The following is a 107,258-nucleotide window of genomic DNA, read 5'->3' on the forward strand; positions in this document are numbered from 1 at the left end:
ATATGCTTCAAAAGATTTTAACCACGTTTGGTATATTGTTCCTCCTTGTAATGATCTGAAATTTTTTACGTTCAAGGCCAAAGGTCAAGGTCATGCAGATGGACTTGTTTTTTCTCCTTGAAATAGCTAATACACAGGCAATTGGTTGCTCTTTTTAACCTGCTGGTTCTTAAGACAATATTAAAGGTATTTCCAGTTACTGAATGTTTTGGTTGATTTCTAAAAAAAAAGTTTATGTATCAAATATGCATATTCAATTTACCATTTTCTGCATGTGTCATATACAAATATAGTGTCCATATTTGTCCCCAATATGTTACATACGAGGGGATGCCACGCTCGGCATTGCCTAGTTTGAACTGTAAAATGTGTGCACTAGTCTGAATAATCACCCATAATTATGCCCATGTTTACTGATCTATCTTAAAGGTAAGGTAATGGGTTCGTTGATCCCTTTTATTCAAAAAGAGCTCTTTCCAGAAGAATATCATAATAATATAGACAAAAGGAAGGATGTGGGGAAAGCAACAAATGCAGCAAAATATGACATATAGAAAACGAAATGGTTATGGATACATTCGTGTGACAACAACTCAGACAATACATAAAAAATCAGAATAATGAAGAAAAAGTTGGTTTCCCTATATACGTGTACCTGCAGTGTTGGTGTACAATGCGCGTTTATGATTTCATTATGTTACTTGATATAAAAAATTGACAAAAAATAATATTTTACTTGTAAAAGTAAATCCTGAGCCTGTAATAGCTACTCTTTGTGTTCCATTTGAATTAATAGAAACAACGCGCTGTCGCCTTTCTTGTTCTCATAGAATCATATGATATGAGCTCCATGTTTTGTGAACGGGATTCTTAATTGTCATATTAGACTGACCAGTGCATATCGCGCATGGCACTTTAAATGTATTTTAGCGCAAAAATTAACTTTACATTTAGCTGGATTTATTGCCGTCGTACTTCCATCTTGTCGCCTTCGTACTTTTATTCGATGGCAACACGACGGGATTACGAAGTCTTCACGAAGTCGTGTTGCCATCGTAAGACCTTCGGGTAGCTTCGTGATTCATTCGTGTAGACATCGTAATGTCAAAACTGCCCGATGGAAACGATGGAAACACGAATGCAATACGATGTTCAAAGATGCATTCCCGGTGACATTACGATGGTGAGGATGGTGATACGAACTCAATACGAACCCTCAACATCGGACGCACCTTCGGGGATTTTTTAACATGTTAAAAAATTTAGAACCCTTCCCGAAGTTGTCCCCGAAGGCTAGAAAATGTGACCGATGGTTAAAGATGGTTAAAGATGGCACTACGAATAGCCCGATCTGAATACGATCAGTCCCGATTTTGAAAATTTCCATAATCATGTTGCCATCGGCGTAAAAATCGGGACAGTGTGACGCGGGCATAAAGAAAAATGTTTTAAGCAACTTGATTTTTATGCAAATACTGTTTTAATACTATTTAACAAGACCTATGTATACACAGAACAATAACTGTTCTACCATGCATAAATTGATTTATTGTCAGCTCATATCCAAAACCCATTACAGAATGTTTTGTTTTCCATGACCCTAGCAAGTACTGTAAATTCAGAAATTTTTGCAATGTTACAACTGGAAAGGTTTTTCAAAAAAAAAAAATTGCATTTAAAATTTTGAAGCATCATTTGTCTGCAGCATTCTATGTAATTGTAATTACTTTCTGAATTAGCAGTAATTTTATGCATTCCATTTGATTTTTTAATTAACTTTCCCCTATTATTCCTTTAACCTAACATTCCATAATTGCTGTATTATTGCTTGTTATGACCTTATTGATGAATATTGTTTCTTTGTATTTTTACAATGATCTCATTTGAATTATGTACAACATATCATGATAATAAACAGAGAACATTAAACATTTCATTCAGTTATCTCCTCTTGTTTTATTTCACTGTATGTATTATAGCAATTGCTCAAACAGATTACCAAAAAGTAAAATAACAAACATATGGAACTCGAAGGAAAATTCAAAACGGAAATTCCCTTATCAAAAGACAAAATCAAAAGCTTAAACACATTAAACCAATGGATAACAACTGTCAAATTCCTGCCTTGTTATAGGCTTTTTCTTATACAGAAAATGAAGGTTTTATAGCTAGCTAAACAATTCACTTATATGACAGTTGCATCACATTCCATTATATTGACAACGATGTGTGAATAAAACATACGACATAATACATAATTGGCAAAAAAGTCAAAAATATGGGCACATCAGTGAACATTGTGTTCTAATATTATTCACTATAAAAACAAATATGTCAACAAAGAAAAACAAAAAGACATAAAGACAAAGCAAATTACATAAATGAAAGACTGCAAAACCTTACCATAGCACAATAATACAATGACAGGATTTTTTAGTAACGAGCCATGTCAAATGGATATCTGAAAACAGACTAAACAGTAAAAGTAATAATTAACCAATAAAAATAAAGGAACACTTTACCACATTATTAAGGTTCATGTGGACCATTTGGCTTAAATGTCACCTCCGAATATACTCCTAGTACAGAAAAACCTGTACATCTGGAAAAGTTTTAAGGCATAGCACGCCCTAGATAAATAAATTTTAGATATGTTTTATATTTTAGAAAAATTAAAACTTAACAGGATTTTGTTGTGCACTTTTTTTTTTTAGTCGGCAATGTATAGTAGTTTGTTCGGAATTTTGTGAAGCTTAGGTATCCAATACAAACAAGGTAATTTGAAGACCTGTTGGTGACCTTCTGCTGTTGTCTGTTCTATGGTCTGGTTGTTGTCTTTTTGACACTTTCCCCATTTCCATTCTCAATTTTAAGGTAAGTCTTCCGATTTTCTTTAAATATAATGTTCATTGAAGCCTTGAAGGACATATGATTCGCCCAAATCTCATCCTTGTATTGATTAACCGTTTGGCGATTTTCTCTAGTATTATTTCCTCTGCTAAGATTGCCTATAGAGTCTTGAAAAGTGTCTGCATTAATTGGATTTTTGTACATTATTTTATAATTATTTCTTTTTTGCATAAAAACTCTTCACAAGGTAACCGGTAATACAATTTTTTTTTAATAGTCTCTTTGCATCGTCCGTCTGTCAGTAAGTTGCTTAAGAGACTATTGCATAACAACTTTTACACTATTTTTTTTCTTTTTTGTTAGCGTTTTACTTAGAAAATACAAAAATATGTGTAAAATATGTTTTAATATTAATTCACAAGACCTATACGGAACGATTATTTCTCTAATTTATTTAAGTGTCAACTCATTTTCTTAGCCTTTCACAGAACTATCTGTTTATCATAGCCAAAGCATGAACTGTTACTTCAGATTTTGACACCCAATTTATGAGTTTGACTGTCCCTCTGGTATCTTTCGTTCCTCTTTTATGGGCATTATGTTTTCTTGTCTGTGCGTCCGTTCGCCTGTTCGTCATTTCGTTCGTTCGACCGTCGTCTGTCCCACTTCAGGTTAAAATTTTCTGTCAAGGTAGTTTTTGATGAAGTTGAAGTCCTATCAACTAGAAACTTCGTACACATGTTTGTTATGATATAATCTTTCTCATTTTAAAGCCAAATTAGAGTTTTGACCTCATTTTCACGGTCCAGTGAATACAGAAAATAATAGTGCGATTAGGGCATCCGTGTACTATGGACATATTCTTGTTTTTAATGTTTTCATTTTATAAAAAAATTTGACGGGATAAATTTCTCAAAAATAAAAATTCACATTTAATATATCCAAGGATTCCTTTGGAAAGATTGGAACCTTTCTGAGATACTATAATGATATTTGTTTTATAAATTGATTTCCTTCTGTTAAAAAAATAAATAATATTGTCTAAATAAATTTGCATAACTTCTTTAAATTACACATAATTGGCGAAATTTTACACCCGCGAAAATAATCCACTATACGGTATCAGAAGCTAGTTCAAACACGCTATATGTTCATATGTGTGGTCGAAGTCAAAAACCTCCTTAGTGATGGACTTTTACTTAAGTGTATGAGACTTAATACTTTCTTTTGCAGATAGTATGTATAAATAAAGGCAACAGTAGTATACCGGTGTAAAACAGTCATAAATCGTTAGAGAAAAAACAAATCCGTGTGCGAACAAAACAAATGAACATAATGAGTAAACATATCAAAAATAGGGGTACAGCAGTCAACATTGTGTTATAATCTTAATTACTATATACAATGTACAAATATGTCAACAACGGAAAACAAAACTACATATAGGCACAGCACATTAGCAAAAACGAAAGACAAGAATAAAAAAGAATTTGACATTAAAAAAACTGATAACAATTATATATGTATATAAATTTGGTGTCACGATATCTCAGTGACATGGGTTCGAATCCCGGCGAGGGAGGAACAAAAAAATTACGAAAGCAAATTTACAGATTTGTCATTGTTAGGTTGATGTTTAGACGATATGTATATACAGAATGTACACAGCCATGTATCACCATCACTGCTGGTGATCCGATGGATAAATCTGTTGTAGAGTTATCACTGGTTCAGACGTACTTATATATATGTATACATATATATATAAAGTGCATAGAAAATCAACCTAACGATATATATAGTCTGTTCGAAGGAAACTTTAAAGCTGAATGATATACATTGTATTTGTCAATGGATAATAATTCAATACCGTAATGTATTTGCATGATTTAAACTAATCGACTATTCATAGATGAAAAACGTCTGCTACGATAGAATGTGAATAAATTGAACTATCGTTGATGCATGTCGATCTGTTTCAATTTTCTGTTTAAACATCAGGTCAGGTAATGTGTGGAAAAAGTTGCAGTAATATTTATATTTAGAATTAATGATTTAGTAGGCAAGGAGACTATACTATACAACAAATACTACTAGGTGGAATTGTCATCACTGGAGTCTCATCGCCGGAAAAAGTAAGAACTGGCAACATTTTCATATATTAGTTATACAATCAATACTTTCTTTGTTTTTATACGAAGTGTTATCAATAATCACCAGTAAATGCCAGTTTGGACATGTCCTGATATTAGGTGATTTCTCCATAAAGTTTGCATTTTATTATGATGTGTACGCATTATTTTTTTAAAACCTAAATCATTCCTTTTTAAACCGAACATTTATACCATAAATATTCAATATGAGTAAAAAGGTCAAATAACAAAAATTACCGAACTCTGAGGAAAATTCTAAATGGAAAGTCCCTAAAAAAATTGCAAAATTAAAAGCTCAAAACGATCAAACGAGTGGATAACAACTGTCGTATTCGTGACTTGGCACCGGCGTTTTCTTATGAAGAAAATGGTGGGTAAAACCTGATTTATAGCTAGCGAAAACTCTCACTTGGAGGACATTTGCATAAGATTCCATTATATTGACCACGAAATGTGAACAAAACAAACAGACATAACGAGTGAGAAAGCCAAAAATTGGGGTACAGCTGTTAACATTGTGTTATAATCTTAGCCACAATAAAAAAAAAACAACAGTGTCAACAAAGAAAACAAAAAAGGCTTATAGACAAAGCACATTAGCAAAATCGAAAGACAAACTTACAAACAAATTACCATTACACAATTACACAATGACGGGATGTATAAGTACTGAGTCAAGTCAAATGGATATTAAAGTTAGCTGAGTCATAACTATAGAAAAAAAAACATTATCCATCAATACATTGGAATGACATTAACGGGAATATTTTAACTGCATTGGATGCGCATTTTGCCCATAAATGACTGTCCATCGATGGTTAACTCCAAAATATTTGAAAATCCCAAGCGTGTTTAAAAGATACCCCCAAACACGTATACCAAAAGCTGTGACAAGTATCAGAGATTTGTACGAGAGTGATATTATCCTTAATTTTAAAATATTTACATTTATATTTATATAAACAAGTTTGAACTCAGTTCTCATTCTTTTATATTTGTCCCTCGTATAATTTGATAACAATTCCATACTAAGTATTATTCAATGCCATATCAAGAACAGACAGAATTGTTGCTATAACTCATTATAGTCCACCACAACTGTGATATTTTTTTTTAACTTAAACTGGAAATAGAGAAAAAAAATTAAGAAAACATAGTGTGTTTTCATGCGTTCGAAAAAATGCATTTTTATTTCCTGTAATATAACTGAAAAAAATGATTCTAAATAAACTCATATTCGTATTCAAAGCTTAAAGTTGTTGAAGACATTCCTACATTTGTTTTACAATCGTCATGGTTTCAATTAGCAATACATATATTGTCAGGAAAATGACATGTTGCTGATAAAAGAAATTTTATTTTGATTGATATAAAGCTAATAGGATCACCGACATACTTTTTCGATTATTAATCAAAATGTTACTTAGTTGGTAGTGAATAAAAATCGCCTGACATTGTTGATACGTTTATTTAAATTATAAGGCAAATTAAACCTCATATACAACCAGATTGTCTCTATATTTATAGTTTTAAAGATGGTAGACGATTTTTGTATATTGTTTTGCTATATACTTGGAGACTCTGAGTGTTGATTCACTCAAAACTTCAAATCACTTTTCTATATTCTAAAAATCATAAAAAGTATCAACAAAGTTAAGTTAAGTTTAAGCTATTAAAGTAGATTTTCGGGAGGCGACCGTTTGTAAAATTAAAAGAGTGAATATAGATTTATTTCGTCTTCAAGCCATTGATCCCGTGACTACTCAACTGTTTATTCTACTTTATAATACACTTGGTACAATCAATGGCCAGGGACCGTATGCATAAAACATCTTAACTTAAGTATTCCTTAAACTTAGATTTCACCAAGAATTTCCTTAGTTAAGTAAAAAATGGTATGCCTAAACTTACTTAAGTATTCACTTAACTAATATTCACTTAACTAAGTAATACTTAAATCGGAACCTTTCTCTAGTTACCCGTTACTGCCCTTGAACATTTACCAGATACATTTCTGTTTGCTATAGAGATTCCGTATGTCGTCAATTTATCTTTATTCCAATGGAAAATACCTGTGCACTGCTTACTGCAGACATGGTTTTGTATTAATATGAGTTACAATTTATGATTAAAATCAGAAAGGACCCATCGAACCAAGAAAACAATTTAAAAACGCTTTTAGATTTTCAATTGATATGTTGGCTCTCAATAAAGACGACTTCAATATATATCCTGCTAAGCTGAGTTTGAAAAAAAGTGATATTGACAATAAACACTGCCCTTTTCTGGATCTTGATATCTATATCTGTAACGGAAAGCTTAATGCCTACTGTTCAGGCATTTCACATCTAATCTTCTATGGTAATATTCTTTACAGTACACAAAATTGTCGGCATAACTTTCTGAAGCTAACTAAACCTTTAAACCTTATCAGAAGGAAAATAGTTAAGATACTGTTGTCAGGTCACAAAAGATGGAATATGTTGGTATTAATATTGATTCACTCATAGGGTCTTTGCATCAGAAATAACCACATTTATTCTAAAACAAATTGTTAGTAAGATACGGGTTATGTTTTTCTCAAATATGTTATGATGATATGATGCTAAACCCTTAACAAGATTGACAAGGCTTGATTTTCATAAGATGAAAACATAATCTTGCAATAAGTTTAATTGAGGCCTGGATCTGGCACGACAGTAACTGCTAGTAGTCCTTTAATTGTTAATTAATGTATCATTGTCATTTTGTTTAGTTTCTTTTGTTACCTCTTCTGGCATCGAACTCGGACTCCTTTTAATCTGACATTGACAATGTGTGTTTGTTTATTCTATATTTGCTAGAGAGGTATTGATTAATTTGATCATAAAACAGACCTGTTTTATACCCGTCGAATTGTTGCGCTTGTCCTAATTCAAGAGCCTCTAGCCTTTGTAAGTCGTGTATGTTTTTTAATTTTAGTTCACTGATATGTTTTTAGTTTTAGTGTGAAACTAGTACAGATATTTGTTTAGGGGCCAGTTAAAGCCCACCTCTGGATGCTGCATTTTCTCGCTGTAATGAAGATCCATAGGTGGACTTTTGGCTATTGTCTGCTTTCATCGGGTTTCATCTGTCCAGCTTAAGTTAGTGTTAATTTTAAAAGGAAATCTTTAACCGTAACAACAAAGGTTATTGTCACTTATTTAAAGGATAGGATAGTGATAATGATTATTGCCTATTTATCTTTGGATTGATTGTTCATTGCTTCGTACCTTATTTGTTTTGTTTGTTTTTGTTTTTAAACTTTTTCGGTTTGGGCATCAATGATGACTCATTTGTAGCCCAAACGCACGTCTGACGTACAACATTTAAATCTTGGGTAACTATGATAAGTATATTTAAATGACAGACAACAAACCCAATTCATTAACTAGAATTCAAAGAATAAAAGGGGAAAAAATGTCATTTAACTAGTTGTTTCTGTGTTGTCATGAATTATTATTGATATGGTTTAAATTATAAATTAACTTTTACAAAACTTTGAATTTTCGATATATTATTTCTTTTCTTTTCTTCCCCAGGAATGGATTATCTTTTTTTCAGGTGTTTGGCAAATTCTTTAGTTAGGAAATATATCCTAATAATTCTTAGACTTCGTACTTTATATGAATACATTTTTCTATCGAGCGTCAATAATGTTTTTCAGAAGACAAAACGCACGTCGGACTTACAAAAATTTAAGCTTGGTATCTATGGTGGGTTTATCTTCGGTGTTCATATTGATTTTAAGCAACAGCAAACAAAAATGATTTAGAAATTAAAAGGTACACGGAATCTAAAGTAATGTGAATATCTTCCTCTCATATTTTAGAAATTGAGATTTCTTTATATACCTTTAGATGTTTTGCGGAAACATATAAATTATCATACTCTGAAATTTAAGGGGGCTTGCGAGTACAAAAATTTCAGCAAAAAATAAAAAAATTGTTTTTTCATTACAAATTTTATTTATTACACTTTAAGTTATTACTTTATGATATGGTACAAAAAAATACCTAAACAAATCGATTCGGTTTGGCCATATATGACTTTTAATATGTTTATATCATTGAAAAAGCTCCAAACTATCTCCCTTTGGTGAAAAAAATGCCATTTTTGGGCATAGAATTAAAATATAATTTTTAACTCATCGGTGATCTAATTGTTTTCAAATAAGCTGTACGTAAACTAAATAATTGTAAAACTAAAGCGATTTCTGTAATTTAGTTCTTATTTTATTTTGCTATTACCTCTATTTCTCCTATTAGTTCAATAGAAAAAAATGGACATTAACAAAAATGTATGCTTCTTTCGGAGACAGATTGTGAGCTTAAATGAACGGTAACTCCATATTTTTTATTTCATTTTTCCATTAAGTATATGATAAAGTTCATTTATATAAAAATATAGCGAAATCCTATATTTGAAAAGAAATGATTTATACCCGCGAGACCCCTTATCAGAGTATTTATTGTGAAAATATCAAAGTTTTCCTGATAAAGGATGAACAATAAAAAAATAAGGAGATCTGGTATTATACCCAGTGTAAGCAATTATATTAACAATGAGAAAGTATCCTCATACCGTTAAGTTGCTGTAAAAGGCAACGACATGAGACAATTCACTTCAATTTATTTACAACAAATCAATTTACGAAAAAAAAATATGTCAGACATAAACAAACATCAACCAAAGAACAATATGCTCCTGACTTGGAGCATACACATACAGAATGAGGCGGTTTTACACTGTTTTGCTGAGTACAAGAGAACAAAAATTTCTTTTTAACAAAACTTGTTACCATAGTAACATATCCGTCGTCATCAATGAAACAGATATTCCATATATCACAAACTTAATACTGACGTATTTTTTTAATTTAAGAAATTTACCTGTGACGTCACTTTTTGTGGTGTTGAAACATTCGTGTGACACACAGTGTCATTCATAATTCTTTCGTGTTGTACTTGCTAACCGTCGTATATTAATTTTAGGTGTTCATTATAATTCCGAGATTTACATACTTTAATGTACTAATAATATTATCTATTTATGTATTTCTCTGTATTGAGTGTTCTTGCATTTATTTTTCCTGTATTATTGTTGCGTAATGATGTCATTTTAACGGTATATTTAACATTGCCATATAGTTCCAGGTTCTACTAGTCATAAAACAAACACAATCCACCATTTTTTTTTTTGACATTATTTTGATCTCAAAGCAAAATGTATAGATTCAGTGTAAGACTTAAGTGTCTTGGCAAAATGCTTGGGACAACATCAAAAGATCAATATGCATGATAAAGCAAAAATGTAATTCACATAGTTTAGTCTGTGGCTACTGTTTTATGCCCCACCTACGATAGTAGAGGGGCATTATGTTTTCTGGTCTGTGCTTCCGTTCGTTCATCCGTCCGTTCGTTCGTCTGTGCGTCCGTTCAGGTTAAAGTTTTTGGTCAAGGTAGTTTTTGATGAAGCTGAAATCCAATCAACTTGAAACTTAGTACACTTGTTGCGTATGATATGATCTTTCTAATTTTAAAGCCAAATTAGACTTTTGACCCCAATTTCACGGTCCACTGAACATAGAAAATAAAAGGGGGAGTTTCAGGTTAAAGTTTTTGGTCAAGGTAGTTTTTGATGAAGCTGAAGTCCAATCAACTTGAAACTTAGTACACTTGTTGCTTATGATATGATCTTTCTAATTTTGAAGCCAAATTAGACTTTTAACCCCAATTTCACGGTTCACTAAACATAGTAAATGAAAGTGGGGGTTTCAGGTTAAAGTTTTTGGTCAAGGTAGTTTTTGATGAAATTGAAGTCCAATCAACTTGAAACTTAGTACATATGTTCCCTATAGTATAAACTTTCTAATTTTAATGCCAAATTATATTATAACACAAATTTTACAGTCCCTGGAACATGGAAAAGGATAGTGCGAGTGGGGCATCCGTGTTCTTTGGACACATTCTTGTTCTTTAAAATCATGATCAAGTTGATTAAAAAATTATTTAATTACAAAAGGAATGTAACACTAACAGAATACAGATAAATAAGAACCATTGATCCCGAAAAATCAAGGGCTGCGTCTAAGGGAGAACAGAACTTGATTCTTGCAAGGCACTCGCTGTGAACACTATATTTGATATGGAGACAAGCGTTTGGTTTTGAAATTTCCTACATGAGGCATTTGCCTTAATTTAGTTACGGCCTTGTTAAATGAAAGTGAGGTGGGAGTTCCTGAGAAAATTTAAATGAAACCAATTTTCAGACATTTCAAGTATATTTAAATAATATTTATACTTTTATTATTCAAAGATTTGGGAAGTGTTTCCCGATTATTTTTTGGAAAAAGATGAATTTATGAAGAATCTGGTGCCATCTCATACTTTCGATTAGACCTGCTGAGTTATTTATTTTCAATATAGTACAAGTCAGGTAATTTATTTTCAAACTACCGTAGAACAAACCATTTATTTTTGTGATTTTCAAGGCTGAGTTATTTACAAAATCCTCCTCCCCCCCCCCAGAATATTAAATGGTCGTCCCCTTAACGCAGTACATAGGAAAAAACACATTTATTTTATAAAATCAGTTCTTGGTATGATATAGGTTATGTTTTTCATATATTTTATAATGGTATGATGCTTGATTTTCTAAAGATGAAGACATAATATTTCATCAGTTTAATTGAAGCCTGGATCTGGCATGTCTGTAATTGCTTGGAGTCCTTTATTGATTTTTATATTTTTGTCTTTTTTGCTACCTTTTCTAACATCGGACTCGAACATCTTTTTATCTGATTTTTACTGTGCGTAATGATGTGTGTTTGTTTATTCCATATTGGCTAGTGATATAGGGGAGGGTTGAGATCTGACAACACACATTTTAAAATCCGTTGCTTTGTTGCGTCTGCACCAATCCAAGTGCCTCTAGTCTTTGTCAATCTTGAAAGGTTTTTTTTAGTTTTAATTCACTTATTAGTATATGTTTTTGCTTTTGGTTTAGGATTTTCTCACTGTTATGAAGACCCATTGATGGCCTTCGGCTGTTGTCTGCTTTGATTGGGTTGTTGTCTCTTTTACACATTCCCCATCTTCCTTCTGGATCTTATTTTTAGTTAGATTTGCAGTCAATGAAAAGCGAAATCTAAAATAGTAGTTCATTGATTTATGTCTTTACAGTCATATTTACAAGATTTTTTTTTCTTTTGATAAAGACCGTTCCCAGCATAAGGACAAGAATACTCATGGGAAAGTATAGAAGAAAAAACAAATGAATTATAAACCTATTGGAAAAACTATGGATGGTAAGTGTATATTTTTGAATTACTTGGTTCATGTGACTTTTTCATAATTAATCTATCGTTTCGTTCCGCATATTACGTTAAAGATGTCTCTTATCTTTAAAGCTTAAGTTTTAAGTGTTAAAATATGAACGGAGATCTTGATATCAACGGTCCAATATTTACTGTCATCGTTATTCATTTAAATGTTTATATCGGCGTCACACATTTGCGTATAGACTGACGTGCACCAGACGAGGAAAAAGTCCGTTTTCGTGTACACACAAGTGAAACTGTAAGAAATCGTTTGACGCGCGTTGCATAAGTTTGAAGTACGTCGAAATGCAGAGGTATCCGCTTAGTGAACGCTATAACCCAAGGAAATTGTTATGCAGCATAAAACATTTCATCTATAGCTGTAGCGTCGTCAAGCGTATGCCTGTTCGCTACACGCACGTACTATATACATTACAAGCGCGTTGCAAAACGGTACAGATACGCTTGAGACACGTCTAGGACACGTTGTATACGTATCAAGATCGTTCGACATTTTCTTAGACTTTACTTGGATGTATGCGGGGCGTCCTTGTAACATACGCTTGACGTAGTTTCAGCGCTCCGTGAACGTATAAAACGCACCCTTGATGTTTGAAAAACATATTTCCCCCCCTATTAAATTTTTTATAAATTTGCACTTTTCAAAAAATTGTACAGAATTTGTCTTTCAAATTGTTCCAAATAAAGAAATACTTGCAATTGGCATGAGTAAAGTTTTATCCTGTCTTATACTATAGAAAACAAATCACATAACATTACATTGCAGATCAGAAATTATCCATCACTGGAAGTTAACCAATTTAATTTCTACCTCTTTTTTTTATTTGTGTACAAGCTTTAGTAACCATGTAACCTAAAGTTTCAAAAATATTCTATAAAAACCACAAATGAAAAAAAATGGTGGTTTGAAATACCCAATTATATGTTTATGACCAGGAAATATGTTACTACAATGAAATCGAGGATTACTTACCTACAACTGTCAAATTCAATGAAATATTTTTTTCGACCTATTTTCGGATTCAACTCAATGTGACGTACTATGAATTGGTAGTCATTTAACAAAAATTGCACTGACATTTAAAATGGCATATGTGCGTGAATTAACAAAACCAAGTGTATCCAGAAGTTGTTCAAGAAACCCATAATTGCATGTCCCAAACACGCCGAAAGCACGGATAACCGTCACTTGAACGACCGGAACGTGCCTCAAGAGCGTCCAAGATACTTTTTTTTACCTTCATAGCGTGCATTTCATCTGCGATAGACAAACGATAGATATACGCCAATATACGTTACTTCAACGCCCGATAAACGCTTATGTGCGCTTTTCGTACGCCCTAAACCATTGTGCACACGATTTAGATATGATTGACAAGTTAATTGCGTCAAAAATCACTAGCGTATTGGAAGCGTACATCGTTTTTGGACACTCCCGGCGTACGTCGGTGCTATACGCTATTGTGTGACGCCGGTGTAAGATAGTGATAATAATTATTACTCATTTATCTTTGGATAATTGTTAGTTGATTTGTTTCTTATTGTGTCTTTTTAACTTTGTCGATTTGAGCATCAACGATGAGTCGTTTGTAGAGTAAATGTCCGTCTGACGTATATAATTTCAATCTTGGTAAATTATGCCGGCGTCAAACATCAGCGTATAGCACCGACGAATGCCGGGCGTGGTCAAAATCCATGTACGCTGCCAATACGCTTGTAATTTTAGACAATTTCAATTTCTCAATCATATCTGTATCGTGTGTACAACGAGCTTTAAGCGTGTTAAGAGCGTATATAAGCGTACATAATCGTGTATCGGGCGTTGCATGTATTGTCTTTTTTGCTTTTGTCTGGCGATTGTCTAATGTAAATGGAATGTACGCTACAAAAAAAAAACTTCCCTTGTCCTGGTCGTACCTAGTGCAAATATCTGTGCTTTCGGTGTGTCTGGGACGTGTAGTCATGAGGTGTTTTTGTACTACTTTTGGATACTCGTGGTATATGTTCCCGACCTTTTAGAAGCGCCGCTCACCCGAAGAAAGAGGTAGAGGTAAATCAGTTCTCGGTCGTGGCCTGGGTCGTGGGACGATGAGAACGCCGGGAACAAGAAAGAGAGTGCGTGAAGATAATAATTGGGACATGTTTTAAAGCCATGGCTAGAAGATATGTTCTTCTTATTCTCTCAAAGTAATCCATTATAACAAGTACCAAACTGAACACTGCCCAATCTTTTTACAAATTATCCATGAACTTGGACATATTCCACTATAAATGTTGCGTTGAATGTCAGAATCCGTTTTTGAAACGACACTGGTGCTTTTTATACTTTCACGGAGCGCTGTGCGGATACGCCAAGCGTATGTTACAAACACACCTCGCATACGTAGAGTAAAAAGTCGAACGATCTTGAGGTAAATACAAACCACCCTAAACGAGTATCAAGCTTATCTTTAACGTTTTTCAACGCGATTGTGACATATGTAGTACGCACATGAAGTGAACAGGTATATGCTTGACAAACGCCAGGGCTAGATGAAAATTGTATGCTGCATTAACATTTCCTGGATTTTCATTTTTCACTAATCGTATACTTTTGCATTTTGACGCATTTCAAACTTATTTAACACACGTCTAACGATTGCTTAACGTTCCTCTTGCGTGCGCCATATTTGCTCCGACTATGGACTTAGTCATTTTTCTCTGTAGGTCTGGTGCACCTCGGTCTATACACCAAGGAAAATAACACATTTCATTTAACTAGTTGTCTCTGTGTTGTCATGAATTATCATTGGTATTGTCTTAATTATAAATCAACAATTTACAAAAATTTGAATTTTCGATATATTCATTTTTTCTGTACTTCTCAACGAATAACTTATCGTTTTCCGGCATGTATTGGGCAAATCCTTTTAAATATTTGGGTTTTCAATACTCTTAAACTTGTCACTTTGTTAAAAACATTAAAAAATAATTAACGATCATCAAGGATGAGATTTTATTTAAAGACGAAACGCTTGCTGGCGTACAAAATTTTAAGCAATCATGTATCTATGGTGAGTTAGTTTCGTCTAGGTAGTAAATATTAAATTTTAGCAACAACAAAAATATATCATTTAGAAATTTAAAAGTTAACGGAATATAAAGTAATGTGAATGCTTTATATTTAGAAGTTGAGATTTCTTCATATACTTTAAGCTATTTCGAGGTATTCGGATAGCAAGAATACTGAAAATTAGTTTATTCCTTAACTTTTATTTAGTTTCATTCTGTTGTATGTAGGTTCATATCGTCAAGGTGGTATATACATATAATGTACAAACTTATTTTGTTTACTAGGATATTAAGTGTTATATATAGATTGAACTCACACTTATCATTAGTTATAAAGAACAGGACAAGTTGTTAGGTAGAGTCGTATTCGAAAGAAACCAGAAGGATATTAAAACTCATATGGCGAAAAAAAACAACAATGCCATGATAATAAACGAAAAAAAACACGAATAGCGGAACAACATTTTACAAAAATAACATCGACAATTAAAGACTAAACAACATTTACCAAACCAAAAGCGAGAGCTATTTCATGTGCTCGTGATGCGTCAGCACATCTTTTCTTAAAAGATGATGGTAAGTTATATAGTGTGATTAGACAACACACAATAGCGGATTGATCAAAAATAAAAACACAAAAATACTGAACTCCGAGGAAATTCAAAATGGAAAGTCCCTAATCAAATGGCAAAATCAAAGGATAAACACGTCAAACAAATGGAAAACATCTGTCATATTCCTGACTTGGTACAGGCATTTTCAAATGTCGAAAATTGTGGATTGAACCTGGTTTTATAGCGCTAAACCTCTCACTTTTATGAAAGTCGCATCAAATTCCGTTATTTTTACAACGATGCGTGAACAAAACAGACATAACAGGTAAACTAGCCAAAATATGGTTACAACAGTCATCACTGTGTTACAATCTCAAGACAAACAAACATATACAAAAAAAACACAAAAAGCATCTATCAAATTAAAAAAACACATTCCTTGTTTCGCGTGTTGGGCGTCAGAAAATGCAACTGTCACAAAAAAAGAAATTTTGTCGTTCAATGTCTATTCAAAACAATTATTATTTCACATGGAAAATGGTGGTATGCAGGGTTATTAAATCTAAAGTTATGTTAGAATTGATTACATAAACAGACCGAGATTAAAAATTATCCAGAAGTTCTCTAGACTTTTTAAGAATCCACATATGGTTAATATTATTACGCGAATGAAACAATCCAAATTCAATAAATATGTTTTCGATAAGAAACTCCAGCAACCTGATCACTTGTTCCTCTGTGTAGCATGGTTTACTCTTTTGTTCACTGTTAACAAAATATGCCTTATGATACCCCAAAGTAATTAATTCATAGCGTATGCGATTTTTCAATTTCACATGGGGAATGGTTCGCAGTTTCACGGTATATCTGAAGACCCTCTTCATAATTGATTCTTTACTTTGAAATTAAAACAACATATAAAAAAGAAGATGTGGTATGATTGCCAATGAGACAACTATCCACAAAAGACCAAAATGACACAAACATTAACAACTATAGGTCACCGTACGACCTTCAACAATGAGCAAAGCCAATACCGCATAGTCAGATATTAAAGGCCCCGATAAGACAATGTAAAACAATTCAAACGAGAAAACTAACGGCCTTATTTATGTAAAAATAAATGAACGAAAAACAAATATGTAACACATAAACAAACGACAACCACTGAATTACAGGATCCTGAGTTTATACTAATTTTTACAATTTACCTGTGACTTCATTTTTTGGAGTGAATTTTAGAAATTTATATGTGACGCACAGGTTTCAATTATATTGTGCTATGTACTGTCGTATCAATTTGAAGTGATCCTTATCATTATGTGGTTTACATGTTGTAATGTTTTATTATATTATGTATTCATGTATTTCTCTGTCCTGACTGTCCTTGTGTTTATTTTAACTGTATTCCTGACACGTATTTTTATCACTTTAGCGGTATTTTAAACATTGTCATTTATGTGAGAGGTTTTGCTAGCCAAAAATTATAGTTCAATCCATCATTTTTTCTTAAATATCATGTACCATGTATCAAGTCAGGAATATGGCTGTTATTATTAAATATATCCGGATTTGTTTCTTTTAAAGCTTTTCATAACTATTGAATAGCGCTCTACTACTGTTGCCTTAATGTATAACGGCCAAAGAACAATGTGATTGAGTTCGTAAAAATGATGCCTCCCACTTGATCACTTGGAAATCTTGGTTTAAAACCCTACTTATGATAGAAAATTTATGCTCTGACATACTGTGTAAACTAGCAGATATATTCTCTATATGCTGGTACTGCTGAAATGTTTACACATTGAAGGTTCAATTGAGGCAGCTGAAATTATTTCTTCTTTCGCTATATTTGTTCTCAACTGAAAATCGTTTTCAATTGTTAGATGCTAGTTTAATTATCAAATGCAAGTACGTTACGCACTTACTCGTCAAATTTACTACATGGATTCATTATTATTCGTTACATATCAATTTTCGTGAATTTTGTGGGTAAGGGTAAACCACAAAATTAAATGTTCAACAATAGACAAATGTGTTATAGGCTTGTATGCAGACTTTCGCATAATCACGAAATTAGATATCAACGAAAATATAAGATTTCCTTAATTCACGAATATTGGTACCCACGAAAATAAATGAATCCTCAGTAACATTTTGTATTTCTATTATGTGCCGTACATATCCTTACACTGAGTTTCAACCCTCTTACTGCTTGAAGTTTTTTAAATTGTATTTCGTGTGCCAGAAAATATTAAAATATTTAATCTTCGGTCTTTTATTTCAAAGAGATACAGCAATGATCAGAAGCATGCATAAACAAATCATGTGTCCCTCTTGTGCAGACGGTTAGATTAAACCGTCGGTGTGGACACATGTGTCCGTGTTGCATCAGAGTGTTACTAAGCTGGATCGTATGATCGTATGAATATCGGAACTTATACATTATTGACTTAGAGCGTTCCTGGTTACATTAGGAATGTTTGTTTAAATGACAAGCTTTATAAATTCAGTGGTTGTCGTTTGTTTATGTGTTACATATTTGGTTTTCATTTATTTTTTTACATAAATTAGGCCGTTAGTTTCTCGTTTGAATTGTTTAACATTGTCATTTCGGGGCCTTTTATAGCTGACTATACGGTATGATATTTGCCCATTGTTGAAGGTCGTACTGTGACCTATTGTTGTTAATTTCTGTGTCATGTTGGTCTCCTGAGGAGAGTTGTCTCATTGGCAATCATACCACATCTTCTTTTTTATTTAATAATGACTATTATAAAATTGATAATATATGATTAAAGTACATAAAAGGCAGAAAACAAATAATGGGTCTACTTGCTTGTTTTGAAGATATACATTGTAAGCCATTGAAAACTGTCGGGAAATAATTCCTTCTAGAAATTTCATAAAGGAGTAGGTTCAGTAAGACCCCTTTTTGGCCCTAAAATATAGAAGTTTTACAAAATTGTTTGAATGTAAACTTTTAGTTATTTTTTGGAATGTATAATGCCTGTGCTACATAAATATTGGTTGTTTTTGGCATTACAATGCACACATATCGGGTACTTGCATCATTAAGTCATGCTAAATTACTGAAATCTTCACAATTTCAGCATTTTGATTAAATTTTAGACGGTTTCCGTCTTAAATGACAGTGGCCGCATTCGTGTTCATTCTTGATATTGAAATGTAAGTTGTGTTTAATGATAATACATAACATATATAAAGGTCGAGGATGAACACGGATGCGGCCACTTTCATTTTTGACAAAAACTATATAAAAAGTGACAGTTTTTGGCATATTTGATAGATTTTTCATATTTAAGCTAGAATCGGAGCGTTTTTAATGAGTGAATCAGTTAAAATCTTTCACAAAAAATAATTGAATCAATTGAAATAGACATTTAAGTGTTTAAAAAGTGTCCAAAATCTTTCGTCAGATGAACTTGAATTTGAGGCCAAAACCGGCCCTTACCAGACCTACTCCTTTTACATTAGCACCCTATGTGTTTAAAACATTAAAAAAAATTACCAAGGATTTTAAAGGATTTTCAAATATGGCTAATAAAACTATATGTAGTAAAATTATGAAAAGAAAAGTAGAGGTTATAAAAAATTGGTAATAACATTTTTTTTAGGGAATTCGATGGTTGCTATTCTGCTGTCCATTTTAACTCACTTTATGACAATACCACTATACCAATCGGAATGATTATTTTGCAAGTTTTAAGAAATCATTCTACTTTGTATTCACGTTTTTTGTTTGAAACATTTAATGTTTTAAAAGGGCGAATATTGTTGTACAAAGTCAATAATTATGTAGACTTTTGAAGCGCAACTTTCCCTTGCTTTACATTTACAAATGAAAGATCCAAAAACTATACCAAAACATAACGACATGATGACAAATTTTTATCCGTTATTGCTATGAAATGAACTTATTTATCTTACATTTTCTCCCTACCTAGTTTACCCCTATTACTTATTTAGATGTGGACCGTACATTGTTATTGAATCGTACGCAATTTGATTGGATTGATTGTTATTATCAGTTGACCTTCAAACTGTTTATGTTTTTCATACATGACTATTGATTAAACCTGAACGTGCACAAATATGTACAGTAACTTAAAAAAACAGTGACCTACAAATTGGACACTATTATGGGTTATCACTGAAAGTAAAGGTATGAAAGGTAAAAAATGCCAATTCTTCTATTTTCACAAATTTCCCTAGTACACAGTGGATAAAAAAAATAATAGCCAATTGTGGAGAAAAAAGAGAAAGTTTACAAATCAGACGTTTCATTCCATTAAACTAGTATTTTGTCGAAGAGAAATGCCGAAATACATTTTACGTACATCTACGCCAGGTTAAATTATTATTCACATTATCTAGTCTCATTGGAATATATTAATTTTAATCAATGCCAAACTTAAGTAGTAATGAAATAAAGTTAAAATTCGCCAATCCGCCTATTGTTTGACATCTAAAGTCAATACGATCGTTTAAGGTCAATTTCGGCTACCTCACATAATCCTGTTTGGCACTATAGGATATTGGGGAATTTTTTAATGGCACTACATGGATAAAATTAGAGGATTCCGAATATATGGGAAAAAAATTTAAAAAGATAAGCGGACAACCTTATTTATATAAATGAATGTTTGGTGACTAAATAATACCGAATAACATTTCTACTCATTCAGTGTACCAATAATAATTGTCACACATCTTCAAGAGTTTTGTTCAAACTAAATATTGTTCCGTTTATTCAATTTGAAAGGTCGTTTGCAGTTCTCAAATACAATAATAGTATGTCTTCTTTTTTGTAGAGTATTCGGTTAACGATTCTGAGAAAACAAAATCTCTTTTGTTGAAAAGGGTATTAGATGCTGCTGGATTTTCACCAACCGAAATAAAGTTTAAAAAGAATTGCCATGAATTTGATGATTTTGTAATAAAGCAACTATATTATGTTAATGATACCATATATGTTGGCAGTAGAGCAGAAGGTATAGATGGTGGTGGGTTATATTACTCAGGGGAGAAAAGTGATATAGATGCAATTCTTACATTTTTTCATGAATTTAAAGTGTATGACAAAGATTCCTTGAACATGTTGAGTGAGAAAGAAGAAGAAGATTTCTGGAGAAATATACCCAACGAAATGCAAGAGCATAACATTTGTTTGGCATTTCATGACGAGAAATTTCCCGGTTATATGATGATGGAGATGCATCAAAGCGTCCCTCTATATATTAATAGCGAAAAATTTGAATTGAAGACATGGTTTGACTGTCCCTATGGTATCTTTCGCCCCACTTTTCTACCAAATGAATGTGGGTATAAACTTGTTCGACAACACTTTGCAGAAGATCTTAATATTACAAAAGACATAACTAATAAGTTTGAACAAAATGGACCTGCTTTAACAGAAAAATCTTTTGATAACGATTTCAACAAACAAACACTCGTCAGCGATAATGTGCCTTGTCTGGGGTATGATTACTGGCCATCGTGTGCAAACGATTGGATTAATCGTTCTAAGGACACTGGTTGGCCTACAGAACAAATAATAAAACAGGTCGTAGCTGAAAAATGCTTATTAGCCCCAGTTGGTCATGTTGATAGCAGTAATAAGACTATTCAGTGGCGTTTATCTATGAGAGGTGAAAATACTTTGTTTGGCGTTCTCAACAATGTCCAAAAATACTGTTACATAATGTTAAAAATAGTAATGAAGGATCACATAAGACCACTGTTTCATAGAAATAATGAAAAGGACATTTTGTCTTCATATTGCTTGAAAAATTTAATATTTTGGTGTGCTGAAAAAGAAAAATTAAATTGGACTTATTCAAACTTGATTGGTTGCTTACAGAGTTGCATACAGAAACTTATCAAATTTCTAAAGGAAGGATACATGCCGCATTACTTTATCGAAGAGAGAAATTTGTTTAATTCAAAATTAACGCCTACCCTTTCTACAAATTTACAAGTTGTCCTGCATGATTTTAAAGACAATATCATGGATATTTTGTATCTGAAAAGCTTTGAAACATTGCAAGAATTTTCAGGGAACTTTCGTCCAGATTTATTGGAGAAAGCATTAGAAAGATCAGTAATACTTCAATGTTGGGATGACAAAATCAAAAGATTATATCTTGATTTTACAACGTTTCAATTATTTTGGTTAAAATATGACCGGTATCCATCACTTGAAAGCATACACAGATATAAAGATATCTTAAGTGAGATAGAAAATTACAAAGGTATTACTGTATTTAAGAATGAATATACGGGAATCATCAACAATATCATTGGTATGTTATCATATTCTTTGTATAGGCAAATTCCGCAACAAAAAAAGATTTTGGATGAAGCGATCAAGTACCTCGATCTCACGAAAAAGTCGCCGAGGTCGTGTATACTTTTGCGCTTAGCCGGTTTTTTCTTTATGGAACATAAGTTTGAAAGTGCTATTGAAGTATGCTTAGATATACCTAAACAGATAATTGATATAACTCCACCTAAATGTATATGTTACAAAGTAAATGAAAGTCAGGTACATTTGCAAACCTTGTTACTATCTATGAAAACTGAGCCTTTAAGGAAACTTAAAGAAGCGATTTTAGCCGCGTGTTATTCAAAAGAATTACAGAACGGATTGCCTTCGGAGTATAACTATATTTTAGAAGAATTTAAGAACGGTATGTTTATGCAACCCCATTTTAAAGTTACATATATGACGGCGGAAATGTGGGCTGTACCAGATGTTCTACAATATGAACTTTTATCAGTTCCAGAAAAATTGAAGACATTCTACGATGACAAATTTCCATGTCCGAAGTTCGATGATGTTCCATCAATAAGAATACATCCTCTTCTGAATTGTTACCTATTACAATATCTCTGTTACGAGGCATTAGGAAAAACAAAATTATGCCATGAGGTTCTAAAAAAACTTAATTATTTAACGGCAAAGGAAGCAACTGTTGACGAAAACTACGTTCTGTTTTACAACGTTGTGGCTTACTGCAACAAAAAATCAGGTCACTATAGAAAAGCAACAAAATACATACTGCGATCACTGAAAACAAGACCATCACGCCGCAATGCTGCATTTGGATATTTGAAATCTATAATAAATCAATCGTTGACCTTGGTTAGGGAATGGAACATTAGTTCTAACTGATACGTTTGAGCATTAGACTTACACAATACCTCATATATAAAATATGTTGTTGTCCAATAGAAAGCAATGTCAGTGTACTTATTAGAAGAACAAAAAGACATTCTTTTATTCCTTGACTTTTTGTCTGTTCTTGTTACAATATTTGATTTATCTGTTCACAACAAAACAACATAAAGCATATATAACACTTTGAACGTGGGTTTACTACTGAAACATTCTTTACCAAAACAGACATATTTCACCGTAAACAAACTAAGTACTTTTGTCATGATTTTATATTTTACTGCTTTATACACTTTGATTATAACACACTGTTCACTGCTGTGCTCCAACTTTTACTTATAATGTCCGTTTGGTTTTCTAACACATTGTTTTCATTGTAATTGAACTTTATGAAACTGTCATACAAGTGAGAGGTTTAATACATTGTAATGTTCAGTAGTTGCTGTTTGTTGATGCGAATGATACTCGGGTTTTTTTTACATAGATTAGACTGTTGGTTTTTCCATTTGAATGGTTTTGCACTAGTATTCTATTGGAGACCTTTATAGCTTGCTGTTTATTGTGATCCAATACTCCTAGTTGAAGACCGTACTTTGACCTACAATGGTTTACTTTTACAAATGATGACTGGGATGGAGAGTTTTCTCATTGACAATCATACCAAATCTTCTCATATCTATATACATATGTTTACATAAGTACTGCTCTGATAGGTAAATTTAAAATAAAAAGGACGGTAATAGTCACTGATAAACATTTTATTTTCATCAACGTCAACAAAAGATATTTGATTCATATTTACGTACTACATGTATCACTATGTCAATACCGCGCTGTTTAGACCGGCATTGGAGGATAGTTTTGCACTGGTTATGATTCTTAATAATGCACACTTAAAAAATACAGTAGTCCTACCTCGTATGGAATTGTCTTATAGGAATTTGGATCTTCCTTTCATGTGTTTTTTGTCTGTTTGTTAAAAAGCTCTATTTTCTAACACAGAGGGATTCAAAATTTCCATATGAAAGTTAATGTATCAAATCCTTCTAAACTGATTAACATATGATAGTTTTGACTTTTTAATTTAGACTACCATCAGGTAACTTTCATCTACATATACTTGCATATTATTGGTTGTCACAACTTTTGGCTCTATAAGAATTCCTGATGCAGGCAAATCAAGAAATGTGATTTGTGCAAAAATGGTGTATTTTATTTTAATTTACAAAAACAATTCACTGGTCAAACCTGTACATACAAGTCAACCCTTGTGAACAGAGAAACTGACATGATAGGAGGTGCGCCCTTCGAATTGAGGTTTAAAATTCAAAGGTACAACTGCAGTTTGAACAAAAAGATAATTCAGATTTCCTTACAAACTGTTCTTAATGGCAAATTTGATAATTTGTTGTACTTCAAAAAGTACAATAGTGTTGCAACATGTTAAACACTGACAAAAACATTCAAACACAATGTTTTACAGCTTTTATTTAATAGCATTCAAAAATAAAACTTTGGTTGACTTGCTTGTTATGTTTGATTGAATGTTTGCTAACAATAGGTAGGCAGATTTTCAGTCTGTTTAATATATACTGGGATTTGATTGGACAATAAAAATTGACAAACAATGTGGAACTTAACCTTGAAATGATTTTAATGTCCTATCAAATTCCAGTATAAAGTGAACAGACTGAACCAGACTGTCTGTTTGATGTTTGCAAACATAGTAAACATGTTTATCAAAGGTTTGCTTTGCATGCTTTTATAGAAAAGCATGCAAAGGTTAAAGTACTGTACAGCACAAATGTGTATTCATAAATAAGATGTGACATGATGACCAAATGGGACAATTCTTTGACCATGTATGGCCTTTAACAATGAGCAAAGCCCGAACTGCATAGTCAGCTTGTTGGTCAATCACTCATCACACACAATGAGAAAAAGATGGCTGTCATTTTCTTTATTTAAGTCGAGGTATCACAAAATGTCAAATGTGCAGCAATAAATGCCATAAGAATGAGTATAACTGGTATCACCTTTTAAAGGAACTAACTGATAGTCAAAACTGGAATAAACTAATCCAATTTAGGGCATATTTCACTTAATGAGTTATACATGGAATTGAGAGAGAAAAAAATTAAAAGCACCACCTATAAATTTATGGTTGCTTCAAGAAAGAACATCAGGTGTACAAAGACAAGCAGTAACAAACAACACATTGTCCTGTAAGCCTGATTTGGTACTGTGACTAAATATCAAAGGGATTGGAGTAGAGATACAGCACTTATTTATGAGTGTTACTTTTTAGCTGATCAAAAAGTTACATTTATGTAAAATTCAAAATGAGGATTGAAAAGAAAAAAAACAGAAAAATTATTTTTCAGAAAAATACTTTTATTTGATTAAATAAATTACAAAATAGCACATTATATATATCAAGGTCACTTTGATCATTCATGGCCCAATAAATGAAAGTTTATCTTTAACTGATTAGAGCTAATTTCCTACTGCATGTAGAGCAAGACTTTGGTTAGCTTGCTTGCTTCGTTTGTATATTGTACATTTGTAATTGGGATAGCATCCAATCAAATCTAAATATAATATACACAGGTTTAAATATGCCTTTGTATATTAGTTGAAGATGTCAATCTTAATTACAAAGCTTGTGGTAATGTTTATACAAGCAAAGCAAGCAAGCCAACCAAATTGTTACTCTACAAACATAAGGAAATTAGCTCTGAAACTAGCAGATCTGTTTGAGAACTAAAGCTATGATAAAGCATAAGTAATTCTATATTGATGTTTTATAAGTTCTATAACTATATTTGCAAGTCTCAAGTCTGTTAAAAATATAATTTCTCTTTTGATCATACTGTTGATCTTATATTTCAAACATGAAAGGGAAAAATATAACAGATAAAACATAGAACATAAAGTAGGAAAAGTGTAATAAATAATCAACAACCAAAATAATTGCACATATCTGCACCATAAAAAAACACTAATATCCAGTTGATTATGCTCAACTGAATGCCTAAAGCTTCTTCGTACTTAAAAAACCTAATTGAATATTAGAACTACAAAATAGTGTATCAATGCCATTCAATCTATGTTCACAAATAGTTTTGTAAATTCATTCTCAACAATCCAAACCTTTTTCTTCTTGCTGAGAGTACAAATATTTGTAGCTGCACCATGAAAAGAATGGTTCAAAAATTAATTTTGTCAGATCATATGGTTTTATAAAAGTAAAGGCATAGAATCAATATTTAGACTAAATCTACTTCAATCAAGTCTCTACAAATATACTTAATGAATTATTCTAAAAACTAGCTGTGTTAGAATGACACCAATTCCTCCAACAATGATGGTACAAAATCAGGTATTACTATAGCAGAGCTTTTATTGAATAACTCATGTATAAAAAAAACATCTTTTATCCTAAGGTGTCCTCTATACCCTAACAAATATAATGGATGGTCAAGTCCCGCTAGGATGATGGATAAATTTTCGGGACCAAATGTTGTGAAAATATTTCACACAGCTGTTGTATAATGAAGTAGATATAATGTGTACAGTATATAATATACATGTGCAACCAGTTTATCCCAAAGTGTACCTAATAAATATGTGTACAAATATCTATACTAAGTTATATTCCACTTTATAGTCTAATGATTAAAATTTAACCAAAAATGATGTGTATGTATGTTAGACTATATGCCATATAGTGTAAATAAACAGATGAAGGTTACAGTATGACATTAATTTCATTAAAAGAAAATAACTTCACATCAAACAAAGATCTGTACTTTGAATTCTAGAAGATTCCATTTAGCACTTTGATGAACATAAGGCTACACATTACTTCTACGAAATGTTTAAAAAAAATCCTTTTTCTTCTTTATATCAAACAAAATATTTTGATAAAATAAAATGTGTCAGCCTGGTATTTACAAAAAAAAGGAATTTAGCCATGAACAGAAATTTAGCTGTTTTGAAATATATGTATAAACAATTTCCAACAATAATAAATAGACATGCTTAACATTACACAATTACATTACACAAGACATATATTTGTAATGAGAAATGTATTTTACACATATGGTTACATTAAATAGATAGACTAGAACACGAAAGTATGTACATAAAGATATAGTGTACAACCTTATAAAAAACATACATTATGCACCATCATAGTAAACCATGATATTTTTCCAAAGCACTATAACATGGTAAGATGTAAAATATCCTTCTCAACAATAAATAGTTTTTTATTCTGTCATATTACAACTGTATTTGATTATTATAAAACAGGTAGAAAAAAAAACATATTTTGAAAGTTTTTTGCATCTATGTTGAAATATTTAAACAATTCAAATTTTATAAATTACCCGTTTTACTAAGTGGAGAAAAAAAAATAAGAGAAAAAAATTAATAATTGACAAGAATAGACAATCACATCATTATAACACAAAAAGTTCTATTATACAGGTATATACATCTAACTACTGAACATCTTATAAACTAACATATACATAGAAAAAAAAATGAAAACAAAACATGTCATTTCAAAAGAACTAGTGCCTAAGGGTTTATTTTTTAAATGTTATTTTCATGATCTCTAACCCAAAAGCTGTTAGCAAGATTTAATTTCATGAAAATATCATAATCATGAAGTAATGAAAATCAAATCCTTTGCCAAATTTCCCTGCTTTTCCAGTATAATACAATAAATAAATGAAGAATGGAAGTAATGGGTGAAATTGAGCTTTATAGAAAAAGATGGCACAAAATGGTAAATGAATATATGAAGAAACAAATTCCTGTATTTATTACTTATATAGCGGATCTCATAATATCAAATTTTTATTTTTCAAAATAAATTTTCTTCCTAATAATCTGGAAAACGTATCAAATATAAGTTTCTCTTTCTGGATTTTACTCATTAAATAAATAATTCAGTGATTTGACTCAAAAATAGAAAAACACATGGTTCATCATTGACAAATATTTTTCCTTCTCTCAAAAAAAGAAAAAATAATCAGCACCATGTTTTCTCGCTGATTGGCTGTTATTTTATATTGTCATTAAAAATATCAACATTTTTTTGTTTTTTTTTTCCTTGTGCAATATATAAAATGTAAAAGAATGTGTATGTATTTACAAATATAGTTAATTTAACGCTAAGGGGGACTATATTGTGACCCTGTTTATTTTCTGGCGTAGTATTTCTCTGTGATCATTATAAGAAATAATAATTTAGCATTAATTATTAAGCATGTTTTAACTACTATAATACAATCATTTTAATGCACGATTTTTAAATGTTTCAATGATTGAAATTTTTTTTTTAAATGAAAAATGTCCAGTGGCAAAATGTCAATGCTCAAAGTATTTTATCTACATCAGCTGGTGAATGTAAAACAACTATAACAGTTTCTATCAAGATTTCAAGACAATTGCAAAATAAAGTCAGCTCTTAATTTAGAGGTAAGCTTATTATATAATATTACCCATAGAATATTGTGCAAATGCTTAATATATTATCAAAAATTCAATTTTGGTTTGTTTCGATCATTTGAGAAAGACTCTTAATTACCAAAGATTTCAAATGAATATAAAATCACTATGGTTTTTGTAAGCTGAAAGAAAGACTATATAATTTAGTTAACTGATGTAAATTCACAGAATTCATTAGAAAATAGTTCTATCTGTAACATTTGTATCATTGTCAGTCCCTCCTCCACCTCTCATTGGACTCAACTTGATTGACTCAGCACGATACAGAGCTTCTTTGGACAGGAAGTTCTCTCTCAACATCTGCATTTTAACCTTATATGGTATGTCTGGCACAAGGTACATCACCAGCCATGTCAAAAACACCACCAAATTCTGGAGGACAAGAATAATATCGTCAAGAATAATATCGTAGGAATAATAAGCATAAATGGTACTAATTTTGCTGAACCAGATGCGTATTACAACTATAAATGTCTCTTCTTTGATGCTCAAGGCAATAATATTTAACAATCTAAAATGTATTCATCAATTGAAAAGCTGATAAAACATGTAGGTAAAGAATCAGCCTGTTGCACAATGGAGATGTATACCTTAACTTCAAATAATTTCTAGAATTTCCACAAAAGCATTATGTAAGAGAACAGCTTGTTACCCTAGTCAATATGTGCTTTTTAATAATTGATCATTTTACTCTCCCTCCTCTTTTCAGGACCATACACACGATTTGTACTAAAGATTGATGAATTACCAATGTGTTCTTATTCAATATGCCTAAATGAGTTTGCAATTTCAGAATTTTTTTTGCATCAAATTAGATTACATGTTGCCAATCAAAAAAAAATCTCTAATCTGAGATGTGTTAAGGGGCTCCTGGGTATAAATCAAAATTTTTTTCTAATATAAGATTTCGCTATATTTTTTTTATAAATGAACTTTATCATATACTTAAAAGAAAAATGAAATAAAAAAATGGGGTCACCGTTCATTTAAGCTCACAATCTGCCTCCAGAAGAAGCATACATTTTTGTTAATATCCTTTTTTTCTGTTGAACTAATAGGAGAAATAGAGGTAATAACGAAATAAAAAAATAACCTAATTACAGAAATCGCTTAAATTTTACAATTATTTAGTTTATGTACAGCTTATATGAAAACAATAATAAAATATATACAGTCGACTCTCGTTATGTCGAAGTCAGCCGGACCAGAGAAATATTTCGAGATACACGTAGTTCGACTCAAACGAACACCGGAAGTTCGACAATCTAAGGGACACAACTCTTGCTTAGCTTGGTAAAGCTAAAAATAGATCTGGGTGAATATGGCAAGGGGATCGATATTCTAGTATCAGATCGATGTATTTGTATGTCACAGTCTTTTATTATTATGATGACATTTTTTTTATTTATTCAATTCTTTCAATTAAAAAAAAAATCCTATGGCTTTTCCAAGAGAGTAATTTCCAATCGATAGTTTCATTATTCAGGTCGGTTATAGCTGACAAAATTGTTTATTTTCGGATACAAGAGATTTAAAAAAATTTAGATTTCTATTCATTTTGTTTTATCTCACTCTTTCTTTTCAAAAGAAAATATAACAAGATTAAAGACGCTGATTGAGTAGTTTTTAGGTGATCATCAACGGAAGCCATAATCCTCACTTTATACACACCCAAGCTCATTAGTGTTAATCACAAATTAATTGTTTTGTAAACATTTTAAATACTTTTTCATAAACATTAACAATGTATCACTAATTATTTGTCAAAATTCTTTAAGATAATCTTAGGTAAACACTCATGGAAATTGCATGTCATAAATCAATACAGTGGTCAGTGACCGGAAATTTAATTACATGTGTATTGTCAGATTAGCTATTCAATCCATTTAAATCCCGGAGGTCATGTTTTGACATATGTGTATTAGTTCGAGATAAAAAATGAATTTGAATGCTTTTGTTAACCTTGGGACCGTTAATTTAGTTCGACTCAACCGAAATTTCAACTCATCCAACTTCGACTCATCAGGAGTCGAATTACATACTTTTGTAAGGAATAAAGTTCGGGACCACGTGAAAACTTCGACTCATCCGAAATTTCGAGTCAACCGAGTTCGAGACAACGAGAGTTAACTGTAGGTCACCGATGAGCTAAAAAAGATATTTCAAATTTAATGCCAAAAAATGCAGTTTTTGCACCAAAGGGAGATAATTTGGAGCTTTTTCAATGATATAAACATTTTAAAAGTCATCTGGGGCCAAACCGAATCGATTTTTTGGGTTGATTTTTTTTACCATATTATAAAGTAATAACTAATAGTGTAATAAATACAATTTGTAATGAAAAAATAAAGGTTCAATTTTTTGCTGAAATTTTTGTACCCACGAGCCACCTTAATAAGATTGCAAGATATTGCCTTGTACTCCTTTCTCTTTTATATTTGAAACAACTTCACTAGGTTATATTGTTTACATACCTCAAACACAACAATAAAAGCCAGTCTAGCTGCTAAAACTTCCCAGTAAGCCATGGTAAACTGGTATTCATGTGGTCCAGCAGGTTCATAAAATCCACGGAACCTAAAAACATAATCAATATTTAATTGATATGTTTTTATTGGAAGCAAAATTCAAAAGTGTAATTGTAAAAAACAACATATCATCAGCACTCAGCAAAATTGACAGCCAAATAATCTTTATTAAATATACCAAAGTGTATCATTATTAAATTATTAGCTTTTCTAAAAACCTGATTATGTTCATGGAAACAAAGTTTCTAATACATTGACATTTACTACTGATTTATTTTTGGTGTTAAATGCCACATTCAACACTATTGGCTATATAGTGGCAGTCAGTTTTTAAGCCAGAGTGTCCTCAGAGAACCATGATCCTTTTGAGGGGTTGAGTGCTTACATACATGTTTTACCTTAGGGACGACATCAAAAGTTCAATGTAGGATAAAAAAACTTAATTCACATAGTTTTTTCACTGACCCCCCACCTCCCTCCTAACTTAATTTGGGAAAAATTGATTTACCAATAGGGATATATGTAAAAATCGATTTTAGATATACAAAACTTGCAGAATTTTAACCCCCCACCCCCAAACTATTTGATTTAAGTTTTTTATCCTACATCGATCTTTTGATGTCCCTTACCACATTCATTATGTGACTGTCCCTAGTCAGGAGCCTGTAAATCATTGGTTATCATTGGTTGATGTCTGTCATATTTATTGTTTTGTTATATAGGCTTTCAGTTTTCTCAAATGAATTGTTTTGTTTTTTTCACGTTGGGCCTTTTATAGCTTATTAGTGGATAGTAATCTCATAAGCAATAATATCACATTTTCCCCCTAGTCAGTTAAGATAGGAGTTAAATGCAGCTGCCAAGCGTGGGTTTGAACCCACAACCTCAGTTTTGACAGGCTACCGATAGTCATTAAATAGTTGATCTACTAAGACCACATGGCCAATAAGGGTCCCATATACAGAGTGTAAAAGAATCTTCAATTTGCAAAAGTTTTTAAGTGCCAGGTTCTTTACAGAAAAGCAGCAAACTGCAATTTTAAAGTCTTTGGATTGACAGGGCTTGGGATCCAAACTAAGACCCTCTATATGTAAGACTAGAGTTAAACCTATGAATTAGTTAAACTAATTATATTGACAAAAGAAAATATAACACTATACCTGCATTGTGTTACGTTTCCTAACTCTGGAGGAATTTCGCTTGGTATACTCTTCTTCTGGAAATCAGCAACATTGAACACAGACAAAGAATAGTTCATATATCCCTCTAATGATTCATTTTCACTGTGTGCATAACGGTATACCATCTTTGGAATAAATTCTGCAGTGAAAGCTATGATGGCTGCCTGTAAAATTACAAATCATTTCCTTTATACTCTTTTGAAACTTACTTAAAAAGTTCTTTTATTCTTTTTCAATTTTATGCATCCAATATTTTATGATTATTTGGTTTAACATAGAAATAATAAAGTAGATGTGATTTGTGAACATATAACTTGAGGAAAATATAAGATGATGATGGGTTGCTGTTTGATGTCCAGTCACAAATTAAATGCATGAGAACACATAATGTAATATGAATATCAACCTTGCCCTGTACGACTGTCAAACGCTGCGCCTTTTTTTTTTTTTTAAACTTTGATTCGATCAGTCTTTGCTTTATTTTCTTATTGCTGTGAGCTTAGCAAAGAAGCAGTAAATACCAATTTTAAAATCTTTGGTTTGGCTCAGCTTGAATAGAAACTCATGGCATACAAGCTACCACAAGACCACAGAGACAGTTGTGTACAATAAAAAATTAATTGGCTACTTACATTTGTGATTACTGCAACTGCAGAAATACCTCTCAAGATACCAAACCAAATACCTACAGGTGAAAAGAAAATTTGATTACATTTGTGTCACAGATATGGATACATCAATAATATAACAATGCAAGAAACATCAAAAAGATGTGGTATTATTGCTTGCCAATGAGACAACAATCCACCATTGAATAAAGGAAGTAGAGAGCAACAGGTTACTGTACAGTGATAAATGTTAACCAATGTTGCTTTAATTCATACTGGGGTTGGTTGGACCTTGTTATTATATGTGGCTCTTATACAATATGATATAACTCACCAATATCCTGAGCTCTGGCTGCCATTGGTCTCTTCCACTGAGTAACAAATTTGTAGGCATCCAACCTGATTTCTATTATATTATTAAGTAAGGCAAATAATGGAGCCAATGGGAAGGCTGCTACAAATATGGTGACAAATCCATACTGGATCACTGAAAATAAATAAATTAATGTTTTTAAAATGAAATTAAAAGAACTCAAAGGTAACTAAAACAAAAGTGCATATATAAGTGATGAATTAATTTTTGAAGTGGCATAAAAAAATTAACAGAAAAAATTATGATGCAATTTTCAAGATCTAAGCCATTATTTAAATGATAATTTGTGTACTCATACATAGAACATCTTCTGTATCGCTTTTGAAAAAAATGTATAAATACAAAAATTTGGTTTGTAAGTGAAATGGAGCATCATGAATTCTGCTGAAAAGACATTAATGATGCAGACAATTTGCTTAACTTCACATTCACCTTACTCATTCAAATAAATTTCTGAAACCTGCAACTGTAATACAAATTTAATTCAATAAATCTGCAAAAAAATATGTACAATAGAAAACAGCAAACAGCTGCAACAATAGGATTTTCGAAATTTTAAAATAGAATTGATTTTCATAAAATTTAGAAGCAATTACCCATTTCTAAATATTCATCAAATAATCCCATCTTTGGTTGATCAGCTAAGTTATAATCCTGCTCCCATCGGGAATAAACAATGTCTTCTTTCTTCTCCTCGTTCTTTGCCTTCCTTGATTTAAACCACACCATTATTTTTCTGAAATAGTTGAAAGACTCTTGGTTAAAGAATTGTTAGATCCCTTTCAAAAAAAGGTTTATTGTTTTCATACATGAAATTTTATAAAAAAGAAATCTGTTCATTGGTAGATATGTTGTTAAATGATAGTTTTAACAATTATTTTTACTGCAAATATTCCAAATCACAATCAAGGGTCAAGCACATTAGTAATTCTATTACATTGTCTACTTTTTTATTCCATATAATAACCAATATTTGCAGAGATAAAAAAAGTTTCACTGAGAATTGCAAACTAAATACATCTGATATTTTCACATGAAACATAGTGTAAACAAAATTTCTATGAGAATTCTGGGCAAAACTCATGAATTTCAAACTATCTTCAGATGCAATGTAATACAGCAAAAATTTCCAGACTTTTTTTAACTGGATTAACAAAGGAAATAAAATTAAAACATGTTTTCTATGACTTTTTCCATGGAAATAAAATTTGTCAGATGAAACTTACGGTAAAAGAATTTCTTTGAAATTATTGAGAGCTTGCTTTCCCACCATGATAATACCAAGCTGTATACAGACTTCTATCAGACAACCAGCAGGATCACACTACAAACATATAAATTATTAATACTGTCAGTATCCAATCACCTTTGTGGTATTTAAATACTTATTGCCTGACCAGTATAAAAAATTGTCAACACAATTTGTCCATTTAAATTGTACAATAGGTATTGTGAGAGCTCATCAACCAATTTTTTAAACTGGTCAGGCAATAGGTAATTCACTACCACAAAGGTTATTGGATAAGCACAGTAACAGCTGCACAATGTATACAAATCCTTTTTTTTATTCTTATCTTAAGGTATTTTAAAGAAAAAAGAAAATCCTTAGAATCATTTCATACAACATCAAACTGTTGATTTTATCACGTTTTCTCCAAACTAAAAATGAATTTATAGAAAAATTATAAAATAGCCATGTTTAAAAGGCTACATGTGAGAATGTTTTAAGAATTACACAGAAGCATGGAAATTAGAGATGATCATTTTCCCACAAAGAGATCAAGGTCAGATCAGGTTGACATGGAAACCTTTCAATCACACCATAGAACAAACACAGTTGACCAATTTCTCATAGTAAATGAGAAACTGACCTATGCCAAAATACTTAAAGGTCAGGTGACTCCCATCACAATGCACATAATGTTTTATACACACCTCCTCTTGTCTTTTGTCCAGTAAACTGTAGTTATAATCTCCAGGTCGTCCAACAAACCTGTAATATTAAGGACAAAGTTATACACAAAGCAAGAAAATAGAACATTAGCCATAAGGAAGGTAAGTAAACTAATGATACTTAAAATATACTGCTTTGAGTTGGCATTATTATGTTTGAATTTCTATGAAAAGAAATAGAACACTGCAATGATGATAGTTGAAATGAAATGAGCAGAAATTAAAAAAAAATAACTAAAACATTTACATAAATATGACATTTTACATAGTTCATATTTTTATAGCCTCCTCATTTTGATATCTTGATAATTTTATTTAACCTACAAAAGTAAACTGTGCACATTGTTTACCAAGAAGTCCCTATTAATTAAGGTCTCAGATACTAAATTTAAGAGTAAAATAATGTATTCCCATTAAACAATGATATTAACAGATAATTAATGATGTTAAGTTATAATATTCCATACTTACTTCCCTTTGAAGAATGCAATATAAACAACAGTGGAGTAGTAATTGACAAACTGGAAGAGGAACATTTTAAATGTAAAGGCATCTTCCCATTCTGTCTGTGTACGATGTTGTTCTAAAAATAAAACATTGACAATAAGAATATGTGTTTACAAGACAGATTCATAACCAAACAATTTTAACACAAAACCTCTAGAAATGATATATTCTTTATAAAACAAATGTGTAAATTTAGGCAGTCTTAAAAAGTCATTAATTATTGCTATAGAAAAAATGTCCTGCAGTATATTTAGCATTGAGGACGAGTATAATCCCCTTTTCTAAACCCTAGATTTTTCCCTGCAAAATAAACAAATTTATTTACCTAAATCAGTAAGGAATAAGGCTATTCTCCCATATACCTGGAAATAAAATAATATTGTAAATAACATGAGAACAAATTTGAGTAAAACACTATTCTATGTTGTCAATGGTCCATTAATGTTATATACAATAAGACATGTCAACTAATACCAATATATTTCTACAAGAAAATTTACTTTCCATTTAATATTATTACCAGGGAGATATTGCAGACTAGATATGCATAAAATTTCATGCAGGAGTTAAATTGTCTATCAGCAATAAGTTTTCCCTTCACCTCAATGTTGCTGATTTGTTCAAATATTTTTCTTCCAGTTATAGCTTTCCATATTGTATGTGAATGCTATATACAATCAAATTACACCTGTTCAGTAGTTTGAATAGCATCAATGTATGAGTCTTTATAACTAATTTTCTTAAGGCAGCGAATAAGAAATTTTGAAATTGCTTATATAAAGAATTTACTATCTACTTATTTTGTTTGTGAGTATACATTTTCTATCTAAATTAGTGTACAAATATATATTTTCATACTTACAAAATTAAGAATTAAGATGATGACAAAATTAATACATGCTGCTGTTACTGATGCTATAATTGTTGCCCTTGATTTGATAACGCCATCTGTACTGGCATAAAGAACTCCTGAGATCACTACACGGTAGAGAATAACACCAAATACTGCTGCCAATACAACACATAACTGCAACCAAAAAAATATATGATACAAAATATTTTCATGTCAGCTAATGACATAGAATAAATGACATAACTCTAAACATATAGTAACAAGAATGTGAACCAAGTATATCATTTTCTATGTTCAGTGGACCATGAATATTGGACAAAATATCTAATTTGGCATTAAAATTAGAAAGATCATATCATAGGGATCATGTTTACCAAGTTTGAAGTTGATTGGACTTCAACTTCATCAAAAACTACCTCAACCAAAAACTTTAACCTGAAGTGGGACAGATGGACGGACAAACAGATGGACGAAAACAGACGGACGCACAGACCAGAAAACATAATGCCCATAAATTGGGCATAAAAATATAATACTATCTTATATAATGCTTAAACAACACAAAGTTGCACTTGGTAATTTTTCTTTGCCCAACATCATTACAAGCATCAGTTGCATTTCAAACAAGTATATGTTGCATAAAACATGAATATTTTCAAGAAATTATGCACCAAAAAAACATTTTGAATTATACTTTTTCTTCTTGCTCTCTTGAATGTGTATGGATAAATCTGTATTCATGGCTTCATCATAAATACTTAAATAAACTGATAATAACTGCCTCCAAATACATAAAATAAGCAACATTTTACATACTTTAGTGTTGTTCTCCAACTAAGACTCCTATTACAGTTTATTCAAAATTCTGACCAAAGTTCAATTTGTTTATGGACCCAAACTGTTCAACTGATCAGAAATTTTAACAAACCATTGAGTCACAAGAGTGCACACACTGAAATGTCTCGCCTTCTTTACTAATCATTGATATTATGTTGATACTCCTAAATATAAAGCTTTATTACAACTGTCACATAAACTTAACATTAACCAAGAAAACTAAACATTCATCAATGAACCATGAAAATGAGGTCAAGGTCAGATGAACCATATACCAGGCAGACATTAACAGCTAACAATGCTTCCATACAACAAATATAGTTGGCCTATTGCTTATAGTTAAGAAAATAGACCAAAACACAAAAACTCAACACTTAGCAATGAACCGTGAAAACCAGGTCAAGGTCAAATAAAACCTGCACGACTGACATATAGATCATAAAATATTTCCATACACCAAATATAGTTGACCTATGACATATAGTATTAGATAAAAAGACCAAAACTCAAAAACTTAACTTTGACCACTGAACCATGAAAATGAGGTCAAGGTCAGATGACACCTGCCAGTTGGACATGTACACCTTACAGTCCTTTCATACACCGAATATACTAGACCTATTGCTTATAGTATCTGAGATATGGACTTGACCACCAAAACTTAACCTTGTTCACTGATCCATGAAATGAGGTCGAGGTCAAGTGAAAACTGTCTGACGGGCATGAGGACCTTGCAAGGTACGCACATACTAAATATAGTTATCCTATTACTTATAGTAAGAGAGAATTTAATATTACAAAAAATCTGAACTTTTTCTTCAAGTGGTCACTGAACCATGAAAATGAGGTCAAGGACAATGGACATGTGACTGACGGAAACTTCGTAACATGAGGCATCTATATACAAAATATGAAGCACCCAGGTCTTCCACCTTCTAAAATATATAGCTTTTAAGAAGTGAGCTAACACCGCCGCTGCTGTAGCCGCCCCGGATCACTATCCCTATGTTGAGCTTTCTGCAACAAAAGTTGCAGGCTCGACAAAAATGTGAAAGTGCAAGGTAATAAAATAAAGCATATTTACAATCCTATTAGACAATAAAAAAGATTAAATACATTTATAGTTAGTTTGCTAAATTACTTACAAAGAACACTATAATACCAAGAGTGGTCCCATATCTGATACATTTACTGTACGAAGGAACAAAAGGCTCTTCTCTCTGAAAAAAATAAATCATCCTTTAAAAAAACTGACTTTGGCAAAAAGCTTTAGCACTTATCTTACACTAATAAAAATATAGATCATGGAATTTGTTTTGAATATTTTGGTATCCTAAATATTTACTGTTATAAACAAAAGCAAAGAGTTGCACCCATTGTTGTACTAAACATACACCTACATCCACAAACAGGCAGTAGGTTTTTGACAGATCTCACATGTTTAACATTATCATAGTAAAGCTAAGGTGACAACCAAATAAATATGATGTCATTCTGTTCAGTAGTTATAAGAAAAGTGTAAAGAAAATATTTGCTGGACAAATGGATAGACGAAACAGTTGAACAAAGGGACTGCAATATAGAGGGGGTTAATAAAAATAAAATAGTAAATAATTTATTCGATATCTGATATTACCTAAAAATGCAACTTCAAATTCTTTTTTTTTTTGTGAAGATAAAAATAATTTGCAATAATAAGCATGCTACCTGTAAAACATCTTCAACAAACATTTGATATAATCTTACAATTTATAATTGTACAAGCTTACTGGATAAAGTTGACCTGAACATCTACACATTAGAACATTAGACAGATTTTAATACCTTTGTGACGGGATGAGTTCTTCTGTTGCTTATAGCAGCTTCAAACTCTGGTCGTAGTGTTTCCTGTAATTAAATATATAACAAATAAAATTCAGCACTAGAGAGTATTTATTCAAACTATGACATATTCTTAAAATAATTCTGGTAGGGTTATGCATTCTTAATGTCAAAGAACTTATTTCCAATATATTATCAGATGTCTCATAAACATACCATGTTGTACATATCTAGCCTTCTAAAATCTGAAGATGTTTACTATAATATAATACAATATTCCTACAATAGGAGCCTACAACATTAGCTAAAAAGAAAGGAAATTTGTGCAGCAATATTTTTGTTTGTGATAGTAAATTTTGAATATTCAATGCAAAGATGAGAACAAATGAACAAGTTATAACTTGTATACCAGGTTCTAACATCAATGACTGTCACAGAATTTTACTGTTCTTCAAAAATCTATTTTTTAATCAGATATGTGCATTTAATCCTTTTCAATAAACAAACAGATAAAATGCTTTGCTGAGCACAGCCTGATATGACAGCAGAGGTTGAACCCTGAACAGTTGGGGCAAATTTGGACACAATATTCAAGATTGATACCGTCTGAATTTGGAATGTGATCAACTGTTTGACATAATACAGATTTTTGACACAAAACAAATGTCAAAATCTTACAAATCTATTGCGAAAAATACTGTGCTGAAACTTTTCAAAAATTTGAAATTTGAAGAAAAAAAATTTGAAAAAAAAATTGAACCCTTAAAAAATTTGGACAAACTTCCCCATCACTCCAACCTTTTTGAATCCCCCTTTGGAGCAATTACCCCCACACTAAATCCCAGCCTTCCTTTTGTGATATGCAACCTTGTGATACACTGTCAGAGAGATCCATACACTTACACACAAGTTATTGTCCTGAAACTAAAAAAATGCTTGTTTTGGCCCCTTTATTCTAAAATGTTGGCACCATAACCCCTAAAAGGAATCCAAACCTTTTACTTGTGGTAGTAAACAGTGTGGTAAAATTTCAGAGCAATCGAAATACTTATACACAAGTTATTATCCTGAAAGTAGAGAAATGCTTGTTTTGGGGCCCTTTTGGGCCCCTAATTCCAAAACGGTTGGGACCATCATCCCTGTAATCAATCCCAACCTTCCTTTTGTGGTATTGAACCTTCTTATTAAATTTCAAAGAGATCCATTCACGTTAACTATAGTTATTGTCTGGAAACCAAATGTGTCTTTGGATGCCATGCAGACAATGATGCGGACGACATCATACTATTATACAATCCCAAATTTTTTTTTGCAGTCGTATAAAAAAGTAAACAGGAATATGACTTTGTTACCGGTATAGTCAATTCTACAAAAGCTCATAACAATTGACACCACACATATCACTCCAAATGTGATTTTACTGTAAGAATATGCCATTTTATCAGATCACTAACCTCTTCTGACTCAAAGTCTGCACAATCCCAGTCATACTCTAACTCATGCTGCTTCCTCTTCCAGAACTCTTGGAAGAATGATGCTGTAATCATATACAATGATAATACATCATACACACAAAATGTACATGAAAAATTATAAACAACAAAGGTTTAACTAAGATGTTCTATTAAATACTGACTGTTCTATGTGAATATTTAGAGGGACACACATTTATAATCTTCATCTTACAGTAGGAATTGATTTTGTAAATGAAAATATCAACAAACACACCAATGACCAAAATATAAATAGTTTCTTTAAATTTGAAGTCAGTTATAAATTTTTGTTGGATATGCAAGATACATTCAAATTTTATATGATGCAGTGAAAAATTCCTCCTAAACAGGTATATAATTATGATCTTTTCTGTATGAAGTCATTAGAACATATAAACAAAGCCAATAAACCTTTTAAACAAAATGTATTTAGCTACAGACTTACCCCACAAAGCCATAACTACAGCAAATATCATAGTGCCATAATTATCAAACAAGTATGTAGCTCTGGAGTATCTACAACTACTCTCAAGCTTCCAGTATGTACACCGACCATCACACAGTGGACACATTGTAAAGTTTCCTGCACCATTGGGATCACAGATGTCATTACTAAACAGAAAAAATGCATTTATATTTCAATTAATTGGCATTATTTTAAGATGTTAGCATACAAAAGGAAAATGAACTGTGATAATTGCATAAAGAACACAGTATTTTTTTGTGCAACCAGTTAAATTCAAATGATCATATGCTATCCTTCCAAGAAATTTGATCATAGATGGTGAAGTCTTTTCTATACATGTATCTATAAATCAATAAAAGCAATATTTCTATTTTCTCCCATTGTTTAAATCTTTAAATTGACACTTAGGCAGGTGCTTTCAAACAATCTAAACCCCTTGTGTGTTTAATTGTCACAAGCAATAAACAGATATTTTTTTTGTGCTGTGATTAGAAGGCATTCCTTATAACATCACTTTACTCAGAGCCTTCCCAATACAGAGTTGCTTACATCTATATAATATTTCTTTGTGTGATTTTTGTTGTTGTTGCTTTAAATTGACAAAAAGCTTATATTTTTCTATTTGATTATACCTTGGTTTGTCATCCATAAATGTAGCAAGGCCAAAAATAAACACAGCTAATCCTAAAGCTGCTGCCGGAAACAAGGCTGATGTGTAATATCCCAACCAGGCAAAATATATAGCTATCTTCTCTCCAAAATAGGTCCTGAAATATATATACAGATACTTATTACACAAAAAAAAAGAGGAATATGTCCATGGGACACAGATGATGCCTCCACTTGCATATATTTAGATTCGATCACTGTGAGTGTGATATGAAATTTATCTAATTGAGACAGTTAAATTTTAAAATTTAAAACACACCCAGCGTTTTAATTTATTAAAAATTTAACTGTCAAGAGTTGATAAATATCCTATTACACGAGATTTGATGATAATCTAATCTTGACCAATGAATAACTGAGATCAAACCAACTACACGTTGATTAAATAAAATAATCAACATGTCAGGAAAAGGATGAATAGTGTAAGAGTTAGAGAAAACATTATAAAGGGACATAACTCAAGAACTGTAAAAGTGATGATACACAATTTTGTTCTTGATCCAAGTTTTGTGGTAATGCATATATGTTTTATAACATCTAGTTGAGGAAAACTAAAGTTAGAGAAAGGAAACAAAAAATTCTGTAATTTTCCATTTGTAAAGGGGCATAACTCTAGAACAGTTTAAGTGACGCCACCAAAATTCACTTGATCAGTGTTTTGTGTTTTTAAGCATATTGAGTAAAAGTTTCCTAACATTTGGTTTAGGCAAACTAAAGTTAAAGAACTGACACCAATTTTGTTTTTCCGTATATATGGGAAAGGGTAAAACTAAATGCCGCCTACCCTACAACAAGGGCATAACAGTTATGTGTTCAACATGTCTTGCATAACTATGCTGTTCTCAGTGTAAATGTGAAATGATAATTGCCAAGAAACTAAGTTGATTTTTCAGTAAGATAAAAAACAAAATCATTTTTTTTCATTACCAGGAAACCTCTGTACAAGGTTAGTAAGATTCATTGAAAGGTTGAAAAAAAATTCCTGCTTTAAAATCTTTAAATAATAGGCTGCTCTAGGGCCATTTATTAAAAAACAATGTTATGGTACAAGGACACAGTTATCGTCCTTTGGTTTTCGTTGTCTACGAATATAGTCCCTAATGTAAACAGTGTATAACTTGGATTTTTAATTTGATACACTTTATTTAATGCATGAAATATTAAGTAGGGGGATGAAATTACATGTTAAAATAATTTGGGTGCTGAATCTTTATGTTAAGTAGTGATTTGATCCAGTTCAAAAAGGTCAAATTTTATTATGTCTGAAGCTGTCAAACCGAATTTTAGACCCCCTTAACACAGAATTGTCTATATTAAGAGCTGGTAGAAGTTTCTATAATTTTGATATTATTTGTCCCACTAGTAGTTCACTACACTGTAAAAATCTTTCTGAGATAGAGCAGGTGCGATTTTCTAATTTGAATTTATTGTTTAAAAGAAATGCACTACGAAATAACTGTGTTCTCGGGCCTTATAAGGTATTCATTACAGAATACTTATTTACTATCAGGTTTTATGTACATATTCTTGGCTGCGATTTTAATCCTTTTAACATCTTACCCCTATCAAACTAATCAATATAATCCTTTTACTTCATAATAATTACCTGACATGATCTAGAGGCTGATATTTGTACCATACTCCTGGCTTGGCCCATGTTTCATACAGCAGCTGCAATGATAATTTATTTTGTACATATATGATAACAGAATCGTATAACCATACATAATATTTGTTTTTCATTCATTTTTATGCCCCACCTACGATAGTAGAGGGGCATTATGTTTTCTGGTCTGTGGGTCCGTTCCTCCGTCTGTTAGTTCGTCCGCCTGTCTGTACCGCTTCAGGTTAAAGTTTTTGATCAAGGTAGTTTTTGATGAAGCTGAAGACCAAACAACATGAAACTTTGTACATATGTTCCTTATGATATGATCTTTCTAATTTTAATGCCAAATTAGAATTTTTACCCAATTTCACGGTCCATGGAAAATGATAGTGCAAGTGGGGCATCCGTGTACTTTGGATACATTCTTGTTGGTACATACATTAGGCTGTTAGTTTTTTCGTTTGAATTGTTTTACATTTGACATTTCAGGCTTTTTATAGCAGACTATTTTGGTATGGGTTTTGCTCATTGTTGAAGGCTGTACAGTGACCTTTAGTGGTTAATTTCTGTGTCATTTGTTCCCTTGTAGAGAGTTGTCTCATTGGCAATCATACCACATTGTTTTTTTTCAAGATACAGGCGTATTCCATAAATGAAACAAGAAATCTTTAAACTTCTTACAACTCAACTAATAATTGCACTTTAGTTTTTTTTTAACTCAGTGAAATTTATAATCATGTGACATAAATATGGCAAAACATTTACATTTATAGCATACAACATGTAGTTCATGAAATTAGAGAAGCTGTAACTAAAGTAAAGAGACTACAAAATATACATACATGTCTATCATTATCTTTACCACTGGCCAGGATAGAATGTTCACTAATGTATCTACCCTGAAAACAAATATATACAATGGTTAGTTGGTACAGGAATCTCCCAAGTGTATTCTCTGGGAGGTATAATTTTGATAGGCCTTAGATACTTTTCAGACAGTTTGGTGAAAATGCAATGTGATAATTATGCCAAGTGTCTAGTGTTGACAAAAGGAGACCTGTGGTCTCCTTTTAGTCAATCCTTCAACTTTTGTTGAAAAAGCAAGACTTAGTGACCCTACATTTCGTCAGTAGCATCCACACATATACACTCTAGTTTTTGATATTTTAAAAACTTTCTTAAACTATCCTGGATTTCTACCAAACTTGGACAGAAGCTTGTTTATGATTAAAAGATAGTATCCAGAAATAAATTTTGTAAAAATACATTGCCTGTTTTTCTGTATTTTACTTATAAATGGACTTTTACAATCTGCAGTTAAAGTTCCTAAAACATTTATTACCTTCATTTAGTAGGGGAGACACTGGGTTCCGCAGAACCCTGACAATTTTTCTTATGATATGAGTGTTGACCTAAGCAGCTTTATCGTGTAATACATTATAACATATGTCAAGAATACTTTTATAGAAGGTCCTACAATATTTTATTTTCAACAGCATAGTTACAATAAATGGGTAGAATTGATGGATGGAGAGGCTAGAAGTCTGTCAAAGACAATTATTGTAATTTTAAAAGGATATTTGAAAAAGGGATGGTTAACACATGACAGTATTTTCACACCTTTTTTCTTCAGGTACATTTTAATTCAAATAATTAACTCTTAAAGTCTCATAACTACATCTTATTTTCCCATTTGCTATCAGTACAAGACAGATTATATTATAATGGAAAGAAGAGGATCTAAGACATACAATTTAATCAAATTTCTACCCATATGGACTTCTAAATAAATTAATCACTTCTTTAGGGAGAAATATTAACACTGATGAACAAGTCTCAAGATTTCTGAAGTTTGTATGTATGTAGGAAATCTGGAGACTGAACACCTGCCTTGATCCAGTACAAATGTATACTGTAAATTCAGAAATTATTGCGTGCATTTATTATTGCGATTTTGTCATTTTAGACTAAAATGAGATTTTAATTTTTGCGATACTGAAAAAAATCCAGTTTAATTCATATAAAAAATTTCAAAATGCGAGTTTAAATTATTGGGATTATAACCCTGTCGCATTTTTTGCAATAATAAAAACACCGCAATAGTTTCTGAATTTACAGTACTAATATCAAAATAATTTGATTTTTGAATATTTGTGTCCCCTTTCTCTTACTTGTACAGACATTTCATCTCACTTCAAATTATTTGACAAACAATACTATAACCAGATGTGATTGAGTATAGAAACAATATTATCAGAAATCATTCAAAATATATCTGTACAAGGAGATATCTTTATATCATTAACTAATTCCAGAAACACCATTTGCTATTTCTTTAAATTATACGAGTTTGGTAATTTTGACAAAATAGAATCAAATTAAAGAGCTGTAATAAGTGACAACAGTCATTTCATAAAGAAGCTGGTTTTATTGGGTTAGTCCCAATTTGTGTCTACATTTTTTTACCAACTTATATAATGTATTGATATGATCTACTTACATCATGGAGAGGAAAGGCTGCTGTGTACGATCCATTATTCACCATATTTGACACTCCTAAAAGTATAATAATAAATGTTACAAAAGCTGTATTTTTCTTAGATCCTGCTAATAAAAGATATGATAAGGAGTGATATTCAAACTTCTGAAAAAAAAGTTCTGCACAGCCAGATCATATATATTAGAACCAGCTAATTGAAATATATTCTATTATAGTTCCTGCCTGTTGTCTTTTCTTTAGAAATTGAAATATGAAATCTGCTTTCATTACCAGACACAATATCAGCTTATTTAATATGACTGGTGCTTAACAATCATAAACACTAATAAGAAACAATCGTCAATATTTTTTTCAGAGTCATTTCTCAGATCTTTTATAAATTAAATGCAATTGTGTATCAAGGCACTCTTTATTCATGTCAAAAATGTCTTTTTCTAAGACCAATTTGTTGTATGAAAACAACTCCCAACTTTGATTATTCACTTAAAGTGTCTTCTGAGCTCTGCCTAAAGTTTATTACAATTTGTAATGCCAATATAAGCAACCATTTTTAACACTAGGAAACATCTTTTTTGGTGTTCAAAAAGGGACTTCAAATGGTATATAAATTGCTTCTTCTCTCAGATGCCAAGTCATATACATTTGTACATGTAGTAGTAAGGAGTAAGAGAAAAAACTGATCAAATTGGAAATGGGATAATGGGACCACAATAGGGTCTTGTAGCTGTTACCTTGTAAGTCAGCTTCTTAAATTTACACTGTTTATGGGACTAGTACACATAAGCAGATATCTTCATACCACATTAATATATAGGCTTATATGTAAGTAACACTTGCTGATGGATGTAATAGATTAATTAATAGACTGGTAACAATGGTTATACAATGTAGTATAACAACCTCACTCAAGTAATTTTTATTCACTTTTTGATAAACCATTCCATTAAATAACCCAACAATATAAACAGAAAATTAAAAAAAATAGTTTCCATTGTCCTCACTCAATTTCAAAATCAAAATATATGATATGAATCCTCCTATTCAATGAGTACGCAGCGTTATAAACTAAAACAAATTTCATAGCTTCCAAATGTTATTACAAACTATATCAGCTCCCTGATGTAGCTTTCCATCAATGAATTTTAAAACTGCATTTTGCAGTAAAACATGTACATGATGTATTTTAATCCCTTTTTGGCACTAGTTTTCAACAACTTGAATCTGTGTGTACATATCATGAGTTTAAATAAAACAGTACCCAGTAGTTGTCTGCATATATTATCTTCTTTACCTTTACTGCATGTGATTAATAAATTTAACTATGATGAAAATAAATTTATAAAATATTAATTGTCAGCTTTTGGTATTTATTTGTGCTGCTTTAACAGACAACAGTTGATGTATTTGTCAATTTTATGTTATCTTATACATCTTAAATTTTGACTACATAGTTCAGATTTTAATTTCAACAATTTAAAAAAAAAAAAAAATCACTAGGCTCTTTAATTATCTTGAGATACAGTTGACTATTTGCTTATTTGTAGTACATTTATGTATGCTTAAATATTTTTTTTATTATACAACCCCCATGACCCAAATCAAATTTATTGGAAATTTGATGGATTTAGAACTTAATAAAAAAAAAAAAAACGCTTTTTGGGTTCATTTACTTTTATTTATTGGAAAGCTTTATCTCATACACATGTGGAAGAATTAAGGCATTACTGGGGTTAAGTCATAAAGTAAAGAAGTTCCATCGATTATTATATCAGTTAAAAATTATTTTTAACTAGATATCATTGAGATGGGAGCCATCTCTGTGGGCCCTGCTGTGAATAATGTGCATTAAAAAATTGTATCTTTACCATAGGACATGGGTTTGTCAACTGAAATCAAAGTTTTTGACCTTGACCTTTGACCTAGGAAGTTGTAAATAAATTATGACACACCCTTTGGTGTTGGTTTATAAACATGTCAAGTATAAACTTTGAAATGATAACGGTTCTCAAGATATAGAGCGGACACGATCTTTACCATAGGACATGGGGTTGTCAACTGAAACCAAAGTTTTTGACCTTGACCTTTGACCTAGGAAGTTGCACATAAATTATGACATACCCTTTTGTGTTGGTTTATATACATGTCAAGTATAAACTTTGAAATGATAACGGTTCTCAAGATATTGAGCGGACACAATCTTTACCATAGGCCATGGGGTTGTCAACTGAAACCAAAGTTTTTGACCTTGAACTTTGCCCTAGGCAGCTGTTCATAAATTATGACACACCCTCTGGTGTTGGTTCATATACATGTCAAGTATAAACTTTGAAATCATAACGGTTCTCAAGATATAGAGCGGACACGATCTTCACCACAGGACACAGGGTTGTCAACTGAAACCAAAGTTTTTTTACCTTGACCTTTGACCTAGGAAGATGTACATACATCATGACACGCCCTCTGGTGGTGGTTAATAAACATGTAAAGTATAAAGTATGAAATCATAATGGTTCTCTAGATATGGAGCGGACACAAAGTGTTACGGACGGACGGACGGACAGACTGATCACTATAGGGGACCCGCCTTTGGCGGGGCCCTAATTAGTTCAGTAATCGCACATCAACGCTGGGGGTATTATACAACTCGTTACGGACGCTCAACCTATGATATTTATCTACATTTTATCAAAATTTGACCACACAACTCGCTACGGTTCCCGAGTTTTCAATGACTAAAACTACGAGGTCGTTTTTGCTGAAGCATATGTCAAATTAATCCCGGTCAGGCAAACGGCTCATGCAAATTAATTTCCGCTAGGGAATCCCGCGAAAAAAATAAATTCAGTAGTGAAAGTGTTAAATACATATAATTTTTCTGAGAGTTCTTTTGTATCAGAGAGAAAATGATACACAAAGTTTGAAAGTATGCAATACATACAGATTAGAAATGCACAATGCATTGAAATAAACAAATGGGGAAATAGTGAAGATATCGTCTATTCTGTATTAAATTACAAAATAGAGAAGGAGAAATTTGAAGTAATATGGTACATATATAAGCTACAAGTACTCTGAGTGCATTGAGTGTTGTATATTTAGGATCATTACTACACATTTATTATAATGGCATTACCCCATCATTTATATAATGTGAAAAGATGCATCATACAAAATTTTCTATACAATTAAAAATGACATATAGGTCAAATAGAATAAAACGAATACATCATCTCTTTTAATGATTTTTTTTTCATTTGTTAACTTGTGTCACAAAACCAGTTTTTTATTCAAATAAAATGTTGGCACAGAGATATCCCATGTTTTGCAATTTTAATTGTATAATGCAAATGTTGAACATGAATATTATGCAAGAAAGGAGCTGGAAATAAGATGTGTCAAAGCTAATACATTTGCATACCAAATATTGCGTCAAGTAATTAGACCTGTGGGGATGGGGCCAAGTAATTGCCATGAAAAGGAACTAATGATTATACAACTGCATACCAAATACCATTCCATACTGCTACTCATTAGAGTGGTAGAGACCCCCCACTTTAATTTATTTGGCCAAAAAGTAGTCCTTTATAATTACATGCTGAGAATGGAAAAACAAAAGAAAATTAATATTTTAACTGTATTTACCTAAACAATCTATGCCTAAATATTTTTCACAATAAAGTTACAATTGTCGATAAACAAGTATAAATTCAAAGTAACCTAAATTTATCATTTTATAATATACAATGTGCCCTTCAAATTCTTCTTCTACCTATAATTGCATGATTAGAAAATAATATACAAAACAATAAATTATTTCAACTAGATGTCAAAGCGAAACAAATTGCCTCGTCTCAAAAAGCTGAAAAATCTGCAATTTCAATGACACATGTGGACACAAACATGACGGTAGTCTCACATATAAAAAACTGAGCTCAAAATCAAAGTTGTAAACCCTTAATTTTGTCAAAAGTTAGCGGAACTTAAACTTGATCTGTAACTCATCATGGTTAGCTCACATACCAAAACTCAGCCCAATATCTGAAAGCATTTAGAAAAAAACTCTTTATATGTGTGATTTTCAACAATTTATCAAAGTCCATAGCCCGTAATTTCTGCAAAAATTAGCCGAGCAGAACAAAACTTAAACTTGATCTGTAACTCATCTTGGTTAACTCACATGCCAAAAATCATCCCAATATCTGAAAGCGTTAAGAAAAAAACTTTGTATAACTGTACATGTGCTTTTCAACAATTTATCAAAGTCCAAAGCCCGTAATTTCGGTAAAAATTGGGGGGGGGCGCATAAAAACACAAACAAGATCATTAAGATGACCCCCTTAATTTCAACTAAAAATTTAAAATATACTTATTATTTTAAGGGCCCTTTATAGCTTGCTATTTGGTGTGAGCCATGCTTGGACCTATAATGGTTTACTTTTACAAATTGTGACTTGGATGGAGAGTTGTCTCATTGGCACTCAACGACTTATGCCACATCTTTTTTATTATTAGAAGATAAACTTTGGATAAATTTTTCATTGATCTTGAAACTATAAGAAAACCTACCAATTCTCTTTTTGCCTTTCTTGTCATGTTCAAACCATGTTCTGGCTAAAATCTCATAAACAATTCTACTTCTCTGGGCATTGGTAAAGAATGTATCCTTGTCCTTTATTATAAATCTGCAAAAGTTAAGAAATCTTATATATTATAATTCTGAGTATTCAGCAAAAGAAGTCACATGAATAATTTCAATCCTCAGCAAAGATGCTTCTATTGTTTTGATCATATGGAATAATAAATTCTATCAATATAAGCTTTAAGATATGTATAGCAATTTGAACTCTCTTACTGTTAAACAGTATGAAAAAATTAAATCATAAAAAATTTGAAGCTACAAATAGATAAATATATATATATATAGATAATAAGAAGATGCGGTATGAGTGCCCATGAAACAACTCTCCATTTTATACATTTAAATGAATTTGACGAATGATTGAATGACCATGAAAAATGATTTTCAGGATTTTTACAAAAGCAATTTATTGATTTCTAAGTATTTAAATCTCTTGGTCAGATACATGAAGGATCAGACAATGAATTGAAAATATAAGAATAACATGAATGATAATGAATCAACAACGGTATTATAAGCATGCATTTATAACAAAACAAAAAGAAATTGTAAAATTATTATGGCCATTTTAATTTGATGCTGACTTTATCAGAAATTAAAAAATATCAATCAAGCCTGCTAAGGTAGATTCATATCCAAGCTGATGAAGTAGGTATGAAAATATGAAACACCATTATTCTTTTTATCAGCAATTTGTCTTTAAAATATATTTCTTGTGTGACCGTTGGTACAGAACATGAAATTAAATAAAGTTGTTAACAATAAAACATGCAAAATGTAGTGATAGCTGTTCCTATAGATGAAAGATGCATTGTTAAACGATGCCATTGCATAATATTTTCAAGTATCATGTCCTGTCCCTATTCTAAATAAAAATCAAAGGGAAAATGTACAAATTGCTGATAACCTGCAATACCAGTTCTAGCATTTTAACTGACGTTCAGCTAACACATCTTTTTCTATTGAATCACAACATTAGCAATAAATTCAAGATTTCAAACATTCTGACAGCCTACTATTCAAATCTACTCATTCACATCACAAAAACATGTAGCATTTAGCTGACATCAATAAATGTGCATAATTCTAATATCTGGTGAACTGAATATTTTTAAAAATAACTTGACATTCATGCAACTCTGTTATAACAATCAACTGTAAATCAGACTCCCTGTATAATTTTTTTTTAACTAGTTTTTGTTTTTGATATATCTTTGAATGACTCTTGAGTTTAATTCGATGTTCACCACTTTCCTTTAAAACAAAGGATTATATAACTTCTTCCACAAAAGTTCTTAGAAGTAAAATAATTTCAAGTTGTGGAAATTTCATTATAACTTACAACCATTTAAAACATAGGATTTTTTACATTAAAGAGAGCTTCAGGTTAATGGTAGTACTACCTATCTTTTGTGAGAGGTAAAGAACAGTAAGTTTTATACACATGTAGTTATCAATAATTTATTCCTATATGAGATAATAATTTTGTAAGAGTCCAAATGACTGTGTGTATATACATATATAAGCCAAATTTGGTATGCAAATCACAACGAAAAGGACTAAATGAATTGCTAACCTGAAAAATCCCAACACATACATATTATTTACTGGAAGGAATGCTTATCAATATAGTTTTAGAGTAAACTCAGGAATCAGGCAATGACTAATTAAAAAGATCAGTAAACATCTACAGAGATATAAGAAGATGTGGTATGAGTGCCTTTCTTGCTAATGAATTTACAGCTGATTGCATTGAGTGTGTAGGTAAAGGTAATATCTTTAGTTAGCTTGCTTGCTAGCTGAACCGGGAAGTCATTGTAAGGTTAGGTAAACTACCCTCCTTTAAGAGTATACAAGTCAGACAGATAACCAATCTATCTGTCTGAAGGACTAGGCTACTTCAAAAGGAGGGTAGTATACCATACCTATTAAATACCTAGCAAGCCAGCTTACCAAACATATTACCTTTACTTACACACTCAATGCAATCAGCTGTAATACATGTCGGGTAGTGTGGGTTGTTCACATTGTATCAAACAAGTATTTTGTAAATAATTTGACCCTAAAAAATCTTAAAAGAGATTGGTCTTCCCAGGAAGATTTCCAGATCTGAACAAAATTAATATATGCCTTATAAGGCTTATTGATAACTTTTGTGTCTGCAGAAAGCTCTTATTGAATACAGAGTAACAAGAGTGCACATGCTGAAATGTCTCGCCTTCTATACTAATCATTGATTTTATGTTGGGCCAGGGTTTTTTAATTTGTTGGTTTACGGATTTTACCCATGAAAAAGTCGGGTCGGTCGGTCGGGAAAAAAAAGACAAAAAAATATGCAAAATAAATATATATTTTACCTTTCTAACAATATGTTTGTTATGCTATTTTGTCATCATTTCTTAGATTTTAGTTCGATGAAATCAGCTGTCATAAACATCGCATGACATTCTAATAATTTCCTGTAAACAAAAAGGGGAGGGGGATTGCACGGTCAAAGACGAAATTAAATCGTCATTTCGCAAACATGGAAAACAGATTTGGGTAGCTCTTAATCAATTCCAGAAAACTTGGTGGGCTTGGTGAATTATGATCGTCAAGCACGAAACTGATAAGGAAAAAAAAATATAAAAACGTCGTGCGAAAATAAGTTTCAACACACGTGTCAACAAGCGTAATAGACTCGTCCACTGGAAAAACGAGAATATCGGGTTAATCTGTTGTCATGCATGCCCGTTCTTTAGCTAAATGGACGAAATTTTTTTTATTATCTATGAAGCAAGAAAATTCCAAATGATTTGTTAATATTTAGTACTTTAACTTGACGTCTTCTACCTGTCCACATTTGGACAAGTCTATTTCTATCAGATGATGCATCTTACGGACTGATGACAAATACGGGAAACGAATTTATTGTGTAATTGGTTTTAAACACAGGTTTCATTTCGCAAAATTATTTGCGCAAACGACATTTCAAGGTCAGTTATAATTGTTTGGCTATTTTTAGAAACGTAAACTGGAAGCTTTATTTTTTCACTACAGAAAGTGTTATCAATTTTGATATTTTAATGCATTTCATTTCATAAATAAAAAAATATTTTAATTATTTTTCAGAGATAATGCATTTATTAGGGTCGGCGGGAATAAAAAAGCATAAAAAGTGAATTTTATTTTTATTCTGGAAATCGGCAAAATCGGGTCGGCGGATCCGTAAACCAACAAATTAAAAAAATCTGGCCTTGATAGTGCTAAGTATAAAGTTAAGCTTTATAACAACTGTCACATAAACTTAACATTAACCAAGATAACTAAACAAAGACCAATGAACCTTGAAAATGAGGTCAAGGTCAGATGAACCATGCCAGGCAGACATGTACAGCTAACAATGCTTCTATACAACATATATAGTTGACCTATTACTTATAGTTTAAGAAAAATAGACCAAAACACAAAAACTTAACACTGTGCAATGAACCGTGAAAATGAGGTCACAGTCAAATAAAACCTGCGTGACTGACATAAAGATCATAAAATATTTCCATACACCAAATATAGTTGACCTATAGCATAGAGTATTAGATAAAAAGACCAAAACTCAAAAATTAACATTGACCACTGAACCATGAAAATGAGGTCAAGGTCACATGACATCTGCCCGCTAGACATGTACACCTTACAATCATTCCATACAACAAATATAGTAGACCTATTGCATATAGTATGAGAAAAACAGACCAAAACACAAAAATTTAACTATAACCACTGAACCATGAAAATGAGGTCAAGGTCAGATGACACCTGCCAGTTGGACATGTACACCTTACAGTCCTTCCATACACCGAATATACTAGCCCTATTGCTTATAGTATCTGAGATATGGACTTGACCACCAAAACTTAACCTTGTTCAAATCAAATCAAATCAAATCAAATCAAGTTTATTGTACAAAAACAGGCCTCCAGCCCACGGTACATTTATAAATTCACATTTTAATATCAACTACAGTTCAATAATAACATATATTAAACAATACAACACACACATATTACCAACATATATATATATATATATATATATATATATCTGTTAATTTTCAAAAAGTTTTATAAACTTGAATTTGTAATAAATTTATTTATTTATTTATTAAGTATATTCATTTGATCAAGTCATAGTGACAAGACTTCTTCTCTACAGCATTTAGCTTTTTTCAAAAATACAGCCAGATTTTTCAAAGTAATTAAATTTTCTGTTCTAAAAAGACTAGTTAAAGTGTCTCTGTTACAATTACTTTGACACCATAATGGTAAAAAATTTCTCCTTATATCAGCCAAAATTGGACAAACTAGTACAAAATGGAATTCATCTTCTATTTCATTTGTATTACAAATTTTACACAACCTATTTTCCCTTGGTTGGTTTTCATGTCTACCTTGTTCAATAGCTAGCTTATGGTTTGAACATAAAATTGAAAAAATTTCATATCTAAGATTATATGACAGTTTCTGTATATTTTCATTTATACAAATATAATCCTTAACTTTTGAATAAAAAGCACACTTTGATGAGTTGCCAATATAATCTGACCAAGATTGTAAGTTTATATCTGTAAGTCTCTGTTTAAATAAATGTAAAAACAATTTTGCATCTCCAACACTTTGACTTTCCCATACAACACCAAATCCATTTGAAAATAATAGTCTTTGCACTTTAGAACACCAATTTAAACGTCCATGTTCATTCATTTTAAACATCATACGATAGCATAGTTTTGGAAGTCTGTTATCATCCATGCATAACCTTGTTCACTGATCCATGAAATGAGGTCGAGGTCAAGTGAAAACTGTCTGACAGACATGAGGACCTTGCAAGGTATGCACATATGAAATATAGTTATCCTATTACATTTACTTATAATATGAGAGAATTCAACATTACAAACAATTTGAACTTTTTTTTCAAGTGGTCACTGAACCATGAAAATGAGGTCAAGGACATTGGACATGTGACTGACAGAAACTTCGTAACATGAGGCATCTATATACAAAGTATGAAGCATCCAGGTCTTCCACCTTCTAAAATATAAAGCTTTTAAGAAGTTAGCTAACACCGCCGCCGCCGCCGGATCACTATCCCTATGTCGAGCTTTCTACAACAAAAGTTGCAGGCTCGACAAAAACTAAGTATTCAATAGAGCATGACAAATGGACAAGCCTGTAAAATTTCCAGATAAAAAGAAATTCAGATACTAAGATAGAAAAGAATACCAAATACTGTGGATTCATTTATTTTCGTGGGTATCAATTTTCGTGGATAGAGAAAAAAAGACGTTTCGTGGTATACGTAAATTCGTGGATTGCTGATTACAACAACAAAAAATTAGATACGTAATTGGTGGATTTCTTTTTGATTTAGGAGATCATATAACCTCCTTGTTTTGATCAATAATAAAACAAAACAAAAAAGAAGGAATTCATTGAAAAAGCTCGCTTGGTCATTCTAGGTTAAAGTGTTCATTGATAACTTCGATTACAATAATGGACAGAGACAACTAATTATTTGTTTGTTTTACAATTTATAAATTCTTGTCTCAGTCTGAATTCTATAAGGCATTCAAAACTTTATGATTGAAAGCTCATTTCCCTAATCACGATATAATAAACAGTGATATAAGTATAAGGTGTGAAAATAAATGTTCCTGTCATAAACAATATTACCTACGGGCAATATCCCCGTACTTAATCCTATTGATTTTTACTCACTGGTAAACCAAACTATGACACGGTAACTAACAACTTGCAGTTATTTTCCATGAACAGTTTTAATCAATTTTAAAAAGTAAATTATCACTGATATTAGATATATTTATTATAGATTTAATCAAAATACTTGTATCTTCTTTCAATAAAAAAACACGTGTTATGTTACAATGTTTATCGCTAGTCAACACTATACTAGAACTGCATAACATAACCGTAAATAAACATCCGACTCCATACACATTTCTCTGGATTATTCTTCGTTGAATTCTTAAATTCGTGGTTCGCTGTTACCCACGAAACCCACGAAAATTGGTATACCACGAATAAAAATGAATTCACAGTATGTTAAAAATATACCAAAGTATTACTTCTGCCATGAAAACAATGTTATGAGCAATGTACAGGATACTGAAAACTAACCATAAAAAAGAACCAATAAAAACTATAGGCTTTAAAGAGCCACTATCACTCACTTGTATTTATATGCATATTTTCCAACACCGTTTCTGGAACATTGTAGACAAGATTTTCTTATAACAGATGGGTTTTTTTAAATGATCTTGTAGGTCTGAAAACTTTTTCTGTATATCAACTGTTTATACCTATCTAACTTGTTTTACAGCCAACCACTGATGACAAGTGATTACAAAAGTTCACACTGGACACTGGGCCAGGTCAGTTTTAAATTAGTCACAAACTGAGACATGCTGTTATTGGAGTGCAATAAGATAATATTCTGCTTGTAACTTAAATATGAGGATGTTAATTTATATAATGAAATAGTAGTGTACAGGACAAGGTTTTTCATCAGCACTCATTCTCATAATTTATCAGGTATAAACAAGTGCATATATCTAGGTTTATATATCCTATTTTAATTGGGCTGGGTTAGAGGGATCCATTCTTATAAAGTTTACTCTATAGGTGCAATGGTTTTTAATCAAATGATATCATTTGTTTGAATATGTCTAAGTTTTAATTATCCTTTCGTCTTGCAATGCATAACATATACTGTAAATTCTGAAATTATTGCATGCATTTATTACTACAAAATTTGAAGAATGAACAATAATGTGAGATTAATTATTGCAATTTCAAGAAAATCTGCAAACAGGGATTTGTATTAGAAATAACAATGCCAGTTCTGACTATTGCAATACCCTCTCAGTCACAATATTTGCATTAATAAAAACCTCTAAATAATTTCTGAATTTACAGAATACTAATCCATTAAATATTCTATTGAATGCATAGCATGCTACTTTTACATAGAAAAAGCAAAAAAAGCTTACAGCCCTCTGTCCAATCAGGATGAACAATACAGTAAATAATAGGAAAAATACAAACAGTAAAGTGTTAGATGATTGTATGAAAACATCATTACTAAAACAAATATTTATAAACATGAGTGGTGTTCAAGTGTGATCATAGAGCACAGAAAAATCAACATGTGTAAGAGAATTTAAAAGTGTCTACAATAACTAAAATAGTAATATCATAGAAGTATAATTCAGTCGTCTTAAATCTAAAGTTTCAATAGACTATTTTCATATTGCTGACTTTTGACTTTGAATTTTATATTTTTTTGACAGGTTACTTACTCTGTCATGGGACATCCTGGTTCCAAGTCAATTGAGAGCAACGTAAAGAAGTAAAATCAAGCTTTCAATCAGTACATTGGGGGAAAATTACCTGCTTTCTAACTTATTTATTTATACTCTACATAAATTTTTGCCTAAAGGTCCCATAAATGAATTTGAAAGCAAATAGCTTGATCAAATTAATACTAATTGAAAGTCTTAGTTTTTTTATTTCTTGTTTGAGTATGATATGTGTCTAAAGATAAGCTTGGAAAAATTAAATATGAGAAATGTAAATGTAGTGCTAAGAACAAATATGTGACAAGGTTGTGAAAAAAATGTTCATATATTGAAGAAACAAATAAAAGCACAGAGTACTTACTGGTCAACTCGGTCTCTGTTGAAAGGAGCTGTGAAGTAGTTAGGTTCATCCTGTATAATGTCTTTACTCAGCTCAAATGGAGATGGTAAATAGGAGAAACAATGCTCCACAAATCCTGTTAATTCTTCATCCATATCATTCTCCTGGAAAAGAGGAACATTTTCCAAGTCATTCAAATATAAAAAAAGAAGATGTGGTATGAGACAACCCTCCACAGAGACCAAATGACACAGAAATCGACAACTATAGGTCACTGCAAGACCTTCAAAGCATATGTAAATTCATTTCTTTAATGTGTTGTAAAAGAGAGTGGAAAAATATAAATTATTTTCGTTTAAAAATGCATAGCCTTTTGTTATTTTTCTTCATCAATTGAGTTGCCTGTGATATGGGATAGCATTTTTTTCCCATAGTAAACTGAATAATTGTGGGTCAGGTTTTCACACATATTAAAATCTCTTCCTCCCCTATCAATTCAAACTCAAATTTCAAACCCTATGATGGTACCACAAAGCTACAGCACAAATCGTTTCTTTTTGTTGTAGCCCAGAAGATAAATTTCTTTGATAAAACTGTTATAGATCATTTAATAATATGTATGTGAATTCATTTCAATTAGAATAAACTAGATGTGTCAAAGCGACACGAATGGCACCGTCTCAAAAAGTTGAAAATTCTGCAATTTCAATAACACATGTGGACACAAACATGATGGTAGTCTCACATATCAAAAATCAGCTCAAAATTTGGATGTGAATAGTAAAAAGTCTGTATAACTGTGATTTTCAATAATTTTCAAAATTGTAAAGCCTTAATTTTGGCAAAAATTAGTGGAGCGGAACAAAACTTAAACTTGATCTGTAACTCATCATGAGTAGCTCACATACCAAAAATCAGCCTAATATCTGAAAGCATTTAGAAAAAAAGTCTGTATAACTGATTTTCAACAAATTATCAGAGTCCAAAGCCCTTAATTTTTGGCAAAAATAAACGGAGCGGAACGAAACTTAAACTTGATCTGTACTCACCATGGTTAACTCACATACCAAAAATCAGCCCAATATCTGAAGGCGTTTAGAAAAAAACTCAGTATAATGGTTTGTTGCGGAATGACGGAATTACGGAATTTCGAAATTACAGAATTTCGGAATTACAGAATTACGGAATTTCGGAATTACAGAATTACGGACAAGGGTAAAACTTTATGCCACCGACAACTTCGTTGCGGGGTCATAAAAATTCAAAACATGATTTCTGTGTTCTTGGTGTTTTACTTTCAACGACTTTGCCTGTAACAAGGCCGCCATTTCTTTAGCATGAAATTCTCCTGTGAAAACTACCTTTTAGCAGTAAAACTGGTAAGTCTCTCAGTTATGATCTGAGTCAAACACACATTTGCCACATCCTGGGTTTGAACACAGAACCATATGGCCCTAATATCTAGGTAAGTGGTGTGTATCTAAGAGTAGTATGAAATGTAGATTGAGAAGTGACTCATGATGATTTTTGAGCTGTGGAACCAGAACTCTTATGATTCTTATGATAATTTCTGACAGGTCAAAAGAGTTGCATAGCTAGATGACTTCCATGCTAGATGAAAACAGTACAAAAAAGGTAACAGACATGGATGTGTAGATTATGTGTAATGAAATAGAAAAGAAAGGAGTTGGGTTTCAGTCATGACGTCTTTCAGACTGTGTAATTGTGTATGTGTTTTAAGACTACTGGGTACCATTCAAAGTTTAGTTTGACTACCAAAGCTCTTACAATTCCTGGTAGCTGTAAAATAATGAGAAATTAAAGAATATGACCAATATTACTAAGCTTAATAAATTACTAATAATACATGTATGTCAACCCACACATACAATGGTAAATGGAAACACAAATACAATGTAGATTGAATGTTTTGGAAGACATGTTATGTTTAAAGTCAATGTATCTAATTTATCAACTGTAGATATAATAGTTAAGGTGTCCGCCATAATTGCCAAGTGACATAGTATTTGTGTGTAAAACACACTTTTTGAATGGTTACAAGCAGGAATTTGTCACATGGAGTGCACACTCTTTTCACCAATTTTACTTGTAATTACACACTTTTTCGATTTTTGGATTTTTTGGTCATTAGTGATATCGCTATTCTAAGGTATCTTCATTGTAAGACAGTTAACACTGAAAATTTGAAGTAATTGTTTGGTGGCCATTTTTTATTTTGCTATATGGATGCACAGTAAAAATCCCTTTAGGTAAGTCGTTTGTGATTAGTTTTTTACGATTTTGACACTATTTTTCTGTCAAAGTCACTTAGGGGAAATGTCCACATAAAGAGGTCGCGTTCAGGACATGTACTGTCATCTAAAGAGTTGATTGCTATGCGAAAACAATATGTACGTACCAAGATTCAAGATTAATGAATTATACTTGGGAGTTTGAGTTTAAAGATCCAGGGACAAGAAACGCATTGTGACCCATGTTTAATCATAACAATACACGTAAGAGAAAAACTTCAAAGTAGCTATTTGATGAAGTATTTAACATGTTTAAAGATAACTAAATTTTAAAATATTTTTCTTTTTCAGTTTCAAATCTAGCCAACAGACTTCCACAGCCCAGAGGGGATGGAAATATCACGGAACTGTTGGATCAGTTCTCATACTACTAGCTGTCTTCTGATGAACTACCCAGTTTTGATAAGGCAATCGCAACATGTATAGTTTGTTAGTAGCAATAGCAGGGATGATAGATGACATTTTCGATGGCAAAAAAACATTATGACACTCTTTCAAAGCTAAATAAAGCTATTTTAGTTCAGCAAAATATCAATTCAGACTGTGAGAGAGCATTTTCAATTATAAAGAAATTTACTTATCCTCATACACCGTAATTAAACTTATGAAAAAGACCTACCATACTGTATGGATCCTATTCATAAGTAAAAACAAACTAGAATGTTTCTGATTATTGGAACCAAAATCTTATAACATATCAGACTCAAATTGTTTCATGAGCTTTTGTTTATTTAAAAATGTTAAACCTGTCAAAATCAAATTTATGTTACTGTTAAAACTACAGGCATGGAACATTCAAATCACAACAACAATTAACTTTATGATACAACATTGTGTTAGTCTTTTTGTTTGTTTTGCTGAATGAAAACATTTACCAAAAAAATTAGTAACTATAAGGGAATAATTTTGGAAAGATATATAATATTTCACATATAAGATAATATTTTGGAAAGATATATAATATTTTACATATAAGATTATATAAGATATATTACCAATAAAGGCATCTTCATGTTGGTTATTTCAGCATACTTAGCCAAAAGCTCCCATGGACAATGGACCTTCACAAAACTTGTCTTCTTGTTTATGGAATTCTGTAAATATAAGTAGAACTATTACTGCTAAAACATCCCAAGACGTTACACATTAGGTATATGAAAATTAGGACATGTGCTATCAGGGGTCAAATTTAAGCTTTTTTGTGTACTAGCCAGCCGGACCAGTGGACTGAAAACTCTACTGGTCCGGCTCCAAATCTACTGGTCCTGCAAAAATGACATTAATTTGACAAACATTAATATAAATGACAGATGTTTAATTTTATTTTGATACTTTCGTTTACATAAGTTAGACAGTAACAGGAATTTTCACATTTTGTATTGTTGTGAAGGACGCTCACCCGAGATATTAATTAACTTGATCAATTGTAATACCCCCCAGTACCGTGTAATTGATTTCACAGGTAAATTGTTTTGTAAACAAACGGATATTGCGATGCAATCAGTGATTTTTATCGACAAATTTCTACTGGTCCGCCGGACCACCAGCTGACAAAATCTACTGGTCCGACGCAAATTTACTAGTCCCGGACTACCGGACTAGCGCTAATTTCGACCCCTGTGTGCTATACTTACAAACAAGACACAAGCCACTGTATATATATTTAAGGATTCACAGAAAACTTTGATCATCCACAACCATTCAAATCTTTAATTCATCACCAATGAGTAAAACCATCTACATGTATTTATATTTTTAAAGGAATCTTTTTCAATTATTGAAAATCTTACACCAACACTGCCCTGTGTAAAATTCAAACTCACAACCTCTGTGTTGACAGCCTAGTGATACTGTAGTTTGACTAATTAGACCACTCAGTCACCAAGATCCCTAAGAATTTTATAACATGTGAGTGTGCTTGTGGGTATGTGCGAAAGTGAAAATCACCTCTTTTTCTTCAAATTCAAGAATAAGTCCTTCATCTGTAAGGTTGTCTTGGAATGTTTGCCGTCTTTCCTTCTTTTTTTCATCTTGTTCATCTTCATAAGCGAGGACATAATCTATTTTACTCTTCTTGTCCCGAAAGTATAGTGTAGCTATCTCATTTATAACCTGCAAAAAAAATATCTCATCAGAATAAAGTTATTCATATCACTTTCAACTTTTATTTCAAATTTTTAATGCTCTTTCAAAGGAACAAAAATCTTAATTTCAGTAAATATCTTGTAGGAGCTTGAATACTGCTATAAAATAAGGATAAATATGTCTAAAATCCAAACAAAAGAGAAATCACTACAGTAATTTAAACATTGTATTAGATATCATTCAATAGAAAATGTATTGTTTCTTTGGTAACTTCTGACATAGATATATTTTATTCTTTAAGGATATCACTATGACCTAGTGATTTATTTTGAATTCATTTATTTTTTTGTGGATTGAAGAAAAAAAAATATTTTCGTTGATGTCGAATTTCATTGTTTTCCAAAATTTTACATACAATCATAAAAAAAATTTATACTTTATCAAAAACATATAAATTTGTGGTACATCCATACCCATGAAATCTATGCAAATTGGTACCCAAATGGTACAGATAAATATACAGAACATTGAATTATATATAGGATATTACAATATATTTCTTTAGGCTGTAACAAACAAACACATGTACAGTGTGTAGATGAAATAATGCAAACTTGAATACTCATACAACATTTACAGAGCAACAACATGAAGACAAGTAATTGGGTATAAATACATCGGGAGAGGAAAACAAAGCAACGAAAGGCGCATGTGCATCAATTGCCTGCAAAAATTTGAAATAAACTTGATGATCTTAAATCTTGTTATAGCTATTGAAATTTTTCTAACAGTAAAATCTTATATTGGAACATGCTGACTAATTTTTTGTGTGAAGCTGTTGCTCTATTAGTATAGTCATATGATTATCAATCATAGGTTACTTATTATCATTATACTCAATCATTACACAGAACATAAAATCATTGTTGATGAAATGTGGATCACTCTGGGTGTCAATGTTTTATTCTAATGCAATATGTATGTAACAATTTTTTTCATTGGCTAAAAGTTGCCGTCAAATCCACAGTTGACCAGGCGTAACTAAGGAGGGACAACCATTTTGAAATAATTGAATCAACAAATGTTTGAATACTACTATATAATCGAAAAGTAAACAACGCCTACCTCGAATTTGCCGTTTTAATGTTATTTTATCCGAATTTGAAGCGTACAAGTAACGCAATAACCTCCAGTTTGTAAGTTTTCATTTGTATGACGTCACATTTATCCATGACGTCTTTACGCCAAAAAAATCATTCATGAAGTTTCGCGGATTATTTTTATTTGTCAAATTAAGACATTTTCCAAATTTCATCGTATTATTTCATTTTGAAATGCATTAGAATCGGAATAACAGTACTGTAGTTGAAGAGTTGCCACCGTCAATTTTGATTTGACAGTTGCAAATCTGTTTTCCTGTCTCCGCTACGCGTCGCCAGTAAAACTGCATTTGTGACCGTCAAATTTACAATTGACGGTGGCAACTCTTCAACTACAGTACTGTTATTCCTTAAGTGGACTAACTACAAACTTCTTTTGGTGGGAAAGTGTCAAGTACCCCTTAAATTCATACATTAGAGCTTGACATATTTTAGACAAATATCTATTGTTGGAGACTGCATGTTACCCTCAAGAGGTTTTTTGGGGGGTTATTTTTGTCACTAGTTTGCAGTCTCATTGATGTAAAATATGAAACACATAAAAAAAAATCACTGCAGGTAAGACAAGCCTCTACGCCTGCTTCAATGAACTTAGAATTTTATGATTGTAGGTCCATCAAATAGGTAGTTACATGTATGTATGAAGTAAAATGAATGTCACAGATAGTCCATTAATCCATCTCAGTTTGTATTCAATATATGTTTTGGTAAAATGACTATACAAAATTTTCTACTGCATTGCTTGCCATATATAATAATAGAATGTTATTCATAACAATTTACTGGTACCTACTTAATGTATTTTAACACTGTTTAAGGCTGTAATTAAATGGGTGTATAGAGTGGAAACAGGAAATAGAACAGAAAGAAAGTATAAGTCCTTTTAAAACAGGTGCCCTTTCTACTGAGAAATATCTATCTTGACCTAAAGATAACATAGTATTATTACATATATCATGCTCTTATTTAGATATTACAGAACTCATTTATTTATATATACAGAGGCCATAACACGAATGGATATCATAAAACATATAAATCAGTTCACACATTACTGAAAAATGTGACAATGAAAGAGTACAAGATGACTTTAACTTTGTGTGACCCAAGTAATGAACTGAGATCTGAGCAAACTTTTGCATTTTAACTATCTTGTAATACAATAATGTTATGCATGTTGGATGTAAGTGCAGAAATACGTAAAAAGAACAACCTATTGCAATGTAACTTATATGAAACACAGTTAATACATGTTACATCTAAAAGCAACTAATGGGAATACAGTATAGACCTCTTATTAAGTTGGTAAATGGGTGTGTTTTAAACACAAATATCATGAATATAGACAGTATTTTAGTTCTATCTTTTTTTAAAGCAAATCTAAAGTAATCTATAATATAAATTAGTTTTTTTCAAATTTGGCTTCAAATGCACAAAAGTATTAGCTCATCATAAACAGAATTCAATTAAAAGTAGCATTCAGAATGATGATTCTTGTCCGAGTAGCATTATTATCAAGTTATCAACCATATCACATTTATATTTAGTTACCAAGCTAATAGTTAAAGGAAGTATAAAACTTGAAAGCTGTAGTAATACTTCCTGAAAAAATGATTGTTCAGAAAAACTATTTCCTGTCAACTGTATCTTTATCATCATTAAAACTGTGATTACTTTTTATAGATCTTAAAGATTGATATGATGATCAACCTTTAAAAAAAATAATTCAAATTTTTGAATGAGTGTCTTTCATAAGTCTTAAACCTACCTTTAGTTCAAATTTTTCAAGAAAATAAGAATCATTTTGAACTTTCATCCTCTTCTGTAAGAATCAGAATTCTTTAATTTAAACTCAAAAGCACATGCATATGCATCAGATGTATTCCAAAACAGAAATTGTGCAATCCTATTTCAAAATCACTTTCAACTATTGTATTCCATAAATAAATGAATTCTTTATTCATGTATTTCCTTATTTTTGGTAAAATCTTCAATCATTAAATTTTCAACACAGTCCATATTTCTAATGAAACTACAAGTACTTTGTTATTCAGTGACATTTACTAATGAAATTAGAAATGAAAACTAGATGATATTTTGTGACTAGTTTCAGAAGTTAAGTAGATTAAAAGGGTGTACTCCATGTTGGGACATAATTACTTCATATTGACCTAAGAGCATAACTTATAACTTACTTTGAATTATTTCCTCAGTACCTGACTTTTGTTTGAAAGGGACATCACACTTTGAAATTCTTTTAAAAAGTTTCTACCATTTGAAATAGTTTTTATTTTTTTTACAATTTCATGGTTGGACCACTTGGTATACACAGATGTTGGCACCATTTTATCTATATGTTCAATTTATCAAATTTTTTCAATTGTATTATTGAAACTAATTTTGGATATTCTGTTGCAATGTGCTCTCTTGGTGCTTTTAAAATATTGATTATTCTAATATAGATGAATAATTTTAAATTACTCTTTTTACATTTTTTTTTTTATCATTTCTCATTTTCCTCCTATGCAGGTAAAGGGGGAGGGTGGTTGGTCGATTGGTGCCTCAGAAGGGCCTCAACTCCAGTCATTCTTCAGTGATTCCCTAATTAATCAACCAATTTTTCCAATAAAAAGGTCTAAGGGCCCAGTGCAGGGTTTGTTTCTTTTCAAGCTTCTGTCCAGTTGAGAAATTCACTAAAAGTTTAGCTATGATAATTACAATCACTGATCCCAATTTTACATGGGATCTTTCCAGACATCTTATATATTAATTTCATCCATTTTTTTAAAATACACTATAAAAGTACATAGGAAACATAATAACTATATTACCATTTACTTAAAGAATCATAAAGCTTTATTTCTATTCTGTTTTTTAACACACAATTTTTATTCATTGAAATTCACCAACCTTTTCATTGTGACAGTCATTTTTTTCATAAAATTGTAAAAATTCATCCATTTTGGGAAAAGGATGTTGAACAAATGATACATAACAGAGGATATGATTTAAGGGTTATTTATATACATGTTATACATGTACTGTGGTTATAAACAATAGTAAACTAATTACTTATTGACTTAATAAAGATTAAAAAAAATATATCTAAAGTATTTTTAGGTGAAACTCCCCCCTCCCCTATTTCTCTCCTTAGATCAGCAAAGGTTAACTGGGTTTCTAGTAGCACGACTGCTTTATGGTCTTTTTTATTCATTTTATTAAAGAAAGCCATTTGGTGGTTTTTCTTCAGTTTTTTATATCTTAGTTTGTATATTCAAAATTAATTTTACAAGATTTGAACATCATGAAACAACTTTTGCAAATTAAGCCATCTGTACCAGAGCTTAAAAATTAATGCTGTTTAAGTACAGAGGTTAAGGGGGTAGGATAGAACAAAAATATGGAACTGGATTTTACAGTGTGGATAATTTAAGTGCTTTTGAAGACCTCTGAGCTTATTTGAAATGATTCTTCAGGATTTAAAAGGAGTAGGTTCAGTAAGACCCCTTTTTGGCCCCAAAATATAGCAGTTTTTCAAAATTGTTAAAATGTAAACCTTTAGTTATTTATTGGACAGTAGAATGCTTCTGCTACATAAATATGGGCTGTTTTTGACAATACAATGCACATATATCCGGTACTAGCACCATTAAGTCATGCTAAATTACTGAAATCCTCATAATTCTAGCATTTTAGTTAAATTTTAGACGGTTTTCGTGTAAAACGAAAGTGGCCGCATTCGTGTTCATCCTTAATATTGAAATGTAAGTTGTATTTAATGATAATACATAACATATATAAAGGTTGAGGATGAACACGGATGCGGCCACTTTCATTTTTACCAAAAACCATCTGAAATGTGACATTTTTCGGCATATTAGGTAGATTTTTCATATTTGAGCTTGAATCGCATCGTTTTTAATGACTAAATCTGTTAAAATCTTTCACATAAACTAATTAATTCAAATAAAATAGACACTTAAGTGTTTAAAAAGTGGTCAAAATCTTTCGTCAGATGAACCTGAAATTTGAGGCCAAAATCGGTCCTTACCGGACCTACTCCTTTGAGAAAAATTTTAAAGTAATCTGATATGGTAACCTGAAAACTAAAGCCCAAGTAAAAATGGTGGCCTTGGGCTGTTTTTTTGCACTATGTAGGGGTTGTTGTCTCTTTGACACATTGCTTTAAACAGTTTCTTATTCTCTATTCAATCATTTCAAAACCGCCATTATAATTGTATGCATGTTTACAAAGGAAAATAATAAAATATTACTATCATAAATGGTAAATAATCCTATTAGCCTCTACTTTTTGCCAACACTAATACTTTCTTTTTCACAAACCAATTTGTTTTGATAAAATTGCATAGGATGGCAATGAATGCCATCTTAACCCTGAATCAAAAGTAGCAGTAAACAAATTTTGTTATCCTTCATTCCTCCTTAATCAAAGTAACCTTCTTTAATTTTGACTCCTTTTAAATCTTCATTTTCAAATACATAAAAGAAAGACACCTGTTAAAATAATAAATTTGAAGATTTCTTATTCTCAGTGAACAACAATTTCTAGAAAGATTACTAACAGTCCTACCTTGGTAAATGGTATATATGTGCTCATTATTAAACTGTGTATATATAAGTACAGTTGTTTGTATGTATACAGGAAATTACTGTTTCCTTGCACATTTCTTTAAGTAAATAATCACTATTTAGTTATATAAAGTAACAAACATCCATCTTTAAAACTTGCTTTTTAGCATATTTTGTTTGTATTATATAACATGTTGACAGGTATTTGATGAAATGGCAATAAGACAGCTTACCAACAACACATTTAACTGTAACCCCTAGATGTTTATTTTATTCCTGTGTTGCTCAATGGGTGTCTTTTGGGTAGTAAACAATAATTTCTTCTATAAAACTTAACAAAATGTCCCTACACAAATGTATAAACTTGCTCCAGACTATTACTAAATTACTGATTATTGCTAAAATACTCTTCACAACCAAAAAGGGGAAAACTGCAATCTCAAACAATGTACCATTCTCTGAAAATTAAAGTTTCTTTTTCTTCTAAATCACTGAAAATGTTTGGGTTTTTTCTTTCAAATAAAACCAGATGCTCCGCAGGGCGTAGCTTTATACGACCGCAGAGGTTGAACCCTGAACGGTTAGGGCAAGTATGGACACAACATTCAAGCTGGATTCAGCTCTAAATTTGGATTGTGATTAAATAGTTGACACAGCATAGGTTTCTGACACAGAATGAATGTGTTCTAATGAACTTAAAATTTTTGTTTCTCTTAGAGCAATTCACTATGCTGTTGAATATTAATCCTCTCAAAAAAATGTTTGAAGAAATTTTCTTTTTTATTTATGAAATTTCAAATGAGAAAAATTGAACCCAATTTTTTTAATCACATCCCCCTTTCCCTTATTCCAAAACTAATCTCAATTAAAATTTCTAATGGAGTTTGCAACAATAACTACTCATTTAAATACATCATAAAATATTAAGATGTAAAAAAACTGCTTGTTATCACTGAATGGTAAAGATTATTTTAATTTATCAGTTGGTAGTAAAAAGTGAATATACATTGTATATTGTATATAACAAAGATTTAAGTTGATTCTGGACAAAGAAAGATAACTCCAATTAAAAAAAAATCTTGCTATTGCACAATATTTTGCAATTAGATATTTCTTGCTTACTATTCTGGACAAAGAAAGATAACTCTAATTAAATTTTTTTTTGATATTTCACAATATTGTGCAATTAGATATTTCTTGCCATTGCGCCATACTGTGCAATTGAAAAGACTTGCTATTGCACAATACTTAATATAATAATTTTAGATCCTGATTTGGACCAACTTGAAAACTGGGCCCATAATAAAAAATCTAAGTACATTTTTGGATTCAGCATATCAAAGAACTTCAAGATTTCAATTTTTGTTAAAATCAGACTAAGTTTAATTTTGGACCCTTTGGACTTTAGTGTAGACCAATTTGAAAACAGGACCAAAAATGAAGAATCTACATACACAGTTAGATTTGGTATATCAAAGAACCCCATTTATTCAATTTTTGATGAAATCAAACAAAGTTTAATTTTGGACCCCGATTTGGACCAACTTGAAAACTGGGCCAATAATCAAGAATCTAAGTACATTTTTAGATTCAGCATATCAAAGAACCTAACTGATTCATTTTTTGTCAAAATCAAACTAAGTTTAATTTTGGACCCTTTGGACCTTAATGTAGACCAATTTGAAAACGGGACCAAAAGTTAAGAATCTACATACACAGTCATGACAGTTAGATTCAGCATATCAAAGAACCCCAATTATTCAATTTTGATGAAATCAAACAAAAGTTTAATTTTGGACCCTTTGGGCCCCTTATTATGTTTGGACCAAAACTCCCAAAATCAAACCCAACCTTTCTTTTATGGTCATAAACCTTGTGTTTAAATTTCATAGATTTCTATTTACTTATACTAACGTTATGGTGCGAAAACCAAGAAAAATGCTTATTTGGGTCCCTTTTTGGCCCCCAATTCCTAAACTGTTGGGACCTAAACTCCCAAAATCAATACCAACCTTCCTTTTGTAGTCATTAACATTGTGTTTAAATTTCATTGATTTCTATTTACTTAAACTAATGTTATTGTGCGAAAACCAAGAATAATGCTTATTTGGGCCCTTTTTTGGCCCCTAATTCCTAAACTGTTGAGACCAAAACTCCCAAAATCAATCCCAACCGTTCTTTTGTGGTCATAAACCTTGTGTCAAAATTTCATAGATTTCTATTAACTTAAACTAAAGTTATAGTGCAAAAACCAAGAAAATGCTTATTTGGGCCCTTTTTGGCCCCTAATTCCTAAAATGTTGGGACCAAAACTCCCAAAATCAATACCAACCTTCCTTTTGTGGTCATAAACCTTGTGTTAAAATTTCATAGATTTCCATTCACTTTTACTAAAGTTAGAGTGCGAAAACTAAAAGTATTCGGACACCGGACGACGACGACGACGCCGACGCCAACGTGATAGCAATATACGACGAAAATTTTTTCAAAATTTGCGGTCGTATAAAAATGTTTCATCTACAAACAGAAATGAATTGTAAAATAAACTAAATGTCATTGAAATAAATAAATAGCATGTTGATGTGAGTTAGTTTGATGTAGATTACAAAAGGTATAATGGCATATACAGCAACCCTTAGGCAAAGCAAAAGGCCCATTTCACAGCAACCTTTATGATAAGCAACGGCAATTCTCATGACAAATTCAAACCAGATGAATACCATTTATTTACTCCACTTAACAAAGTGCATTCAATAAGATAACATGTGTCATTTCAAAAACATCAATAGTATAACTTCAATGGATCTTAAATGCACATATTAAATAAGATACCTAAATCTTTATATGATGGGATAGTAGTTCTGTTTACATATGCTTATTTGAGAAAATGTGAGGGTTTAAAGTATATTGTTAATGGAGGTGATGATGGCAGATGCTTTTTAGGATAAAGCTTGAAAAGCTGTTTAATGAAAAGTTTGTCATATGAACATAAAATATACATGTATAAAAACATAAGTAGATGTGGTATAATTGCCAATGAGACAACAATCAACCAGCTCCCAAATGATAAAGAAATTAACATCTAAAGGTCACCATATCATGGACTTGATTCTTCTATCAATTTATTTTTGACATCATCATCACCATCATAAATGTAAACAGATAACAACTGTACTTGAGTATGAAGAAGGACTTTGAAGACATGTGGTTTACAGGAAAACAGAAATCAAGGTATGGGGGGGAAACCATATAAAGAATCAAGGAATCCTATTATTTTTCTAAATACACATAGAATACTTTCTACAAGCAGGAAAATATAAATAGTGTGGCAAAAAAAATTTACTCAGTAGATGAAACAAAACTTTTAAATCTATCTAAAGGTTGCTCTGTCATTTTTACAAAGAAATGTCTTGGAAATATTACTTATCAAATAAAATATAATAGATTAAAAGAAGAAAAATAAAAAGAGAAACTATCAAAAGCATGAGCCAAGTACTCTTTTTTATCTTAATTTTTAACACAATTTTGAGTAAATATGTTAGTATGATTATATATACGACCAACCAGAACATACAACATTTAATGGCAAGCTTTCTACTTTCACTTTGTGCATGCTACTTTCAATTTCACCTTCTTTGGACTTTTTGATTGTATAAGTGAGGAATCTTCATTATCATCTTCAGTTACATTCAATTTCTGTCAACATAGTAAAGAAGAAGTTTTAATCAAATGAAAGAATATTAACCAATTCAACTGAAAAGAAAAATAGCCTTTCAATAGACATGCTTGTCAACATTCAAACCTGAAAAACTAATCAAATTTAAATTATTAACCCTTTCCTCCATCATGACGCCTTCTGACACCACCCCCTTTACTCCATAATGACGCCTTTCGACACCTGTGTAGTGCCTCAGTTGAAACGTATAACCTAGGAACAAACTTTTTCAGACTTTAAAAAAATTGTTTCTAATATAAAAAGGATATTCATGAGAATATCTGACTGGAATTTCATGGATGAAACATTTGTTTCCGCAATGCATTAATACTTTTAACCTGATGGTATTTTTTTATTGAAAAAATCCTATGCAAATCAAGTAAGTAAAAGAAAAAAATCCATGTTTTATTAAATGGAATCCAACCTTATATAAATAGGTGACAGAAATCAATTCCATCTAACCAAGCAATGATTGTAAAAAAAGAATCAGTATTTAGAAATTAGAAGGGCAAATGTTGCAAAAGTCATCAATTTCCAGGTCCTTCACAATTAGAATGTGATTTTTACTGGCATATAGGTTAGCTCCCCTGAATGCATTTGTTTTGATAGATATATTCCATAAATTTGTAAAACAATGATATGAAATTTTCTTACCATACCATCCATCAAATAGTGAAATTTAGTATCCAAATGAAAAACATTTGATCATAACATTTGAATTATTTTTGTCAAATCTTATATTTTTTGTAAGATCTTTTTTATTTATCAAGAATTTCCAAAATAGGTCACAGCTCAATTCAACTCAATTGTGTGTCCAATCAGAACCTGCAATGAGTACAAACACCCCCCTTAAAAACATCTTGCTGAACACTGAATCACAATTACTCAACACTCAAAAGTTTCAACACAGGACAATAAATCAAAACTTAGGTTTCTGACACAACAATGAATCAACAATCGAAAGTTTCCCCCCAGAACAATGAACCAACACCCAAACCTTCAAGTGATGATAAATGGTTATCAGTGGAAACAATACCACTCAGAAAAATAAACAATCACATGCTTCTATTTTCAACACATTAAAACTACCACTTGAAAGCTGCTGTTATGAGCTTTGGAGGCTGCCTCTAAGAGCACTTCTAGAGAGCATTGTTGGAGTTAAATGGGGATAAAGGGGTCACATCAGTTGGGAATCAGATATAGATTTAATCTAGGTGAAATCCTAACTTTTATTGTAGCTAATTCCATGCAGATTCCTTTCAGTATGTGTAGTGCTGGCTGCTGCTGTATGATGCATGACCAAACTAAACCTGAACAGCATGAAAAGCAAAGTGGTAAAGGCACAAGCAATGTATTTATAATGTACTGAAGCCTTCGAATTCACAAAATGTCTGCTTTATAAAAAACATCTTCTGATGAATGCAGCTTGTCATTTCATATAGAAATACATGTATTTATAAATATTATGCTAAATTAATCTATAACTATATAAGATTCAGAGACTTTTATACCAGATAGTATATTCATATATCATACATATTACATGTATTAATATGCACTCAAATGTATTATCTATACAAGATAAGCGAATTCCCCATGCAATATACATGTACATTACAAAAACATGAATTTGTACCTTTAAGCAATACTCAAGAGTAGCATACTTGTATAAAGCACCCATTAATCCAGTTAATTTAAAGTCATAGGAAAAAATTCGATAAGGATGATGTTTTACCTGTAAATAATTTGATCAACTACAGAGTCACCAACAATATAAAACGTGAGTAGAACAGAAAAAAAAGTGTTTTCTGATAAAGACACGTGAAACAAGTACTGGAAAACTTTTTGTGAGACTGAAAAAATTTAGTGGTATTTCAAATCGATCTATTAGGTATATCTAAAGAAAAATTTGAAAAGAAAATAAACTAGTCCCCAATTAAATAAAAAGAAGATATTTGTAGAGATGAAAAGTAAGTGATATTAGTCTAAATGATGTAGAAAAGCTGGGTTGTGTTTTACATGCAAATTATACCGTCGAGTCTTCTGTTAACAGTACAACTTTGTCATCAACTGCTCCATAATGAGTTGGTTCATTTGTTGTCAAACTCTGCTGACAGTAAAGCAAAGCAAAATTAGTGTGGACACAAATAGATGTCTAGCATATTGCAACATTCTTTTACAAATTTGTTGCTTGTAGTTTTTTTTCTTTCTATTTTTATTAATGCATAAGATGGGATACTTAAAATTCATTTAATGGGAAACAATGAAACTTTTCCACAGATTCATCTCCTATTGGTCAATATATTAAAACTTTTGTCAGTTCTATTATCCCATTAAATAAATAGCTATAGTTCTCTGTGTAGTTTATTCATTGGGAATTTAAAATTTCTTCTAATAGAAAATAGGGGTGAAAATTTGATTGATTAACTTCCAGACTTCATTTTAAAAGACCAGAAAGAATGAAAATTCACAAGAATATTTGAGAATTCAGTTATTCTGTCAAGATAAATCTTTTCTGCTGCTATTTATAAATGAAGTTTGATCAATTTTTAACTGATGACTACATTTTTTGAGATAGGATTTTTTTTATCAATAAAAGTTCATTCCAGTGCTCTTATCTTATGATTGAATACAGAACTTTATCTTTATATAAACAGTGACATCCTTGTTGCATATGTCCTTGACTTTTGGTAGATTGTTTTCTCATTGTCAATCTAATCACATATCCTTGTTTTATCTTTAATGAATGCTGCATGCATTTTGCAGATGCATTCTATTGCTTGTTCATTATTTCAATAAAATCTAGACTATTTTCCGAGTCCATAGCAATGTTTCCTCTTTTAAAATCTGGTCACAATTGAACCCTCTTGAGTGTACATAATTAAGACAATAATCAAGTGTTTTCTTTTAAATCAAAATATGAAGAAAAAGAAATTGAACCCATATAAAAAAAAGGGTGAAACAAAGCAACCAAATACCTTAAAGTACATTAAAAAATAAATCTGATGGCCTACCTTTGGTTTAAAATATTTCACAGCAGACATTTTTTATTGGAGATGTTCACATAAAAAATGCATTGTTTGTTAAAATTTTAAGGCTATTATGGAAACATAATTAGCATTATTAAGGTCAATATTTTATGCAATCAAAATAACCATAGGGTTAAATGAGATCAAAAGTCTAAATCGGCAAAGTAAACATGAAATATATATATGTCTCTGAAATGAATGATTTAAACCTACCACCTACACGTACATATATGTACATTATTCAATTCCATTAGAAAAGGGTGTATATCTTAATATTTGTGGTTTTGAATACTTTTATCTTGTCTTTCTGGTTTATTTTAAATTACAATGAAAAACTTCTAGTTAAAAGATTGAACTTCAAAAAATGAAGAAGAAAAAAAAATTTGATTAAAAAATATACATTTACCTGCATCATTCAGGTAAAATTCTTGTCAAAAATATGTATCATAAAGGTCAACTTTCAGTTCATTTCACATGTCAAAGTAGAAGGTGTTTATGTCACACACAAGATGTGAAAAATAAAAATTGATTTCCTATTTATCAAAACAGATTACCTCTAATATACATATAAATGTAAATCTTTTCCTGAGCATAGCTATAGGATACATTCAATTTATAAATCTTTAAAAATCTTTAAATAAATGAATATTGATGAAGAATATAAGATGCAAGGCACATCTTTAAAAACCTTTAAAAAAATGAATAATGTGGAAGAATATTAGATGCACTGTAAATTTTTAAATATGAATTATGATGATGAATATTAGATGCATGGTACGTTAGGTAATAATGTTAGTAAAGGTTTGTGATATTTTACAAGTAACAGTGAGATGGTTTGACAGTAAATGTGTATTATTCATAGTAAATATACAATCAATGTTGACAGATATACAGTAATGTATGGTTAGTAATAAAACTCACTGTCAATTACAACATGTTTTTTTTTTCTCTATAGGATACAGCATTTGTACAGAAAAATCTATCACAGTCTTAATACTGGACTTGAAGATCTCAGAAATTGATCACAATTGCAATGACATTGTTATTAATAAGTATGGAATGAATGGATAAGCTGACAAAGGAAATGATCCATGACTATGTATTTGTTTTAAAGAATAATGAACAACAATTCATTCTTTTTTAAAACCATATTTACTTTCAAATAAAATTAAATACCAAAAAACCAACAGGCCTAAAAAAAACAATTATCACTATTAATTCAATTGATACCATGTAGAAAGGAGTGAACACATTACTATGATGATTACCCTTGAAATTTTGAGTACTAATCTTAGTGACATCACATCATTTATTTAATAAAAAAATTAAAAAGAGAGGTATGAATACCATTTGACTCAGATGCATGCAATCCTCAAACTCATAATGTTTGTGTCCAATGATGATTTTACCACTCCCATATTTCACATTTCTTACTTTCGCTCCATTTCTTTAAATTTTTAAAACATTTCCTCTTCTAGCAAATACTACTACATTTGTAATCTATTGTAGTTCCTTTATCGTTTGAACTAATTTTCAAAGTTCCTAAAATTTTCTATTGTTCTTCTCTTATTTGTGCTTTAAATCATTTTGACCATTATTTTGTATATTATTTCTCTCTCTCTTCCCTTCTTGTCTGCCATTCAACTTTAAAAGCCCTATTTTGTTGTTTCAATAACATAATTTAAGCAATCTTTTTTTGCTGTAAAATGCCAACAAACCTGATAAAATTTATCAGTTATGCATTCAGATTTTAAGAACAATTGCTCTGACATGCAAAAGTAATAATGAGTGTATGAAAAAGAATTGACAGTGTAAACATTGCAATAAAATGACTGTATCCAGTTCAATCAAACGACCTTGAATAACAAAGAAGATACTCTAATTTTAAACCATAACAAATGCACAAAAGAAAGATATTTATCTCTCACTAACATCGCTTTATTTGGTGTTGAATGAACCAAGAATACTGAATTAAAACTCATATATATATAAATTTTAGTGTAAATTTACATGTTTGAGCAATCAAGTGATTCCAAATGGGCGCATGTAAACAACCCTGTGCTTTATTCTGGATACAGTCGATAAAGCATTTACATACATATAACCCAGCCATTACAATCAAAATCCCAGTACACACATTAGTAAAGCTTTATTTTAATATGGATATTGGAAGCCAATAATTTCTACCATTTAAAGCATTTTAGTGTTCCTGATATTACATTATTGTGTTTATTGATTTTTTTTCTGTCAGAGTATCCAGAAAAAATTTCCATAAAGATAAACATATTGTAACAGAAGCTCTGTATATTCAAACAAGCCAATAAGAAGAGAAAGAAATATCAGAATTTTCTTTTAAAATTCTTTCCTTCATTCACTGAAAAACAGAGGAGAGAATTTCCATGCAAAGATGAACAGAATATCAATTTAATCGAATAATACCTCCTGGTTTTTTTCTGTCACTTAAAATTCTTGTCACATATTATCTATGAAGGAAAAATAAAACTCAAGTCTACTGTACTATAACTACAAAAGTGTGATCTTCTAGGGTGGAGTAGTTAGTTTTTTCAAGATTAGGATTATTTTTCGATAAGCAACACTGCTATCCAAGATTAGGAGAGGGTTAAGTGCTCACAAATATGTTCAGCCCCACCACATCATTCATGTGCCTGTCCGAAGACAAGAGCCTGTAGTTCAACTTCAGTGGTTGCTACTGTTTCACATATGTCATATTTGTTTTTGAAAATTGTTTTGATATAATTCATTAGTTTTCTCATTAAAACTTTTCTTATTTCTATGATAAATGTAACAAATCATTTGGCTTTGACACAGTTAAAATTGTTGAACTGCATTTAGTTCCATTAACTCATTAGATTATTATTTCACTAAAGATCCATTCCTTCAAAACTGAAGATTTTAAACATCTTCATTCTACTGAACGCAGTTAACTCACAATTTTCAGAGATATAATTGGATATTGATTTGTATAAGAACCCATCAATCTCTTTCTTCAGTATCTATAGGACAGTCTCGTATTGAAATCAGTAAATTTATAAAATTAGCTGTAAATACACTTTAGTAGAAAAGAAATTTACAACATTTTACAATATTTTTTTTATCAATAGTCAGGCATGAATACACAAATAACCCAGGTATATCTGGTATCACAATCGTGCAATTGCATTAACGCAAAGCATAATATAAGACAATATAAATACAGAAAGCACTTGTAAGGATTTTATACAATTATTATATATTAACTCATTTCACCCTCTTCATATTATATTACATTTTGTGATCAACATATTCAAATGAAGTGATATTATTTGATGAAGCTATGCAGTATAACAATATTTAATGCAGCGGGCCTACTGACCTCTTCCTCATTTACTGGTCCTAGATCTAGTGGTATTTTCTGAATAGCATGTTTTAAAATAAATGTCATAAAAAAGTTTCTGTTTATACATACTTCTTAATATATAGTGCTTGATATAATTTTTATTGTGTAATTTTATATAGGTTTTTTGAAAAAAAAGCAAAGAAAAGTGCAATATAGGTGTTATAAAATGGGGGCTCTGAACTTAATTGAATGTTTATACTTTTACTTTTATGTGGTGGCTAAATAGTCCCTCTAAAAACACATATATTGGCGGAGGACATTTCTGGTAAAAAAAAATTATCTGCAAGTGGACCTTTAGTGCTAACATCATAGTCCATTATTTTAGGAATTTATCTATTCTTTCACGAGCACTGGTATTTTCAATTTTCCTTTTTAGTGAAAATTATATGTGTTGGTTTGGTTTAACATTAATTATATTTCAATTAATGTTGTTCAAATAAATAAAATAAAGAAAGAAAGGTGTAAATATGTCACATAAAGTAATATATATCATTTTAAAAATGTTTTGTTGTCTTGATATATATTTTTATGATTTTACTAAGGTATATATTGTAAACTTTGATCTTCTCTCAATTACACAAATGTAGTTAGTAAAAGAACATCATTTGGACTGTCGGATAGTTGTTTCATTGGCAATCATACCACATCATTGAAAATAACATTACAAATGCATCTGCTTAATTGATTATCATTGCAGAAAATAATATAAATCCATACACATATGTATGCTAATAAAAGCAGACAAAAAATCATGTTCAGATCATGTCAAGTGATAATAACATATGATAGATATCTAGTATATATTACAAGCAAGTATATCTTCTAAGAAAGATAAGAAGCCAAAAAACTCTGGTCACAATTACTGTAAATTCAGATATTTTTGCATTCATTTATTATTACGATTGTTAAATAATTGACAAAAATTGGGGCTAATTATTGTAATTTTTCAGGAAAAGCTGCATACAAGTTATGCTATCAAATTTAAAAGGATTTTTTTAATTTTTACACACATATACAGTCGAAAATTTCACAATAATATATACATTGCAAAATTGTGAATTTACAGTACTTCTAGCTTGTTTATAATTCATTACTTATTGATGGTTTACCTGTTGATTGCCTTTGTAATCATCAGCCTCAGCAGTATTATTACCATTACGTCCATTAGAATCTGTCACTGGAAAACAAATGTCCATTACATCATTCAACTAACATAACAACTTTAAAAAGAAACAAAATAAGTTCAACGTCTCTTTTCATGAAAAAATCTTCAAGAGTAAAAGTTATTTCAGTATAACTTATCGTAAGACTTGTTTGAGAAAAGAGTTGCAGGTCTTTAGGGCAGTTAAACTTCTTTTACTTTCAACTTTTATCAGTTTTACAAGGGGCATATGCCAATAATGATAGAAATTATTATATAGGTTGAATTGACTATTAAAAATGGGATCAGTAAAAAAATCCTCAGCTTCAATATTTCAGTATTTATCTTATAGTAAGAGTAGAAATTATGTGTATAAATATTTTTTAATATCTTCATATTGAGCGTTTGTTTTATTTATATCAACTATAATTTACAGAGTTGTGAGATTAAAGTTAAACATCAAAATTTGAGCATACATATTATGTGAGAAGAAAAGAAAAAAAGCAGAACTTTTGGCTTTTTAAATGTAAATAAATACATTTGTAAGTTAGAATTTGGGCTTTTATGGCAAGAGTCAGTCAAATAACCTAAATTTAAAAAAACTGACCTCCACATTTTTTGTGTTCCTATTAATATGTTTAAACCTGCTGTATTTGTTTGCACCTGTCCTAAGTCAGGTGGTTGTCGTTTGTTGATGTGGTTCATAGATGCTTCTTATTTTTCGTTTTTTAGATAGGTTGAGACCGTTGGTTTTCCTGTTTGAATGGTTTTATGCTTGTCTTTTTGGGGCCCTTTAAAAAGCTTACTGTTCAGTTAGAGCCAAGGCTCTGTGTTGAAGACTGTATTTTGACCTAGCTATAATGGTTTAGTTTTACAGATTGTGACTTGTATGGAGACTTGTCTCATTGGCACTCATACCGCATCTTCTTATATCTAATAATAATTTTCAAACAGACAAAATTAATGTGATATATATGAATATATAATCTAGGTTAAGGTACTTACCAAGTGTATAACCTCCTGACATATTATATATATCTTTTAATTAGATATTTACATACACATATTATTAAAGTATTTTAAATCAATCATTTTTTATGTCAAACATTTTGAGATAAAGAAATAATGAGTGTGATGAACACTGGAATGTTGTCAAATATTTATTTCAGCGTGGGCATTACATATATATATTGTTATCTACCCACCCCTCTTTAAATATTTACATATATTATGTAGCCTTAAGTAGTTTTTTTTGTTTTGTTTTCATTGCAATTAAACTTGTTAGTGTATGGTTGATGTGAAAAAATCCATCTGCAGAACATAAATGTATAAGAACAGCATATCAATAAAACTACCCAATCCTTAGTCAATAAACCAAAATGTTTAAAAATAAAATAGAACATTTAAGTTTAAAATCATTTAAGGAAAAAAATGCCAAGGGAATTTTGTACTTATTCACTTTGATGATGAACAAGATAGTTACTAGCTGATGGAATTATTTAAGTACTGTTCATTTAGGATTTACACGATTGATTGTTGTAAGTTGAATGGCAAATGGCAAAAGGAGTAGGTCCAGTAAGACCCCTTTTTGGCCCCAAAATATAGCAGTTTTACAAAATTGTTAAAATGTATACTTTTAGTTATTTACAGTAGAATGCTTCTGCTACATAAATATGGGCTGTTTTTGACAATACAATGTACATATATCGAGTACTAGCACCATGAAGTCATGCTAAATTACTGAAATCTTCACAATTCTAGCATTTTGGTTACATTTTAGACGGTTTCTGTGTAAAACGAAAGTGGCTGCATTCGTGTTCATCCAATATATTTAAACGTAAGATGTATTTTATGATAATACATAATATATATAAAGGTTGAGGATGAACACGGATGCGGCCACTTTCATTTTTGACGAAAACCATCTTAAAAGTGACATTTTTTAGCATATTTGGTAGATTTTTCATATTTGAGATTGAATCGGAGCATATTTAATGACTAAATCAGTTAACATCTTTCACATAAATAAATTGAATCAAATAAGATAGACACTTAAGTGTTTAAAAAGTGGTCAACATCTTTCGTCAGATCAACCTGAAATTTGAGGCCAAAATCGGCCCTTACCGGCCCTACTCCTTTCATGGCTTTACAAGACAAGCTTTATGGCACCATTGTACAGCTGCTGATATTAAAGTGTAAACAGCAAGACAATAAAATTGAAAATAGAAATGGGGAAAGTGTCAAAGAGACAACAGCTCAACCAAAGGCCAGGAAACAGCATTTATATTTTTAAATAAGAATGCTTCGAAATTCTTGCATTTCATACAAAACAGAGATGTATATCCTATTTTTACTTCTTGTCATTAATATTTAGGTATGGATCAAAGCTAAACCCAAAATATATATTGTTACTAGATGCATTAAACAGAGAGGTTAATGTGGGTAAAACATGTTCGAGAAAGGACTTGGTTCAAAAATAATTAAACAAGAATAATAGCATTTATTATATCATAGAGACATTTCTTTTTTAATTTTAAGAATCCAAAGTTAATACCCTGTATTCAATTATCAGAAGAAATTAGAATTCAAATTAGTTTAAGTAGGTAGACCTAGGTTAAGGGAAATAACTCTTAAAATCATCAGTACGTTTGTGTTAACCATTTTCATAAATATATTCTAAGCTTCTAGGTTACATAGATTATTTCCAATCTTTTTCAGATAAATGCTTGATACTTGACTTTTACAAACGCATAACTGATTTAAAGAGTTATCTCCCTGAACCAAGGTCTACTCCTTAAAAAGAGGAAATTACTAGTTTGCCATTTCAGGGGTAAAAAAAAGCTTAAATAGACTTTTATATTAGTACAAGTGTTTGAGAAGAGCCCTTATTGTATTTTATAATTCAGTGGCTGCTGCTGGTGACATTAAGACATCTTTCTGGCATGAATGTCAGAGAAGAGGGAAGTACACTTTTGTACAATCTACTTACTTTGACCTTCAAATCCAATGGGTGCTGGTGGTGGCATGGGCACTTCTGTCTGGTCATGAGGATTTGGATAAAGTGGTTGAGTGGATGGAGTTACCTCTAAAATTAAAATAATAAGGTACATGTAAATATTGTAACTAACTGAATTTTATTCTCAATTTCCAAAAATTGAAGTTTTTCTGAGCTTCTTTATATCCTTTTAAAGTATATCTTGAGGTTTAGACATCTCAAGACAACAATGCTGAATAAAATGATACAGAGGACAAGGATAAAGGTGAGTTTTTGAAACAATGCATATCAAGGAAACAGTATATTAATTTACCACAAAAGTCCACAAATTAGTACACATGTATGATGTATGTAATTAAAATGGGTACTGATTGTACCTGAAATTTTTTTGTTTTTGTTTTATTGACAAAAATCGTTCATCAGTTATTTTTGTCAGTTTAGTCAAATCAGTAATAATCCATTTTCCAACACTGGAATTAATATATAATTGATTTTTTAGAGATCTATTTTTTTAGTTGTTTGCCTTAGGAAGGACATAATATTTCATTGACAATGAAGAGCTAACAGAATTGCATGTGCATGAGCAGCTGATTTTTTCCGTTGAAGAACCAGTCTACAATTGGTGTGTAATAACAGAATCAAATCATCAATTGGCAGAGACTACTGGAGTAATTACTTTTTAATAAAATTGAAAATGAAAATGGGGAATGTTTCAAGAAACAAAACCAGACACAAAAAGAACAGAAAACAGCTGAAGGCCACCATTAAGTTTTAGACACAGTGAACAAATCTTGTACCAGGAGGCGTGCCAATCAGCTGACCCCTTATAAACAAAAATGTGTACTAATTCAGTGAAAATAGAACAATTATGTGGTTTTCATCCAGTATATTTATTTGAAGAAAAGTTGTACAAGCTTTTATCCATTCCATCCAATATCTAGTTCCTTTTATTTTTGCATGTAATACAATCGATTGTTCAAATACACAATCTGAGACATAAAAACCTCACTGATAACCAAATACATTTTGTTATAGACCATGAACTGTCACTGTGTTATTGAATCTGATTGACACTCTGCATACAAAATAGTTTATCTGTTACAACTTCAAATAAAATGTAAATCTGTGTTAGCAGGTGATTTCAGCATATTGATATGTGTGATATGTTTTATCAAATTTCCATGTAATCACTTGATATTTATCTAGATTAAGTTGTGTTCAGAGATAAAAATGTGAATGTTTTGGCAACGAATAAACTGTTTATAACAATATTGGAATTTCAGGAAGTATGAATCTTAATATAGTTTTATATTAATCCAGGTTTCGTGACATGGTTCTTTTACAGTTTACAATTATTGGATATTGTTTGTTTTTTATGATAAATCTGTCTTTCATTTTTTTTAAACAAAGAATCTATTTTGTATTAAGACAGGACATAAAACTTTCACCTAATTTATAAAAGACACATCAGTGATTATGTTATCTACATTGAGCAGTAGCAATACATAATCAAGTAATGAACAGTAAGGTGTTTATTCAAATCCAGTGTAAGACAGCATATTATAATAAATTCTATTAAATAAAAGAATGTGCACCAAGACACAAATGTCCCCCCCCCCCCTTTCCCCCTCCTCAAAAGAAATGGATGGACGAAATGATAAGACAGACAATCAAGGGCAACACTTATTGCCCTGTCCGGCTGTCCCCTATTCCTCTAAAATCTATGCAAATTACATGAATTAGCTATATTGGCATACATTTTTTAATCTAGTCCAAAACTCTTACATAGATGCACACATAAATTAAAGTGCTTACATTAGCTGCATCTCAATGATGTTAATAAATTCAGGGATAAACTTGAATACATTTTTTTAAGCAAAAATTGAGACAATTTCAATTTACAGCAAATTACTACAAAAATGCACCTTATTAGAGGACATTTAGTGACAACAACAAAGAGTTACTACTTTTTACTGTAAGCAGCATAGACAAGAGTTCATAGAACTAGGCACGAAAGCACACTTCAAACTTGTTTTTGCCTTCTTTAATAATACAGGTATTGAATCTTTATTAAACTAATTATTAGGCATACTGGACATATAACCTGAAAGCTTATCAATTAGAAATGTGTGTCCATCTTTGAGTTATGGTTTTTATCATCAAATCAATAAAAACGTCCATGCTTAGATTAGAATGAACAAGATGAACAGAATCACTTGAAAAAAACCAAAAGAAACAACCTAGACAAATACAATTGAATATAGTAGTAAAATATAAAACTTACTAGACATTCTCACATGTTATTCCCATTTATAACCTTTAATTATCATTACGTTAAATATGTCATAAAGCTTGTGAGGCTGTTGTCCACATCTCTACACAGCACCTACTTAGCACATTTAGCACCTGTATATATACACAGACAAGCTAAGTTTGTTTATAAAATTACAAACTCACTTTCAATTAGACATTCCAACTGATATGGGCACAGTTTGACTGTGTTATCTCCATATATTGGTAACCAGGTATTCAATCATTTCTTTATAAACATGGATATATTTTACAATCAAGATTGGTTGACTGCATTATAAGTATTTTACACATGATAATCTTCATTCAACACTTTGATTCTGTTCTCACCTGTGAAATTTTTCTGATGCAGTTATAACTTTCAGCTTTCATCAATTGGAATCAATGACAGGGAGGTTTTAATTTAGTTTAAACAAATTTATTTATAGTGGATTGGGAAACTACATGTAGTTATTACAACTTATATTAATCCTTTTCCCCTTTGTGAGTATGAGTGCTGCCTTAAAGTGGCATTAGCCTTCTCTTATTCGAAGTTTTCTATGTGCAAGAGATATTGCTCTATCTAAACAGATCTTAACAAGGGTCAGCCATTTATCAGTCCATTTTGATGGACTTCATCAATGTTTCTCAAGACCATACTCACAAATGGTGTCATAAGGGAGAGCCCAAATTAAGTCCCTGAAATTTTCTCCAAGGAACGGATTGATCATAATACAATATACATGTATATGGCAAACATTAAATCAAGGAGACCGGTGCATCATATAGGAAATACTGTCATATATACAATTATCTAATGACTCCTATCAATTTCAACCTGATACTCATAACTCCTCCACCCAATTTGATTTTTTTTTACAATAGTAATTATGATAATCTGATTTTTTTTAAGAATTATTTCCTCCAAAAAGCAATTATTTGTTAATTGATCCAATTTGAATTTTTTTAACAATGGTAATTATGATAATCTGAAATTTTTTGAGAATTATTTCCCCCCAAAAAAGCAAATATTTTTTAATTGATCATTTTTTACAGGGAAGTGTATCTTAGAATAACCTATAAAATGTTTTTGTAGTGAGGTACTAACAAGACTAATAGAAGATATCATATGAGCTATAATATTAATTAATGAAGACTTAGGTAAATGGTACAAAGATGTTGGCTTTTTTTGCTGAAATTGCCTCTATTATTAATTTATCTAGCAATTCATCTTGTAGTTGCATAATTTGTTCTTCAGAAAATAATTAATCTGAATTAAATTTCTCCAAAAATAAACATTGAATGAAAGAACATGTATGAAATTAAAACAAAAACAAATACTAACCTCTTACCACTATCTGATAAACTCCTAAACAATGATGATGTACAAGTCAGTAAAGTGAATTATTGAGATTACATGTAACTTTATTTAATTTTCTTCAGTGTTATTTTCCATCTTATTCTTACATGTCTTAGTAGTAAAAGAAATTAATTAGAAGACAACTGTCACTGCATTAAGAATAACCTCCTACTTTATTTTTTTTTTAATTTTTTAATACAGAAAAAAATCTTTTCAGAGGCACAGAGGCATAACATAAGTACAAAGACAACCAAAAATTAACATTTAGAGAAATTCATTTCAAACTGAAACAAGGTGATTAAATGTAACTTCAAGTTATCTTGGTATTTAAATACAGTCAACACCCTTTTTGCATTGTGGTCATAGAATACGAATAGAGTATGGTTTAAAATCAGTTATCTTAGTAGAACATGAAACACTTATAAGTATTTTAAGGCAAACACACCTTGTCATATCTGAGACTGTCACCTAATAAGTTATAACTATTGACCATTTGTGATGGTGGACCTACATATAAAACTTATGTATTGATGTTTAGCCTGCAGTTATAATCTCAACAAGCAGTTAAACCATTGTTATACAGATTAGATTGAGCTTTCTATAGGAAGTCATTTAATAGTGGACACACGTTATTGAGAAGCAGACTTGCATGTAATAAATATATACACGAAATGCAGAAAATAATGGTACAATGTATATATCATATCATTTTATGTTGCCATTCTCTACAAGAAAATTTCTGATTAGGAAGCTTCGTTAAATCATCATGTTTGTCATGAAACCTCCACTTCTTTACTATTATATATTCTTTGTTTTAAGGACAATATTTTAGAATTGGTTTGGATTTCTCTCTAGATAATAAATAATTAGCAACATTATTGTCAAACATTATTGTCTTCCAAACCTTATAAAATCATAAAAACTCAAGCAATGTTCCAGTGGAATTAATTTTAATGAAAATAGTTCATGGAGTTTTTCATTGTTTTTTCTAGTAAAAAAACCCTTCTAATGCACGTCTACTAAATGAGTAGGGGGAATATCCCCTTAACTTTCCTACTGTCAAGATTATCTTAAAGCCGTTATACATACATGTACAAAAACATTCTTAGGATTTTTGTTGTTTTTACATCCAGTGACCAACATTACAAGACTATGAATGGTCCTAAATTCAAAGTTGAATAAATGTGAAATAACTTACTGTATGTATGTGAGCTTTTCAAATTCATCTTTAAGGGTGTGTCAAAATCAATGAATGATCATTGCAATGAAGAAACATTGTCAGCTGATTAATGGAAACATCTGATACAGAAATATGTTATATCAGTATAATGAAGGTAAAATGAGGTAAAATATTTAAAGAAACAAATTTTAGTATTTCATATAAATCTAAGTGAATCTTCTCTGTAATTGTAGAAAATAACTAATTCTTGTATAAAGCTTTTTGTATAAAAAGATATAATTAGAAAATCTATAATGTTATGTAACTTTTATATAAGTAATAGATGTGAAATTCTTCCTATTTGACACTTAGCGACATAAATAAGGTTTGACAGCTTAAACTCTTAGAAGTATTTCCTTTAGCAAATATATCTAATTCTTTACTTTGTTCACTTAGAATTCTATCTAACCATATAATCGGATTTCCCTAATGGCCGTAAAAACAAGGTATTAAGTAATTAAAAATAGTAACCCCAAATTATGTAAAAATATAAATTAGATAAAAAGAGATTTAACCAACAGAAACTGTTCTTATAAAAATTAGAATTCTAAAAGTCATTTTGATTATTCTTGGGGTTTAAAATAGGAAACCCTAAGGAATTAAACATTAATTTACTCGTATGGTTGGACTCGAAATAAACATTTATAGACATCTTTGTTTTATTCACAAGGTTCGTAAACTTACAAATTTTGTTTAATGAAAAACATAACGTAACCTTAATAATCTTTTAATGTAATAATTCTATAACAGAAATCTTAAGTATTATTAAAGTTACCATAAATATAATGATAAACTATTTTAATTAATCAATAAAGTATTTTGATAATTGTTAATTCAAGTTCATTTTAAGAATCAAACTCTTTATTTCATATTTATGTATTTGATTAATTTACTCGTATGGTTGGACTCGAAATAAACATTTATAGACATCTTTGTTTTATTCACAAGGAGGCCACGAAAGAACGCCAACGACAGTCCCCCAAGTTGTCGTACTTAAAATACTGAGAAGAAACATGTAAACCAGAGAACAACAACACTTTAAACCCTTCAACGGGAAAGGGGAGGCAACTGCCTTAGTCTGCGCTTTCCCCCTCTTTCCCGCACAACATCAGGTAAAAAGCTATACATTTTTTTTTAATCCAAGAGGAGAATAGCTTTCCATTCAGATCAATACAATGGTAACACTTTTGAAAATTCTACTACAAGATCTGGGCTGTAGGCAGCTACTGAATGGGGTTTAATACTTTATTTCTGAAAAAGGGGCCAGCTACATGTAGGTCAATAACAGATAATAGGGCTCAATAACAGATTTTGTCAATCCACAATGCTATTGAAATCCATTTTAAGGTTTGTTAAAATGTGTCTGAATCTATATTATACATGTATGGAGAATATAAAATATTTCCCTGAAGAAAAAAAATCTGGCTCAAAATTTATAACAAAATGTACATGTATATAAAATACCTTAAAACAACAAACTTATTATGTTCAGAAGAAAAATTACATGTTGTAAATTCAGAAATTATTGCATACATTTATTATTGCGATTTTAAAGAACAGATGAAACTGCGAGATTTATTATTGTGAAATCCTGATCAGGTACATCTGCATACAAATACATATATCAGATATCAGAATGCTAGATTTATTATGATACGTTAGTACTCACCTTGTTGCATTATTTGCAATAATCAAAGGTTTTAAACCTTGAAATAATTTCTGAATATATACAGTATGTAGATAATTCTTTTCAACCAAAAAAGTTGGGGGTCTATTGCAAAAGGGTTATCTTAAGATCAATAACATAATATTTATTCACTGATCATTATCGAGTTATATGGACTACCCACATGACAATGATGACATTGGTATTAACTAGGAAAGTCTTAATGACTGAGCCATTTTAGAGGAGTTGTGCTTACAACAATGTAAATTTAGCACATAAAAGACAGACCAGAATGACTTGTTTACTTTGGCTGAAATGGACTTACAAAAATTGTGGTACTAGAGCAACACGAAAGCAGCAATCAATAAGCATTGAACATCTGATAAAAAAACACAAGTGTCAACTGTCAAGAGCTACATGTACATGTAGATCATCAGTATCATCCATTCCAATAGACAATCATATTAAAAAAAGATAAGGTATAATTTGTGAGACAACTCTCCACAAGAGACCAAATTAAATGACACAGAAAAAAAACATGATAAACAGCTAAAGGTCACCTTACAGCCTTTAACAATGAGCAATCCCCAACAGTATATTCATGTTTAATTTGCTTACCTTGTGGTGGAGGCTGATTAAACCCTACATCAATCTGTGCTGAAATTACAGAAAAATAAATTTGATAAAAATATACATTTAATTATAGTAATTAATAATATATATCATAATAACATGAATAATAAAAACTTTATTTGAAGTGACTTTCAATATTAAAACAATTTAACATAATATAATAGGGGATAGAGGATACAGGGTACATGTACAATGTATAAATATCAATATGGGCAAATACTCTCTTGCAGGGGAACTTTTGCTGATTACATGTACATGTAGACTTTAGTAACCCCCCCCCCCCCCACTAAAACCCCCATGAGGCTTGACTGGAGCAGCCCCTCTAAGGCAGTCAGTGGGCCCCTCTTTATGAAAAGTTCTGGATCTGCCAATGACAAGTGTCTGATCACATTGATCTGCATATTTAATTTACCAGTGTCAGATTCAAAAGGGGGTGGAGAGTCAGGAGTTGGAACCCCCCTTTTTTATCAACTTTTCCCTGGAACCCTTGAACTATCACTGGACTGGTACACAACTAATACACTGCTGTCACAAGACCTGGGTACCTACTTAAAACATATTGTAATTCTAACAGTAACAAACTAACCAAAAAAAAGACTAGAATTCTAGTAGAAAGTAGAATGACCATGACAACTACATGTAGCATTACTAGAGAATTCATAAACCATAAAAATTGTAAATTCAGACAACTATAACATGTATTATTAGAAAAAATGATATATGAAAATCTTTGCAATTTATTTTCTAACTTACTGTTTGTTTATAATTATAGATATATAATTGTTTGTGTGTTGTACACAATTGATTCATACCTTGATCTGCACCCTGAAGCTCAAACCCAATCGGTGGTGGTCTAGAGTGGTCCATAATTACTAATATGTGATTTTAATAATCCGTTTGCAATTATTTGTTTATAGTAGCGTTTACATGTGGACAACACCCAAATTATTGACACTGACTAACACAAATGTTAACAATGTAAACATCACAAATCATGCACAACAATGCCACAGTTCCTAACAAAACGGAATGACCAAGCGTTTTAACTTAATGGATTCAATTATACTGCAAATTTTAATTTGTTCCGTCACGGACATAAAAGTTGCCACACAAAAAATTCCAACTGTAAAGCGGTAACAGCAAACGCATAAACCTGTTTCCCATCTATTCCAAAAAAATATCCCCAAATGGGTCGTCTGCAGGTGGCGTTATTTTCTTAAGGTTTCACTAAGGACCAACGTCAGAAAACACACATATCACTTAATACTAGCATTAATGTATTGTCTTTTTACTGTTATAAAATGCGTATAAATTTCATATTTTACTATTTACAATGTGTTCGAGTTTTCAGTAAAAACAAACATTTGCAGAACTGAAAACACTTCACTTTTAGAGTTTTAGTCTTTTATCCAATGTGTACGTATGGTTTCTTCCTCCTTTCTTAGGAGCACCACCCTAAGTTTTGGAATCCATGGCAGTATTAATATATGTCATTTTACTTCCATGGGTGAACCAAGTAGGGCATTTTGATGAAGTTTTATTCAAAAAGGCCTTGGCAGCAACTTTCAGCTTACAAGAGCACAATTATTTGTTTACAAACAAGTTATATATCACCCAAAGATGGGACTTAAAATCCCAAAAAAAAAAATTTAAGCCGATTTTACCAAGAAAAGAAAACTGATTTTTCCCCTTCAAATTTTAAAATCATAAGGAATAGGGGAAATTTGCATCCAGAACGTGACTGTTATGTTAGGGCACCTTTAGACTGTGACATAATGTGACATAAAAGATAATGCTATGTCCTCGTTTGTGAGGCAATATAATTACATCAATCAAATCAAATCATTCAACTGATCACACCTAAAATCAAGTAAATTCCACATCACAGATTGGAATAGGTGGTTGCATCTGTGAATTGATCTATTGAAAGCGATATTTTGTAATGTCTGATCGTCAGGTTGTTTAGCCCTGACAACAGTCCTGGCAATAGAAGCTGCCAATGTATTTTGTACGTGGTCAGTCTCAGGTATGAGGGTGGTAATGCCTTCTATCGTCAGGCGTCAAACGGTCATTTTCGGCTACCGTTAGCGTCAAATTGGTTAGAATTTTACCGTGATTTGTCAAAATATCCTTATCGTGATATCGTTACCGTTGGAGAAAAAAAAATAGCGTGATTCGTCAAATTCAGTGGATTTTTTTATCGTCTAAAAGAAAGTGTACAATTTTTCGTCATGCGCTAAAAATTACCGTTAACCGTCGCGACATTTGGCAAGAATTTTTGACGTTATCGTCATGAAGATATCCCCACTACTACCCTACTATATAGCTAGATTTACAATTGCGTTTGCATGAGTCTGTATAAATAAAACTTAAAAGTTTTCAATATCTTCCTAACCGAAGTGAGACCAGTGGTTCTCATTTTTTTTTTTAATGTTTGCACCTTTGGTAACACAGCAGAATATGTCGTGTTGGGAATGACTTAATTCATTGTTTTGTTGCTGAATTGATGTTTTAAAAGGATGTTGTCTTGTGGTTTTCCAATTTCTACCTATATTTGCAGTTATGAAGGAACCATCCCTTTCGATATTTTTTATATATATAAACAGATAAAAGTCAGTTAAACTTTACGATCATTTGGGTCAGTATAAATATATTTTTTCATGACTACTTTTAACGTTCTATAACATTTTCCTCCATTCTTCAAGTTGTGGATACCCCCTTTTCCGAAATAACGCATTTAATGCACAGAAAGCGTTAACTATGTCAATGATTTAGGCATTGCTATAAATGATTTTTGTTTTTAATGGGGATGAAAAGGGCATCCATTTACCAAAAGTTTATGGAATCATATTCTAATTATAAGCAACTTGCAAGGTATAGGAATTTGACCAGTGTTACGATGAGGTAGGGAAAGAGACAAGTTTAAAGTCCCCGCATCCAGAACGGCAGAAGTAGATGTTTTGGTGTAATATGCAAGTTATTCAAATCTTTTTGGAAAATGTATGGTAACGTTATTTACACGTCCGAGAAAGCTGAGACACTCACTTTATCAATATAATTCTGAGACGAAATGTAGGTAGTTGACAAACCAACAAGAAATGACCGCACACTTGACCTATTGTGCATGTCAAATCCATCCCTAGTAAACAGAATAGAAACATTACCACCACTAGGTGACCATGACATAATCTTCACGGTGAAATTAACCTTTCCCTGTCGAAAGCCAAACAGTCACCACACAAAGTATTCATTTACAAGAAAGCAGACTGGGTGAAAAAAAAATTGGAAAAGATTTGAAAGAAACATACACACATATGGAAAAAACACAAATTTGGAACTTGATATCTATAGACAATATGTGGAATTTCTTTAAAACAAAAACAACAGAAAGTATCCAAAAGCATATCAACTAAGCTATAATAGGTAATAAAACCCACCTACCATGGATAGATTCAAAATTGAAAAAAAACCTGATAAATAAGAAAAACAAATTATATAAAAGGAAAAAACATGATAGCAAACATATTAAAAAAATAAAACAAATTAAAACACAATTACAGAAAGAGATGAGAAATGCCTATTGGAATTATATCGAAAACATGATTTTTGACATTGAAATACAAGAGCCTGAACAACCGAGATTTAACAAACAACATAAAAAAACTGTTTTCATACATAAAAGGAAAAAACAATGAAAACACTGGTATTTCACCTCTTAGGAGTGAAGGTTTACTTTATACAGATCTCTTGAAAAAAGCAAATATATGAAACGAACAATTTAAATGAGCTTTTACATCTGAGACTCATACAATTATCCCTGACAAAGGTCCATCAACACCAATAATGGGCAACATAGACATCAACGGAGAAGGCATGTATAAATTAATTAAAAATATAAATCCAAAATAGGCAACAGGACCAGATAACATAACTGGAATAGTGCTAAAAGAAAATACCAACACATGCACAGACATACTCACTCTAATTTTAACAAAACCACTGCAAACAGGAAAAAATATCTCACGATTGGAACCACGCAAATGTAACACCTGTTTTCAAAAAAGGATACAAACAGTATCCTGGTAATTATCGTCCAATTTCATTAACATGTATTTCCTGCAAATTATCAGAGCACATATTTGCAAGCAACATCATGAAACACCTTGAATCCAACAACATACTTTATGAATTGCAACACGGCTTCAGGGCAAAAAGATCATGCGAATCCCAAATCATATATCACTTATTTACCAGCTGTGTTCAAATAACGACAAAAACATATACAAACCGATCTAATCATCATGGATTTCGCAAAAGCTTTTGACAAAGTTCCACACAACCGTTTACTATATAAACTTAAATCTTTCATTTCAAATCGTTCACAAACAGTTATGCTAGAAAACCATTTCAATGACAACATACCAGTTACATCAGGTGTTCCTCAGGGCACTGTATTAGGTCCAATACTATTTTTAATATACATTAATGACTATTTACATCACAGTCAAATCAGTCTCTTTGCTGACGATAGCATCATTTACCGGCAGATAAAATCAACATCAGATTGCCTTAAACTCCAGGAAGACCTAGAAGGGGCAATAAAAAGGAAACAAGACTGGCTAATGCAGTTCCACCCTGACAAATGCAACATACTTCGAGTGACCACAAAGAAAACACCTATCATTTTTGTTATAACATGCACGGTCACATTGTTGAGTCAGTTGAAAATGCAGAATATTTAGGTATAACTATATCATCAAATTTAAAATGGAACAAACACATTAAGAACATGGCATCAAACAGAGGCGGATTTAGAGGGGGGGCCCAGGGGGCCCGGGCCCCCCCTTTTTGGGAAAAAATTTGGTTGCTTATATAGGGAATCATTGAAGCGTGACTGGAGCGGGCCCCCTCTTAGGTCAGTCAGTGGGCCCCCACTTATGAAAATTTCTGGATCCGCCACTGTCAAAAGCAAATAAGACGCTTGGATTCATCAGAAGAAATTTAAAAATAAACTCAGTAACCATCAAAGACCGAGCATACCAAGCCCTTATTAGACCAAAACTTGAATACTGCTTCACTGTCTGGGTTCCTTACACAACAGAGAACATTAACTCCATAGAAAAAGTCCAAAAGACGTGCAGCGAGATATGTATGCTCCAATTACAAATATACTGAAAGTGTAACAAACATGATTACCACACTTCACTGGCCAACATTACAAGAAAGGAGACTCAAAAGCAGATTAAATATGTTCCATAGAATAACAAACAAAATTGCCATACCACATACTGACATACTAATTAAAAGCAAATCAAACACCAGGTTAGCCACGAACAAACATACCGACAAATTCGATGCAGCAAATACAATTACAAATTTTCATTTTTCTGCCAAACTATAAAAGACTGGAAAAAATTACCTGAACCAATAGCCTGCTTCAAGGAGAAACTCACTAGAGTGATGCTCCTTGACACTTACAAACACCTACATGTTTTATATGTATCTTGTTTTTATCTTATACCAACAATTAAAAATAAAAATTGAAAAATATTACTTACATAAATATACATTTGTATATATAAAAATTGAAAAATGATTATGAAATCAAAAGTATTTTTTTAATCATTAACAATATTGTTAAACCAGACATGAGCTAGAAAGTAATCATCAACCCGTTGATGTTTTTCTGTATATAAAGGAGAATGAACTGTACTAGTCTAAACTCTTCCTATTCTTTGCTTTTCCTGTGAAAAACGGTCAGTGACGGGATTTGGTAGGGCAATGATAAAAGAACAATGGACTAGTTAATATGGTTCACCATGTCATGCATTACTGCCTTCTAAACACTTGTTAAATAGACTAAAGAATTTCAACTTCACGTAGGTAGCCCTTTGTTCGTATCATATATACGAAGATGCTGCTGGATTGAAACTGTGACTAAAACTGAAATGCAAAGCTCACATTGGGAAGACTGAAGCCATGACAAATCGTAAAAAAGAAGACCTATCTATATCTGTTTTTTACCGTTTTTTCTCTCTCTCAACTGGTGATGCGATTTAAATAATGATTAACAGAAAATATATTTTATGTTCACATGTTTTCTTCATGCTGATTCTTGGAAAATATTTTCCAAAGATTTCCAAATTGTTCATGCAACCAAACCTGTTATAGTTAACTTGCTCTATTGATTTGGATGATGGCAGTTTGTTAAACTATTTAAAATCTGGAGAGAAAGTCATTTGATATAGATATTACCGGTCACTGTATATGTATGACTGGTTATTACATACAGAGATGGAGAGTAGTCTCATTGGCTCTCATATACATGTATCATATGTTCTTATTTGTAAGAAAAGATGTAGTTTTTTATTGTGTTTTGTTCAATTGAAAAAGTGTGATTCTTGATTTCTTTGGTAAGTAAGTTGCATTTTGGAAATATTATGTTACATGTATGTTTTACAGTTTTACTTCCATGTGACCTGACACTAACATTTTTTGTGTGTATAATATGGGAAAATAATTTAATTTTGGATGTAACGCGTCTTCTGATTGGCTGACGTTATTTTGTTATGAGCCCATAGACATAATTTAGTCATGTGACCGTAAAGTCATCAACGTTTTTTCATGGTTTTCTACGGTTTAAAATGGAATTTAGAATTAAATTATAAGAAATGACTGTAATATTTTTTCTGTCTATTCGAAATAACATAAAAAATGTGGTGCACACTGTTAAATAACCCGCTACGCGCGTTATTCAGTGTGCACCACATTTTTTATATTATTTCTTCATAGACAGAAAAAAATATTACAGTCATTCCTTAATTAACAAACGTAATTTTCTAGTAACAGATGCATTAGCATTTACATTGACTTTCATCCGATACCTAAAATTCAAGTTTTTTAGTTTTAGTTTTTTTTTCTCACGTTGAAAATTCTAACAATTCAGAATACATTTGGAAATATTATACTTTCAAAATGATTGCAATCTTTCAATGATCTCGTAGCTAGTGCCCTTTTAACTGATACAAATTGTTTTAAGAATTGAATGCTTCTTTTTGTAAATTTATTGGGTGTAAAAGCGATGACCGAAGTACATTTTGAAGAGCGGAAGCGCTTCATTCTAAAAATGTGCGCACTGTCAACGCTTTTACAACCCTATAAAGTTACAAAAAGAAGCATTCAATACTTATAATTACATTTTTAACTATGATCATGAAAACACGAATTTCATATATTTTTTTATTTAATTCACCTGTGCACTTTATTGTTGGACCACGTGTTTTCATGAATGACAAGTTGTATTGAGCAATGCAACTGCTTACGAAATAACACGTGATGTGCAGTTAGCCAATCAGAATAAAGTATTATAATGAAACATACATCTAATGTAATTATTAACTGATACAATGTGTAAGCGTCTCAACTCACTTGTGACATGTTTTTACGGTTTAAAATCTTTAAATATCAGTATAAAGGTATGATTTGTAGTGTTATAGACTTGTACCTATACAATACTATATACAATTCAATGCAAGAGCCGGTCAGATCAATGAGGGATATTATTGTTCTTAAATGACATCAATTGTTATACCTCCAAATATTTAAGGTTTCGTCGCTGCTTCCCCTCACTTATAACCAAGGGATCAGTAAAACCGCCTTCTAAATTTCCTGGAACTTTCCATCTCACTTTTTGTTATGGAGCAAATGAGGGGGTGTATCTATCCTTTGAATGAACGTTTAAAAGTTCTACTCAAAAGGTGTCTTTTTATCCTTACCTTTAAAAATTATGACACTTTCCATCAATATGTGCAACCTTAAATTAATATGTGGAAAGAGTTTTTTTGGAGAGACTGGACATTGTATCAAATAATAGCTTTGTAGGCATTCAAGAATATTGTAAATCAGCTGATAAAAATCCCAAACTTCTAGAATTCAAGATCTTTATCGAGCCTCGTATGATAGCGCTCACTTCGAAATTTTCTGGTACATGCTGAAGTGAACCGACCAATTATTGCTTCCGAATCTGGAGAGAGCCAATCGTTTGTTGCCATTATACTGTAAATGTTATGCATATATGATTCATGTTATCTTATATTCCGTTACCAGTAAAACGAAAAATAAACAATGTGCAGAATTACGACTATACAAAGACAACCGACCTAAGAGAGTTCACAGCTACTGAAAGCTAATTTTCAAACTAAAATACAACTAATAGATAACATAACAAACAGACTGAGAAAAGCATGACCATGTGCTATGTCATAATATGTCATATCGTCATACTGTTGCCGTAAAAGTTTTTATAACTGTAACAGTGTAAGCAATACATGTAATATACTATAGCTATGTTTTATTTACTAAATAACAAAATAAATTTGATTACCGATAAAGACAATATTTTAAGATATTTATACAGTGTTGAATTGACAACTTTTAAGAATAAGTTTCTTCAAAGAATCATTAGTTTTCAAATCCAATTTATACAAATATGTATATTGAACGCTAGGTGGATTTTACATTGTTGTGTCGGTTGGAAGGTTGCTGTCTCATAAATTAGTCTATACACAATATTTACTTCTATTTTATTTCTAGTGAATACTCGTATTTCTGTCGTCATTGTATCTGTATCTGGTTATATTAATTAATATATCAAACTTTGTATTATGTGTGTACATGATTTAATGATAATATTCATCAAGCCATCATTGTTTTCCATTTACTCTTTGTTCTGCTTCTTCCTTCACACCTCTTCGGAAAATTTTCCCTATCGCTGTTTTAGGAAAACTTTCAAAGAAAAGATGGATTCTGGAGTTTTCTTGGAATTTAATCTGACTTTTGGCGCCAGCTGATAGATATAATATGAGTTCATCTTCTAAAAGTAGTGAACCTTTTCGTAAAACGATGCACGCGCAGACCTTTTGAAAGCAAACTGGATCACTGACAGGAACTACACAAACTTCTGCTACTGCTGGGTGTGTTTTAATCTCGTCTTCGATGTAAGATGGTGAGATTAATTCACCATGACATAAAATGATATCTGAACAACGTCCTGTGACTGTAAAATCTCCCTTTTCATTCATAAATGCTATGTCATCTGTTTTGTACCACCCATCAGTTGCAAGTACTTTGTTTGTTTTATCTGGATTTCTATGGTAACCTCCAAAAGCAACTCGATTTCTAACAAAGAGTTCTCCTACTTCATTCCGTGGCATTGTTTTTCCTTCGGTATTGACGACTTTCATTTCCACTCCCGGCCAAGGTTTACCGACATTATAGTCGGAAAAGTCGGACGCCGCTTGAGATCTTTTCACCGAAACACCTCCCATTTCTGTTGTTCCATAAATACATATGAATTCTTTACAAAATCTTGGAACAACTTGAGCACATTGTTTTGGGACAGGAACTCCACCGGTAGCTAAAACTCTTGGACTTATTTCATTTTTATCTCTTTTCAGAATTTCCATTGCAAATGCTGGTAGGATCTGACACACCGTACAGTTATCTTGTTTAATTATTTTAATTGTGAAGTTGCAGATTTCACTGATGCTCTGTAAAGTAAACTGGTCAGATGAGGTCACGTGGGTAGCACCACAAACCAAAAATATGCATGGATACCCAGCTCCCCAGCCAAATAACCTATCGCTAAAATATACATCGCAAGATTCCATGTTTAATGCAGCGACAAATCCTTGACCGACTTCAAGCATTTGTAAATGCGTCTTTGGTACGAGTTTCGAGATCCCGGTACTACCAGACGTCAATAGAAACGCGGCAATGTCATCTGGATCAAGAAATGGTAAGTTTATATTCTGATACTTAGTTCCGGTACTAAGTATATCAAAAGTCGTGCAACAATCTTCAAAACCTGTTATTGAATTGTCTAAAGCAACAAATTTCAGTGAGGGAATTAGTCGTTCTTTTTTCAGCTCCATCTTTTCGGTTTCGGTTTCTCTTCTCGTAAGAATATTATCCAGAAAATCGCGAATGGAATTATCCTTCTCGTTAGCCATCAATATAGCTTTACAATTTCCTGGAATTTGTAGAACTGGTATAATATCTCGACCGTCCTTGTACTTGAATGACATATGTAAAGGAACCGCTCCTGCCATTAATATTCCAAAGGTTGAAACAAGCCATTCTTTACTGTTTGGAAAAGACAGACCTATAGTGTCATTTTTCTTAATCCCAAGATGAACAAGACCTTTGGCAAATGTCTGACTCTGCTGGTATAAGTCTTTACATGTTATAAGTGCACGACTTCCAGACTTAGAATGAATGATAAATGCAGCTTTGTTAGGAGTGTCTGTAGCATAGTATTGTAGTCTATCAGGAATGGTGCAATACATGTAAGGCTCTGTCATAGGTAACTGGTCATAGCTTTAACTAAAATGGTCCATGTTGCTTCTTCTTTGAAAGAATTCGAACAACCTCTACACTTATAATGTTGTTTATATTAGTGATGGGTCTCATTTACTAGTACTATTTTTTATAGTCAAGGCACGAATTATGTGGTTTATATTGTTATTGTTTTAGCATATTCAGCATGTATTAATTGTCCGGGTTATTTTACTTTTAAATTAATGACACTTATATGTGACCAGTCATCTAGCTGTGGTTGTTATGTCAAATTGTGCATAGTGACGTATAATGAGATCATTTCACATCTGATTTTAAAATAGTCTATATAGATGCTTTTCTTAAGTATGAAATAAAACATTTCAAGATTTTAGTTCAACATAAGAATTTATCATAACGGCAACATGTGGATGTGACATTCTGCATATTTTACTTCGTGATATCTCTGTCGATGGTAATACTATTTCCAGTTAAGTAGTGGGCTTTATCGCAATAAAAAGCAGCGGTGAACCCAGGTAATGCATAGGATCGACCCCTCACCCGCACATCCTGTATTGAAAAAAGAACATTTTTGATTTCACATCGTAAACAAAATTTCACCTTGCTATCTTCACAGATATCGCTAAAAGTACAGAGAGTTTATAAAATTTTAACCTCATTTAGGGGGAAATAATAATAGAGGTTAAACATTTATGGGCAAGTTCAGATGATCGCTTTCAGGAATAATCTGCAACATTTCTTAAAATTTGAAATGCTTTCAATATGTAATCTATAGCTACATCGAGGTCAAGATCACCACTACTATATTGTATGCATGTAACATCAGTTATATCCATATGGCTTGGTTGGTGTGTTGGATATGTGTCAGAGTTTTCAAACTTAAGTTCTTAATGTTTAGATTTTTTACATATATATTTAAGGTAATCCCTTTTCTGTAAATTGTAATTTCCCTAATAATACAATTCCACGGACTTGCTACTGACATTTGAACATCAAGTCTATATATAAAAACAAGGAGCTGTGGTATGATTGCCTATAAAACCACTATCCAGTGTTAAAATTACGTTTTTACTACTATAGGTAGGTCAACGTATGGCTTTAAAAAATGAACCTAACCATAAGGTAAGATATAAAAGGCCTGGCATGATAAAACAGAAAATCAACGACCATGTATACAAAGTACCCTGCCACGTCCACTATGTGTTTTTGTTACATGTTTTTGCTTTGTATCTATCTATTCAACTGATTTTTATAGTCTGTTCATATGTTGTACTGTTACACTACTGTCCCAGGTTAGGGGAGGGTTGGGTGCCCGCTAACATGTTTAACCACGCCACATTCTGTATATGCCTGTCTCAAGTAAGAAACCTGTAATTCAGTGGTTGTCGTTTGTTGCTGTATATCATATTGGTTTTTCGTGCTTAATTTTGTACATAAATCAGGACGTTAGTTTTTTCGTTTGAATTGTTTTATATTTGTCAATTCAGGGCCTTTTCAAATGATAGCTGACTATGCGAAAATCATTATTTTTTATATGCATGAAGATGTACCACGAATGTGTACATGCATATGAATATATATTTATAATCTGTGGTGTTATACTTGAATTAGATACAGTTATATATAACGCATACATTTCACTATCGTTTAAAATTCGGATTTGTTGACGTATTTTACCTTTCATAATAAAAACATAACTTTTTTTGTTTTAAAAGATAAACACAAGATAAGTATCCTATAAATTCATGCATTATTTTTTTTTTTTTACAAAAGAGGGGTCCATGAACTGGTTCACAAGTTGAATCAGTTTGAATGATAAAATCAGTCGAAAAATGCATCTTTTCTAAATATGTCACAGTTTGACGTCGCGAAAATAACATTTTACGTTAGCAACATCATTACCTCCCCTGTAATAACTGAATAGTATGCCCGCTGCCTAGTAAATTGAGCCTAAAAGATGTTTTTACTGTTTTACTGGAGGAAGCAACTGTTTCCCGTACAACTTAAGGACACTTTTTATATGGTACAGTTTAAGAATATTTATGAATTAAAGGGAAAATGATGTATGTGTAATGGTCAAAGGTGAGTATGCTGTAAGGGTCTTCCAGTCTGTTACCCCATGGGAATAACAAAAGTAATTATAGAAGACCTATTTTTTTAATCCCATAGAAGACATAAATATGTTCGCACTTCATATATTTGATATGGAAAAATGTACTGCAGCTTATTTTTTTCCACATTGTTAACAGTTGATGCTTCGTTTTGACCTTTCCAAATGCGATCAACTACCTTTAAATACCGTCTTTACACATGACTTGCCTATTGCCCATCGTCGTGCAGAAATTGTAGGCTGGTCGACAGCATACAATTTCTTTGCTGCATACGGCACGACAGAAAGAGGATTTCTTACTTCAACCGACATAATCAATAACTGGTCGGGCTCTAACTGTGTAAGAAATCATTAACCACGTGTTGGATAGAAAGTCATTAATGATTTATGCGAGAACGTGCAAAGACGTCATTTGGTGAAATAGTCGTGATATCTACTATATCATTTTCGGGCTAAGTTAACTAGCTGGATAAAAAAAAACCGATGCAATATAATCATCCAAAGAATGTCCATCATGGACTATTTGGGATATATTGATGATAACGAAATGTTATTGGTAGGAAGTCAGATGACCCATGTTATGCTTCTGTCAAATTCATGTGCACCGATTTGACTAAAATTCTCATTTGATTTGTATCATAGTGAAAAGTATATCAAATGATAACAAAAAAAATAAAAATAAACAATGCACGGACTCGATAATATGTATCAGCATTTCGTGTGTATTTTTGTTTAGACGCCATCTAAATTACCATCGAGATGACCTCTGCAGACTGCCGATGGTGAAATAACACGATATACACAAAAATATAAATATGAATTTATATGCCCTCTACGATCACCTCATACCATGCTTCTTTTTCGAATCCCATCCTGTTTTTTGTTACTTTAATTTTCTTTCTAGTCGATTTACGAGTTTTGAACACCAGTAAACCACTGTAACTTATATTAATAATATTGGTAACAAAAGTTGAAAAGTCCAACGTCCGCCGAATCTACCTTCTCTTAATTTTGACATAATTCCCCGGCACCCCATAATTTCAGTGAAAACTAGTATATCGGCCTATACCGAACACTGCTACTAATAACTGGAATTTAACTAAATTCAGGTCTCCGCCAGCCTAAATATCCTTGTGACACGCTCCAATGTATTTAAATGAGGAGATATGGCCTTAGTGTGATGTGTGACACATAGTATCACATATCATTTGCAGGGATCAACACTCAGGAGTTCTAAAAACTAGCATTGTTATGTCTCTTGCTATTGTATGGTATGTAATGCATCTAACCACACAATTGTTTTGTATGAACTGATAGACTCTGCAAATATTATGACTTTTTTCAATGCTGTCCATCTCAGATGACAATAAGTCATCATTAATCAATCGAGATGATAGCAACACAAGTCTTGGAGATGTAAAAAACTGCCATATATAGAAAACAGCGACTATGACATAGTACTAGGTGCCATATCAGCAAATGTCAACAAACCAAAACCAACAAAGAGAAAAATATACCTTTGAAAGCAGACTTCGAACGTATAGGGAAACATAGATAGTAGAACTTTTTTTATAAGACATAGTTTGATAATATTAACATAATATGGGCATCAATAAAAAGATCACACAAGAATCAAGTGAAAAGTATGTAGCAACAAAAAAATCACTTGATATACAGAGTCACCCTTGGATGAATACTTAATCAATATGAGTAAGCAGATGAACTTACTCCAAAGCAAAAATCGCAGAAGGACTGGACACGGTATTAGAACATATAAGTGGAACTACAACGTGAGTCTAGACGATCTCATACAAATCCATGCATTACATAGCAAGTGAAGACCTTCAGAAAAATACAAAAAGAATTTGGTCATACATACAGAGCCGGAAACAGGAATCTTTATGAATAACAACTCTAAAAATTACGATCAGACAGACATCAGCATGTTAAATTTGGCCAAGGCCTTTGAGCAAGACTGCTCCACAAAATGGACTACTACAGGGTAAGAGATTTTCTAACTTGATAGGAGTTGACAGTTTATGATCCTTGAAAATCGCAAGTCTGACCCTCTTAATGTGGTACCCCGGGACACTGTAATGAGTCTCTTACTCTTTGTGGCCTACATAAACGACCCGTCAGAATCAACAGCACCAAGCACGCTACTGTTTCCCAATAACTGTTTCATCAAGTAAACCGAAGAAGTTGACTTGCTGTGAAATGATCTTATCTCAATGGAATAATGAGAAAAAAGTGGCAAATGGGTTTCCATCCGTGTCTCAGGATGAGGTCAACACCACCAGACGTCCTACACACTACATGGACACACATTAGACTGTGGGAAATACCTTGTGCTCACTATCAGTCGAGACCTCACTTGGACAAAAAACATAAAATCCAGACCATCAGTAAACCTAAAAGACACTTGTTTTTTTAGGGATATATGGAAAGGTATACTCCAGTGCAAAACCTACCCTAAAATATTGATAATATAGCAATTTTAGGAATGAATGGTGTCGTGGATATGAAATGCAGAATTAAATAAAATCTAAGCTAAAACGATAATAGAATTATATTATAATGATGAACTAAAGACTTTTTAAATTCATTTGCAAAATATGATATTTTCATTTTTGAATAATTTCTTTTGTTGTATGGTACCTTGTGGTACAATTTTAGAGAGATCCATACACTTATACTCAGGTTATTGTCTTTAAAACAAATGTCTTTGGAATTTGACGACATACCATTATAAAGCTGTCACATAAAAAATTCTACTTATAAATATACTAACTTCAAGTTGATGCAACCATAAATTCATATAAAAGACATGTTACCCTCCACAAGACAGACTTACAAATGAATGGACAGGCAAGCCAACAGGATGGATGTACAGAACAGAAAAGAAATGTGCCCCCTCCCAATATCATAGGTAAAGCATAAATAAATAAAAACTAATTTTGACCTTTATAAACAATTTATTAAGTGTTTAGAGCTAAATTAATTTACATTTGTTTACATTTATAACATAATTCACAACATGCCAGTTATGGCCTAGCATTAACATAATTGATAACATGTACAAATCTAAATTACCTCCCTTTTGTAATCATGGTTTGTCTCTATAGCAGCAGCATATCTAAATAAAGGCAAGATAACTTTCCAATCAGTGGAAGAAGGCAGGTTAAAACTGTGCTGCCAAGTTAAAATTGCAAGCAGAGATACAAAACAATATGTAAAAATTTGACAATTGATCGCATTATGAACCAGGACAAATATATATTCTCTATAAACTTTCAATTTTATATATATTAATTTGAGTATCAATGTAAGTAATACCTATGACATTATTAAAGTGTTAAGTAAATTTTAGATTCTTGACAGCTGGGACATGATGTGGGTTAATCTATAAACAATTGGTTGGGACTAGGGATTCAATATGACTGACATGAATAATGCGGCAATGGACATTTGAGCGCATTGACAGGACATTTGAGCGAAAAAAAAAGGACGTTTGAGCGCCAAAGTATAGGACATTTGAGCGCCTAAATTTTAGGACATTTGAGCGAAAATAAGAATAAGCGTAGGACATTTGAGCGAAAACAAGTCTTGGATTTCACTTACATAAACCAGCCAGAACCGGTCGAATTACTCGGGTGTGAAATAAAATAAAAAATATTTATAACTAAATCTTACTTTTTTTTCTTACTTTTAAAAAAAAATCTTAATTCGTGTAAAATTATCAGGGAAAATTTCGCTCAAATGTCCTGTCTGAAAACTCAGGTAAGGTTAATATCCCGGCGCTCAAATGTCCTATGAAGTCGGCGCTCAAATGACCCTATGTGCTTTTTTCTTTTTCGCTCAAATGTCCTATGCCCGAATAATGAACCTGTATCAGTATATCATTTAGAAGTACTACTACTTTTAGAGAATATCTGTCAATCCCAAAATTTAAAAAAAAGTAACGAAAAAGCAGAGATGTTGAGAACAAAAAGACATGTCTCAAGATCGATAGTAGACAAAGAGGGTGAACAGTAAAGTACTGTTTAAATTTAGCAGAGTTTACTTACTAAATCAGTACCATTTTCAAAATGGCAGCCAAATATTCATTTCATAAAAAGTACATTGTATTTCTAAAATTTTCAAGACATTTATTTTGCGTAGAACATCTGGGTACTTTTAAAATACCTCAAAAACTTCAAATCATTAAGGAAATCAAGACAAAAATATGTTCAATCTTAGTTTTTACAAAGTACATGTTTTTATGTAATTAACCACAGTCGTGATTTAGTAACCAACTAGATATTTAATAGAGTGGAAACAATAAATCCAATCTGTATGTAAGAATACTGAGACATATCAAATTGGATAATTCATACAATACCAGCTTTAGATCCAGCATGTCACCTAAAGATACAAGAGCATGCTTACTATACTATTATTACCACAATAGCATAGAAAGCATACTGGGTCCTTGTATCCTGGTATTGAATCATATCTGTATGAAAATGTGCAGCCTCAACATGAAAACCAAGACTTTTCATTAGGTTTTAAAAGAAAACCTTTCAAGTCTTGAATTATGTAGGCCTATTATAATTGCTTAACATCTAACTGCATTTGAACTTTCGTGAATAGTTGTCTCATTGGCAATCATTATCATTTTTTATATTATTTATACTATTACATTAACCTTAAATTTCACTGTACCCCATATGGTCAGGTGTAAATACTATCAGTGATGCCTTTGATATGTACAAGGAAACATGCAAAGAATC

General features: G+C 31.5%; 2 protein-coding genes and 1 long non-coding RNA gene across 15 annotated transcripts; 1 reads left to right on the plus strand and 2 right to left on the minus strand.

The window, feature by feature from the left end:
* The first annotated feature begins 4,797 nt into the window (after positions 1-4,797).
* LOC143048065 (uncharacterized) lies at positions 4,798-23,608 on the plus strand. The gene is made up of 3 exons (XR_012969733.1): positions 4,798-4,985; positions 12,244-12,333; positions 20,807-23,608. It is a non-coding gene; the product is annotated as an uncharacterized LOC143048065 (long non-coding RNA).
* A 1,937-nt stretch (positions 23,609-25,545) lies between these two features.
* On the minus strand, positions 25,546-91,219 carry LOC143048063 (anoctamin-4-like). 13 transcript variants are annotated; one of them, XM_076221494.1, is made up of 29 exons: positions 90,833-91,219; positions 90,006-90,044; positions 82,848-82,943; positions 79,827-79,894; positions 78,694-78,732; positions 72,207-72,272; positions 62,689-62,853; positions 61,737-61,835; positions 58,451-58,593; positions 50,660-50,775; positions 46,094-46,149; positions 44,436-44,492; positions 43,594-43,658; positions 41,951-42,085; positions 41,298-41,464; positions 40,814-40,896; positions 39,363-39,425; positions 38,684-38,758; positions 36,711-36,875; positions 36,174-36,210; positions 35,813-35,924; positions 35,324-35,381; positions 34,615-34,712; positions 33,985-34,124; positions 33,350-33,502; positions 33,040-33,092; positions 32,387-32,571; positions 31,173-31,275; positions 25,546-29,070 (listed from the first exon to the last, which is right to left on the minus strand). In XM_076221494.1, exons 1-29 carry the CDS (start codon positions 90,885-90,887, stop codon positions 28,873-28,875), a joined length of 2,889 nt encoding a protein of 962 aa, XP_076077609.1. In that variant the 5' UTR covers positions 90,888-91,219; the 3' UTR covers positions 25,546-28,872. The 13 variants fall into 13 exon arrangements, with proteins under 13 accessions (XP_076077609.1, XP_076077608.1, XP_076077612.1 ...); XM_076221493.1 differs by lacking the exon at positions 72,207-72,272 and adding an exon at positions 74,324-74,398; XM_076221497.1 differs by lacking the exon at positions 78,694-78,732.
* A 7,134-nt stretch (positions 91,220-98,353) lies between these two features.
* Positions 98,354-100,461, minus strand: LOC143049278 (medium-chain acyl-CoA ligase ACSF2, mitochondrial-like). The gene has a single exon (XM_076222970.1). The coding sequence runs from the start codon at positions 100,379-100,381 to the stop codon at positions 98,723-98,725; it is 1,659 nt and encodes a 552-aa protein (XP_076079085.1). The 5' UTR covers positions 100,382-100,461; the 3' UTR covers positions 98,354-98,722.
* Between the last annotated feature and the right edge of the window lie 6,797 nt (positions 100,462-107,258).

Source organism: Mytilus galloprovincialis, chromosome 10 (assembly GCF_965363235.1).
Source record: "Mytilus galloprovincialis chromosome 10, xbMytGall1.hap1.1, whole genome shotgun sequence".
NCBI classification, from domain to species: Eukaryota; Metazoa; Mollusca; class Bivalvia; order Mytilida; family Mytilidae; genus Mytilus; species Mytilus galloprovincialis.

Bases quoted from the DNA above. Each gene is read 5' to 3' on its own strand.
- LOC143048063 (XM_076221493.1), bottom strand. From the start codon at position 90,887: ATGGACCACTCTAGACCACCACCGATTGGGTTTGAGCTTCAGGGTGCA. The intron at 34,125-34,614 runs GTAAGTTTCATC...CAACTATTTCAG, and splicing joins TTCAAAGAAATTCTTTTACC to AAAAATAATGGTGTGGTTTA. The intron at 31,276-32,386 runs GTATAGTGTTAT...TTATGTTTTTAG, and splicing joins GGAAACGTAACACAATGCAG to GTTCCGTGGATTTTATGAAC.
- LOC143049278 (XM_076222970.1), bottom strand. From the start codon at position 100,381: ATGACAGAGCCTTACATGTATTGCACCATTCCTGATAGACTACAATAC.